This window comes from Panthera pardus, unplaced genomic scaffold (assembly GCF_024362965.1).
Source record: "Panthera pardus isolate Hobbes unplaced genomic scaffold, ASM2436296v1 HiC_scaffold_10, whole genome shotgun sequence".
Classification (NCBI taxonomy): Eukaryota; Metazoa; Chordata; class Mammalia; order Carnivora; family Felidae; genus Panthera; species Panthera pardus.
This window is the reverse complement of record NW_026526655.1, coordinates 66,446,867-66,568,762: the sequence shown is the minus strand read 5'-3', so window position 1 is coordinate 66,568,762 and position 121,896 is coordinate 66,446,867. Positions and strand designations below refer to the sequence as shown.

Below are 121,896 nucleotides of genomic sequence, written 5' to 3'. Positions count from 1 at the left end.
TGTCCTTAATGACTTGTGCTTTTTAAAATGTATTCACTATATTTCTTCTATTCTCAATTACAGTGAAAAGATAAAATTTGATCAGAAACAGATGATGATGGGACCAGAGGCAGAGAAGGGTGATGACATAGTCAGGATACTGCTTACCTGCAGGGAGATTGAGCTAATCAGGAAATACATTGAAGATAATGGGAGCCAGGCTTCTCCTGGTCACAGAATGGGTTAATAAAAATGGAAATGGAGAAGGCTAAGGTATTGGACTGAAACTGAGAGATAGATATACAATAACAGATAAAGATGTGTGGACAGATATATAATTAAATAATACAGAAATATAAACATATCTCTGTCTTCCGAGAGGGCCAAGAAGTAATAATACCCTAGCAGTAATGAGCCCACCGAGCACCCAGATATTGGTTTCTATATGCCTCCACACAAAGGAACCAAGTTCCATGGAGAAATGGTTGATTCCAAGGCAGGACACAGAAAGTACTAAATGAGTCAGAAAGCACAGAAGTGCTTAAAGAATGATGGGGACATGCTAACAACATCATAGGAAGTTGCTTGAAGAGACTTCAATGGCCAAATCTGGGACAATCAGAGCATCAGGATAAATAATGATAGTAATCAGATTATAACCCACTGAATGAGGCAAAAAATCCATGAGGCCAGAATGAAGGACTGAATAAGAAGGGAAAGCTTTTGCTTTCAGTATAATAACAACCAAGTATTGTAGAAGGAATGATGACATGGGTCAGAGTGGAGTCATCAGTGGATGTTAAAGATAAAGAATTATGCATTTACATAGTCTTGGAGTATCTCTTAACAAAGCCCACCCACAAAGGGGAAAATAATGACCTCATGGTTTAGGAATCTGGCGGATACCAACTTGAATGGGTTACCAAGGTTAACATCTCCAGTGGTAGGAAAGACCAACACGGAAGGGCTGCTGATGTAATACCGTAAGGACAGTATCATCTCTCTGCTATTCCTGATAAGAATGAATGGCCTGAGTCTTGCCCTGTTGGGAAATATCACAATGCCTTAGACTGATGGACATTCTTTATACTCTAAAACTGTGAACTACGTGAAAGTCAGGGAAAGACTGTGGAACTGCTTCAGACTAAAGGAGACTAAAGAAATATGAGAACTAAATGCAGTGAGTGATCCTAGATTGGGTCCATAATATGTCTTTCAGAAAACGAGGAGAAAACAACTTCCTGGTTTCATGAGACTAGTGAAAAACAGATAACAAACGACAAAGCCATTACAAGAAATTTCCAAAACAATATCTTTCCTGAACCCAGACATAAAATCTCTAACAAAATATTGGCAAATTAAATATTTCAAAACAGAACTAAAACAAGTCCAGGGTACAAAATCAATACAAAGAATCTGGAATAGTAAAAACAATCTTGAAAAAGAATAATAAAGTTGAGCAATTTATTCCACAGGATTTCAAAACCTACTATAGACTACAATAATCAGGCAATAGACTATTGCCAGGAAAGACATGTAGACCAATAAAACAGAGTCTAGAAATAGACACATATACAGAGTACATTCATTTTCAATGAGGGCACCAGAGCAATTCTTTTGAGAAAGAAAGTTCACAAATGGTAGTGGAACAACTAGATATCTTTATGGAAAATTAAATAAATCTTGACCTCCATGTCACTCCGTATATAAAATTATTTCAAGATTCACCCAAAATAAAATCTAGAACAGTAAAGTATCTAGAAGAAATAGAGAACTATAGCTTCACATACTTGAAGCAGGCAAAGATTTCTTAGAATGTAAAAAGCACTAAACACAAAATGTGATAAATTACACTTCATCAAAAATAAGTTCTAGGGACACCTGGGTGGCTCAGTTGGTTAAGCATCCGACTTCAGCTCAGGTCATGATCTCATAGTCCAAGAGTTCGAGCCCCCATCAGATTCTGTGCTGACAGCTCAGAACTCGTAGCCTGCTTCAGATTCTGTGTCTCCCTCTCTGCCCCTCCTCTGCTCGCACTCTGTCTCTCAAAAATAAACACTTAAAAAAATAAAAAAAAAAAATAAGTTCTGTACATTAAAACATATCATTAAGAAACTAGTCAAACTTCAGACTGGAAGAAAATACACTACATATGTCTAACAAAGGACTTGTATTCATAATATATAAGGATCTTCTACAAATCAATAATAAAGAAATCTATTCAATAAAATGCACAGAAACCAAAAACACTTTACGAAAAAGATATGTGATCATTCAATATGGACTTGAAAAGATGTCCATTACTCATCAGAGAAATAACAATAAAAACCACCTTAAGATTCCATTCTATATTCATTAGAATGCCGAAAAGCAGAGACTGAAAATACCAAATGTTGGTGAGGATGCAGAACTCTCATGTGCTGGTGGAAACGTAAAATATCACAAACATTAGGGGCGCCTGGGTGGCGCAGTCGGTTAAGCGTCCGACTTCAGCCAGGTCACGATCTCGCGGTCCGTGAGTTCGAGCCCCGCGTCAGGCTCTGGGCTGATGGCTCGGAGCCTGGAGCCTGTTTCCGATTCTGTGTCTCCCTCTCTCTGCCCCTCCCCCGTTCATGCTCTGTCTCTCTCTGTCCCAAAAATAAATTAAAAAAAAAAAAAAAAAAACAAAAAAACGTTGAAAATATCACAAACATTAAAAAAGCAAACATTGGGCAGCATCTTTCAAACATTCAACAATTCTATGAATCCATTCGTAGGTGTCTACCTAAGAAGTAAAACCGTACCTTTACAGAAAGACTTATACTTGAATGTTTATAGCACTCTTGCTCAAAGTAGCCTAAAACTTGGAAGACAATTGTCCACCAGTGGAAGATGAATAAATAAATTGTAGTGTATGCATACATGGTATATTACTCAGCAACTAAAAGACACAAAACTTCATGGATGAATCTCAAAAACATTATAATGAACAACAAAAAATGGACACAAAAGGACATATAATTTACAATCTCATTTATATTAAGTGAAGGAAAATAAAAATTCATTCATGCTGAGAGCAATCAGAAAGTGGTTGTTCCCTGCACTGAAAGTTTAAGTGGGAGGAGGCACAGTGGCACTTTCTCATGGGACGGAAATATTCTATAGTTTGGGGGCGTGGTTGCGAAGATATCTAGAAGTCAAAACTCGTCAAACCAAATCCTTAAGATTTATGTAATTTACCGTATATAAATTATATCTTGATAAAAAGTTAATTTTCTAAAACAAGCTAAAACTTGCTGCTGTAAGAAAACACGAATATGATATCCAACTCTGTACAGTACAGAAATTAAAAATATAATATTTTGACCTAAGAGGCAAAAACCAATGAGAATGTTCACAATATGATGGTTTTAGTGGAAGTATGTTCATATTTATCATACACATAGCCATTTTTTAAAAATGTTTATTTACTCTTGAGAGAGAGACAGACAGAGCATGGGGCGGGGGGGGGGGGGGTGCAGAGAGAGAGAGGGAGACAATCTAAAGCAGGCTCCAGGCTCTGAGCTGTCAGCACAGAGCCCGACATGGGGCTCAAACTCACGAACTACGAGATCATGACCCGAGCCAAAGATGCTCAACTGACTGAGCCACCCAGGTGCCCAAGATTTTACTTTTAAGTAACCCCTGCTCCTAAGGTGGGGCTGGAACTCACAACCCTGAGATCAGGAGTTGAGGGCTCCACTAAGCCACCCACGTCCCACCTCACATAGCCATTTAAATATGTTTACTTTACACTTTAAAGGAAAAGATAGTGAGGAAAGAATGCAAATCATGTTACAGTTTATAAATCCTAGGATTTGTACTAAAGTCATTTGCATTTTTTTAGCCTCCTGGCATCTGAACTCCTTCCTAAGCCTGTGGAATTTTTGCCCTCTGGTACAGAAGCCCCAAAGCCAGATACTCGCTTTCATAGACTCCATTGCTTTGAGGACAGGGCACATGAACAGGCGCAGTCTGCATCCAGCTGGATATTGATCTGGGAACTGTTGAGAAAAGAAGCAGGCTGTGGGGATTCCTTCTGGCAGCAGCAGGGGCCGTAGCTTTGAAGATACAGTCACAGCTATAGCAGGGGGTCATCCAGCAGCCAGTGTCAGCGTGGGCAGTGTCAACGTCAGGGGAACAAGGTGTAAACCATTCATCTGGTGTTTGGTGAAGGTGGGAATAGTATCCTCAGCAGATTGAGTTCTACAGCATAATGTTCACTTCAAATATGTGTTCTCTGCTTTATCCCGCCCGTTTTTCTAGCCTTCTCTCCACTGTTCTAAATGCCTCTATAAACTATCAATACCTTTCACAAAATTCCTTTTCCACCAAAGTCATCCAGAGTTAATTTTTATTGCTGGCAATAAGACCCTGTTGGAAAAATAAAATAATAAAAACGCTCTAACATAGAATAACAGCAGAGATGATGCTCCCTCCAGATAACAGAGATTTTACAAATAAGTAGAAGGTATTTGGTCTTTCAAAAAAAAATTTTAAGTTGCTTTCAATAATTTAATATTCTGAGGTCAATACATGCTTCCAAAGTATTTTTCATAATTAATGTTATGTTTTAAAAAAGGAGACATTTTCAAAATATCCACCGCAGGGGAGAGGGGGGAGTAGACTTCTGTCATAATAATTTACACAGTGGATGACTGAGATTCTAAAAGAAAACGTTAAAATTTAAAAAAAACTGTTAAATGGAAACAAATACACAGCTAACATTTAAGGAAGTATTCTGTCTATGTTGCAGCACTCAATAGATAGGTTTGAGAAGATGCTATTGTATTCTGTGTGACTCTAAGATCTTTGAGACTAAGCATCCTACCTTTCCTTATCAATCGTGAACTTATCAGCCATCAATTTTACTGAGACTACTTTATATCTACTCAAAATTTCCACCTACATAAACTCTTTAGGTAAAGAGTTTCATGAATTTACTCTTTGCTATGTGAATTAGTACTTTTAATTTTTTGGTTCCATTATTCTTATACTATAGAATTTTATACATAAATCTATGTCTCTGTAAAACGTCTTTTGAAGAAATAATATGTAAACTCAGAGAATTATTTCCATTAAGGTTATTTATTTATTTTTTAATTTGTATCTATCTTCATCAGTCCAAGCAAAATCCCCTTTTAATGTTGTTCTCTTTTTTTTTCACCATTTTTCCTCAACACCTTCCATTCCTATGCTCATGGCCTTTCCCCATTGGCACATATTCTGTGTTTAATATAAGTATTCTTGAAAAATACAGAGTTGTTTTATTTTATGTGTAAGTATACCAAATTACCTAAATTTTAACATGATATGAATTTCATTGCTCCCTACCTTGCCCTCAGGAAGGTTCCATTTTAGTGGAGACAAAAGACAAGTTCACACACAAAATAAGACAATAATTTCAGGTAGTGGTAAATGTTATTAAGGAAATACACAGGGTGGTGCAATAGTGATTGAGTTACTTTATAAAGGGTGGTTTCTGAGAATATGTCATTTGAGCTGAGATCAGAAACATAAAAATACTGTTATGAAAAATATCCAAAGAAAACATAGGCTCTGAAGAAAGAACAAACTAAACTTATGAGACAAATAGAAGAGACAACTGCAGTGTCTCACTCGAGTGCAATGAGCCAGAGAAAAAGCAGTTGTAGACAAGACAGGAGAAATAGGCAAGAACTGGATCATCTAGGGTCTTGTAGGCTGAATCCAGGAGCACAGTTTTTTTTATTCTAAGAACATCTGGAAGCCCTTGGAAGAGTATAACGGCAGGGGAGCAATGTGTTTTTTATTTAAAAAGCAAACTTTAGTTGCTGTGAAAAAAATCGGCTACTGGAGTGAGAAAAAAAGCAGGGAAATTAGTTAAGAGATCATCTTGCTCTGTGTGAAAGATGATGGTCTGGAGAAGAGCAGGAGGGCTGGAGATAGAAGCTTGTGGACCATAGAAGCCCAGAGAGGAAAGAGTTTCAAAAAATTCAAAACTGAGGTTGTAGTCAATCATTTCAAATGCTGCTGAGCTTACATATTTGAGGACAGAAAAAGAAATATTGGATTTGGCAACTTGCAAGTTGTTAGTGACAGAAGATAGATGGAAGTCATTGAAGAATGAATGAAGGCTTTTTTTTTTTTAAATCCAGAATACCAGATTCAACCCTCTGGTCCCTTCCAAACTTCCATGAAAATGACAATAAAGATGTAACAAAAATTCATAAACCCATAGGGAGAAAGAGCAGGGGAGGTTCAACGACAAAATTTTGGAGTTTGCAAAACAAATCAATTCATAGTAAGTGTCAACAGAATGGAGAAAGGTTAGTCCAAAGCTAGTAGGGGAGGAAACAGGGCAGCAATCAATCCACTTTTCAGTGCAAGACCACTAGAAGATCAACCACTGGTGGTACCAGGTGCCTCTGGAAGTGAGGGGAAACATGGAGTTGGAAGAGGAGGACTAGATACGACTCTACCCATCCCATCCCTTGATCCTCTCTGATACCCAAGGGGAAGCCTAGAGAGTCACTCACTGGAGAGTGCAAAACAGGAGGGTCTCTAGAACAGGGAACTTCAAGTGCAGTTGAGGACAGGAGTCTTATATTGAAAGCCCTCTTCTCCCAATGACAGTTAGGTTTACATCCTCCAGAAAGGTGATTGGAATATTCTACTCTATGAATCTAACTAGTCATTTTGTTTCCCAGTATAAAAGTCCCATCAGGTCACCCTGTAAGAAAGACCACAGTCAACAAGTCCTCTCCATAACAGATTTTTCCAGTAAGCATTCGATATTCCTTTGTTAAAGATAAACAGGCAAGAAACACCAGACATTTGAGGAAAATATCTATTATGAAATTCAGAGAGTAAAACAGATAGGAAAAAAACTGCAGGTCAGAAGAAACAGTTATGCAAATTGATGAAAACTTTAAAATAAAATTTTAAAAACTACCATTAATATCCATACAAAGATGAAGGAAAAAAATTACATTCATATAGTATAACAAAATCTTATACAGGAAGCATTCAGAGAACAAGAATGTGTTCATGGGAATTATAAATGATAAAAATTTTAAAATTCAATGCAAGGCTTAGAATAATATATCAAGAATACCCCCTAAGAAATAGAATAGGCAAAGACATGGAATAAAGTGAGCAAAGGACCCTTCCAAATATATTAGAAGATCAATATATTAGAAGTCTGATATAATAAGATTTCCAGAAGGGAGGAGTTAAGATGGCAGAGCAGCATGGAGATCCTGAGCTTGTCTCGTTCCTGAAACGCAACTAAATCAGCACCAAACCATTTTTGCACAACTAGGAAAGTGATGTAACAAAAAGCCACAGAACTTGGCAGGTATGCAGTGCAGAGGTGTGAACTGGGAAAACTGGGGGAGAGAAAAGCCACAGAGGAAGGGAGCTGCTTTCTCAGAGAGAAAAGAGAGAAAAAGAAAGGAAGAGAGTGCAGCACATCGGGACCTTGCAAGAAAAACACTCCACACTGACAGTAGCTGGGAAAGAGTGAAAACACTCGCAGGGGACTGAACAAGAAATCTGTTTCCCAAAACCATTGATGGGGAGAAAGGAGAGGGTTTCAATGCCACCAGGATTCTATAAATAGTGGAGTGCAGAGTCTGAAGTTTCGGAGTTCAGTGCCTGGTGGTGCTCTGATGAAAAGTAGGGCAAATCTCCAGAAGCAGTGAGTCTGATGGATCCGGATCCATATAGCACACAGGGAGAAGCCAGTCTGCTGCTTAGAGTACATTTGGTAGAGGCCATACGGCCTCAAAAGATATAAGGTGACAGAATGGATAAGAAAATAAGACCCATCTATATGTTGCTTACAAGAGACTCATTTTAGGCCTAAAGACACCTGCAGATTGACAGTAAGGGGATGGAGAACCATCTGTCATGGCAATGGTCATCAGAAGTAAGCTGGAGTAGCCATACTTCTATCAGACAAACTAGATTAAAAAAAAAAAAAAAAGACTGTTAATAAAAGATGAAGAAGGTCATTGTATCATGATTAAGGGGTCTATCCACCAAGAAGATCTAACAATTGTAAATATTTATTCTCCCAATGTGGGAGAACCCAAATATATAAATCAATGATCAAAACACAAAGAAACTCATTGATAATAATGCCGTAATGGTAGGGGACTTCAATACCCCACTTACAACAATGGACAGACCATGTAAGCAGAAAATCAACAAGGGAACAATGGCTTTGAAAGACACACTGGACCAGATGGACTTAACAGGTGTATTCAGATTATTTCATCCTAAAGCAGTAGAATACACATTCTTCTTGAGCGCACATGGAACATTCTCCAGAATAGATCACATACTGGGACACAAATCAGCCCTCAACAAGTACAACAAGATTGAGACCATACCTGACATATATTTTCAGACCACAACACTATGAAACTTGAAATCAACAACAAGAAAAAATTTGGAAAGACCATGAATACTTGCAGATTAAAGAACATCTTACTAAAGAATGAAAGGGTTGGGGCGCCTGGGTGGCTTGGTCGGTTAAGCGTCCGACTTCGGCTCAGGTCATGATCTCACGGTCCGTGAGTTCGAGCCCCGCGTCGGGCTCTGTGCTGACAGCTCAGAGCCTAGAACCGGTTTCAGATTCTGTGCCTCCCTCTCTCTCTGCCCCTCCCCTGTTCATGCTCTGTCTCTCTCTGTCTCAAAAATAAATAAACGTTAAAAAAAAAAAAAAGAATGAAAGGGTTAACCAAGAAATTAAAGAGGAAATTAAAAAGTACATGGAAGCCAATGAAAATAAAAAAAAGACAGCCCCAAACCTCCGGGATGCAGCAAAGGAGGTCATAAGAAGGAAATATATAGCCATCCAGGCCTTCCTAAAGAAGGAAGAAGAGTCTCAAATATACAACCTAACCTTACACCTAAAAGAGTTGGAAAAAGAACAGCAAATAAAGCCCAAAGCCAGCAGAAGGGAAATAATAAAGATTAGAGCAGAAATCAATGATATTGAAATTTAAAATAGAACAGATCAATGAAACCAGGAGCTGATTCTTTGAAAGAATTAACAAAACTGATAAACCCCTAGCCAGGCTGGTCAAAAAGAAAAAAGACCCAAATAAATAAAACCAAGAATGAAAGAGGAGAGATCACAACCAACACTGTAGAAATAAAACAATAATAAGAGAATATTATGGGCAATTACATGCCAACAAATTTGGCAACCTGGAAGAAATAGACAAATTCCTAGAAACATACAAACTACAAAAACTGAAACAGGAAGAAATAGAAAATCTGAAATGACCCATAACCAGTAAAGAAATTGAATCAGTAATCAAAAATCTCCCAATAAACAAGAGTCCAGGGCTGGATGGCTTTCCAGGAGAATTCTACCAAACATTTAAAAAGTTAACATCTATTTTGAATCTGTTCGAAAAAATAGAAATGGAAGGAAAACTTCCAAACTCATTCTACGAGGCCAGCATTACCCTGATTCTAAAACCAAAGACCCAACTAAAAAGGAAAACTACAGACCAATTTTCCTGAAGAACAAGGATGCAAAAATTTTCAACAAAATACTAGCAAACTGGATCCAACAATACATTAAAAGGATTATTCACCATGATCAAGTGGGATTTATTCCTGGGATGCAGGGCTGGTTCAATATCCATAAATCAGTCAATGTGATACATTAATAAAAGAAAGGATAAGAACCACATGATCCTCTCAATAGATGCAGAAAAAGCATTTGACAAAAGACAGCATGCTTTCTTGATAAAATCCCTCAAGAAAGTAGGGATAGAAGGAACATACCACAAGATCATAAAGGCCATATATGAAAAGCCCACTGCTAATATCATCCTCAACGGGGAAAAACTGAGAGCTTTCCCCCTAAGGTCAGGAACACGACAGGGATGCCCATTATCACAACTGTTAATCAACATAGTGTTGGAAGTCCTGGCCTCAGCAATCAGGCAACACAAAGAAATAAAAGGCATCCAAATTGGCAAGGAGGAAGTCAAAACTTCACTCTTCATATACGATGTGATACTCCATGTGGAAAACCCAAAAACTACTAGAATTGATACATGAATTCAGCAAAGTCACAGGATATAAAATCAATGTACAGAAATCGGTTGCATTTCTATACACCACTAGTGAAGTAGCAGAAAGAGAAATCAAGGAATCGATCCCATTTACAATTGCACCAAAACCCATAAAATACCTAGGAATAAAGCTAACCAAAGAGGTGAAAAATATATACACTGAAAACTATAGAAACCTTATGAAAGAAATTGAAGAAGACACACAAAAAAATGGAAAAATATTCCATGCTCATGGATTGGAAGAACAAATATTGTTAAAATGTTGATACTACCCAAAGCAATCTACATATTCAATGCAATCCCTATCAAAGTTTCTCTCCAAAATATCATTGGTACAATACCTCATTTCTAGCCTGTAAACTTCTTGAAGATAGGGACCATTTTGTGTATCATTAGTCCCTGGTGCCTACTACAATCACATAAACACACAAAACAATTCCTAAATATTGTTGAATATTAGAGAGCAATAGTGTCTACATATGTGTGCAGGAAAAAAACTCTTCTCCAATGCAGTTAGACTGATAAGTGATGGATAATTTGAAAAATGTAGTTAAAATAGAAGACCATAAAAAAGATATGTATCAAATATTTTTAATTTAAAACACATACGTTCATTCCTACATTTGTATGCATATTAGTTTCTTCACAAACATTCTATTGTAAGGCCTTTTGTGTATATTAATTTCTTCACAAACATTCCATTGTAAGGCCAAGGCCTTTTATTTGAGTATGAACTGGCTTATGAGAATTATGCAACATCTTTCATGCACAAACCACACTAAAAACGCACCATTTGAAGATACTTTGTTTTGTTTTTTCAAAAGTAAATTGGAAGCAATTTGAGTAGACTCTTCAGAGATTTTTGTTTTCTCTAATTCTCATCCAAACATAATGTAGCAGCATTTTTAAAATAATTTTATTATTTTTTAGTTTTCCCATTCAATCTTGTTTTCTTAGAAATAATTCCATGTATTTTCGGATGGTGTACACAGTGTTTATAATTAAACTGCCTATCAACAGTAAGGCCAATTCTCTGGCAATCTAGTGTCTTAAAAATTCATCGTTATTGATTGTAGTAATAGGCAAGTTTACTATATTGCTTATTTTCTCTCGTGGCTGGTCACATCCAGTTGTAAGTCAGCCCACCCAACAGGTTAACCCTGGCAGGTTTGGCCAGGGTGTAGAGTTCTTGGGACTTGGTCCTCTGGAAAAAAGGCAGCATGCCAGGTTTTGTAAAGCAACTATACCATTTGCCATGGTCACTTGAAACTGAACAAAAGCTCCACGATTTCACACTTGTGTATATTCAAATCTCTCAGGTAGATGGCAACCAGACTCCATAAATAAATGCTTGTTACCACTGTTTCAAAACTGAGACTTTTAAAAGCAACTACCTCTGTCTTGAAGGGTAAATCCCTAATGAAATTAGTTATGTGACACCTGAACAACAGTCTAAGGCTTCCAAATTAGGTAAGAAGGACTCTCCTTTGATGCATTTAATACAGTCATAATAAAATCAACTAAATAGATTTTGGGTGAGTCTTGACATGACAACACATGACTAATACACAGAGTGTACTCAGATTTTTTTTTTAATTTCAGATTTGTTTTGTGAGATATAACAAAATAAGAGCAGTATTTCTTACTCTAGAATAACAAATTGAGAAATTGTGCATTTAAGTGGGCATCAGTGTGTATTTCACAACACATATTAGTTGTATTTAGCTACAGTAATAAAAATACTTTTACTTTTTAAAGAAATATCAGATATGAATGGCAAGCTGTCACATCATGAAATATAAGTAACAATGTCACTATGCTATTTCAAAATTATTTGTCTTTCTGCTCCACAAGATCTAAGCTCAAAGGCAACATAAGATTCATTCTGCCTACCTTAACTTTGGGTACAAAGTTAGATACATGATAAATAGTTGAATTGAAATATAAGTTGCCATTGTAATACATTAAAGAATGCAGGTCTTTTAATGTAAGTTCAAAGTTACAATGAGGTGATGGGACCAATAATTTTAAAACATTTTCTTTTGTACAATTGAGGCTCAGTAAGGCTTAAAATACGCAGCCAATCATACTTTACTTCTTAAATAAGAACATAGGAGATCTCTATATAAAATGACTGAAAGGGAAAAAAAAGTGTTAAATCTCCTAAGCAGGCATCACATTTTTTTAAAAAAAAATTACTCTATCAGATGCTCAAGGAAAGTTATCAGAAATTAGTACAAAATGTTCGAAATATCTAACATAGAATCTTCTCCATTCCCCATTTTTTATACGATTACCATGAAATATTTGAGTATTCCTTAAAAATATCTGATGGCTCTACGATAGGTACTTAGAAATTAAATATACAAAATTCATGCCTTCCCCCATCCAATATGAATTATATATTTTATCCAAAAGAGGAAAGAAATTTAAATCAAATAATTACAACAGTGATAAGGATTCATTTTATTGTGTTTTCCATATAGACAGAGGTTTTTTTGATGAAGAAAAATCTTTACAAAGGTCATCTATAATTGAATCAGCACCAAATAAAATTTAGCTTTTAAATGAGTCAGGTATTCTACATTTGGAATTCAATTTCACAAACATTCAAGGTTAGTGGCTTTTGGTAAGAAAAAAAGACTAGCAGAAAGGAAAAAGACACTTTTTCAACAGATAGTAACATAGTTTTTTTTTAATTGCTCTGGGAAAACACAGTATAGTTATTTAAGAAATGTCTTTTAAGCAATATTTAAGTGCTTCAAGTCAAGAGGTCTTCAGACTAAAAAATGTTTTAAAATTTGCCAAGATACTGCAGCATCAAAAATATTCTCCTTATTCACTTAATTTCATGTTGAAGGAAACATTTGACAGATAAGTAAACAAAAGGCAAAAAAGTTTACCTGCATTTTTATATAATAAATTTTAGATCTATAAAAATTTCCTGGTTTGTACACAAAGGCCAATGCTTGACCTTCATTGATCCATTTTTATGTAGTTAAAAAAATACAGTATCAAATCTTTCTCCCTCCCCCCAAAAAACTAGAAGAAATATTTTAAATTGTGAGTGTGTGAATGTAGCTATGCATATCTTTAAGTGCACAAAATACACAAATATCACTTTACTTGGAAAATTATTTTCATCATACTGTAAACATCTCTTTCTCTAAATCTGAACATTTCAAAATAGTCTTTGGTATTCTTAGCTATTGTGCTTTGAAATGGAAACTTAAAAGATTTCTGTAGCAGTGCTACATAGACATTTTAAGATATAAATAAGAAAAATGCACTTGGAATAAGTTATAATTAGCTGCTTTTGCATAATTTTCAACAACTACAGTGTATGCTTAGTCACAGTTTTATGAGAAAGAATATCTTCTTTTTCAACTCCTTAATTTTAAGGAACACTTAATCATTTTGGCTAAAAATCCATTTTTGCAGTGGATCTGACGGATTGCATGACACTAAGCTTGGATGCTCTCCATTTGCTGAAAGGCACATTTTTAAGAATGGATTATATAGAAGTTGATCCTACAATAAAAGGAAACACAATAGGCATTAAATTTCAAGACTCATAGCTAACTGATAGATATGGAAACTACATTACGATCTCATGGAAGCTAAAGGGAGACCCACATACCAAATGTACATTGTTCTTAACTTTTAATCTTCCTCAGATCAACTATGTCATAAAATCTTGTTGGTTTTTGGCATTTTGGCATTTATGCCACTACTGTTCAATTCACAGAAGGTATTACATAAATAAAGAGATGTAGACAGAGTGAGGGCTGAATCAAGTTTTCAAACAAGAAACATTCCATTGGGATATCCGTAAGTGACAAACTCTTTTAAAATATTATGTTATAAACACCAGTCTCTTATAGTGTTCTGGTAGGGCACAAAACAATTTTTAGGTAAGAACTGCTATGTTCTAGCTAAGCCTTAAAACAAAAACAGAGTGGCACCTGGGTGGCTCAGTCGGTTGAGCATCCGACTTCGGCTCAGATCATGATCTCACAGTTTGTGAGTTCGAGCCCTGCATCGGGTCTGTGCTGACAGCTCAGAGCCTAGAGCCTGGAGCCTGCTTCCGATTCTGTGTCTCCCTCTCTCTCTGCCACTCCCCCACTTGTGCTCTGTCTCTCTGCCTCTCAGAAATAAAAATTAAAAAAAACAAACAGAAAAACAGAAAATATATTTTATATATTCTTTCAATTCTAAATTCATAAAAAAGTTCTAAAACAGGTGAAAAGAATTAATTACTGTAGGTGAGGAAAATATAATGATTTTTTTTCCTTTCTGTCAGGATAAAAAAAATGTGGCTGTTGTCAGAAGCCTTATAAGAAACTCTTAAAAAGACAGATATGGGCAACTATTATTAATAATTCACAAAAGTGTTGATCTGTATAAATCATGCCTTCACTAAGCAACTTTACTATTATTTTGCTTCTAAGAGTATTTAATTCCTAGATATATTCTCTTTATCACATTGGTAGATATACACAATAACAAAGTTAACAAAGAGAAATTCTGATGGATAACATTAATATGCTATGTTTCATTCATTTTCTCAGATAAGCAATTAGAGCTAATCAAAATAATTATATGGAGAGGTGAATTAATTTCACTCAGTTACCTTTTGGATCTCCCATATCTGTTCTCCACTGGCCACTGTCTTGTGACCTTTGTAGGCACATGCCCTCAGCTGAACAAGACCTTGAGCAGCATGAAGACATAATTCCTTCTGGATGTTATGGCGAATTTCACGTTGAGCCGAGTATTCAAAATACTGTGAAAAGAAGAATGCTATTACTGACTTGTATCCTCAGTTGCAAAATAATGGTCCAATAGTAATAATAATAATCACTGAATAATGAAGTCATGTGTACTGAACAAAATAATGCAATAAAAGTAGGCATTAGAAACATAAGCTGAGCTTTTATGACAGAAGATGCTAAATGCTTTTCCAGCGTATCAGCAATAGGCAGTTACTTAAGAATGTATTGTCTTCCTCTCATGTCAGAAATAGGAGGTTATCAGGTGGGATGGAGGCTAGCTAGGACAGGTACAGCATGGAAAAGGATCTGGGAACTTCTAGCAAGCATATTAATTGCCTCTTCCTCTCTGCAAAGTGTTCCTTTTCTCTTATTCCTCTCAATTAATGGCATTTTCATTTACATTAGGAACAATTCTCCATGTCTCAGTTTCCTTGCCTGTAAAATGGGTAATTTATTTATATTTTTTCTTTTTTTGTTTTGAGAGAGAGAGAGAGACAGAGAGACAGAGAGAGAGAGAATCCCAAGCAGGCTTCACACTCAGCATGGAGCCTGACACAGGGCTCAATCTCACGATTCTGAGATCATCACCTGAACCCAAATCAAGAGTCAGACACCTAGCTGACTGAGCCACCCAGGCACCCCTAAAATGGGTAATTTAATAGTTCCTACCCTACAGTGTTATGAGGATAAAAGGGATAATAAGTGTAAAACACTCAGAACAATAACTGGTACATGGTAAGCTTTTAATTCATTTTAGCTGTTATTACTAGGATTGATGTTTCTCTCTCCCCATATGTCCAGTTATATAGCTTCTTAGCTCTACCAAATTTCCTTCTCAGACGTCACCATCCCACTTTCCTTGGTACATCACTTCTCTTATTCAGGCACTCAGAATCTTTACTGTAATACCTCCAGAGACCTGCAGTCTCTGCCCCCATAATCCAATTCACCCTGCTGCCAGTCTTTCATAACACTGATTCAATCTCCTACCTCCCTTACTTGAGTGAGTCACTAATGTTGCTAAGAGAAGTCTACACTTCTTAACGGGTACGTGAATTCTTCCATTTTCAATCTTATATCAACCAATGCCTGAACTGTATGCTATATTCTTTCCGCACAATTCTACCAACGCAGAGCATATGCATCCATAACTCTAAGACTGCTTTACTGTGCTGTGCCTGAAATATCCTTCTGGATCCTTCTCTGCCTAGCTAATTCCTTTTTAGCCTCAAAAAGCCAATTCAAATGTTACTTTGCTTCTTTAGTTTCCCTGAACTTGTCCTACTGAACAAAATTACACCTGTTTCAGGGTTCCCGTGGCATATCAGAAATAACTTTTATTGCACTCTATCGGAATTGTGTGTGTAGCTAGCTGGCTTCACAGACCAAAGTCAGGCAGTGTATCTAATAATAACATCCATTACAAATCAAATACTTCACAATGTTGACATTCCAAAGATAAAATAAGTGAACATAATGGATTTTTAATAATGAAGTGATTAGTCTTAGCACTAATATTTATTGAGCCTTTATTATGTGCTAAGCAGGGGCTGTTTTAAACCCTTTATGTGTATTAGACTAGGCACTTCACAAACATTAGCTGAATTAACCTTGAGTTCCCCTGATCTTGGCCTCATGCTTAATTTAGCTCCTTCCATAAATATATCCATCATTTTTATAACTGATAGGTCTTCAGATGGAGACACTGAAAGGAGTATAGATCATGAAAATAGTACTTTTTGGCTAACATTCCTCAAGAAAGATAAATCTTAGAATTTCAAAGATGGTGTGAAAAGTTGGTCCAGTATCTTAGTTTACCCATGTTATATATTTTTTAATCATTAAAAGGTAGTTATAAAGAATAGGAAAGAGTTGAAGATACTTAAGCAACCAAAAGAATGTATAATTAGCTAGCTGGGGATAGTGGAGAGACATAACTTGGAACCAGGACAAATGCCCTGGAGTGGAAAGTAGCAGCAGCAAAGCATTACATGTTATAAAGCCATAATGACTTACACAGCATTATTGCACCAGTATATTTGATCAATATAGTCACGTTATCAAATTACTTATTTTTTTTGAATGTTTATTTATTTTTGAGAGAGAGAGAGAGACAGAGCATAAGTGGAACAGGGGCAGAGAGAGAGGGAGACACAGAATCCTTAGCAGGCTCCAGGCTCTGAGCTGTCAGCACAGAGCCCAACGTGGGGCTTGAACCCACGAGCTGTAAGATCATGACCTGAGCCAAAGTTGGACGCTCAACCGACTGAGCCACCCAAGCGCCCCTCAAACTACTTATTTTTACTTGGCATACACAAATACTGTTATAATGGAGTTTTAATGTTATAAAATTGTCATTATCTGGTCAAAATAGTAGAAGGGAGCATGAAGAAATGATTAAGTTGGATGACAGATCAAAAACACTTAGCACTAAAGGAACTAAAATTTGCAATGTAGTTTAAATGCAATGCTTGACTTAAAATTTAAAGGAAAGAAACCAAAATAAAATCGACCACTGTGGTACAGTGCTAGAAACCAGAGTCATCTTCTTAATATTTAAACCAGGACCCACACCTGGGTGGCTCAGCCGGTTGAGCATCCAACTTTGGCTCAGGTCATGATCTCACAGTTTGTGAGCTCATGGGGCTCACTGCTGTCAGCACAGAGCCAGGTTAGATCCTCTGTCCCCCTCTCTGCCCCTCCCCCACTTGCATGTTTTTTTTTTTCTCTCTCTCACACACACACAAATAAACATTTAAAAAAATGAAACCAGGAAATATTATTCTCCTCAAAACTCTCAGATGGCCTCTGTCATATTCAGAACTAAATCCAAGTTCCTAGGGGAGGTCTGCAAAACCTTCAATGACCAGGCCCTTTATCGATGTCTCTGACCTCATTTCCTACCCTGTCTTCCTGGACCACTCTGCTGCAGCCACACTGACTTGCTGACCGCTCCATTTACCTGCCACTGGCTTCTAGCCTTGCACCCCTTCTGCCAGGATGCCCCCTTCCTGGAACACGGTTCCTCTCCAATTCCTTTAGGCCTCTGCTCCAACATCACCTTTTCAAAGAGGTCTTCCTGAACCTCTGAAAACAAATCCCCCCTCCACCCTGCTCCTCACATTCAAATCACCCATCTACCTCACTTCATTTTTCTTTATGCCCAAAATTACATATGTTTATTTCTTCTCCTTCAAGAACACAAGCTCCACAAGGTAGGATTTTTCAATACAACAGTGCTAGTTACATTACAGGCTCTAAACAAATATTTATTGAAAGAACATGTGAACTACTTCTCCATCCCCTGAGTTTTATTATTTTTTAATTTATTTTTATTTTGTTAAGATTATTTATTCTGAGAGACAGAGACAGTATGAGTGGGGGAGAGGCAGAGAGAGGGACAGAGAGAAACCCAAATAGGCTCTGTGCTGCCAGTGCAGAGCCCAATGTGAGGCTCAACTTGGGAAACTGTGAGATCATGGTCAAGAGTCTTATGCTTAACCAACTGAGCCACCCAGGCACCATGCCTTCCATCTAAATTTTTAAAAGACATCTATACTGTATTTATAATTTACAAGTTATTTCAGAGAAAAGACTATAAAAACATCTTTATGGCAAGGACAAGAGAAAAACAGATAAACAATGTATAAGATATTTTCAACTCATGATAAAATAAATGTAATGGTAGAGGAAGCTTAGGAAAATTTGTAAGTATTTACATTTAGTGATAAGGTTTTTACAAATGACTAAATACTTCTTATTGTCCAAAAACTTAATTTTAACTAGCATGGTTCAGTATTATTTCCAAAAAAAATACAATTATTTATTTTTCTTCTAATATATAGAAGGCAATGTTATTTTAAAACGTGTGTGTGTGTGTGTATAATATATATATATATATATATATATATATATGCACATATGTAGATATATGTGTGTATAGGTATATATGCATGTGTCTATACCTGTGTGTATGTGTGTATGTGAATCTCCATCACATTCTATAATTATATCTCAATCACTAGCTATGGCTTCTGGGCTTCTGTGTTCTCTACCCTCAGTAGATTAGTTGGTTTGATGAGAAGGGATTAGAACTAGAGTAAGCTGAGGTTAATGACTAGGAAGAAACATGGAAGAGGATGGACCAGGAGATAAACTGATACTTTCTTAAAGCTGACATCACCAAAGTTCCATCCGCTTAAAATAGGACATTGTGAGTATTTAATAGTACAAAAATCCTCCACACACATCTTGAACTCTACACCAAAATACCTGCAATTCACAGAAGAAAGACATACCAGCTCTCCTCCTTAGAACCCCCCTTCACATTCTTCCCATCCTGTTCTCACTCCCACCAGCCATCTTATAACTGCTATGTACCTTTCGAAAAACGTTTTCAAATGTCATCTTTCCAAGGAAAATGTATGGGCACCCAGTCTAATTCATTCAGATGCCCTCCCCCATACTCTGGAAGCACTCTGAATGCTTTATCCCAGACCTTATCATGCTGACGGTAACCATTGGTTTTGAAATATAGATTTCTTGAGGGAGACAGAATCTAAATTTCTTGAACCCAGCAGAATACCTGGCATGGAGGGGTCACTCAGTGAATTTGTTGAATTAACAAATGAGAAGAGTTCAATCCTTCCAGGAGTTAACTTGTAAAAGGCAAGGCAAAGAAGCTAAATGCTAAAATTGTATGTTAATAAGTTCTCTACCCATAGTAGGCCAAACAGTGACACTTGACATTTGTCTTAATTGCTAAAACAGTCAAAGCGTGGTAACAAGCAGATAAATCATCAGTCAAGGATAATCAAGAACATGCCTTTTTTTATTAAAAAAAAATTTTTTTTTTAATGTTTTTTTTTTTAATTTATTTTTGAAGGAGAGAGAGACAGAGCATGAGCAGGGGAGAAGCAGAGAGAGAGGGAGACATAGAATTTGAAGCAGGCTCCAGGCTCTAAGCTGTCAGCACAGAGCCCGATGTGGGGTTCGAACTCACGAACTGTGAGATCATGACCTGAGCCGAAGTCGGACACTTAACCGACTGAGCCACCCAGGTGCCCCATAACATGCCTTTTTGTAAAGAACGTATTGAAATAATATCATGATCCACAAAAATAACTTATAATACTGCTCTTCTGGTATCACATTTAATATAATTTGCTATCAAATGCAGTTAAATATAGCCTTTGTGTATAATTTTGCAAAAGCACCTTGCCAATAGTCCCAAAACATAAAAGACCCACATACAAGATCCTGGTTTTTTTTTTAATTTCAGATGGCATGACTCTATTATTTTCTCATTTGCCTTTCTACTGAATGGGTAGGCAACTTCAAATTGTTTTCCGAGTCAGAATGAAAGTCAAAACAAAGTATGCAACAACTTTAATATTAATTGCCAAACATTATTAACCTAAAAGCATTTTAAATACCAATTTATACCAAAATATAAAGCTGATTAGGGACTTCTGACAACTTATTTGTAAGAGCCAACAAAAAGGGAGGATTTTTAGTGCAGTGCTCACCTGGTTTCCCCCGAGTCCATGGCATGTATACAAAATTAATGGTTTGCCTCCTTGATTATTTTCTCCAACATCCAGACACAAAGGCTGACCAATGCTTTTAATCTAAAGGGAAATTTTCAAGTTATAAGAATTTTTTTTTTAATCTATGTGGTTTATATATTTTTTTCAGTTAATTCCAGGAAGTAGTATTAATAAATAGTAATGTAAAATCTCAAAAGCAATAAACCGGGAAGTATTTCAGCAATTTTCACTGAACCACATAAATGTTTGTGGCAAGGCATAAACCAAGTAAAAAGGAGGATGAAAACACTCACATATCCAGATATAACAGGATTAAGGTCTGGCACATATGCTTCTGGATAAATAGTGTTCAGATACCACGTAAAATTTTTACATTGAAGGCGGTGCTTTATTTCAAATCTTTTTGAAAGATCACCAAATGATTTCTGGAGAAAGAGAAGAAGTAAAAAGAATGCTTAATCAAAACAGCACTGATAAAGTAGTTTAAATGCTACTATTTGTGTTTACATTTGGATCTTAAAGAAAAAAATTCTGGGCCAAAATGCAAGATACAATTTAAAGTATCCACCATTTATTCAGGCAACAAGTATGCCTGCCTGCTTGTCTCTGCCTTCAAAGAGAGTCACGTTACCACTGTGGTGCTGACGTAATACTATTTTATTCTTTCTTTGTGGTACCAGACGTCCCCCATGGGCAAAAGGTCTCTAGAGAAATGCTGTGGGCCAAGAAATGGTAGTGGGGGCATCCAAAATGGATCCTAATTTTATACCCAAAAATGATCTGTAAAGTGAGGTGTGAGGAATCAGGTATAAAGAAACAGTTGCCAATACAATGTAATTTATATCTCTTCTCTAGTCAAGACTACAAAAGACAACACACTTGGGAGTATATTTTTTTTCTAGTTTTAAATGAGTTACTTACTCCTAACAAAATCTTAAACATAATAATGTATTAGTAGAAAAAGGCAAGTTTTTAATAACTGCATTTTATTTTCCTTTATCGTGAAAGGACTAGGAAAAGAATTTTAAAGAACACTATTAAACTGAAAAGGTATTTGGTCTATAGGCAAAATTTTAAAGGAAAATTATATTTGGTACCTATTATATAGAAAGTTTAAATACTCAAGCTTATCATTTCAGTTAAGAAAATATTTTCTCTGCCAACTGTAATGTCTTGACCAGGGATTTTAGCAAAAAATATAAACTCTAAAGGATTTCTGACTAGCTTATTCATTTTATCACAAGATCTGTTTGCCTTGTGGTAAAAATAGGGGTTTACTGGCTCCCCTGCCCTATTGTGGGAGATAAGCACTTAGCGCCCACTTGCCTGCTTAGCCAAGTACACAATCTGCCCAATTTGTCCTGGTGGCCTTAAATAAAAAGATAGCCATCTAACCCAGTAGTGCTCTGATTTTGCATGCCACTGGCATGTTACAGGAAGTTACTGGAGACCACAGAAAAGCTGGAAAGAGGTAACCAGACCTTCTTTATGACAGTCAAAATGTTGATGCCCTTTAATCTCAATATATACCCTCTGCAAATCAGCACTGTTTCTTAAAAAGGGGGTTGGATGTCATTCACTGAAGCATGTTCTTAAAATGTTGAGCTTGTGAACCACACCCAATATTGAACTTGTTGGAGCTCGGTTCTAATGTCTTAAGCATTACAATTCTGCACAGCTTTTACTATGACGGGTCAGTAACAATAGTGCCATACATTTGTGAGCACTTACTTCTTTATTTCATAGCTACTCTGGGAGACAGGCAAGTGTTTCATCTCTGAAAACAGGGAAGCAGAGAGAAGCTTGGCTGAGCACACACCTCATGTTGGGCCAACTCTCAACCACCTTATGAAGTGTCATCCCATTTTATAGACTCAGAAGGGCTTTGCAAAGGTAACCCCTCCAGTGAGCTGTGGAACCAGAACTTGAAATAAAAAAGCCTTGATACTTCTGGTTTATTCTCCTACCACACTCTGACATTGTCTCCATCTCCAGTTCAAAGAGCCACTTAGCACCTTTATTTAGGTGTTAATCACATCACCTAAAACCAGTTAAAAGTGGTTCCACTTAACCATATTCTTTGGGTAAAATACTACACCAAAGCAGTTACAAAAACTAAATATCTTCCATACTTAAAGAGTAACATCAAGTGGAATGCCTAAATTTTTAAAAAGGCATATTACTTGATTTTTCCTCAAGAAAAAAAAAAGAAAACATCGGCATCAATCAGTTATGTGTGTGTGTATACACACACACACACACACACATAAGTAGATATAATATATATAAATATTATATATATTTTTATATATAATATATATGTATATTATATATATATATTATATATTATACATATATATTATATATATATATGTATTTGAGAGAAAGAGCACGTGCATGTGCACACGAGGGAAAGGGGCAGAGGGAGAGAGATGACCTGAGCCAAAATCAAGAGTCAGACACTCAACTGACTGAGCCACCAGGTGCTCCAATAAGTTATATACTCTGAGTTAAAAAACTCAATTTCAAAATTAACTTTTAAAAATGTTTTGCACTTGAACTGACACAAATAAGTAAAAGAATATGTGAACTTGATGTGGATTTTTATTGTAATTTAATGATTTAGCTCTAACTTACTTGTTTAACAATTTTTGCTGCATCTGTGTTTCTCCTATAAAATATTTCCTTGTATTCATCCATCCAGACTTCTGCAAGGCGAACTTGGTTGCGAGCAATCACCTGAGTGCCTTTTGGAAAGGTATGAGGGCTTTTGCTGCGAAAGACATGTCCAACAACAGAGCAAGGCATAATCTCCAACTGCCCACCACATTGCCATACCTGATAATTAATGATATTTGTTTAAATTCACAGTATTTTTAAAATATAAAAGTGTTGCTTTTAAATTCACCTTTAAGATACTAATAAAAACAAAATAGAAAAGATTTATAATAACTTCACAAATAGTCTCTGTCCTCTGCCAGTTCAACTTAAATTCTTAAATATAAAAAAACAACTTTATGAAATGGTACAAATACTAAAGACAACATAAGTATACTTTCAGGAAATATTTCAACAAAATAGTGATTTCAGATCTCTCATAAAAATAAAGCCCCACATTTTGTTTTTTGCAAACAATTATGCGAGCTCTCTAATATATACAAAAGACCAAAGACTCTTCTGTATTTGAATTCTATCTTCTTATACAAGTTATATGGCCACTTCACTTGAACCAGATTCTCTCTTCTCTGGCATGAACTAGCAGTCTTGGAGTAAGTGGACCCAGACTCTATTTACTCCTTGCATATTCAATTTTCTAATTTAGAAAACAATTCCAGATAATACCAAAGTACAATCTTTTAAGCTTGTGAAGTAGTTGGTCATTATTAAAGACTCATACCTATTTAGAGATAGAGGGACAAAAAAACTTATTTGCATTATCTCTAGATAAAATGAAAAATTATTAAATCAATACTTGCTCATTTAAAAATCTTAGCAATCAGTTCTGCCATAAACAGTCACTAAGCAAAAAATCGAAAATGAAGACATGCTTAATAATCTGTGCTAGCATTAGGGCAAGAGATCATATTCTCTCTCTCTCTCTCTCTTTTGTTTTTAAACAAATGAGAAAACTCAGTGGTATTTTTAATTCAACAAATTGTGCCTGAGATCTAACACACGCTAGGGGTTGGGAATACTTAAATGGATATAATAAGACCCCTCCCTTGAGCAGTTCAAATTTGGCTAAGATCATCATTGCCATTATGTAATGGAGCCAGAGCTAAAACTTAAATCTTCTAACTACTAGTTCAGTTCTTTTCCCAGTACCTTCCAGTCTAAAGGATGAAAGATGAATGATAGAGTCATTGCAGAAAATGAATCATGAAATGAAATAAGTGTATGTGGAGACCATCCAAAGTTTTTGTTTTGTTTCTCATATTGACTTTTAATATGTATAGGGGGAAAAAAAGGTCATTTAATCCAAAGAGTTAAGGTCTTTTTAAAATTATACATAAATGTTTTTCCATTCTGACTCCCTTGATAATCAACTCATTTCCTGAAGCACTAGATTGAATTATATTTATCTTGGCTGGAATTCAGTAGCTACAAGTGCATTAATTGGTGCTATTGGCTGGACACAGGAGTTTAACTGATTCCTCTTGTTACACTGGCAGCAACGAGTAAATATATTAACGTTTTAAAAAGAAATACCCGTATTCTAAAATTTCTAGCAATTGAATTTTAGAAAGCACAAAAAGTAAAGCCTGCACACATCTAGGATAATCATATCAGCCAATTAGAACAAAATGTGTATTTTATTGTCTAATATGTGTTATATTTATAAACTTACTCTGAAAGACATTTCTATATTTTCACCTCCCCAGATTTCCATTTCTTCATCATAAGTTCCAATATATTCAAAATATTCTTTTGATATGGAAAAAAGGCCTCCTGCAAAAGTGGGTGTTCTGAAAAATAATCCATTGTCAAATTTTGTTATAAAAATAAAATACGGAAAAACAAGTTATTTAAAGAGTGACTAAATCAAATCACAAACAAATTAGATCACAATTTCAGGAAGTTTTATATTGGTTAATAGAAACTAAAAATGCTACCTTCAGAGTCAAATTTTATGGGGAAGCGGGGAGGGAAGTACTTTAAATATATTTTCCCAGAGAAACAAAATTATTAAGTGTCTTCTAACCAACTCTAAGGATTCTTTACTAATGATTATGAGAAGACAAAAGGCCTCACTGATTCTACTTCCTATTCGGTAACATCATGTGTAAGTATATACATAAATGGCTTCTCTATTCCCAACATAGGATGTGTGTGTGTTTCTTTATTTCATTAGTGTGAATTACCTTGGAGGCAAAAACTGTAAAAAGCAAAGTGTGAATACATATTCAAATAACTGAACTGCATATAAGACTTTGGGAGCAATCGTCTTACTTAATTGGGTAGGTTTCATCTTTCCTTCTTTGCCTCTCGTGATCAGGAAGCGATTCCCAGCCAAAGGAAAGGCTCCAGTCAAAGTTTCCACGGTTGTGATTGCTTCCATAAGGAGAGGGTTTGTTGAATTCAAATGTGTTCAGATCTATGGATGCAATATCCGGACTCACAACGGCAGTGTAATTCTCAGCTATCCTGGCCAACAAAGGTTCTAACCAACCATAGAAACACTCACCTGGAAGGGAACACAATTCTAATTAACCCAAAGAAAACACTGAGGGTTTTCTCTTTTGTGGTTTGAAGATGATTTAGAGAAACAAGAATAACAGCCATTCGTGTTTTGAACATTTACATAGGGGAGATTTCTTAAAGGTTTCTGGCGATAAGATGAGGGTTGGATGAAAAAGGTAAGGCACAATTCAGCATAGTTAGGAAAGTTTATCTACAGAGGATGATTTTTTTTTTTAACGTTAGAGAGGAAATAAAATGATACTGGTGTATTTAAATTTCAGATGATGTGTTTTCCTCTAAAATGTGCCTTGGATCAAAGGTAAGTTTTTGCTGATCCATGCCACCTAGCCCCAAAAGTGTTCTGATTTATATAAACTTGTCTCCCTCAGTAAGGTATAGTAACAAAATCTTCATTTCTCTGAGTCTTAGGAGAAAATAAGCCAACGAGTCAGAATATTCTGATGTCAGCAGTTGGAGAAGGACCAGCCCTAATGGAAAGTGGGGGCAAAGGAATGCCATACAAAGTCTGGGTCCTGGCTGGGGGCCAGGCTCACTTAATACACAGAGTTCAGGAGACTCAGTCCTACCCAGGTCTCCCCATCAGGCAGAGTTTGGCAGTTATTAGGAGGACCACTTGGCATCAAGGAGGATCATCAGATACATTTGCCTCAGAGGAAGAATGCCCAGTGTGACATAATTGGAATTTTGGACCAGGAGAGGAAATATTGGAGAATGAACCATTTCCTTTTCAAAACACTTCCCTTGGATTACCTATAGACCTCTCTTCATTTGAGGGCCAGGTATTAAGGGAGTACTGGATATGAAAACTCTAAAGAGACTCAAACAAATCCAAAAGTCCTCCTAGAAAAATTAGCATAGGACCAAAACCATTTGCTGGGTCAAACATAATCTAAGGGCTAGTCAGTTCAATTCAAAACAAAACAGTCATACAAAGTATAATCCACTAAATCTAAAGCTGAAGGACTAAGGGACATTTTGGTGATCCCTAACATGCCCATTAAAATTTACTCTAAAAATACTTTCTAAATACTTTAAAATCATTGACACTAGAGAACAAAACCACTAAAAATAAAGGGCAAAAAAAAAAAAAAAAAAAGACAGTAGCAACAAAAACAAAAATTGATACTATTCGTAGAAAAGATACCAGAAAAAGCTGGAAGGGGACACCTCTAACTTAGCACAAGAGGAGTGTGCAAATCTTTGAAAAAAGAGTGGAAATATAGAAATTGAAAGTATCAGTACCAGGACAAAGTTTAAAGATAAAATTGCTTACACTTAAAACTTTCATTCATTTTAAACTATAAGAATCAATAATAATAAGGAAAAACATTGGGGGGGGGGGTGGACACAATGAGTATCTGAAAAAAATCCCAAGCAAGGATAACTCGCTGGGAAAGCTGGTCGCTGAAGGGAAGATACTGAAGTTAAGGAGCCTAACTCCATGTAAGTGAAAGGAGGCTCCTACCCAGAGCTATAACCTGCTTAGGCTGTCATTGCTATAAGCATCAGCTGAAAATGATGTTAAAGAAAATACAATTAGTTATTTAAAGAAAAGCCTTCTTCACTTTTTAAGTTAGAGGGAAGCAGTGGGGAAAATGTTACAACTACGTCTATACATATATACTTACAGTGAGCATCTAAAAATGTGAGGGTTTCAGCTGTTGCAACTGTTGCTCCTAGCAACCTGGCAGTGATCAGACCTTTTCTCTCTCTTTGTCTAACTATTTTTACTATAGAAAATTGTTTTATATATTCCTCTAGTTTATCATGTAAGTACTCTGTAAGAAAAAAAAAATATCAGGATTAACTCTTCCTAAGTTTATTTTCATATATGAACACATGAAAGCAAATGAAGAAACCACAGGGCAATATCTCCACATTCGTCATCTTAACAGTTGCACACATCCTTCCATTAAGACGAAATTGTATCTTTAACTCTTCAAAGAAAAACAATAGCTATATATGCAAATCTTAACTTCTGAACAACTATAACACATACTGTGGTAACACTGACTTATCCTGTACATGCAATATCAATAAATATATTTTGTGGGGAGGGGAGAGACTTCAAATGGAGTAGACCCAGGAGTTAAGAAGGCTCATTTAGGGGTCTGAGAAAACTAGCTAAGGGAGTGAAGGAAACTGAATTTGGCCAAAAAGATATTTGACACATTTTAAAATTGGAATTTAAGTCTGGAAATTTAAAGAAAAATGCCAAGTATCAAAAGGATTCTCTGATACTTAGGCAGTGATCACAATAATTTAAAACAAAAATGATGAGGAAAATGGCAAATAGGAAAGCCCAAGGCTACAGCAGTTTAGGAATATTTTTACAAAGAGTAAGCATAAAATTTTTGAAAGCTTTGGAGTCTGCTGACACAGATTTTTTTCCAGTAAAAATATGAAAGAAGAAAGGAGCATGTAGGTTAGGAATGGAGCTAAAAACAGGCTAAATCTTATTAATGGGTATAAAATTTAAGATATTCAACATTCCAATTTGGATGAGACATGATAAGCAAGAATTAAAACAGTAGGTAAAAGAAAACACATTAATCATGTCAGTCAAGTGTTGTTCGTATTTTGAAACAACTTCTTAAGTCTGCTTTTTTCACCAATAAATTCTTGGTTCTTTGTTGAGTATACAATGTGTTTCTTCAGGTGGCCTTCTTGGGCCCATAGCACAGCCTCAAAAAGATCTGGGAATGCTGAGAACATCAGTAAATGTCCTAGGGTAGATGTTTGCTTCTGCCTGATTCCAGAAGCAAACATAGATGACTTTATCTATGATTATATATATTTTTTTTCAGTTCTCCAGTGGTACAGATAAAAGAGTTGCTTATTCAAAGTTTAAACATTCATAAAGGAAGTGAGAGTTCAGGAACAACTTCTGTGGACAATAAATCTAAGCATTGTTGCCTCAAAATAATAGGCTAACTTTTTCATACCTTCTAAGAACCTCAGAATTAATTCTCTGAAAGACAAGCAGGATTGTAACTTCTCTTAAAATATAAATCATGGATATTTCTGCCTTAATCATAGATTTATAAAATAGAAACTTGTATAAAAACATTTCAAAGGCTTTAATGGGGATTGAATCTTTTTTAATGGAGTCACTATAGATTCCTTCAATAAACTGTCCCACTGTTTGAGTCGTTAAAGAATTTTTTATTGACCCACAACTTCCAAACTTCCTATAAATTTTTATCTGCCCCTTAAATTCAAGCCCCATCCATACCTGTATTTTTGCAAGGTTAAGAGCACAAAGCTGTGAAATCAGACCTCCTGGGTTTATTTATTTATAGCACCATTACTTTTAGCTGAGTGACTTTTGGTAAGTTATTTTATTTTACTTGGACCTCAGTTTATCTATAAGATGGGGATAATAGCATTTACCCTTACAAGGGATTGCTGAGAGTATAAAAATGAAAGATTGCTGTGCATTTAAGACAAGGCTTACCATATGGCCCATGCTCTGAAAACGTTGACTGTCTTGTTTTGCTGTCACTAGGACTTAACTATCTCTTTGTCACTTGATTATCCACATATTATGCTGCTCTTTCCTAAACCAATTGAAACCAGGGACTATAGTTTCTACATCACAAGCTCCTTTACAACAACTAGGAACACATTTTCTATAGCGGGTACTCATTAAATCTTTGATTCAATAAGACAAATTAATTACATTAGGATGCAAAAAGATTCCTCACCAAGAAAACTGTTGCAAATTCATTGCCAATGCTATAAAGAATTAAAATATTCAGACCCTTTGACCAAGCAGTCTAACTTACCCAAAGATACAATTCAAAAGAAAGGATATTCATTACAGTGTGATATATACTAACAGGGTGGGGTGAGTGAAAGTGAATGGTAAAATAAGTAAAATGCATCTAGTCCATCATGGTCATTAAAAATAAAGTTTTGAAGGTAAAAGAAATGGGCTAATAATACTATATGAAAATGTCAGATTTCAAAATTGGATTTCTGACATGGATGTAACTAGGTAAACATTCTATGTTTATTTAGACAGCGATCAAGAGAGAAAAAGCAAAATTAAAATTAAATAGGAAGATTATGATTGGATATCACTTTTCTTTCTGATTTCCTTTAATTCTATTAATTTTGTTTGAGCAATAATAGAAGTTACCTTCAACTGAAGGCTTATTACAAGTAGCCTTACTGTGACCCTAATTTCTCACTGCTTGAAAAATCAAACAAAAACCATCTGAGAAGAAAGCTCGAAAAACCAAAGAGCGATTTTTTTTTCTTTTCTTTTTACAATACAACATATGAGAGACATGCAGAACTTAATCAAATGTCACTTAAAACTATGGATGCAGGGGCGCCTGGGTGATTCACTCAGTTAAGCGTCCCACTCTTGATCTCAGCTCAGTTCATGATCTCATGGTTCATGAGATTGAGCTCTGCATCGGGCTCTGTGCTGCCAGTGCAGAGCCTGCATGGGATTCTCTTTCTCTCTCGTTTTCTGTCTGCCCCCCTCTTGCTTGTGTTCTCTCTCTCTCTCTCTCTCTCAAAACAAATACATAAACATGGGGGGAAAAACACACCTCTATGGACTACAGACCAAGAATTAAAAAAAAAAAAAAAAATCATAACATTTCAAGCAGTAAATAAATCAGTTGGTTACAATTAAGTGGTGTTATAACCTGGGTAAGAGGAGTGGAGATTCAAATCTCTGATCCAGTACTGTGTAGCCATATGCAGGGAACTTGAATTATAAAACTTCCCCATTTAGTGAATACATTTCACATCCATGTCAAACATCTCTGGAGATAAGCAAACTTATTCCACCTAGATGATACTTAACATGAAAACAATCTCAATTCACTCATGATATTTTATTTTGAAGTTAAAGAAATGTTTAGGATTGTATGTAGAATATTAAATAAGCCAGGTTAGTAATTTTATGCTTTATTCACTTATTATCATTTCTTAAGTCTGGATACATCTTGTTATTGATGACATGTCACTTAATAAGCAGTATTTTTTTCTTTTTTCATGGCACATAAAGTAATGGTTTATCTTAAAACAGATGTTGCTTTCGGATAGATGAAAGAGTATCACTATCCCCATTTTACAGATGAGGAAACAGCTAGTTAGTATTGGAGTGAGAATTTGACCTTAAAGAATCAGGCTCCGAACTCAACTAATTCAGGAATAAATTTTGTGATCATTGAAATAATCTATATCTGTTTGGTTTTTAAAATACTCATAATGTTTGAAAACTTAGCAAATTAGGGCATTTGTCTGATTAGCCTTGCAATTCCAATTTAAAATGTACAATTTAGTAACTGACCGTTGATTTGTAATTTTAAGTAGAAATTCATTAAAGAATTCAGCTAACTTTGTAAACAATATTGAAATACTTAGCAGCCAAAATAAAACAGGATGTAGTGACTCTTTAATGATTTTTAACTACTCATTTATATTATTAATTAATGTATTATTTATATTAACTCATCTAATCTTCAAAACAATCCTAGGAGTTATGTATCATTTATGTATTTCCTCAATTCTAAGCTGCACCATTAGATACTTATTATAATCAATGGCATCTTAGTGTAATTGGTTGTGAGGGTTTTTTATTCTAGCAGTATGTAAACTAATGATGAAAAGATAAAAATTTAAAAAATAAACTAATGATGTGCAATAAATTCAATGAAATATGGCATTTTCCCCATTTTACAGATAAAGAAACTGAGGCATAAAAAGGTTAAGTAATTTGTCCAAGTTACACAGCAGGATAGGACCAGAACTGGGATTCAAACCAAGGCAGCCTGACTCAAGGCTCAAGTTTGTGTTCTTAACCACTATGCCTTACAATAAAAGTCTCACATTGAGGAACACAAAGTTAGAAGTCATGGTACTTCAAACATTTCTGAACTTTAAAATATTTAAATATAGATACCTTTGAATTCTACTCTCATCCATCATACCCATCATCCAAGGTATTATATTCAAGCGGAGGGGGTGGGGGGCGTTGCATACAGAGAGTACAATACAATCAAATAGACTTTGGACAACATCACATGGATTTACTTGGAAAACAACCTAATTTGCATGTGCTTTCTTACCATCTACACTAGCATCATCCACCAAAATGATTTCCTTCAGCAGTATGGCAGGGGAAGAATAAAGCACACTGTGGACAGTTCTAAGCAGCGTGGACCAGGCTTCATTATGAAAAACTATTATGACACTGGTGGTAGGCAGGGGAGGACAGCGCTTAAATTTTTGTTCAATACATCTAGAAGAAGTCAAAGAAGTAGAACAATTATGAATTTTATTACTTTATTTCAGAGCTATGCCATTACTAAAATTATTATTTAACCATTATCACCATAGAAACAATAGCAGACAATTTTTTTCTATGTAAGTTGATCTTAATGCTATGCAAATGCAAATCAAAACAAAATTTTTTACACAGAGATCATGTCCACTGATACAGATTCCAGGTCAAGGATTAAAACGTGCTATTGTAAGTTTTCTCAACAATATAATTTCAAATACAAATAGCATTTTAAATAGAAAATATAACCTACAAACGAGATAACCTATAACAATGGCAAACACTTGTAATCGCTCAAATAAAAACCAATTTTTCTCCCCCCCCTTGTAGAAATCATCCATTTTTCTTATTACCTCCAATTTTTTTTAACAGTGCAACTTCAGGGGCACCTGGGTGGCTCAGTCAGTTAAGTGTCCAACTCTTGCTTTCAGCTCATGATCTTGTGGTTTGTGGGATCAAGCTCCGCATTAGGCTCCATGCTGACAGCATGGAACCAGCTTGGGATTCTCTCTCTCCCACTCTCTCTGCCACTCTCTGTGCATGTGTGCACGCACACACTGTAGCTCTCAAAAATAAATAAACTTTAAACAGTGCAACTTTATTAAATGAATATTCATCTTCGTAGAGATTCTTACTTTCCTAAGTATGTAATATTTTTCAAGTTTTTAAATCAATTTACTTAATCTCTACTTGAACCAAAAGAGAAAAAAATGGCTTACTATAAAATCTATTTTTTTTATGATGCTCACAATTCAGCAAGACTTACTAAGTTGCTACCATATACCAACAATGTTGTGTTAAAGATTTTGCTCCAGTAACCTGATCTAGAGTTTAATTAAATAAGACCTAGCATTTTAAAATACTAAACTTAAAAATTTTACATAAAATCCTAAATCCCTGTTAAAAGTCATGTGATCTTTTTGCCATATGAAACATTGATAGGCACAAGGAGATAGACCCTAAGTCGTTTTTGGCTGATTAATGGTACTAACCATTAGCTAAACACATTAGTTACAAATTGATCTTGAATTTATTTTTATAATAATATCTTCCTCAATGAAAATAATCTTCATAAGAAGCTGTTGGGTATGAGTGGATCTGTACAGTACCCAGCCTTTGAGACTGAAGCTGACCACAGTCTCTCACCTACTGAGTTGAGGTGAGGATCCAAATATATAACAGAGTAGAGGGTTTCAAAACACTGTAAAATCAGAATAACCCTGAGACATAAAATATGTGTGGTCTATGGTAAAAATAAATAATCTTTAAGTTCACTTAAAAATCATAAATGGTTATACAATTTTAGACAGCAGAATATAAAATCCTCCCACTCAAAAGGCACTATAAATACAGCGTGTGAACAATCAAACAGTGCTGTTCAAACCCAAAGATAGGAAGTAAATCATTCACTTATGGAGATAAGAAACTAACACACTTCAAATGCTCTGTGAGGGAAACAGAGCCCCCAGTATGACCCTAGAGGCCTGGGAAAGCCACCCAAAGAAAGATACCCTGTATGTTCTCATTATTCACTTTTATAGCCATACCTCAGTTTGAATGTTTCAGATACTATTCTGAGAGGCTGTCTTTAGGGTGGAATATTAGTAGGGATAAACAAGGAATTAAGTTGAGGATAAAGTATTAATAGAGTGTGTCAACACTGTTGAGTAAGAAAAGGAAGCAAAGGTTATGAGCGAAAGTGATTTTGCTCTCTTTGTGCCTTCATGATTTCAAATATACATGCATAGTCAGAAGCAAATAATGACATTCATCCTCACTGACAGATGAAAGCAAATGATATATTTTAAAGTGAATTTTGGATAAACTGCCAATTAGAAGTAAGGTCCAAACACAAACTACCTATTCACAATTAGTCTTGACTTACAATTACACAGAAATGTATGACTAAATATAAGCTTGTATTTTTAAGACATAAAGGTTTGCAAACCAACATAAATTAAAAGTAAAAATTATTTAAAAACTCCATGCTGTTTTTCTTAAAAAAAAAAAAAAAACACCAAAAACCTTATGATTTATTGTCTTAGAAGCATTTGTATGGGGTGTTGGGATTAAAAAAAAAACAAAAAACCAAAAAACCTTGCATACATTTACTTGTCATGTGACTAATAATAATTACAAAAAGGTTTCGAAATTTTAAATTCAAAAATTCACAAAAATTCACATTAATGAAATGTGATCACTTTATTCTTACAAAGCTTTCCTTAGTTCAAGCTAGGATTTCTTTGCTTAACTGATAACTGTTAACATCAAGTAAAGGTGTCATGTTATAGCATTAATGCAAGTGATACAATTTCACAGTATGATTTCATAAACCTCATTTATTCTGAAACAATAAAAAAAAATTAAACTTAGGCTTTAGATATTGTTTTACATGTCACTTAAAGTAGTGAAATTAAATAACTTGCCAAACTGACTGCTTATACTCAAACCATTTGTAAAATTTTTGCATATAGATATGTACTTAAATTATCAATCACATGACCATCTGACTTTGAGAGACACTGGATCTATATTTTCAATGAGCATGGAAATGACCAGCAATTCTTCAGAAAATGTGTTCCTTGCTGATATAAGTTAAATTTAAAGTAAGAAAGTGTTAAATCTTCACCAATTCTTCACAGTTCTAGGTATCCAATTCTTATCCAAAAAAGGTTCTTTACTTTAAGTACCTCGTTGTTTTTCACTTACAATGATTTCATTATTGAATATTATTGTAGTTCCTCAATGCTCTATTGGGGGAAAAAAAAACTTGTCTTGAGCTGACATTGACTGTCATGTCAAAGAATAAAAATTATGCTTCTTGATTTGTGATGTGGATTGCTTTTCAGTCAAGACCTCTCCCCAAATCAGTCAAATGCAATACTGCATTTTAACTATTAACATAAGAAAAGAACTATTCTGTGCCTTGTTATAAAGGTAGAATATTTTATAGACATTCATTTGTTTCTTCACACATTCACTTAAAAATGTTTAGCACCTTAATCTTGAATCACACAGATTACAATAGAGAGACAGAAATCTAATCTACCCAACTTCAATATTAAGGGACTCTTAGTTAGAGCAAGTATTCATGATCATACATCTAGAAAAATAGGAGTGAAGCCATCGACTTAAGTCTATCAAAGTTCTTTTCTTCAGATGCATTTCCAAATGTAATTCTATTATAACCAGGAAGCAAAATATGTAGGCATTGCTTGCTTACGGTTTATCTCATACTTTCAACAAATCAACAAATGGTTTGAAAACTGCTGGAATTTATTTTAGTTATTTGAATTCAAATAGAACACTTGAACACCACCTCAAAGATAACAATGGACAGAGCATAGTTGGAACTGGAGGGAAACCAGAATAAAAATACTGTGTACTTGAGATACCATGTAAACAAAGGGACATAAAAGGCAATGTTGGCCTCTTAGAAGCTAAAGAGAGACAATTCTATACATATGATAACTTATTCAACAAAACTCTAGAGAAAAAAAAATCATAATTGAATTAGCAATTTAACAATATTGTTCTTTAAAAGAAAGATTACAAAAGGTTACAAGGCATTCTGAAATACAATTACAGTACTGAAAGTAGCCACAAAGTCTGTGACTTAGTTCATAGAAAATTCTTATCTAACAGCTCCAAAATCTCGGCACTTTTTAAACATTTTTATTCTACAGCAACACACAGAGGAACAGAAACAGCTCCTCTGCCTCCCACATCTCCCATAAAATTGCCCAATATGCCCTTCTTAATAAATTAGAAAACTAAAGCATCTAAGAATTAAGAATTTCCTTGTGGTTCTACAGAAATCAGATCTAAAATTTAGTCTCCTAATTTGTAAGGTAACAACCTTCTACATCTGCAATGCCTCACCAAGCATAGATATGGAAAGCCTCAATAATAATAAGCAAACATAATTAAATTAAACAGCAATTGCTGATATTTTGCCTCAAAGAGTTACTACAGAACAAGCAAATTCCTGGGGCGCCTGGGTGGCTCAGTCGGTTAAGCGTCCGACTTCAACTCAGGTCACGATCTCGCGGTCCGTGAGTTCGAGCCCCGTGTCGGGCTCTGGGCTGACGGCTCAGAGCCTGGAACCTGCTTCCGATTCTGTGTCTCCCTCTCTCTCAGCCCCTCCCCCGTTCATGCTCTGCCTCTCTCTGTCTCAAAAATAAATAAACGTTAAAAAGAACAAGCAAATTCCTTAGCTAATGCCCCTCCCCTGCAAACTCTAATGTTAAACAGTAAACAATGAATATTGTTTAACATACTCAGGAGGTCGAGTGTCTGGTCCAAGATCTCGATGTAGAGAAATCCTGTCACTTGCAAAAGCATTAAAACAGTGTTTTGCTTCTCCACGTTCTTTTTCCTTCTGCTCTTCAATACTTAAATTGGTTGTCTTGAATGCTTTACCAGAAGCACCAGGTGCATTAGAATCCTGAGGTGGGCGGTCAAGAACAGGTTTCAATTCTGCTGCTGTATAATATCCTTGCAAACAGGGTCTCTCACCAGCATCAATGTTTTGCCTGACCGGTGCTCCTATTTGCATTTTTGGCATTGCATCTTTAATATTGTTTACAGCTTCTATCATTAAATCAAACATCTTGTTTTTGTTTTTTATGTTTCTTTCCATCCGTGATTCCTCTTTGGAATATTGAACACTTACTTCTCTTTGCATTAAAATCAAAAATATTATAAAGAAAAAAATTACTGCCCCAAGTTTCCAGAACTTTTTATGATAATGTCTTTTAAGATGTAATTTTACTAGTCGTTTTAGGTGAGCCATTCTGACATTAAAAGCTTCCCACTTGACAAATAACAGTTATAGTTTCCTCTGTTACTTATATTTTTTATCATAGATCTGCTGGCAAGAAGGTTTCATTAAATGGTAATACCTATAAATGGAAATGATAAATGGCATTAGTAGCTAATCATTCCTATAGGCATGGTTCAATTGATTCATTCAACCAACAACATAAGCTACAAACAACTGTACTCTTATGGCTAAGAAAAATACAAAGATATCTTGCCCTCAAGAAATTTACACTTTTGGAAGAACACATTTGCTATAATTAGCTATAATCTATTGAGGATATATTAGAGATTTCTCTCCAATAAAAAATACCTTGTAAACCGTGGCTAATATTTATTATATGATATGCATACAATTATTTTTATAAACATATTTAGAGTTTCTTTTAAAAAAAAAAAAGGTACCTTAACTCAATGACCAAGGGGCCAAAGGACTTCATTGCATTGATTATAAAGAAAGGGGGAAATCCGTAAGAAAGTGTAGGTATACTGATAGGTACTGTTAGGCATACATCTAAAATAGTGGCTTTTATTTTATGGAGTTTGTCCTCAACTTATGCACCTCTATTCCAACTAAACCAGTTAAGATTATAAGTAGTTTTAACAAGTAAACTGGCACACTCTCAAATTTATTCACCTGATAATACTTGTGAATCCTGATAGAACCACTCTTCTTTCTACTGAAGAGTAGAAAATTAAGAGTGTCTAAGGTGTTATACCACAGCTATTTTCTATAGTTCACACAAATAATAAAATCTAATAACAAAAAGAAGATGGCACTAAGCTTTTTACTTGAAGTGACTCTAAAGAGGCAACAGTGTCTACCCTAAGAATAGACAACATGTTTACTAAACTCTAATATGGGCCACCAGAAGCAAAAGAAAGGAAAAGGAAAAAAGAGAACATCGATGACAGCCTGATTTCCTTCACGATGTTTTAAAAAATATAATATGAAGGGGTTTCAGTATATAATTACATAACATGCACCATTATACTCAGTCAAATTTTCAGGCACAAAGGGGAAGGAGAATGCCTGTTCTCCCTACATTCTAAACATATTTTAAGGAAAATTTAATTTATAGATGTGAAAACTAACTTTGACACTTTATTCAGTTTTTCTTCCAAAGATACCGCTAAATTTAAAATTAAAAAGCCAAGTTTTAAGATGGATTCTCTGGCCTTTAGTAAAAAATTTTAAGCTAAATAAACAGAAGAGGCAGAATTTGAATAGTTAGTTCTGTATACTACTTCTAATTGGAAAGATATGTATGTATGTATGGAATAGGCACTTTGGTTTCAAAAGATAATTCAATTATAATGTATACCGCCCAGAAAAATGAGATTCTAATACATCTGAGTTTTGGTTGCTTTCAGAGCCTCATGTAAGGATTAAAATGACCTCGTATACTTTTTACATTATTTGAAGACACAATGTAGTTTCAGAACCATACAATTCTTGCTGTGTATGTATGTAAGCTAGATTAGGCATTTGAGAAGGAATGTGCTGGTCCCCTTAGGATGTTTTAATACAACATAAAACAAGAAAGGGTCCAGGGAAAGCATACAGTAAAGGGAGATGACAAAACTAAATATTTCCATAGCAGTGATGGTTTTCCCAAGATACTATATGCCCAAAATCATATTAGAGGGTAGGCTGGGGAATGAGAAAGAAGAATGGAATTCTTCACCAATAGGGCAATAATCCTATCATTGTGTGTGTGCCTATCTGAAGAAGTCACTCAATTAGCAGGTTTTAGTTTAGGATGTCTCTAATGAGGGAGTCAAAGGAAGCTTATGAAGGACACAAATGATGTCTCCCTTACTCCTGGTTGTTTTTCTGGCACTCACGATGTCGGTGACACAGTGAGCACCCAATAAATTTTTTTACCAGGAAAAGGAAAGAAGGACCAAGATTTAATTTATCAGAAATAATAAAATAATAATTTACTTTTGTTAAATACTGATTAGGTCCCCGATACTTTAATATTACACAGGTTCTCATGTAGTCTTCCAATAATCTTGAGAAGTCATTCCCATTTTGCCCACAAACACTGAGCGTCAAATAGATTCAGTGGCTTGGCCAACATGATTCAGTTTAAGTGGAAAAGCAGTACTCTCCCAACTGTGTTCAAACTCAGGTCTGATCTAAAATATTAAGCTTTTTGGGGCGCCTGGGTGGCTCACTCGGTTGAGCGACCAACTTCGGCTCAGGTCATAATCTCACAGTTTGTGAGTTTGAGCCCCGCGTCGGGCTCTGTGGTGACAGCTCAGAGCCTGGAGCCTGCTTCTGATTCTGTGTCTCCCTCTCTCTCTGCCCTTCCCCCACTCATGCTCTGTCTCTGTCTCAGAAATAAATAAACATTAAAAAAAAATTTTTTTTAAATATTAAGTTTTTTACTCCTGAAACCAATATTGCACTGTATGTTAGCTAACTAAAATTTACGTTGAAAACAATACTAAGCTTTTAGTTGAAGTTATCTGAAATAAGATCTTCAAGGGTCAAGAAATGACACTCTAAATGTAAGGAGATAAGGGGAAACCCTAAGGAAAGAACTACAAATAGCTTCGTATCACATAAGGTTTTCTGGACAAATGAGTCAAATACACACACACACACACACACACACACACACTGGAGCGCTGGGGTGGCTCAGTCAGTTGAGGGTCCAACTCAATTTTGGCTCAGGTCATGATTCCAGGATCCTGGAATCAAGCCCCATGTCATGCTCCTCACCGAGAGTGGAACCTGCTTGAGATTTTCTCTCTCTCTTTCTCTCTCTCTCTCTCCCTCCCTCTGCCCCTCTACCCCACTTGTGTGTGCTTTCTCTATATATAAAATGAAAATAAAAATAAAAAAATAAAAATAAATACCACACAACTGTTTTCAGAACGTGTTTTTGGAAATAAGGCTGAGGATGAGATTGTAGATTTTAACAATGGAGGATTAAGAGATTGAGACCTTTTAGTGGCAGAGTTTACTAGAGTAGGAACATGACGCTTTGCTCTTTTCAGATTATTTCAGAAGGGAATAGTCTTCTTTTATCAATTGCTGATCACTTGAAGATTCTGAAATGAATCTCCCAGGGATTTTTATATGACTTTTCTGTCCTTTGCTGCTAATGTGCAATATTAGGCTTCCATTAATGATAAATTACACTCAACATTAAGCATCTCTATTAGCGGACTTCAACTCTGGATACACTTAGCAGAAAGCTCTTTAAAAAGAGTGCTTTAGGCCTCCCCTCTAGAGAGTTTGATATAATTGTTTTAGGGCCAGGGCCCAGGTCCTGCTTTTGTTGTTATTTTAGGCTCTCCAGATAATTCTAAAGGGCGGCAAGGGTTAAGAATCACTGGTGTAGGTCACGAGACTTTAGGCAAATCAAAACTAGCACTTGATAGGGAAATGACTGCACCTAACCAAAAGCAACCACACTATTAATTTCTGATACTCCAAAGACAGGTTTTTCAAAATAGAATGCTGATATAAAATGAGCAAAAGTTATTTTGACATGGAGAGATAAGATGAAATCCAAAGCAAGAATGACCCAAAGTTTCCTGAAAAGGCTCAGAGGTTAATGCTGATATAAATGACACATTGGGGTTTTACTACAAATTATGGCGTTGTAAAATTACTTTTAAAATATGTTATTCCCATCACAAAGATGGAAAAACTCAGATTCTGCGCAATAAAACACATAATCCAAAAGCCACACAATAAATGAATGAGTTAAACAAAACCAGGATTCTTAACTCCTATTCCTGGAAATAACATCACGTTCCTAAGCCTCACTACTTACCAAATGTCAAGACCTATGTGAAAACAGCCAATGAAACAAAACAAATTTCTCTTAATTTCAACTTCCAATTAAACTCAGAAGTTTCAAAAATGAAAAAAAAAAAAACCAGCACAGCAGCAAATTCAGGATATAAAAATGATTAGCAGGTAGAGGTCTTATTGTACTTTCTAAAACCTTTAAACACACCTATCTAAAATGTCATTTGCTAATTATTAAAGGTCAGATTCACAGGAGAGATTAACATCATGAAATAGTTTTTTTAAACTAGAAAAAAATTAATTTAAATTCAAAGATCTATTCAAAGATCTCTAAATTATTATAAATTTCTAAAATTAGAAAAAAGTTAATATTCAGAGGCCTTATCAATCTATATGCTAGAATATATGTAGACATTACAAAAAGGCATTAATAATAAATTAAAACATGCACAAAATAATGATACTTTAAAATGACTAGGGGCACCTGGGTGGCGCAGTCGGTTAAGCGTCCGACTTCAGCCAGGTCATGATCTCGCGGTCCGTGAGTTCAAGCCCCGCGTCAGGCTCTGGGCTGATGGCTCGGAGCCTGGAGCCTGTTTCCGATTCTGTGTCTCCCTCTCTCTCTGCCCCTCCCCCGTTCATGCTCTGTCTCTCTCTGTCCCAAAAATAAATAAAAAACGTTGAAAAAAAATTTTTTTTTAAATGACTAAAACAATATGCATGATTCTAACAGTCTGTGAGATTTGGTTAAAAACCAATGGGTTATTCTCCAGGGTAAAAACATGTTGCTATCTGAACAGAAAAGACTGAGCTATCACCAATCAAAATAACTACAGAGCTGTGGCTTTCAGTTATGTAGACTCTAGTTTCTCAAACTTTAATGTGACAATGAGTCACCTGAGGATGTCGTTTACATGCAGATTCAAACTGGAAAAGATCCATCTTTAGTCCAGTTGTCCCTTCCAGGTGGAAAAGGACACATTGCAAAGACATTAGTTAAGTTGTTAGTTTAATTTAAATATTCCAACTGAAGCAATCTTCTAAAGCAGTGAAAAGCAGAACATTTCATAACCGCATGTGAAAGTAACATTTAATAAAATAAGAGGATAGTAGTTCTTTCCATTTCTTGTTCCTATATTTGTGACAACAAACCTTTACAGCTCCAGGGATTTAAGGTCTGGTTCCAGGTGACTTTAACTGGCACAAAGCCTAATTGGTATATGAAACTTGCTTGCTACAGCATGAATTAAAGCATGTGATAAAAAATTAAGGGTAATCACAAAAAACAAAACATTACAAAATTATATATCCAAAATGTAGCATAGATTGTAGATTAAGAAGAGTACATTACTGTAAATTAATTCATATTTGATCTTTGCCACACATTACCTAGATCTCCTAATCGAATCAAAACAACAACAAAACTTGCTCTAATAATAAACCTTACGTGCTTGGGAAGAAACTTTATTAAGCACCTCTCATCTACTAGTTAGGGAATGGAGGGGTGGCAGGAAGTCATTTCTGCTTGTATTTATTGGTAAAACCAAATTTCACGGTGACTTACTATTATGGTTGGCTAGTTTCAGTTATGATTAAATCCATTTCCACACCCTTGCCTGAAATTCTTCTAAGCAGGAAGTGACCTGTGGATGTATGACAAGGGACAAACACTGATACAAAGCAAACTGCCCTGAGATGGCTACATGCTCCCTCACAGGAGGAAGCAGCAGACATATCCCAAATATCCCAGCTGAAAAACAAACTGGGGTTGCTCTGGCTGGCTGGAAAATGCCACCAGTGAACAACTAACTGCATGTAACTGTCACAGAGTAAGATGACTTTCTGAACAAAAGTCATCTGCAGGTTATGTGACAAAAAGTCTAGTAACAGAGCTGAGCTCCAACAACTCAGAGGCACTGCTTTTATTTAATACTGAAAAGGGTGTGGTCACACATCCAACTTCTCAGCTAAACCTGGTCAGATAAGCATCTCTATTGACAATATTATCTTTGAAGGTGAAAGGTTATGAACAGGATCTTAATTTGTAGAGCAGCCAACTCTACACAATTTGGAGCATACAAGTAATTATGGAACTGCCCTACCCTTTGCAGGGGAGGGTAATATGGTGGTGAAGGCAAGCTCACATATTCTCTCTCCTGCTACTGTGATTGAATCTGCACCTGTGAAAGGTATATACTGATTGGTTATGGCATAATTTTGAGGAGTGAATTGAGTGGTCCCACAGATTACCCACTTAACTAGTACTTCTCCTGGGTAGAAGTACTACCTTTTAAAAGATCTATTTACTTTGTAAACACAGTTGATGGCTCTTGGATTAGTAAGGAGACAGAAACTACATAGTGATTTGAAAAAGGAAAGTATAATATATTATTCTGAGAGGACTGGAGTAACAGGGAATTGGTTAGTGAGAGTTAAAAAAAAATTCAAAATAATATAGGAATAGTAGATATAAGGGGCAATCACTACCTACAAGGCTGAGATGAGAGCCCAAGAAGAACCTTCCCCTCACCAGCACATAGATCCAGAGATCTCTACAGAAAGAGCAGTGTTGGCTCCTTGACAGTGGAAAAGTTACAGAGGTATCTCACTCGTGAAACTTGCCCAAAATCTGACCTGTGGAGTCCCAGAAGAAGCCATTCATAGGAAGATGTCAAACCCTGGAACTTGTTAGGTGCCGATGCTAACATCTGGCTGCTGATGGCACCTGGAGTTAAGAAGCTGTGCTCTGCAGGAATGTAGTGCACTTTCATGTATAGCCTGGGCCAATATGGTGCAGGTTGGTGCCTAGGATAAAATTTGGGTAGTTGGTGCCTTGGAAACCCAGTTTTGTGGGGTCCCCAATATGCACATGTATAAGGCTAAACAAAGAGTGTATGGAGCAGTGACCTGGGCTGGGGAACAGGTCCATGATGTCTATGACTCCAGGGTACAACCCTGCTGTCCAAGTCAAGCTCTGGAGAAAGTGCAGGGGGCAGAGGTGTGCCAACTCTAGAGAAAGCTGTGCCATGCAGTTACCTAACACTAGAGAAAACTATGTGGAGGCCTAGAAGTAGAGAAAAAGGTATATGCTCAGTAAGAGCCTAGCCAGAAAGTCACCCTGAAACCAGGAAGGAAAAGTATCTTCTACTTTCAGTATCCTTCCAGTGCCCTCTACTGACAAGGCTTAATTAACATCATGCCAGCCAGCAAAGGAGAAATATTTACAGATTTACAGCGCCCCCCCACCCCGCCCCGCTCCATTATTACAGAGCAGGAGAAGAGAATGAATTTACAGCTGAGAGACAATAAGCAGCATAGTCTACCCTTTTGACTGCTCAGTTTCCATATGCACACTTTCTCACACATTTGAACTCCGATGGAAAAAGAAAACAAGCACCTAGCAAGATGCAAGCATCCTCATTACAAGTGAAGAGGAACCCTGGAATGAGACACAGAATGCCAACAGCCATTGTCTCCAGGGACAATGGGAATTACTTTTCAAATTCTGACACAGTCCCAACATAATATTCAGTTACCTAAAGACTAAATTGTAAACTTAGTATCTAACAAATTCTATGCAATATTTTGTTAAAAAAAAAAAAAGAAAGAAAGAAAGAAAGAAAGAAAATGGGAAGGAGAGAAGAAAATATTGCCTCCAAAACACAAAAAACAAAAACCAAAAAACAAAAGGCCTATTAAGTACAGTGACAACTGAATGCCCAGAAATGTTACCGAGGCACCCCTAAATTTTTGTGAGTCTGATTACTCGCTGGTTCTCATATGCTTCACTAAGATACCTAAAGTAATTGCTACTTTCTGCTCATCAAATACAATCAGCATAATATTATCAACATAGTAAACCAATGTGATATCTTGTGGGATGTTGGGATAATTAAAATTTCTAGGACAGGAGAACTGACCTGGCCCTGAGACAAGACTGTGAAGATACAATGTTGGCCAAGCTAGATAAGAGTAAATTGCTTTGGGGTGCCTGGGTGGCTCAGTCCGTTGAGCGTCTGACTTCAGCTCAGGTCACGATCTCACGGTCCGTGAGTTCGAGCCCCGTGTTGGGCTCTGTGCTGACAGCTCAGAGCCTGGAGCCTGTTTCGGATTCTGTGTCTCCCTCTCTCTCTGACCCTCCCCAGTTCATGTTCTGTCTCTCTCTGTCTCAAAAATAACCGTTAAGAGAAAAAAAAAATTTAAAAAAAAAGAGTAAATTGCTTTTGGTTGTCCTTGTAAATTGGTACAGAGAAAAAGCAGTTAACCAAGTCAATAGCTACATACCAAATGCCAGAGGTAGTGTTGATCATATCAAGTAAAGACACCACATTCTGTTTCAGCAAGCACATTTGGAATCATCCAATGATTAAGTTTACAACAGTCCATTCATTCTTTAAGATCCATCCAACTTGGGCACAGGATAAATAAGTGAGTTCAATGAGATGTGATAGATAACTCAAGTCTTATTTCAAATCTTTGATGGTGGCACTGAGCTCAACAATTCCCTTCGATATAGTATTCTTTCTGATTTGCCATCTTAGAAGGAGGGCAAGTTTTAAGGTCTTCCACTTAGCTTCTCTTATCACAACGGTCCTCAACCCATGACACTTAGAGAACCAATATAAGGATTTTGCCAGTTATCCAGGATGTCTACTCCAATTATATATTAAGGAAATGGGGAAATAAGCACAGGGTAGATCTGCTGACCAGCTGGACCCTCCTGTGAGTCAGACTTTGGCTAAGACTCCACCTATTACCTAAATGCTATAACTCCACATGATGACTAGAGGGCCACAAGTGGTATTTTGGCTCCATAGGAATTGGTACAAAAGGTCTGAGTGTATTTTCTTTTTCCCAAAGCATAGCCTCTCTAATAAATGGCTATAGGTCCCTTTGGGGAAGGCTTTTGAGGAAAATTTGTGGTGTATGCTTGAAGCAATGGTGTAGCCTTCAAGACTGGCCTCAACTTCAATCAAAGGGCTCTGGGCCTGTAAATTGACTTGGGTTTGGAAACTGAGTGAGAAGTAATGATGCTCAACTGTGGCAACTAAAGCCAATGCTTTTTGCCACCAAGCCTAGAGTTTTTTCTGGTATATACAACAAGTGATACTGTAGTACTGCCCATCTATTTCATTCATCACATTTGCAAAACAATGCCTTCTGATTATATCTATGTCCCAGATTTACATTATGGTGGATACCTACTTTGTCCTTGGTGGTTAAATGCTGCCACTTGTCTTCTGCTACTATGGAATCCCATCATCTCCATTGAAACCAAGGAGCCAATCTTAATGGCCTACAAAGGAGAGCAACCACAGATTTTTTTTTTTTTCACTAATGCAGGGACTTCCCTCATTAATGTTTTTCTCAATATCTTAGTAAAAGGGAGAGTGTACTGGGCCTTGACATGGAATATAACTGGAGGATGGACACTCAGGTTGCAAACAATTAAGTCCAGTGAACATTCCTTTTATGAAAGAATCCCAAATCTCATGAGTAGTAGACAATTTCTACTCATTCTCCCTTTTGAGGGCCCAGAATTTAAGGGATAGGGGAATAGGGGAGCAAGTGAGCAATTGCTCTATTGCTATCACTTTGCATTCACCTTTCTACAAGCTTAGCTATAACTCACTGGGTACATACTCATCCTCTACCTCTCAGCTTCCATTCTTCTCTAGAAAAAGTGTCAGCAAACTTTCCATAAAGGGCCAAATAATAAATATGTTTTGCTTTGTGAGCCATATGGTCTCTATTGCAACTACTCTATTTTTGTGGTGCAAAACCAGTCATACACAATACACAAATGAACGGACATAGCTAGTTCCAATAAAATTTTGTTTACAAAAACAGGTGGTGGATAGAATTTGGCCCAAGGTACTGTGCCAATCCCTAGAAATTCAAAATGGCTTCAATCTCAACATTTCTTTATTTCCCTGTGCTTACCTCTTCTCCATTAGCGTCCACATTCCCAGATGTAAAAAAACAAAACAGTTCTTCACAAATCCATAACATCATTTAAAAAAAGTAAGGCATAAAAGCAATGTCTGCCTTTATGATTAGGCTATTTTTGCACCTATTTTGAAACATGCACTATCCCTCCACTTATCTAGTCACCATCTGAAATTCCTGCATTCCCCACTCCTCATGGTTAGAGTATGAAAAGATCTTATTAATACATGTTTCAGTTGGAAATAAACGAGTGTCAGACTAAACTTTTATTCTCCTTTGAAAAGCTAACTTCAAATAGGAAAATTTTCCTCATACATAGACAATTACCACACAGTGAGGTCTATGAGAATACTGAATGCCCAGCTCCATATAGGGAAGGAAGGGGTACCTAACTCTGTGGGGTTTGTACTTAGTTCTTCTGGCAAAGGGGAGAAGCCCTGAGAGGTATTAAGCAGGGTGATGACCTAATTACAACTGAAATTTAATTAAATTTAATTAAATTTAATTTAATTCTTGGGGCCCTGGGTGGCTCAATCAGTTAAGTCCAGCTTTAGCTCAGGTCATGATCTCACAGTTCGTGAGTTCAAGCCCCATATTGGGCTTTCTCCTGTCAGCACAGAGCCTGGATCCTCTGTCTCTATCTCTCTCTGCCCCTCTCTGACTGGCACTGCACACACACTCTTTCTCTCTCTCAAAAGTAAATAAACATTAGGGGTGCCTGGGTGGCTCAGTTGGTTGGGCACCTGACTTCGGCTCAGGTCATGATCTCACAGCTCGTGGGTTTGAGTCCCACGGTCAGGCTCTGTGCTGACAGCTCAGAGCCTAGAGCCTGCTTCAGATTCTGTGTCTCCCTCTCTCTCTGCTCCTCCCCTGCTTGTGCTCTGTCTCTATCTCTCTCAAAAATAAATATTTTTTTAAAAAGTAAACAAACATTAAAAAAATAAGATAAAATAAAATATAAAATAAAATAAAATAAAATAAAATAAAATAAAATAAAATGATTATTCTTGAAGCTGTTTTTAATATGGATTTGGTGGTGAGGGTGGTGAACCAGAGAGGAGACTGAAGGTGATTAGCAGACTATTAAAATTAATCCAGGTAAGAAATTGAGAAGGGGTGTGGAGGCTTGGGAAGAGATCCAGGAGGTAGAGTTGGCTAAATTCAGCAAATGAATCAATGTGGAGGCTGGAAAGGTTGTTAAATTGTGAATTGTGTAAGGATGGGTTCTTGACTTATTGAAAAAAGACCAGCTAATGAGTGCTCTCTGTTCTGGATTATCTGCAGTGGAAGAGCTGGAGTTAAAATAACAGGGCAAGGGGCTATGAATGCTAAAAGACTAATGACAGAGGGTAAAGGATATAAGAAGGAGACTGAGGTAATAACAGCAACAAGTCTTAACCAGTTCAAAAAGATGGGTCATATCTGAAAGCTCAAATAAAACAACGAAAACAATAATTTGCATTAGAAGCCCTCTCTGTACTATGAATTGCCCCTCACAAGGGTCCACTCTGCCATGAGGTATTTACTACCAGGTATTCTTCTGCCCTTTACCCTATCCATCTGACTCAGAACTATCAAACTTGCATGGTCTCACACTACTCGCCTTCAACAAATTATCAATCAGGTATGAGGATAACTTCTAGAAATTTATCCCACAGACATGCTAATATGCAAGTAGAATGATAACCTGTAAGTCTGCACATTAAAGCATCATTTTAACATCAAGACACTAAAACAACCGATAACTCTACCAATAGGGAAATAAATTACAATAAATAAATTATGATACAGTCATATGATGGAATATTATGCCAGATTAAAAACAAAGAAGCTACTTTATATGCTGATATGAGGTTATCTCCACGATAAGTTAAGTGAAAAATGAGATTCATTTGCATTTTTATGTATGCAATTTATATATATAACATATACTTTATTATATATACATATACACACACACATAGGCACACACATGTATATATTATACATATATAATATATATATATGTAAAAGGAGCATTGTTTGCTCATAGGAAAACCAGGTATTAGAGGGCAACAGTTAAAAGAAGACTTATCATGTATACGTCCTTAGTTTTTTTAAATTTTGGACCATGTGGATAGAGTAACTACTAAAAAAATAAGCAGGGAAAAAATTGAGAGTAGAATAAAAATTTTCGGGCAGGTAACATCTCAAATTTATTAATTCCATTCATCATTTCTCAAGAAGCTACTGGGGGATGTGTTCCATCTACATGAGAAAGTAAACAACAAAATCATCATATCTAAAAAATAGGGACTCCTTCAAAAATGTCAGCAAAGAAAAATCCCAAACAACTGCCATGAAACAGGCTTAGAACGCAATAGGCCAAATTGGAACAAGAGAACAGAGAGCTCCAGAAGAGACCAATAAATCTGATAGGTTTGATTATGTGGAGGAATCATACTGAGAAGATATTGGAATATATAGAAACAGAAATTAATACTCAAAAAACCAAGCTATTTTTTTTCTTAAATGAATTATTAACTCTATGGTTCAAAAATTTTTACTCAAAAAAATTTACTCAAATTTTGCTTGGCTCAGCAGTAAACAATATGTACATAATAATCATAAGTAAATACCAAAATGCAAACAAAAAAATGTGAGAATTATATTCAGAGATGGAGGGAGAGCAAGAGGCATGTGTGCGCAAGAGCTAAATATTTATCTACTTTAATGGGAAGTCAGTTGATAATGTCAAACATTGATAAATTAAGGAATAGTAGTATAAGCACATTATTGCAAAAGGCAAATAGGAAGCAACACCTAAAAGAGGTTAAAGCATTCCTAGACGCAGCAGCACTGGGGGAAATGAGAGTTGACTGGATTTTTGTTGCTATCGCTGCTGTAAGGCTTTTAATAATTCTTTTTAGTTTTATTTACATTTAAGTAGGATAGAAGCACAGGACTTGGAATCAGACAGCTTGGATTGGAATATTGGCTCCGACATTTTACTGCCTCGTAGACAGAGGCAAATTACTTACTCTATTTTCCTGTCTCTAAAATAGGGAGAAAAATACCATGCACCTCATTGAGTGGCTTTGAAGATTAAATGTTTAATTCATGAAATTGTTTAAAATATGCCTGGCACATAAGTGCTTAATAGTAAAATAGTAAAGAAGGGGTAATACTTATTAAGACAACAAATATTATCTTCTGTTACTTGATAAAAATGTAAAGGCATTAATAACTGAAATCTAATTTGAAATATATGAGCCACATATTAAAGTCTGCTCCCTTTGTCAGGAAACTTTAACTTTTTTAAAGTTAATACTCCCAGGTACTAAGTGGGAATTTGTTCCTTGAGGCTACAGTCTTCAATTTAAATCCATAGGCGGAAGCAGGAGGTTGGGGGGGAGGCGAAGACTGGTGAAAAATTCTAGTTAGTCCTGGAAAAGGGGAGCTCAAACTGGCATCTGAAGGATGAATTTTTAGCTAGATGGGCCAAAAGAGGAGGGAAGAGAGTTCCAGGCAGGGATGATGACACTTGCAAAGACCAGAGGCAGGAGGAGCGCATGGTCATAAAAAGGGCCAGTAGAGCTGCACCAGAGTAACATGACACAGGTGTGTGCAGTAAGCAGAATCTCAATCGTGCCAGGCCTTTAGGCTGAGTGGAGGAGTTCGTCTAATCCTAAGGCAACGAAGGGCTTTGAGCAGTTTTGAATGTTTTGAAAAGATCCCTCTGGGAACTAACCAGAAGGAATTCAAGTAATCAATAGGGAGGCCATTTGTAAAAATCCAGGCAAGAGATGTTGATAGTGACAAGAGTGGAGAAAAGTAGATGGATTCGAAAAATATTTATTTAAGAGGTAAAACTGACAGAATGACTTTTTTTTTTTTTTGGTCTAGTCTGATTAAATTACATTATTTAAGTAAAAGTTGCCCCTCTGGTAATTCCTCACCAATAGCAATATACTCAGTTGTACAACATTTATAAAGTAACACTATAAGACATTTCAATCACAAAGTTAACTTTTCACTTGTAAATGGTAAAACCCAGATCTTGGAACAAAACCAAAAACCACAATAATATGGAATTCAAAGGAAGAACATGGAAATAAAGCAATCTAAATTAAATAGACTAATTAAGTACAGTGAAACAAGTTTCCTAAATCCTCAATTTCTGTGGTCACTGCCCAATAGGAAAGCAAATATACTGCCTGCCCAATGCCTCTCCCCTCCCTGTGCCACTTTTACTCCAATATTTTTACTCCACAATAGACTTAGAGGAAAGAAAAATATTACATGCTTTGCAAATATCTAAATGGGTGTGTATGTGTACACAGGCACAAAAGTAGACTATATTAAATCACATATGTAAAGTGCATGATAGGAGTATGCATTAAGACATCACTCCTAGCCCAGATGTATGTAAGGGGGGGGGGGGGGATACAGTTTCCTAAGTGAGGTGAGGCCTCAATTGAGTCTTAAGAGCTAGAAAGAGGTATAGAGGTAACATCAATGGGGGGTTAAAAAAAAAAGCACATAAGAAAAAGCATTGAAATCTGCTGTTGGAACATAAAATTTGACTTATGGAGTAGAAATCCATAGGTAAGCACGGGTCAGATTTGTGAGACCATTTTAAGGACCATGGGTTCTATCCTGAGTTATGTGAAGTTATTAATAGGTTTAAGCAGAGGAGAGAGACATCCAGGTTTACATTTTTACAGATCATTAGTGGAGGGGTTCTGCTGAGGATGGATTTGAGCATAACACCATCTGCTGAGATATTAGGTAGCAGGTAGCTATGGTACCCCATTTAAGAGTTGATGAGACCCTGAACTGGAGCAGAAGTAGAAGAATTTGTGGGGGAGGGGCAGAGGAAGAAGGGCAAAAAACATTAACAGATTCAGTGATATGATAGTTGTGGAGGTTAAGAAAAGAGAGTAAAAAAATGACCTCTGGATTTCTGACATGACACCTGGATAGTGGAACAGATCCATAACCCATTCTCCAAAATACCTGGAGCCAAATATGTTTTAAAATTCAGAACATTTTGGATGTTAGAAAGGAGGTATGGTTTACACACCCAATATAACAGTGTACCCCCAGCAGGGCCTGGAACAGTACCATGTAATTAAACACATTCCACCAAGTGGAATAGATGATAAAGAGCTTCCTGACAGTAAATTTAGGTTTTGTAGCAAATTGAGTTCAAGTGTTGCTGACAAAAAAGTTACCAAAAACGTTTTGGTTTTCGGGGTTTTTTGTTTTTGTTTTTGTTTTTGTTTGGTTTGGGTTGGCTTTGGAATTGTGGATAAGAAATGATAGATGTACTAACACCTGTAAATAAAACATAGGAAGTAAAACAGGCTGTTTTTGTTTTTGATGGAATGAAGGTTCTGGTTTACTCAGGTATGATCTCTGATAATTATGATATCTTAAAGATGTCTAGGAAGCAATGGGATAAATGAACAAACTAGTTGGGACAGTTTGAAACTAAAACAATTACAAGGAAAATGTACACTCAGGGAAATATTCTCTACTTGGTGCCAAAACTATGAACCCAACTCAGAGAATGACTCAAGGAGACTTCATCTGTCAATAGACACTAATGACCTAGAATTGAGAGTCCTATTTGTCTTTGCTTTACCACATAAGTTAATGCATTTTGGTCTCTTGCCATTGTTGGCATTGATTTGAATTCAATGTTGCTATTAACAGTACATTAATTTTGTTAAAATTACTCAAATTATATAAAAGAATTATTCTGGTATTAACTAGATGCATAATTAGGTGATTGGAAATATGTCCTTCTCAATCAGATTTTCTAACCATAAAAGATCTGTCATAACGAATGCATTTCTACACTTTACGAACCAAAAAACTGACTATGTTCTGAAGACGATTTGGGGGTTGATCATTTCCAAAATATTAAATATACTAATTTTCTTTTAGAGAAAAATTCCTTCTACCAGGAATTAAAATTAATTTTTTCTGTGGAAGGCTTAATCATCCCATGAGAGTTTCCAAGCCTACATCCTTACAGATCCTTAGAGACCTAATCTAATCTCTCAATCTCCCAATCTAGTCTTTTTAGGGCATAGGGGTCTGATTCCTAGAATTTGTCTCCTGTTTCACAGTAAAAGAAAAATATATACAAAATCTTAACAGACTACAAACCAATAATAAACTGGCTTATGTTTACTCTAATAGTTTTTTAAGCCTCTGTCTAGCACTATTAACATAGCCATAAAATTTAGAATTTGGAATAGAGGTGGGCAGAATTATTATGTTTTTTTTTTTTTTTTTAACGTTTATTTATTTTTGAGAGACAGAGAGAGCCAGAGCCTGAGCGGGGGAGGGGCAGACAGAGGGAGAGGGAGAGAGAGAGAGAGACAGACAGACAGACAGACAGAATCCAAAACAGGCTCCAGGCTCTGAGCTGTCAGCACAGACCCTAACGCGAGGCCTGAACCCACAAACTGTGAAATCATGACCTGAGCCAAAGTCAGAGGCTTTGAGCCACCCAGGCACCCCAAATTATTTTTCACTTTCAAACTTTCACTTGATAATTGCTACCATCAAAAATTCTTCAGAAAAACCCTTCCAGTTTTCCCTGTCCCTAAACATACTGCATACACTATGCTGAGGATCCATTTAAAATACAATAATGTACAGTGAGGTTTCATGCAGTTCCTTATGTTTGAGAAATTTAGTCTAGCACCAGATCCTAGAGTCTAAAGCCCTTCAATAGAAGTTTAATGAGGAATGATGGTATAATTCTACATTTTTAAAATATACAGTTTGTTTTTCTTTCTTTCAAGTATGTGTGTGTATATGACATAGTATGCTGATAGAAAAATCAGCCTTAAAAGTACAAATTCAATAGGATACTGCTATTTGCATTATACGTTCTAGCCCAACTGTGGTCCTAAAAGTCAACCGGTGTGTTGAGATCAGTATTTTAAAAATAAGATAATAGAGAAAATCCACGTTATGAGCCTAAACATTGTTTTGTGAGCCTTGTTTCATATATATACACAGAGAGTATACTGCATTGAGGCATAGAATTCATTTCTTATTGAGGATTGCAATCCAAAAAGAAGTTTTAAAAATACTAATGTTGAAGCAGTATGCTTGCCAGCCAAAACTCTAGAGTGTTGCCAATGGAGGGATGGCCCTGGGTTACTGCCTTATAAAATATATTTTAAGCCAATACAATAAAAGATCAGAAGACTAAATTGTGTTGTCCATGTTGACTCAAAAAATTAACTGTGGCTCTGAAAAACCAAGAAAGGATTAAAAATCTCAATCCACATGGCATCTTCAATACACATGTGAGAAGAAGAGTGACATCCTCACTCACTCTCCCTGGAGTCCGGCATCCTCTGGACAAGTAGAAATTAGGGTAAATCAGAGCTGGACAAAGAACAATAAAGTATTCTGTACTTACAAAGGCCTTACAAATTATACAAAAGACAAAAAGATAAACATCTTATGATAAGTGAGAGTAAGGGTGGTGAAAAGTAAAGATAATATGACTCTTGAGTCAAGTCTTTGGAATAATAATAATGCCACTAACTTGCTGGGTGAACTGAAATTAGAATCTCTCCCTCAGCCTTGGTTTATCACGAACTGGATGGATTGACTATCCAAACTGAGAAGAGGATCCTGAGATTGGTAGGGGTAGAGGAGATTCCTGATTTAAGGCCTCATTACCTTAATCTAGGGAAGTATATTTTTTTTTTTTTAAATTTTTTTTTTCAACGTTTTTTATTTATTTTTGGGACAGAGAGAGACAGAGCATGAACGGGGGAGGGGCAGAGAGAGAGGGAGACACAGAATCAGAAACAGGCTCCAGGCTCCGAGCCATCAGCCCAGAGCCTGACGCGGGGCTCGAACTCACAGACCGCGAGATCGTGACCTGGCTGAAGTCGGACGCTTAACCGACTGCGCCACCCAGGCGCCCCGGGAAGTATATTTTTTTTCTATTTTACAGATAATTTAACTGAGGCACACTGTTACTCTAATGCAAACATGTCACATTTCTCCCTTAAGAGTAAAGGTAGTCTAGAAACATCTGGCTCAATAATCAATGAGGTTTAAATTAATACTCTAAACTCAGGGAACAACAGCTACACCTAATTTTTAACGAATATTTAGCATAGGTATTTCCCTGTATGGAGATGAGATTAAGAGGGCAGGCCAGGCTCTTTTGACATAAGCAGAAGGCACTGGTTGAAAATATCATTAATAATCACGTCCTGTTTGTGTGGTTGTCATGTATCTTTAATTGCACCTCTATGAGTTGTTAAGGCATTTTGTTAAGTGTGCAGTTTGAAATACATTTTTAAACCTCAGTGAAGATAGAAGTAAAATGCAGGCAATGGAATTGCCATTTATTATGAGAAACTTCTATGTAAAAATACTAGTTAAAGCGATATAAAAAGAAAGATGCTTGGTACAAATAAACTGTTCAGAATGTTTAGTGCATATGCTAGACTTCAGATATTAAAAGTAAAAGTTAAGTTTAAAGAATTCTAATTGTAGGGTATGACTTTAATCTCATGTGTTTTAACCACAGACTCAGAGAAAACGTACACAGTAAATGAAGCAACACATTCTCCCACAAGCAGAAATTCTCAAATGAAAACGCAGCAACTTTCTTATTTTTCCACAACAGTATTTGAACGCAAGTGTCTTCATTATATGTATTATAACTTTTATAACAAGTTACGTTGGCTTCATAACATTTTCTAAAAAATCAGAAAAGCTGTTAACCTATGGGGTTCTAAAAACAGAAATAGTTATTTGAAGAGTTTGAAGTGAAGTGTTTTTGATGAGTTTTGAGGGAGAAGGAAGCAAAAGGCTATAAGGTAAGCACCAGTTTCACCCTCAATTCTTAAGCTTTAGAAAAGCCTAATTAGGCAGGGAAAGGAATTTGGGCCTGGCACACCCAGGTTCAGACGTGGCAGGATCCTGAAACAAAGTTTTTCTGAACCTTTGAGTCATATGCCACAGGCAAACCAGAGCCGCGATATGCAGGTCGTTAAGTCAACAGGTCCTTTAACGAGATGGTGTGCGGTTGGTGAGTGGCAGTTGGATTTCTTCCTGCCACGAAGAAAATAACTCTACTCGATCAAACCGGAAAGTGGGCGCAGCTCTGGCTTAGGGAGTGCACCCGGAAAAGTGCAGAGAGAGAGAAACAGACAGAGACAGAGGGATGTCCGCGTCCCGACCACAGAGCGCTTTCCAAACCACTCGGAAACCATTTAAATGGCTCGGGCGGCCGCGGTTTCCAGCCTAGGACTGTCTGGGGTCCGGCTGGGAAAGTTGCCTGGCAAAGCCATGCCCTTTCCCGTCGCGGGTTTGCTCCCCCCACCCGGCACGGGGGCGAGAGGAGACCAGCAACCTGTTAGCCCGCGTGCAAACGCGGCCACCTCGCGCCTGGCCCGGCCCCTCCGACCCCGCACTCCGGGAGACTCCCAGGGTCAAGCTGCGGGCCACCGGGACTCGGGCCCCGGTCCGGACCCTCTGGAGCCTCCCTACAGAGACTGTCAGGGGCGACAGGGCTACCCCCGGAGAGCCACCTGCCCCGGCCTCGGGCGCCCCTTTCGGCCTCTCCGGAGGGGCAACTGAAACACCGCTCTCGAGACCACCCCCAACCGGCCACCGGGACCGTACCCCTCTCCCCACCACGTGAACCTCGGCGTCCGTCTGCCCAGGGTCTCCCGGCCCCCGCCCCCGGCCCCAGCGCCGGCCCGCCCGCTTACCTGGCGGGTGGGCACAGCAGGGCGGCGGGAAGCAGCGGCCGGGCGGGCGCTGGACGTGGGCCGGGCGCCAGGTGCAGGTGGCGGCGGCGGCGGCGCCTCCGGTTGCTGTCGCTACTGTTGCCGCTCAGTCCAGCTCCTCCTCCGCCGCCGCCGCCTCCTGCCTTCCCGCTGGGCCTCCTGCGTTGCCAGGAGAGGCCGAACCGAGGCTCCGCTTCCTCCTGGAGTCTCCCAGGTGAGCTCCAGCCTGCGACGTCGGCAGGGGCGAGGCCCCCGTCCCGCGCCTGCGCGCCAGCCTCCTGCCCCGCCCAAGCCCTACCTGAGCGCTCCAGGTGAGGACCGAGCACCGCGCGCGCAGGGCGGGAGCGCCGTCCGGGCGGAACGCAGCCGCCGCGCGGCTTCCCTCTCCGCAGACGGCGAGGCTGGTTCTCCTAGAGGGGCGCGTGCCTCCGCCCGTCTACATTTGAGGAGTCCCGCGCCGACCTGGTGCCAGTGGGCACCTTGTAACCAGAACACGGTCTGGGTCCTTGGGGAATCAGAGGGTCTAGATTGCCCTCACACACGTCTTCCCTTCTCTAAGGTTCGCCAAAATGAAGGGGTGCACGGCCCGGAGACCGGGGGGTGGGGGGGCCAGTGCCCCCCGAGAGCCACCTCATGACGGCTGCAACTGTTGTCTCGTATGGTTTCCTCGAGCAAGGTTCAGCAGCTTCTGTCACCAGTTAGGTTCGTGAGCTATTGGGTGAGCTTCCTTCCCATGTACTAGTCTTGATTTCATCACTTGACTCACTTCAGCGCAGCTAGTGGTTTCCGTTTCTGTAAGCGCGCGCTCTGGTAGGGGCGCCTCCCGTCCAAAGGAGGAGCCTCCCTCTTCCAAAGAAGAGCCTCTGGTATTTGGCAGAGCCTTGCTAACTTGGGGCGCACCACCCCTTCCTGGGCTGCTATTGAAAGGCAAACCGATTCCCAGATGGGAGAGCGAGCAGCGACAGTACAGAGAAACCTGCTGTCCTTGTTTGCAAAGACACGGGTTTCCTGGAGAGGTTTTGCTTCTGGAGGTTTGCTTGAAAGCTCATCTACTGGGAGGGTGACGATGCAGACTTTAGGGAGATAGGGGATTTTGCCGTTGTTTTTAAAGACATCATTTTTTTTTAGACAGTATTTTTTTTTCCTTTTATGATATTTACAACTTTGTTTCAGCCTGCCTTCTGCTGTTATGACAAACATTGACACACCCAAAACCAGGACTTAAAAATGACCCCTAGGAGCACCTGGGTGGCTCAGTCGGTTAGGCCTCAGACTTCGGCTCAGGTCATGAACTCACAGTTTGTGGGTTTGAGCCCCGCGTCGGGCTCTGTGCTGACAGCTCAGAGCCTGGAGCCTGCTTCAGATGCTGTGTCTCCCTCTCTCTGCCTCTCCCCTGTTCGCACTCTGCCTCTCTCTCTCTCTCTCTCTCTCTCTCTCTCTCGGAAAAATAAAAAAAAATAAAAAAATAAAAACAACTTTAAAAAATGACCTTTATACCTTCTTATAAACTCATCCAGTATTTGGCTCTATCTTCAATGTACGTAGGAATAGAAATAGAAATAGCCGAAAACGTTTTAGTGGCATGCTTAATTACATGGTGGCAGGTTTTTGTGTAGTTTAGTTCTGGCCTTCCTCCTGTATTTTGACACATACACTTATGGTTTCTATTTATTGGTGTATTAGTGTTACATATGACCTAAAATTAAAATTTAGAAATACTGGTTAGTGTAGTATCAGTAGGTGTAACTTTAGAACATGGCTAGTCTGACACTGGGCTTAGCATCCATGGTACTATTTTATACCACAGCTATGAATCTGATTTAACACTTTAGTTTTTTGTCTTGTATATTGTAGTTATTTTGCAAGCATCAAGGAACATTTCTGTGTTTGTGATATTTTAATATCAGTACCTGCAAGCAGTTTTTAAGCTTTCCCTCTCTCCCCCGCAAAACATTCAGGAACTGCTTATGTGCATTACCATATTACCTTGATGATATTTGTCTTTAGATCCAGAGCTGAAAATACTACCTACCCAAATCCACCCTACCTCCCGCCCCCCCCCCCCCACTTTTTTTGATGTTCTGCCATTTTCTTTGTTGTTTGCTTCTAGATGGAGATTAAAGTCTCAGTCTTTGGGAAATTTGGGAGAAATCCTAAATGTATAACCACGGAGTCTGTATCTCTTGTCTTGCACCACCCATCTCTGAATGAGGGAGGAGCCAAAGACTATGAGAGTTTCATGTCCCACCAGGCAAAGAGCAACAATTTTCGCCAACAAGAGCAGAACGGAGCAAATGGATATAGAAAGCAATTTGGAATCCAAGGACTGAGATTCATTGACAGCAAGACTAGTACAGCCAAATAATAACTGTAAAGAGAAGCTAGAGCAGATCTACAAAAAGAGAGAGCAAGCAAATAGGACCAAAATACTGCACGAGGGGTAAAAAAAGAACAGAACAAATATAAAAATCAGGAGTTACTAAAAATTGACTGCCAGCTTTACAATGGAGACAGATAATTTAAACAAGAAAGCAGTGTTGTTTGGGTCTGGCATATCTACTAGCATTGAACATAGTATTTCATTTCATTCCGAAAGCAAAGTCTTAAAACTAATAAAAATTTTTTACTTAACAATAAAATTCAAATGCTGCAGGCCCAGAAAAAAAAAAGCATGATGCTGCAACGTTTAATGCCCTAAATCCAGTGAGATGAAGGGTTTTTGAAAGTATCATCCCATTTAAAGATTATGAAATAAAGAATTTGTTTTATAAAGGAGAAATTAGTATTTCTTTATGAAATAAAACCCAGGAACCTTAGTGTAGACATGCTTCTCAGAAACAAGGTTGTTGTAATTCTACATGTTTGGCATGTAATGGCAACTAAAATAGAAAATTAAGATGATTCATACAGGAAAGAGAAACATTTCTCTCTCTCTCCACACATACATGCACACACACACACACACACACACACACACACGGAGAATTAGCTGTAAAATTCTTATGTATATAGATTTAAAATAATACTGTTTAATAATTTTTGTCAACATTTAAATTAATGCCAAGACTGGTATGTAACACTTAGTAGGTACTCAATAAATATTTGTTAAGTAATAAATTGATCCATTAAATACATGAAAAACCCATTATGCCTAATGTCTTACACAGAGTACAAGTCCAAAGAATGGTTTAGCCAAACAGTATGGAGAAATAATCTAGGGCAAGTAAGAATGATAGACTAAGAATTTGAGGGACAGCATCTAGTAACAATAGCTCTCAGTTATCATTTATCATCCTTTCAAAAGGCACTACACAAAGCAACTTATAAAGTACAAGTTACTTTACTTCTGGGCTTAAATTTTCTCTTTCTCAAAATGGTACAAGGTGATCACCAAGTGCCTTTACACACTGATGCATGTAAATTCCATGATAATTGTCATGCAAAAAAAATCCTCTGGATATAGGAATAACAATTAATGGAAAACAAAGGTGAAAGAATGGGAATCACTTAACTGAGAAATTTTAATTCATAAAATCAGTTATAATATACAGTGTAACTAGTAAAAGTATTAAGATTCACTAAGTCCAACTTTAAATGTTTTTAGTTTGTTAATTGTTTAATTGTTGGTTACCCTGGGCTTAGCAACTTGAGCTTGAAACATATTGCCTGCCTGATTTAGCCTTTAAAAACAATTTTGCCTTATGTGGAAACTGGAGTCTCCAGTCAGGATCTCAAAGTCAAATTGAGAGTTTTGGCTCAAAGACTAAACAGATTGAAATAATTTCTACTAAAAGAATTGAAAGGCTATTGATTTAAAAGGAGAATAGTGTTGGTATCATAGTGAAGAGCCACAAATATGTGGGGTTTTTTTTATAACTGTTCAGCATAATTCTGCATTGAGTTTAAAATAAGAGTTAAAATAGTAAAAACATGAAGAGATTATTTTTAGTACAAACTTTTTGAGACAGTATCTTATATGAAGATGACCTATGAGGGTCCCCCCGCCTCAAGAATAGCAACAGAACAACCATCTGGGACTTTCAAAGAGGTACACATTTCTGTGAGTGTGCTTATTGACTTAAATTGCAACAGAACTATGTCTTGTTAATCTTGTATCCTTAATGCTTGGCACATAGTAGGTGCTCAATAAATATTTGATGAAATGGATTGGGTAGAGTGCAGAGTTTCAAGCTTTTAAGCATTAGCATAAGAGCAAAAAGAAATACCATGCTGAGTCAGGCTAATATTCAATCTAGCTATCTCAAATTCTGACAGTGGCATCAAAGGATTTTTTCTGGGAAAAGATAGTGATAGTCCTGCATGATGTTGACCTTAGATATGTACTCCAGGTGTCCCTGACTCACTCTTTCCTAATTGATCTTTTTCTGTAAAATGACTTTTTAAATTATAAATCAATTCATATTTATTTTAGAAAAATGAGAAAATACAGATAAACTAAAAGGAGCCAGTTGGAAACATCCCCAAATTCCTCCCATGTAGATGAATCAGTGCTAACTGCCAGACCCTTTTTTTTTCTTCTGTTTATCTCTCCAGATACTTTTGAAAAACTAGGGAGAGTGGAATGGAAGATATAGGGGGAGACAGAAACATGTTTTTAAAATAAAAACTAGGTCATATTGGGATCTTGTTTGGTAGACAGTTTTCTACTTAACTTATCTTTCCATGTCAATAAATTCACTTTTTACAACATGCTTTCTTTGTGTATGAATGTATTTATTCAGTCACTTATTGGATGATGAAGATTGTTTTCTAATTTTGCTATTGCAAACCATGCTGGGATGATCACATTCTTTAGTGTTCTCTCTCTTCATCTGTTGAAACATTTACAATGATATTCTTCTGGCTCTATTAAACTACTTTGTATCAGCCATCCAAGATCCTAAACAATGATGATAGCAGAAGAATCATATCACAAAGACAAATCATAGGAAATATATTAATGATTTAACATTTCCTATTTGTAAAAATATTAATCCTTGTTACCAAAACTTTATGTAAAGCATGCTTATTTTGATTAAAATCTTGACACTTTAGAAATAGGGAAGTAGAATGTGCCCTTACTATGGAAAAGTCAGATCTCTTACCTTCTCCTGATGATACCACATTCTCCTGATCATACCACATTCAGATTCCCACTTCTGAAAATCTGTGTCCCACTTCACTTCCCCAAATCCCATCCAGCCCAGGTGAAGGCCCTAGCCTCCCATGGAACCTCCTAAATCAGCCCAGATAACCTTGATATTTCTTAATTCCAGTGCACTGTCATAAAATAAACTTCCCTCCTCCCTTGGTCCTTGCCCCCCTCCTTACTCCAATATTGTGAAGAGAGAACTATGGAGAGACACTACCTGCACATGATATCATTTGTTGCCCAATAAGTTATGATAAACTGTTAAATAACTTATATCAAAGAAGCTAGGGATGTTCTTGTAGCATAATAGGTCTAAAGCATTAGACCAAAAGAAATAGCATCATTGTAATTACAGAGAAATGTTGATTTTTCATGCATATTAGAAGGGGAATTTTGAAGGAAATTATGTTTTTTCAGTGCCTTTGATTTTTAATTTATTAACAGAAAAGTAATTTGCTACCCGAGATAGGATCTCATCAACATACCTCCTTCTCTACATCTAGTCACAAAATCAGAATGTACCTGTTCTCCATTCCCAACAGTTTCAGCAGACTCTAAGACCACATCACACTTCGTGCCTCTGCAAAGTTTTAGGGACAGGGGTTCCTGATATGTAACGACATTTGGGGTTGACACAAAAAAATCACTGCTAGAAAAAAAAAATCACTGCTAGGGAAGGAAGTTTGTTTATTTCAATTGGAGCAGCTGGTGAATAAAAGAGAAAAGGGGAATGGGAATGGAGATACCATAGAAAGAGGTTAAAGGGCTTAGAAATGACAGAGAAGGTGAAGAGTAGAGGACAGAGGAATCACCTGTGTGGAACATCTTCTCAAGGATTAAGGAGAATCTTTGGGGACACATCCCCCCAAGGTCTGGTAATGTGGCTTCACTTCTGGGAGTGAAAAGGGAGAGGGGGTAAACCAGGAACAACAACCAAATTCTTTCCCTTTCCCCTTCTCCCCACCTCCCCCCGCCCCCCGCCCTGACCCCCACTGAAAACTCTGTACAGCTTTGGAATGATTAGCTAACTTCTGTGATAAAGATTTTAGCATTCATTGAGATACGGTATATATTTGATTCACAGTAAGATCATATCCAACAGGACCTCTCTTAGCAGCCTAAACAGTATTTTGTGTAAATTAGAAAATTTCATCCATGGGCAGGAAGAGTCCACAGGTACCTGGCTTGGCAAGTGGATGACCCCTTCCTCATAGTAGATGCAAATCTACTCCAGAGCATCCATGAGCTGAATGGATCCCAGTCTGCATTTCAGATCTACTTGCCCTTTGGCAGGATACTTTTATGCAGGGCACAGCATTCACACCTGGTGTCCAATCAGGTGAAATCTGTTTTCTGGAGTATCTGGGGTAACTGTGCCACTTGTATTGACCGATAGAATATAGTGGAAGTAATGTTATGTCCCTTCCAAGGCTATGCTTTAAGTGATTTTTCACCCTCTGCTTTTACTCTCTCGGGATGTTGCCATGCTGTGAAGAAGCCTGGAGTGAAAGACCATGTAGAAAGAGACACCTAGCTGTCCCAAATGTTTCAGCTGAGCTGAGCACAGACCCCAGCCAACAACCAGCTAAATGCAACTTTATGACTGATCCTAGGCCAATACCAGCAGAAGGGCCACCTGGTCAACCAACAAAACCATTAGAAATATTAATTCATTGTTGTTTTAAGCCACTAAGTTAAGGGGGAAGTTTATTTATTTATTTATTTAACTATTTCCTCTAAACTTGGTGTCTCAACAAGAACAAGGACATAAGCACCTTTTACATTTGTGCACCCTCTGTATTCTCCCTATTCATATAGAGAAAGCTTTGAGATGCAAAAGCTTGGATTTATTGGAATTTTGAAAGTCTAAGCCTTGAATGACTCTGCACAAAGCATGTATTATTAACTATATATTTTAAAGAATATGTGCTCAGTCTGAATCCATTTTCTATCCCCACCCCAAATCTTGATAAAATTTGTGCAGAATGGGGAAAAAGAAGAAGAGTCAGGGTGGATTAGAGACAGGGGCATTGGCAGCATGCCTGAGCCAGAAGCCCTATAACCTCACCATGCAGCAATGCTATATTGCACAACTACTTGGTCTACCATTCATAGAAGAAGACGTACAGGAAGGCAAACTTGACCCTAAAAAACAGACTGTGAAGGGACTCTGAGAGCAAAAAAAAAAAACTCCCCTGGAGAGCAGTAAGACCCCAGGGTTATTTCTTGCCCAATGTTGAAGAATGGTAAGAATAGAAAACATTTCTAAATGGGGTATTGGACTGCTGCATAGCCCTCTTGTGCCCCAGGAAGATTTAGAGAGTCCCCAAAATGTTTTCCAATGTAGGAGAGAATGATTTCGATCTGGATGTTTTTATAAATTAAATTTTATTGGAAGAGAGGCATTCCCATTCTTTTACCTATTGTCTATGACTGCTTTGATGCTACAAGGCAGAGTTGAGTAGCTGTGTCAGAAACTGCATGATCTGCAAAGCCTAAGGTACTTATTATCTGGCTTTTTATAGAAAAAAAAAAGCCAATCCTTATTTTAGATGAAGCACAGAGAACTGGGAAAACCTAAATTTTGTGGGATAATGCAGACCAAAAATGAAATGTGTAGACCATGACTAAAAGGTGCATTGGAACCAGGATGTAGTTTCAGTAGATCACAGCCTGGATACCTGTGATGGCCTAATGCCAATTGTCTCGCACAAATACATTTCCCAACTCCCATCCCGTACTTGGAACCTCCTAGGAAGGACCTATAGAATGCAGTGTGTTCCTCATGAAACAGGGGAAATCCCAGACTTACTGATAAGTATTACTACCTGGTGGAATAGGGACTTGAAAGAAAATAAGCTTAGGTACAAACATAAAAAATAATTTTACATTGAGTTTCTTATATATTTGATTCTGTCTTCAAAAACTAGCACCCTCTACAAAGGCTTCCATAGTTATAAGCATAAAATGGATGCAAAAGAAATCTATGTTGAATGTTTAGCCTCAGTGGGGTTTCCTTTGGTCTCTTACCTTGTAAAACTGCATGATGGCATGCCTTTTCATATAGGAAGTATGTATTCACAACTCATGTCTTATATAAGCTTTCTCTGACGGTGATGACGTACATTCCTTTTTAGTTCCATTGCTTCCCTCCATTGTAAGTTTTTTTTTTTTTTTTAATGTTTTTATTCCCTGAGACAACCATTCTCTTGTTCCAAAAGTAAAAGAGAATAGTGGTTGGAAATCATGTATGAAGTGAGTAGGAGGAGACGGTGGGGCGGGGATCCTGAGGTCTGTGGTTTATGTTACAAAAAAGACTGGTAAGATCTTTGGATGAAAAGGAAGTTGCTTATAATCTGTTGCCATCACTTTATGTTCCTGCACTGAGAAAATGTTACTTCCTGCTTTGAGCTGGGATGTGGAGCAGGGAGAACATTTACTGAGTACTAAGTTCATCCCAGCAATTATTCCTACATTATCTCATTTAGTCTCCACAAAACTCCTGTATAATCTTTCAGGTGAGGAGCTCAAAGATGTACAGCTAATAGAGTTGGACTGGGCAAACAGGTCTGTCAGACCCCAAACCCATGCTCTGTCAACTACATCATGTCATAGAAGTTTTAAGATTATTTTATCCTGAATCTAAGGGTAAACGATTTTGTATCTTCAGCTTGTCTTGAAGGCATTCATTGACAATTTCTATTTTCACAGTTTCTATTTCACTCGTAAATGATAACATATGGAAAAGTTAAGCAATATATGTTTTTTTTCTTCTACATATAAATCTTACATCTTCAAGTATATTAAAACCAAAGTTGTTAATTTTGTTTCATATAAAGATTCCCTTAAATATAAGATGCTATGAAACCAAAACGCAAACACACTGATTTCTACAATCAAAACATTGAGGATCATGGGAATCCCTAGACAACAAAAGAGGATAAAAGAGAGCATGAAGCTATTTTAATACAGTTCTCCTTTTTAACAATAGATACAAGAATTGTTCATTTAGACACTTTATGTACAACTTTCAGTGTAACAAAGATTCCCCCCAAAATGGTTAAAATTATGCTATAATTGTATAACAACTGGCAATGTTATATTTAAAACTGTAAAATCCTCCAAAGTAATGCTTTGTACTATTTAATAGTATAATTTTGTCCATTTAGTTATAACTAGAAAAATGTAAATAAAATATCTCCAAATTGGTATTTTGAAGTAAAAAATAAGAGTCTCTGTTTCTTTCATATAATACACAAACTTCCATTGAAAGTGAAATACTTGTGGGGCGCCTGGGTGGCTCAGTCGGTTGAGCATCCAACTTTGGCTCAGGTCATGATCTTGCCGTTTGTGAGTTCGAGGCCCACGTCGGGTCTGTGCTGACAGCTCAGAGCCTGGAGCCTGCTTCGGATTCTGTGTCCCCACCCCCCCCCCCCGCCCCTCCCCGACTCACACTCTGTCTCTCTCTCCTTCAAAAATAAAAAACATTAAAAAAAATTTTTTTTAGAAGAAGAAAGTTAAATACTTGTGAAGAATTTGGGGCCAATAATTCTTTTTTTTTTTTTTTTTAACGTTTTTATTTATTTTTGAGACAGAGAGAGACAGAGCATGAATGGGGGAGGGGCAGAGAGAGGGAGACACAGAATCGGAAGCAGGCTCCAGGCTCTGAGCCATCAGCCCAGAGCCCGACGCGGGGCTCGAACTCACAGACTGTGAGATCGTGACCTGAGCCAAAGTCGGACGCTTAACCGACTGAGCCACCCAGGCTCCCCTGGGGCCAATAATTCTTAATTAAATCAATCTCTTGACAGAAGCAAAACTGTGAATTGAGAAGATACAACAAAACTTACTAATATAAAAAATGGAATTATGAGTTTTGTAATTGTATTGTAATTTTGTAATTGTATTGTATTGGAGGCCATCAAAACACACTAGATAGATGTATAGAATTGCAGTGCGTGGGCTGTGTTTAAGAAATCATTCTAGGGTGCTTGGGTGGCCTGTTAGGCATCTGACTTCAGTCCAGGTCATGATCTCACAGTTTGTGAGCTCAAGCCCCGCTTCAGGTGAGACAATCTCTCCCTCTCTCCCCCTCGCTCACTTGCACCCTCTTTCTCTCTCCGAGAGAGAAAGATCATTCTAGAGGTACGTAATATAAAGGTATTCAGTAAAAAGGTAGACCAAAATAAGAATCATCATGTATGAATAATGTTTTACAACATCTGAGTGAGAGAGTTTTCAAAATAACTCTTCATTTCTAAAGATCGTCAAATACATAAGACTTGAGAGAAGCTGTCAATTTGTTATGGAATTTGACCTTTGGTAGCATCACTGACGGTAATGAACTGGACTGACCAGTTTTGCCATATTTTTCCTAACAGCAGTTAAACACTACCATAATCTCACAGAAATCAGGAAATGATGTCCCAGACCACACACAAGTAGCTGAGTTTTAAAGGACTGAAAGATTATGTTTTTAAAATATTTTGCTTAAATACAATAATGGCAATGGTTGTGTAGTAGTCTTTGCTTTTTACTGGTTTTACCAAATACTGAGGAGTTTCAAAAGAACATTTATTGAATATATACTATATATAAAGAATGATTATGCCAGAAACAGCTGTGTACCTACCACCTATTAAAGAGAAACAATATTATTCTGATGCCTTCCGTGGGACCCTCTCGGATCCAACTTTTCCTAACCTTGAATTTTGTATTCATCATACCTTTGCTTTTCTTTAGAGTTTGCCACACACATTTGTATGCCTAAATAAAATACTGGCTAATTTTATACATACTTTTCCCTCAGGTCAGTTCCTTTTTTTTTAATTGAAGTATAGTTAACATACAGTATTACATTTGTTTCAGATATACAATAATTCAACAGTTCTATACATTACATTGTCCTCATCACAATAAATGTGCTTAGTCCCCTCTATCTATTTCATCCATCTCCCCACCCCCCCTCCTTTCATACATTTTTACATTTTATATATGATAAAAATATATGTATAATATTCTGCTACTTGATTTTTTTTTTTGCTCACGATGTAGATGAGATTTATACATGTTTTCTTATGTAGCTGTTACTAATTAATTTCACACTATATTGACTTTATCCATTCTGCTCTTGATCAACATTTGAAAAATCTCCAGGTGCACATATGAGAGAGAAAGACATCACAAACAATATTGCTAAGAATGTTCTTATACTTGCCTCTGGTACATGTGAAAGAGGTTTTCTTGGATAAATATCTAGGAGTGAAATTGCTAGGTTATAGCAAATTTACCAGATAATGCCCAGTTATTTTCCAGAGTGGTTATGTAACACATCCTTATGGTTTTGATGGCATGCTCCTTTACTGAACTGTAGAATATATGTGTATAGATGTACACATAGATCTGTACATGCGTATAATTATATATGTATTACTCTTTTTGATATAATTTTCTGAAAATAATTTTATATACTAGAAATCTAAGTCATAGTATTAGTGCTGCCTTTTCAAAAGAACCAAGAATTGTAAAAGATGTGGTTGATTGGGAATTTTTGTTATTTGTTGCCAGGAAACAAAATATTAAGGAAAAAATGGGAAGAATGTTTTAGTTATGTCTTAACAGATGGAAAAACAAATGTATTTATCCTTCACTTGCCTTCCATTACACTACTGATGTCTTCATTTCTAGGACTGAAATAGGCATTCACTCCATTCTCAATCTTGGTCTTTGGTCTTCTGAAGAAGTTCAAGGGCTGATTGCTGACATTCGAAATAATGTGTTATGCAAGAAACCAGTTTCAGGGATGGAAGGAAAACTACGCTTCTTTAGCTAGAACTCCTAAAAATCATCAGAATGGGAGTACTGAAAAGGATTTCAATGTCTTTTTGTCTCCTCCATAATTTTTTTTGGACTTTTTTTTCTTCTTGTAACAATCCTCTACTTTAAGTTGAAGAGGGTTCATTAACTGCCCAACTGGGTATATTTCAAATATTCTAAAAGTTTAGACTTTACTTAACTAAAATCCTCTGGGTACAATACCACCAGAAGCACATGCTTCTCATTTATATCTAATAAGATTTCTTTAATCAACGCAGGCCTATAAAAACGTGCTGTTCTTTGGAAGAAACATTTTGTAAAATGTCCCAAAAAAAAGGTTATTTTTTTTTAACTCCGTTTGTGTAAACACTACTTTTCAAAGCTTCCTAATGTTATAGGAATTCCAAATTATTTAAATTAGAATCAAACAAATGATAATATTATCTTGAAAACTCCTTGAGTGGTATCTCCCAGCTCTTGTGTTCAACTGATTAATGTTTGTGCCCTGATGATCTCTTGCACTAGGACCAGAAACCTATAAAACCCTATCTTGCAATTAAGGTTCAGTTGCTTATATATTTCATAATGTGTCCATTCCAGTGGGGTAGTGGACTCCCTAATATACTTTATAAATACTAAATGAGTAGCCTGAGTTATTTATAAGAAATCATTACTATGAACCTAGTGAGAAATTTATTGAAATTTCTGCTAAAGATTAAATGGAGAACTGCAGAAATTTTCTAAGATTTCCAAACAAAATATATATGGGCCCTAAATGATTTGGTCATTCTTCTAGCTTTGTTGATGGAGAGCTATTCAGTGCTGAGATACTTTCTAATCTACAATCCAATATTGCAAAGCAAATTAATGTATCGGTCACTGAAAAAAATCTAACATAAGGGGCACCTGAGTGGCTCAGTCGGTTAGGCATCTGATTCTTGATCTCAGCTTAGGCCATGATCTCACAGTTCATGAGATCAAGCCCCACATCAGGCTCTGTGCTGACAGTGTGGAGCCTGCTTTGGATTCTCTCTTTCCCTCCTGCTCATGCTCTCTCTCTCTCTCTCAAAATAAATAAAATTAAAAAAAATCAAACATCTTAAGCTCAAGTAACAATGATATTAAGAGTGAATATTAATGAATGCTTATTACGTGTACTAAGCATTTTACATACCTTATTTCATTTAATTTCCACAAAAGCTCTATGAGATATGTAATAGTATTACCACGTTAAAGATGAGGAAAGTGAGACTTCAAAGATAATGTAAATTACTCCAGGCTAGAAAGCTACTAAACAGCCAAGTGAGGATTCAGCCCATGTGGGTGGATATAGAAGCTTGTGTCCTTAATCATACTGTGCAATTCTAGATAATAGTATGAGTTTCCTATTGGTAGCTTCCTTCTCTCATCTAAGAATTCTGATGGTTCAGGGGCGCCTGGATGGCTCAGGTCATGATCTCACGGTCTGTGAGTTCGAGCCCCATGTCGGGCTCTGTGCTGATAGCTCAGAGCCTGGAGCCTGCTTTGGATTCTGTGTGTGTGTGTGTCTCTCTCTGCCCCTCCCCTGCTCATGCTCTGTCTTTCTCTCTCTGTCAAAAATAAATAAACAGTAAAAAATTAAAAAAAAAACGAATTCTGATGGTTCAAAAACTATACACACACACACACACACACACACACACACACACACTTATGTGTGAATGAAATGACTACTGTGTACACTATGCTGTGGGGAGTAATACAAGGACCCATTCACAGTCCCTCCCCATAAGAAGCTTACAGTATACATGGGGGGATAAAACATAAACACGAATACATATAATCAAAAGCAAAATATGACACGTGCCATATGAGACATACTGTGGTGATGCCCAAAGAAAAGAAGTCCTGGAGCGCCTCGGTGGCTCAGTCAGTTAGCAGCGGACTTCAGCTCAGGGCATGATCTCAAGGCTCATGACTTAGAGACCCGTGTCAGGCTCTGTGCTGACAGCTCAGAGCCTGGAGACTGCTTCGGATTCTGTCTTCCTCTCTCTGTCTCTCCCCTGCTCACTCTCTGTCTCTCAAAAATAAATACACATTAGCAAAATAAAAAAAAGAAATCTTTTTGGCTAGAGGGACATGAAGAGTCTTTGTAAAGCAGGTGATAGGAATCTTTTGAGGAGGGTGAAAGGGAAAGTCAGGATCTTGCACAAAGCATGCCCTGCAACCAAAGCTTAAAGCACGTTGTAGGCCAGACAACCTGGCTGAGCCAGGACAGCTTACATATAAAGAAAACCTAGATGCTGGGATGAAGATTTTGTGTGAAACTATTAGACAAAGGGGAGCCACTGAAGGTTTTGAAGTAGGGAGTGACCGCTTTCAGTATGATGCGTCAGCGCATGTGCTAGATGCAGGGGTGAACAAGGCCAGGTCATTCCCTGCCCTCATTGCTCTTAGAGGCTGAAGGCAGAGAAAGAGGCCAATTTTCATCACCGCTAACAGAGTGATGATTATGCACAGAACAAGGGCAGAGACTGAGTAGAAAAGCACTTCGATGTTTTGGTTTATTTCCTCTGAATACCTTTTTTTTTTAAGAAATAAACATTTTTGTTTTAAAATAATTTGAATTCTATTGAAATTTATTTTAAGATAGTATTAAATAATGATGTTTTTCTATATAAAAAAAGTACATAGAGTCTGAACTTGACTAATTACATTTACAGATACACAAAACATTTTCTTTTGCTTAAGAGTAGTTTCTAGCACAGGTAATTTACAAAATTCATCTCAATCACTATTAAAATTGACATTTGATCATTTAAGGAATATCATTTGATATTAGAACTCTGTGGGGTAAATCTCAGAAAGACTAAGGCTACTTTCACAGATTGGTTACTTCCACAATACAAATTACTACTGCAACTAGGTATACATGTTGAAGGGATGTCTTTGGAACTTCTGAATTTGACTCGAATCTCTCTAAATATAGCAAATCACAAGGTTCTCTCTGAGTTGGAAAATTTTGTAATGACCAATTACAAATATAGGAAAGCCAACTTAAAAAGAGGTCAATAGGAAAGGTATATAAACTGTCCAACTATAATCTATCACCTTTATGAAAAAAAATTTTTGTGGTAAGACCTGCTTGTATTAGGAGTTTTTATAGGCTTAGAAAACATAAAACTCAGAGATTTTTGAAAATGAAAAACTAAAGAAAATTACTGAATTTATTCTAAGATAACTAATGTCTCAGTAGAAAATAGCAGTAAGGTAAGCCCTCCACAACAGTCTAATTTAAACTGATAATTGGTGGTGGTGGTGGTGGTGGTGGTGGTGGTGGTGGTGGTGAGGGAGGATTAGTTAGGAATAAAAAATCAGATTGTAGCCAAACTTTAAAAAGAATTTAAATATACTGATGTTTCGTTTCCTTTGAACAGCTCAATACCTGATACTGACAAATGTGGATACAGGTGATAAAACTGTGTGTGTTATTGTCAACACTACATAACTAACATTTACTAAAAACAAAACAAAACAAAAAAAACCCAAAAACAAAAAAAACCCACTTTCTTCCAAATAATTTGTTTTCATCATTAGATATCCATATACATTTAGTATTTTTTATTTATGCTCTGAAATGTATGCGTATTATATTTTTCTTTCTCTTTTCAGGGTTAAAAAAATAAAGTTTTATGCTTTCTACTATACTTTAAGAATAGGCTAAATATTGAAGATTTTATTTGCTCAAATAAATTGTATTCTTATGATGGAAAGGGCTCCTCATTGTTTCCATACCAGTGATATTTCACTCCAATGTTTACTTGCTCTGAAATTTCATAGCAGCAGAAATTCTACTATATATTGTATTTTTATCTGGTATCTATTAAGAATGTGTTTGGCTGCAGTTGACAGGGGAAAAAAATCTAACTAATAGTGACTTAACAAATACAAGTTTATTTTCTCACATAACAAGTCTAGAGGTAGGTGGTTGCTGCCTTTGGTTTGGTTACTCAGTAATATAATCAATAACGTTTATTTTTCTGCCCCACTGTTGTCAACATGTTGGTTTTCCTTTCCCCTGGTTACCATCTCAGGGCCACAAAATGACTGTCACTGGCCAGCAATACATGCATGCTCAAGTTAGGACAGGATGGAGGGTTGGGCTCCCAGCTACTTCTGTCTCTTGTCGTCAGGAAGACAAAAGCTTTCCCAGGAGCCCCCTTAGCAACCTCTTACAGCTTAAGGACCCCACAAATTTCAAATGAAGCTGGGAAAGCAGGAAACAAGGTTCCCATGATCGAGTTAGATTATTGTGAGACAGAGGCACCTCGGTGGCTCAGTTGGTTAAGTGGCCGACTTTCGCTCAGGGCGTGTGCTGACAGCTCAGAGCCTGGAGCCTGGTTAGGAATCTGTGTCTCCCTCTCTCTCTACCCCTGTCCTGCTCATGCTCTGTCTCTCTCTCCTTCAAAAACAAATAAACATTAAAAAGATTATTGTGGAATACTGCCCAGAGATGGCTACATTGACATTTCAACAAAGCCATAAATTCTCAGGGAAGAAGGTGAAAGAATGGGTATTTGGTAAGGAGCATAAAAGGGTCTGTCTAAATGCCCTAATTACTTGGAATGTAAAATTCTTAAATATGGGAATTGTGTCCAGTCCTTCCCTTACGTATAGGACTTAGGTCATAACGAAAGTTGTTGATGGTACAAATCCTGTATCAGATATAGGTATAAGAGTATATTCTATATATTAAGGCAATTATTACTAAATTTTACTCAGTTGTACCAGTGGGAGAGGTACTACACAAAACTAGAGGGTTATATATATATATATATATGTGTGTGTGTGTGTATATATATATACACACATATATATAAAATCTTATATGTGTATATAATATATATAATCTTAGCTCAGACTGCTAAATACCATACACTGGGTAGCTTAAATAGCAGACATTTACTTCTCACAGTTCTGGAGGTGAGAAGTCCAAGCCCAGGATGCTACCAGATTCAAATTTCTGATGAAAGCATATATTCTGGCTTGCAGATAGCCTCGTGCCTTCTTGCCGTGTCTTCATATGATGGAAAGAGAGTGCTTTTCTTCTAAAAATACTATTCCCAATGAAGCCCAATTTCATAACCTCATCTAAATCTAATTACCTCTTTAGGGCCCTACTTCCAAATACCATCATATTCGGAGTTAGAGCTCAATGTGAGGGTTTGGGGAGGGACAAAGATATACAAGCCATAGCATATGTATGTAATATGCCATATTACATATATAAATATATAATAACACACATATATGTATATTTTTATTCTAAGTCTTCAAGTATTTATTATACATTCCTATGAACAAAAAATTGTAGACACTGAAAAATACTAACAGCAAAGAGTTCCAGCTTTTAAAACATTAAAGGTAAGATATTGAAGCAATAAATACAGATCCAGCTGAACTAAAATGTTATATAATCAATATAACAGTATCAGCCTTTTACCTGATGGCTATTATATATTAGTGATATAAGTATTTTATTTTATCAGAATTTCCCAACAATGCTGCTAGGTAGTCATTGACCTCATCTTGAAGATTAGGAAACTAATGGGCACCTGGCTGGCTCAGTCGGTAGAGCATGTAAATCTTGGTCTTAGGGTTGTGAGTTTGAGCCCCACATTGGGTGTAGAGATTACTTAATTTAAAAAAAAAAAAAAAAAAACTTTAAAAAAAAACTAAAAAAAAAAAAAAAAAAAAGGATTAGAAAACCGAGAACACTGAAACACTGAGAGTTTAAGCACTTGTTCCCAATCACCCAGGTCTAAGCAATGGATCTGAAGTTCGGAATGGTTCTCTTTTTTCCCAACGCTATGTCTACACATAGAGCACACACCACCACAGGCTGCTTACTTCATTTTGTGAATAGAAGCTTCCCTCATAATGTTGCTTTGTTTTACCCTTTTTCTTTTCTAAAATTTTGTTTTTTATTTATTTTAAGAAAGAGAGAGAGCATTCATGAGCAGGGAAGAGGCAGAGAGAGGGAAGAGGGGGAGAGAGAGAATCCCAAGCAGGCTCCGCGCTGTCAGAGCAGAGATCGATGCAGGATTCAATCTCACAGTGAGATCATGACCTGAGCTGAGATCAAGAGCCGCACCCTTAACGAAGTGGGCCACCTGGCACCCCTTACCCTTTTTCATTCCTAGCTTTCTCATGGGTGACTTAGGTAAATGGGCAGATGGAAAGAAGATCAGATTATGGAGATGATAAAGTGATGAGAGATGAGATTATAAAGAGAGAAAATGTGAAGAGTGAGAGGTGAACGAAAGGGGGGAAGAAGAGCCAAGTTAAACCCTTGGGATTCTGAAGGGAGCAAACAGGAAAGGGGAGAGAAGGGAATGAATACCGACGAGGTATTTCTCCAGGCTGTGGGTCAGCGGAATGGCAGTATCCCACTCCGTGTCCCTGCTCTCTCTGATCTCGGGCCATGCATGTGGCTTGGCATTGTACCTCTAACAGTAGGATTCTGGGAGAGGCTTGTGGTAGTTACTGAATTACACTTTCCCTAGCTATTCTTGTGTTCCAATTCTCCCTTGAAGGTCTTTTATGGTTAATCTCAAACCACATAAATATTTAACTCTCCTTTTAGTTACATTCCAGAAGCCTGTTCTCAAACAAGCATAAGTTAATACTCTAAATTTCAGTAACCACAAGCTGAGATTAATCTGCCCTAATGTCACTGTGTTCCTCCTCTTCAAGTGAGTGTAAAGAATGATGTGCAAAAAGCCTTGACCAATTTGCAACTCCTTTTGCTTCACTATTAACGTAGCACAGAATCTCATATATGGAAAGGAACTTAAGGTCCTAACCACTCAGCCAACATTTCAATCTACCTACCCTGTTTAAAATCCTCCAAAGTGGTCTTTTAGCCTTATTTGATGCTTCCAATTCAGGGAGTTCAGCGCTTCTGCAGGTAGTCCTTTCCATCTTAGGACAACTCGTTTAGAGAGAGCTTTTTGTTTGTTTGTTTGCCAATTGGAATAACAGATATTCCACAATAACAAAGGCCATGAAATGTCAATGACTTTTTAACAGCAGAGACTCATTTCTTGCTTACGTTAGATGCCTACCACAGGTCAGCTTGGCCCTGCCCCACATTGACTTCTCTCTGGGGAAGGAGGAAAAGAGGAAAAGAGTTCATGGCAAATCCCATGCTGTACTTTAAGTATCTACATTTCATTAGCCAACAGAAGTCACACAAAATCCTAACCCTGGGTGGGACAAGAGGAGAAATATCTCAGAGAAAAAAAATATTTTGAATAATAATACAATCTACCATGTGTTTATTGAGTCAAAATCCTTTTCCAACTATCATCCCCCCGTGGTCCTTCCTCATCACCTTTGCTCTCTCCCAGTTCTAGAAGAGTTAGAAAATTGCAGTTCTTTGAGCTGTCTCCTTTCTAGTCTAATCTGCTCCAATTCTTTCATCGACCTGATCTCTATATTTAGTGTTCTCCCCTAACATCACTTTTAGAGCCTGTTCAGCCATCTTAGGTCCCCAGGTGAGAAAATTGTTGGTTTATTCTCTAGAGGAGGGCATCCCTGACACACTCCCCTTTGGGATGATGGGTTTTGGCTGATGCTGAGTGTACAAGACAAACAAAACAAAACAAAACAAAACAAAACAAAAAACCTTTCCTTAAATAATACCTTATCTAATAGTCCCCATATTTTTTCATCAGCTCAGACCCTTAAGTTTTTTGTTTTGTTTTTTTATTGGAAATTTATCCATTCATTTTTGACAGAGAGAGAAGGAGAGCACACAAGAGTGTGACTGGGGGAGGGGCGGAAAGAGAGGGAGACAGAGAATCCCAAGCAGACTCTGCACTATCAGCATGAGCCTCACAGGGGGCTCAAACTCAGGTCATGACCTGAGCCAAAATCAAGATTGGATGCTTAACTGACTGAGCTGTCCAGGGACCCCAACCGTTAAGCCTTTCACAAACTTCCAGGTCCCTTAGCTATTACACTTCAGAATGTAGACTTCTTTGAGCACTTTTTTTTTTTAATGTTTATTTTTGAGAGAGAGAGACAGAGTATGAGCAGGGGAGGGTTACAGAGAGGGGGAGACACAGAATCCGGAGCAGGCTCCAGGCTCTGAGCTGTCAACACAGAACCCAACACAGGGCTCCAACCCACAAACCATGAGATCATAACCTGAGCCGAAGTTGGATGCTCAACCAACTGAGCCACCCAGGCTCATCTTTGAGCGCTTCTGAAAACAGATGTTGTATCCCTGACTATAGTTAATTTAACAATTTGAATTTCAATTTGAAAAAGGATGTGAATGGAAAAAAGCAGTTGTATTGGCAAAATTGCCCAAACCTCCGCTTGTTGTATAGGACTGGTTCACAGTGTGGACTTTGGAAACAATTGGTCTTAGTTAAAACCTGATTCCACTAAATACTACCTATGTGACCTTGGGCAAGTTACTTAACCCTGAGCTTTTATTTCCTCATCTAGTGAGATACTTTATGTGGTTTTTGAGGGCACTAGACGACACAGCAGTAGAGCTCAATGAATGTATTCTCTTGCTACCATATTGGGGTCCTAACACTCAAACCTATCTCTGCTGTCATTTAACAGGTCCTCTAGCATCTCACATGCTCTCCATAGCTATGCACACCTTCTCTCCCCAAGATGTCTTTCTAGCCTTATGAAATCTTCCATTCCCAATGTTAAAAAGAAAAAAACGATAGGCCAAGATAGAGACTTGCCCCCTGGACAGTAGACCAAGACTTAATTGCAGTTTTAACCTCTCCAGGAATGGAATTTTAAGACTACCAATCTCAAGTTTTCTGGTTAGAACCAATGAGGTAATCTATCACATCAGCCTCTCCACCTCCCAAAGGAAGATAAGGTAATCCACCTAATAAGACCACCTGTCCTTCCCTGGCAAAACTCTTTTTCTTTTGCTATTAACTTCCTTGACTCACCCTTGTTCCTTCCATTTTGTACAATTCCTCAGAGCCTCTTCTATTTGTTAGATGGGATGCTGCCTGACTCATGAAATGTTTAATAAAGGCAATTAGATCTTCAAATTTACTCAGCTGCATTTTTTGTTCTTTAGCACCAAGATGGCATTATCCAAGCTCAACCAGTATCTCTCAAAGTGTTGTCTGAGAACAAGCTTCATTGAAAACACCTGGTGGCTCGCTTGGCCCTATTTCAGACTTACTGACCAAATATGGAACTGGTTAGTCTGCAATGTAACAGGCTCTCCAGGTAGGGTTGCCAGATAAAATACAGGACTTGCAGTCAAATTTGAATTTTACATAAAATGTACTTTTAGTATATGTATGAGCCATGCAATATTTGGGACATACTTATACTAAAAAATAATTTGTTATTTATCTTGAAATTTGAATTTAACTGTGTGATATGTATTTATTTATTTATTGAAGTATAGTTAGCACATCGCATCCTGCATTTTTTTATTTCTATTTTTTTTAAATTTTTTTGAGAGAGAAAGAGCTTGAGAGAGGGAGGAGCAGAGAGAGAGGGAAGAGAAAGAGAAGATCCCAAGTAGGCCCTTCACTGTCACTGCAGAGCCTGAGTTGGTGCTCAAACCCATGAACCATGGGCTGAAGTCAAGAGTCGGATGCTTACAACAGATGTTGGCGAGGATGCAGAGAAAGAGGATCTCTTTTGCACTGCTGGTAGGAATGCAAGCTGGTGCAGCCACTCTGGAAAACAGTATGGAGGTTCCTCAAAACATTAAAAATAGAACTGCTCTACAACCCAGCAATTGCACTACTAGGTATTTATCCAAGGGATACAGGTGTGCTGTTTCGAAGGGCCACATGCACCCCAATGTTTATAGCAGCACTATCAACAATAGCCAAAGTATGGAAAGAGTCCAAATGTCCATTGACGGATGAATGGATAAAGAAGATGTGATATACATATATACAATGGAGTATTACTTGGAAATCAAAAAGAATGAAATCTTGCCATCTGCAACTATGTGGATGGAACTAGAGGGTATTATGCTAAGCAAAATTAGTCAGAGAGAGACAAATATCACACGACTTCACTCATGAGGACTTTAAGAGACAAAACAGATGAACATAAGGGAAGGGAAGCAAAAATAATATAAAAACAGGGAGGGGGACAAAACAGAAGAGACTCATAAATATGGAGAACAGCCAGAGGGTTACTGGAGGGGTTGTGGAGGGGGGATGGACTCAATGGGTAAGGGGCATTAAGGCATCTACTCCTGAAATCAATGTAGCAATATATGCTAACTTGGATGTAAATTTAAAAAAATGAACTAAAAAACAAACAAAAAAGTGTCAGATGCTTAATGAGCTACCCAAGCACCCCACCTCCTGCATTTTTAAGTGTGAAATGTGGCAAACCTATCCCAGGGATTCTCGTGCTTACTAAATTCGAGAAACTCTGGTGTAAGAGATTTGGCAAAAATGTCAAATTCAACGTCACGAATTCCCTCACAAGGGGGAAAAAAAAAGGAAAACAACAAGCTACAGAAATAACCTACATACCTCATGAGTCTCCAAAACAAATATGCAGAAGAGCAAGGGTGCAGTTTTCTCTTTTCAGAATAGGTTAGCTTTTGTTCCAGCAGCCACAACAGCAAAAGTAAACAAGCCAGTGGCCAGAGAAGAATCCATGTCCTTATTTCTCTCTTACTAGTTGTGTATAACTTTGGCTTGGGCTTTCGCCAAGGTGCCTTTCTTTTTTTTCCTTCCTTCCTTCCCTCCTTCCTTCTTTTCTTCCTTCCTTCCTCTCTCTCTCTCTTTTTTTTTTTTTTGTTTTCACTTTTATCACAGAACTTTCTCAAATTATACATGAGCAAAGAGACAAGTACAATGAACCCTCACATACCTATCACCCAGCTTCTACAGTTATTCACTTTTGCCCATCTTTTTCATTTATAACCTACTGGTTTTGCTAGCCTTCCTTTGGGGTCATAGTATTTTTAAAGGCCTTGCTTTTTTTTTTTTTTTTTTTTAAGTTTTTATTTAAATTCTAGTTAGTTAATATACATATAATATTAGTGTCAGATGTACAATTTAGTGTATAACACATACAATACCCGGTGCTCATCACAACAACTGCACACCTTAATCCCCATCATCTGTTTTACCCATCCCCCTACCCTCCTCCCCTCTGGTAACCATCAGCATGTTCCCTAGAGTTAAGAATCTGTTTCTTGGTTTGCCTCTCTCTCTTTTCCCCCTATGATTTTGTTTCTTAAATCCCGCATATGAGTGAACACATATGGTATTTGCCTTTCTCTGACTAATTTCTTTCTTTCTTTCTTTCTTTCTTTCTTTCTTTCTTTCTTTCTTTCTCTATTCCTCTCTCTTTCTTTCTTCTCTTTCTCTCTCTCTCTCTTCCTCTTTCTTTCTTTCTTTCTTCTCTTTCTTTCCCTCTCTCTTCCTCTCTCTCTTTCTCTCTCTCGCTCTCTTCCTCTCTCTTTCTTTCTTTCCTCTCTTTCTTTCTCTCTCTCTCTTCTTCTTTCTTTCTTTCTTTCTTTCTTTCTTTCTTTCTTTCAAGCAGAATTTTTTCTTTTTGGTCTAACATCCCTAAGCTGGTCAACCTCTACTCACCTTCCATTTGGCACTTCCTGTTTTCCTCTCCCAGAAAGCATGTTGGGTGTGTCTTCCTCTGTCTGCTCCAACTTCCCGAATATCAGAATACTTTGCCACAGAGCCATGGTTCTCCTAATATGCAGCTTGGTCTCCTGCAATTTCGGTCCTTTGCTGAGGACTTCCTAACTCGCAACCCTTCGCTTTTATGTATAATATAGTAATGAATTGTTTCTATGGTTTGTGTGCATTTACAGAGTCCTTAAAATAAACATTATCTTAGTTGATTTTCACAATAACTCCATAACCTAAGCAGTTAAAGCACTGAGGCTCAGAAAGTTTAAAAGATGGTGGGACTTTAGTCTAAGGTGTTTTAGTCCTACACGGATCTTTTTCACTCAGCTGTTGCTTCCTCTCAGGTTATTACACTTATGTTGATCATCTGTCATTTAGGAATAGTAATTAAAACACAGCTTGGGGGGGGGCGTGGTTGGCTCAGTCAGTTAAGCATCTGGCTCTTGATCTCAGCTCAGGTCATGATCTCATGGTTCATGAGTTCTAGCCTGGAGTAGGACTCTGTGCTGACAGTGTGGAGCCTGCTTGGGATTCTCTCTCCCTCTCTCTGCCCTGCCCCTGCTTGCACAAACATGAACTCTCTCAAAATAAACTTAAACACACACACACACACACACACACACACACACACACACACACAGAGCTGTGTGACCGTAGGCAAGTTTTTTTTTGTTTTGTTTTGTTTTGTTTTGTTTTGGGTTTTTTCGGTTTGTTGTTTTGTTCTGTTTTTAACCTTCATAAGCTTCTATTTCCTCATTTGTAAACTTAGGTTAACAGCAGTACCTACATCCTGAGATAGTGGATTTAATGAGACAATCCAGGTCTCAGTGACTTGCACGATGTGAGCACTTAGGAAATTTAAGCCATTATTAGAACTATCCTATAGGCTACCTAATCTTCAGGCCCAGCTCTTCTCAGTGCTTTCTGTAAATAAAGACAAAAACTGGGAAATCTAGACCAAAACTAGCAAAATAAGAAGTATGCATGGCTGCACAAGGAGGTAATGGTGATCTATGCTAATTTTTCGCTTAGCAAACACTTCCTCTTTCATATCATCCCCCCTCCCTGAATTCCCACAATTTTATTTCTCTGTACAGTAAAATATAGTGCTCCTAGACTAGACTCAATAGTCTGGAGAATAACTGACTGACATAGTAGGGTCTTTAGTCAAAAGCAGGAACTAGAGTGTGGTACCAATTATTTACATCTTGTCTAACCTCTGCATTTATACTAACCTCTTTCCTTTTCCAAGTGCCAGCTGTTTGGAACAACAATATTACCACTATGTTCATCTTCTTTTCCCATAGAGTCTTTATATGATAATATAAAAGACAATATAATATGATGAGATGATACGATATGATACATTATGATAATATAAAAGACCATTAGGGTCTTTATATGATAATAGGCAGTGTGATAGCATGATATCCCCATAGGATGAGATAGAGTGCCCCATACATGGATGACCTCAATGCACTCTTTTGCATTACATCTATTAAGGATATTTTCTTCAGAAAATACTAGGGGCAATGGCTCTGTGGGTAATGGGAAACAAATGGGTTTTCACAAAGCAAATGAATGTCAAACTACTGAATAAAGAAAGAGACCAGTAAGTCTCAGGTTAGGGTCACTATGCGGAACCAGAGAAGATGTAAGCAGAATTCTTTTTCTATGGCTGGGTCAGCACTTGCCATCACTATTGCCTTTCTTCTTAGACACGGCATACCACTATCCCAAAGAAAAACTAAATATATGTTTGGGACACAGCAGATCAGACTCCTCCAAAAATTTCTTTGAAAGGAATGTGATATTTGATCCTTTTTAAAAAGCCTAAAAGTGATCATCAGTGGAAAGAAAATGGAATTTTAGAGGACTTTGTTATGTTTAGTTTTGGTTTAGAGTTTGTGGGCTTGAGTCCTTTTTTTTTTGGAACTATACTTTTGGAAAGGTGGAATAGGGTAGACATTTTAATTGTTTTTATTGCTAGAAACTCTAAATGTCTTAATCAAATTTAGACTAATACTGTGTAGGGATTGCTTGCCTTTTGCTATTGAGATAGGTATCATAATCCCTTTACTCTTTCTGGAAAATGCTGATTTGTTTTTCCTCTAAGATGTGAGATGCGGAACTGTTGCTTCTTTATATCTAACAGGTTGGGTTATGCTCAGGTGTTCCACATGGGTCCTCCCATGAAAACTGCATCAGAAACCTTCAATGACTCAAATACTCTGTCCTTGAATGCTATGAGGAAGTAGAATACACCTGGGCATATACTAGACCTTTCTCTGCCTACTGAGATTCTAAAACTTGGCTGAGGTCCATTTTAGTTGCTATCTTATTGAACTAACAGTCCAGTCCCACAAATATTGAGTGAGCAAGTATCACGTGCAAGATATTCATTCAATAAATACTTTCAACTTCAACTATGTATCATGAATGAGAGATCCACCTATAAGAAAAAAGAAGCGAAAGAGATGAAGAAGAAAAGGAAGAGAATGAGGAGAAACTATCTCTGCTGTCAAGGAACTTCAAAGCTTCCTGGGGAGAAGACATAAACATAATGGCATTACAATGCATGTGTTGCCTCAATGGACTGAGAGTGAGAGGGGGTAGATCCCTGAAGAAATAACAGGGTGTTAGTAGAAAAAGGGGAAATGGATGCTGGGTAGACAAAACTACTGCTGAAAAGGACAAACAGACTTGAGTCGTGCCTTAGGAAAGATAGGACTTTTATTTGGGTTGAAGTATAGGCAGTGGAAATACAGATTATGGAGCTAATCATAATATTAAACCTGTCTTTGCCAACAAGCTGTATGATCTTGAACAAGTTATTTTGCCTCTCTGAGCCTTGTTGCTGAAATAGGAATCATGATGCCCAGCCCTAAGTGTTAATGTAAACATTGGCTTAAGCCCCTAGTCCTTCTCACCCAATGTCTGGTGCCAATATTTAGCTATTAGACTGATAGGTGCCTATCAGTGCCTCAGTTTCTACATCTGAAAACGGAAATGATAATAAAAGCACACCTACATCCCATGGTTGTGAGTTTTAATAAGTTAATTATGTAGTTTGAAGAGTGTCAACCTATACTAAGCCTATAATCATTTGGTGTTATTACCAAGTGTCTGATGCAATACAAGCCATTAAATTAATATAGAGCCTGGATAGCAGATGCCCACTTAAGTTTGTTTGTTTGTTTGTTTGTTTGTTTTAATCAAATATAGTGCTAAACACTGTGAGATATCTACACGTGTATTTTCAGAGAGGATAATGAAAGAAATAATATCCTAGTTGTAAGTAATATTCACAATAACCATAATAAAGGCAGTGTGTGATAAATGTTGCAAAAAAGAACAGGTATGTTCTATTGATTGTACAGAAGAACAAGAGGTCAGGAAAAGAAAGAAAAACTATAATTGAGAGCTTAGGGGAAGGAGCCGGTATATCTTCCTGGGTGGAAGGAAAAATAATGATCCTCGAGTCAGCAATGCTAGGATAAGTAGGCTGTTGCTGGTTGGACTAATGTAAGGAAGACATTCCTGGCAAAACCAAGTGTGTTCAAAGGCAGAGAAGCATGAGTGGGCTTTGAGTGTTGCAGGGAAAGGCAAATCATTCAAGGCAGATGGGTCATGAGATGTGAACTTGGGGCCATCACATGACTGATGGAGACACAAAAATAAAGAAGCCATGTAAGAAGTCTTTTTGCATGATGCATACTTTGAATAATGTTTCCTGTTTTTCATATGCTTTTCTCCCTTGCCTTCCTCCTGTCCTTCCTCTATTCTTCCTTCCTTCAAAATATATTTATTGATAGCTGTAATGTGTTAGAGAAATGTGTCTTTCCTTATGACATAGCTTTGTGAAATAAAGATGTTTCAAAGTTACAGTGAGACCCCAAACAGGAGTCTTTCATTCTTTCCTGAAACACATTGTTGGTGCAGTTGTCTTCTCTGACTGCCATGTCCCTGGAAGGCTTGGACAGAACAGAGTTCGTTTTACAGTCCAGTGGGCTTGGTAAAGAGTAGGCAGGTACTGCAAATCCGCCCTGCAGTATTGACTTGAATTGCTTTGAGACCTCAAATGCTCTAAAAGGTATCCTCTTCACAACTTGGTGACAAATTCTGTCAGGAACTGAAAGTTGGGTGTGTTTTAAGGGAGTATAAACTCATGGAGATACTTTCTCTCTGCTTTAATAGCATCCACATGGCTGATTTTTTGAGGTACTGATCGTTCAAAAATGAGTGTTTTATTGACTTTAAATCAATGCCCATCACTGTTTCTGTTTTATACAGTGAATTCTTTGTGTTTTCATTGTGAAATTCTTCAAGTGAAAAGACAATTTTTTTTCAAATCTACTAAGCAGGAAGATTTTTATTTCTTCTTTATTTTATTATTTTATTTTTTCAGAGAGAGTGTGAGCATGAGTGGGGGAGGGGAAGAGGGAGAGAGAATTTTTTTCCCAATGTTTATTTATTTTTGAGAAAGAGACAGAGCATGAGCGGGGGAGGGGCAGAGAGGGAGACAGACTCTGAAGCAGGCTCCAGGCTCTGAGCTGTCAGCACAGACGCTTAACCGACTGAACCACCCAGCTGCCCCAGAATTGTCCCGATCTTTAAGCAGGACAATAACTAAGTTAAACATTGTTAAGAAAAAAAAAATCAGCAGTAAATTTGAAGATCTATTAAATGGTTCTATTAAATGGTTCATGAATCAGGCAGCAGCCCATGTAGCAAGGTGAACAGTGCTCCAAAGAGCTGCACAAAATGTAAGGTTTTATAGGAAGGAGGGTGGGGCAAGAAAGGTATTGGCAAAAGAAAAGGATTGTTTCAGACAAGGTCACCTTCCCTTAGGGGTAACAGCAGAGGGTCTTATCAATTGGTTTATCTCATCTTCCTGTGGGGCATAGAGAGGGTCCATGTGGCAGACTCATTTGCATTGATCAGAAAATCAGGTTAAAATACATTTGGGTGAGGGGGTTGGGGGAGCTGAATCCTCAGTTAGATTAGGTATTAAGCCCTGGTTTGGTGACTTGGCCTAAATCATTTGGCCATTTGGCCTGTGATTTTCTTTTTAACAATAATGATATCTATTCCCCTCCGCACCGCCCTACCCCCGGGGAATATATTTAGGGGCAGTGTTGTAAGTGTAATCAAAAGGCCAACCATGGATCTTAAATAGGACAGAAATACCCTTTAAACAGAGGCAGTAACTGCTTTCATAAACTTGGTGAAGATCAGTGATAAAAACACTATTATATGTGCATAATGGAAGTCAAAATCTCACTGCTTCATTAACAAATTGGAAAAGAAACTGCCTACTTCTCAGGAACCTTGGAAATACAACTGAGAGTTTTAAAAGTTTCCAGGGTAAAATAGAGGTTTATGAGAAAGTTTTGATAATAACACACAAATATTTTGTACTCATCAGCATAAGGCAGAATAACTTGATTAAGATAATTGACCACAGGGAAACTGGAGCCTCTAGAACATAAAGAAAGGTTCCACTGACCCGCAAACCTCAAACCATTGAAATGGAAATGAAGCAGATCTCAGAGTGTTCAGAGCTCCCAGTGATATTCCTAGTTTTCGCCCAATTTCCTTTCTTTTAATATGTAGTACCTTTGTAAAAAATTTTACTTCTCTACTTGGGTTCATCATTATTGCTGTTATTACTAATAAGGACAAGGAACTTGGTTTAGGTCCAATTTAAGGTCTGTGAAAATTAGTTTGGTTTCCTTCCAGATCAAGCCAATGAAAATAACTGGTTCCATTCATTTATTAGTCCAGATAAACAAAGCCAGTTTTATTCTGGGCATAATGCTTATCTGTGTGACTGACCTGCACTGAAGCCGAGGGGAAGACAGAAAACAAGAAAAGCAGAAACTGAAAAGTTGGCTTCTTCCCCCAAGAACTAACCATGTTCCAGAGCAAAAAGAAATATTACTCAGATGAGCTAAAGTTAAGAGTGATAGGCTCTCTGGTGTTTTCGACCTTTAAATACAAGAAAACTAAAGCAATTTTATGTGCAAATTTTATTGCAAATGGATTGTTCACTAGAACACCGCTCCCTTTTTGAAAGCACCTCCTTAACCAAAGTGTTTCCTTTAAAACTAAATTCGCATATATTTTTATTTGGAGATCTTTAAAATAATCCTATGCATATTCGAGCTATTTGAAAATGCCCTTGTAATAAAACCAGGACTGGGAAATACTGGTTTATTAATATGGGAATTAACGTCAAGAATGTATGTGTTACTGGGTCTCCAACAAGCCACTATATAATTGACAAAAATGTCTTCTCTCCATTACTTTTCTTTCTTCAATTAATTTTTAATAAAAAATACATTAGTGTGGTGAAAAATGCAGAATACAAAGGATATACAATGAAAAGTATGCCTGTCGTCTAGCCCAGGTTCCCATCCAGAAGTAATCACTATTTGTTCTGTGCTTATTTTTTCAAAAATGTTCTGTACATACATAACATTCATTTGTAATAAATGAGAATATAAAACACAGAGGTAAATATTTATATGTCTTACAAATGGGAATTTTCTTCCTTATACCTACTCTGTACTTTTACTTTTCTCTTTCTTTATCTGCCATGGATTTTTTTTAACTTTAAAAATATGTCCTAGAGATCATTCCAAATGAGCCCAAATAAATCTACATTATTCTTTCTAATGACTACATAATATTTAATTTATATGGATTACCATAATTTATTGAATCAGTTCTCTATTGAAGGATAGATGGGTTGTTACCAGCTTCTTCCTTCTTCCTACAAACAATGCTTCAATAAATAATAAACATTCAGATACATGTTTTCCCATGAATGTGTAAATATATATAAGAACGATAAAGTTCTAGCAGTAGAATTGCTAGGTTAAAGTCTCTACCTCCTTTTAAAATCTCCCTGTTTATGGGGCCCCTGGGTGGCTCAGTTGGTTAAGCATCTGACTCTTGATTTTGGTTCAGGTCATGATCTCAGGGGTGCCTGGATGGCTCAGTCAGTTAAGCATCCAAATTCGGCTCAGGTCATGATCTCACAGTTCGTGGGTTTGAGCCCTGGGAGGGGCTCTGTGCTGATAGCTCAGAGCCTGGAGCCTGTTTCAGATTCTGTGCCTCCCTCTCTCTCTGCCCCTCCCCCACTTATGTTCTGTCTCTCTCGCTCTCAAAAATAAATAAAAACTTTAAAAAATTAAAAAAAAAAAAGATTGAGACAATTTCTTGGAATTGCCTCTAGGACTACTGTTTTATGATCCAAAAGTTGTGTAGCTATTTTCCTCATAGGTTAATTTGGATATACTAAGAATGGAATAAACTGTATCAGAAGGAGGAAGGATTCGTAAAGAACTTAAATCAAAGAGTAATGTTTTTATAGTATGTATTTTTTGATAAAAATCATTTATTCTTTCAATGATTAAAAAATAATACCTATTTGTGGTAAAAACAGAGACAATTCTTTAAAATGTAAATAGGAAGAAAAAGAAAGAAAGAAAAGAAAGAAAGAAAGAAGAAAGGCAAACCCAGCTATATTTCTAAGCACCCAAAGAAAACTTCTATGAACATTTTTGTGTACCTCCTTCCAGACATTAGGAACACCCTTTTTAAGACAAAAATGGGGCTGTACCATACTCTTAACATTACACCCTTGAGCCCTTCAAAATACAATGAGATACACAGATAATTAGATAGGTATAGATAGATAGGTAGATAGATAGATAGATAGATAGATAGATGATAGATAGATAGATAGATAGGTGAGATATCTCCTGCTCACTGTTTACAATGCTGCATAGGACAGGAATTCTATAGTTATTTCACCAACCCACTATGAATTCACATTTAAGTAATTTCAATTCAAATGTTAAGTAAGGCACACATCCTTGTGTGTTTGCCTGATTATCTCTTTAGGTTTTATTTGTAGAGGTTCCTGACCATGGATACTTAAAATGTTTGAAATATATTTTCAACTTGTCCTCCGAAAATGTTAAAACATACAGCATGGTTTCAGTATCATTAAAGGGTTATTTGTTCTTCACAGGAGAGTTATTTGGGAAGAGCCTTTGCATGAAAGGAGGTGCTGAGGAGAGATGGAGAGCCAAGAGATGGAGATGACACTAGACGTATTTCTTAAAGTAAAAGTCATCTGTAAGAAAGTAGAAAAAATGAGTGTAGACTGGAGATTTCTAAAAAATAGTAATGAAAAAGGTTAGGCGTTACATGAAATCAGGCACCAATTCAAAGCAATGGCCGAGAGAAAACCCATGTGAGGCAACAAGTTACCTAAAGGAGAGAAATCCAAAAGTTTTAGCTTGAATGAACTGGAATGTTGCTGTTTTGTTCGGGAGATTGTACGAGAGTTCTTGCCTAAATCTATATTCAAATATAATACTTCCCGCTTTTCAATGGGCGGTAAACATAAGCCCTCCTTTCACTACTAAAAAAAAAATGCATTGTCTTCTTTTTCCATCATAGATCTTCAGTTTGGACTGGAACCTACTGGGTTTGATCTAGTTAACGGACATCCTTCAGGAGAAAATATATTTTGAAATAGAAGTTATTTCTTAGAGATTTTTCCAAAGTGAATGAAGACCTCTTTTACACTTCTACAAATACTTAAATCTAGGCATGTTTATTAAATGGCTAAAATCATTACTAGTTTTGCAAACCAGTGAAATAGAAAAACATATTCTGGATACTGTTCTTCAATCTGCTCACCATTTCTCCGGTGCCAAACCTCTCCAACTTTGTCCCTGAGGGTCTCTCCTCCTCCAGTCCTTCTCTGTCCTTTTTTAAGATAGGACTTTCAGGTGGGGACCCAATGATCTTATTTGTTTTCCTCACTCTCTCTACACTGACTGCTTTAGTCTTTGAATTTGTTTCCTTAAGGCACTCCTAAATGGTGCTGCCTTATCTGATGAACTCCTTTGAAAATTAATGACTGACGGTAGTTCAGTGTGTTAATACTTGTGATAACAACAGCAATTAAAGAGTGGCCTTTAATGCTTCGGTGGGAAAAACTCTTCTATAAACAGAATTCAGGCTTCTTACAACAGGATGTTTTCCGGTAAATGAACAATCACACCAAGACAACAGCTCTTGGTTTCTATTCACAATTATAGGTGGAGAAAAATTGACAAATATTTCAGCAGAGCTTTAATTTTATTTAATTAAAAATTTTTTTTAATGTTTATTTATTTTTGAGACAGAGAGAGAGAGAGAGCATGAGCGAGGCCGGTGGGGGGCTGGTGCAGAGAGAAAGGGAGACACAGAAACTGAAGCAGGCTCCAGGCTCTGAGCTGTCGGCACAGAGCCCAATGCAGGGCTCGAACTTGTGAACTGTGAGATCATGACCTGAGCTGAAGTCGGATGCTTAACCGACTGAGCCACCCAGGCGCCCCAAATTTTATTTAATTTTTAATTTCATCAGAGGAAAATAGCGCTTCAGCCTTTTGGTAAAAATAGCTTGCCCCTGCTCCATTGCCCCACCTCAAAAGCAGCACTAGATTTGTTCATAACGTGTATCGCCCCAATTTTTCAACTACCTGCTCACTCTATTGACTTGCCAATTGGAAATATCATTATTGACTGATTTCCCTTCATGCGTAATGAAGATCAAGTAGTCTGATGCACCCTTCTTACCACACACCACAAATACATATTCCTCTTTCCATCTTTCCATATAGTTAGAGCATACTTTGGGGTTAAGTCAGTGCTTAATATTTATATTACTAACTGTGCATATCACTCACAGCTGAACCACATCATGTTTCATAACTTACATTTTTTTTTTCTTGTATTGATTTTTGTTTTACATGGACTTAAAAATGGCCCTGTGCTGTTTTGTCTCCTTAGCTTCCTATGTACCTATCATTCACACACCCTCAATATTCTGACACTGTTGTTAACCCCTTAGTGAAATCAGACACAGTAGTGAACTATCAGTACTACCTTTTTCATGGACACAGTCTTCCTGGGGTTGTCTTTTGTGCTCACAGTTGCTGTGCTGATGCAGTCCCAGAAGTTTCCTCTGCCCTTATTCTGAATATCCCCTTCCTTTTTTATTTGCAGTGTACCCATTATAGTTTGGATTTTGTGCCTCACTCTTTTTAATTCACTCCCTCATTTTGAAGAAGTACATGGTTCAGTGGCCTATTGAGAATGAGGACATCAGAGGCATTTATTGTGTTGAACCACTACAAATCAGAAAATATCTTTATTGAGTCCTAAGGTTTGATTGTGGCATGGCACAGTACAGAATTCAAGGTTGTAAATTATTTTCCCTCACAATAGTGAAGGTAGAGCTCCAGCTGGAACATGGCCTGTGTTGTTGTTGAGAAGTTCAATGGAATCTGATCTCAATTCTAACCCCTTGTCATGAGAACTGATTTTTCTCTCTGGAAAAGTTTTAAAGTTTTCTTTATGTTTGGCTTTCTGATGATGAGCCTTAATGTGGCTTTTTCTTCCTTCATTGTGCTAGACACTTCGTCCACCCCTTTGATCTGAAAATGTGTCCTTCACCTCCAAATATTTTTATTCTATCACTTCTTTGATAATGTTGTGTCCTCTGTTTTATCTCTTCATTGTTTGTGGAACTCTTATTTATGGGCTATGAAGACTCTCCTCTGATTTTCTTGTCTTTTCAATTCTATTTCCCATCTCTCTCTTTTTTTATTTGAGTTTCTGAAAGAATTCCTCAAAACAATTCCTCTGTTTTCATTTGTACTATTATATTCTTTTTAAGTTTGGGAACTCTTTTTTTTTAATGTTCCTTTTAAATAGTATTTTGTTCTTGTTTCAGGGGTACAATGTCTACTTTTGTCTCTGAAGATGTTTTATATAGATGTTTTCCTACTCCTCCATGGAACGTCTTGTAGCATAAGGAGCTTAGACTCTGCAGCAATTCAAATGCTAATAGTGTCATTGATTATGGCCAATGACCTTAGGCAAGTTACCTGACCTCTGTTTATCAGTTTTCTTAGTAAAATATAGATAATAAGGGTACCAATTGGATAGGATTGTTGGGAAGTACAAATGACATTAATAAATACCATGCACTTAGAAGAATCCCTGGAAAATAGTAACCTTATATAATATGTTATTGTATGCATTTCCTCTGAGTTCCTTTTTTTTTCTTTTTCTCCTGTTTTGTTCAATTAAGTTTTCATGTTTTGTATGAGACACTTTCCTCCAATGCCTGATGATCCTTGGCTGTGTGTTCACATTTGAGGATGAGGAACTAGAAAGCTGATTGGAAGCTCTATGTGCCTTTGGATCCCCAAGTTTCCAGATTAGAAACCCAATCCCCTGAGGCTATGATGCTGGAGAGAGGGCATGATGGTACAGAGAGGGGTTTGAGGAATGCCAGATGTTGTAATCACTACCTGCAACCACCAAACACCCATTTCGCCAAATCCAGTCTACCCCAAAACCATGAGGAGTCATAATAATAATAAATGAGTGCTGTTGATTTATGTCACTAAGTTATTCAACAGCAAAGAAATAATAGGAGGGGAATAGGCTACAGAATGAGCACAGGTCCCACCTAGTATCAGATCTTGTGACTTGTAAGTTTCAATTAGTTGTCCAGAAACAGCCTCCTGATCTCTATTCCTAGCCTACTTAGAGAACATCCTTGTTTGATTCTCCATAGACATTAAAAACTTTTCTCTCTCTTTTCAGTTCAAGGTCAGTTGTAGAACCCTGGCTGGGAGGTGTAAGAAGAGGTGTGCCTCTAAGGCATTGTAATCACTTGTTTTCTAAGTATTAAGATAGTGCATAATAATAAACCACTTACGGGGCACCTGGGTGGCTCCGTCGGTTGGGCGACCGACTTCGGCTCAGGTCATGATCTCACGGTTCCTGAGTTCGAGCCCCGCGTTGGGCTCTGTGCTGACAGCTCGGAGCCTGAAGCCTGCTTCAGATTCTGTGTTTCCCTCTCTCTCTACCCCTCCCCTGCTCACATCCTGTGTCTGTCTCTCAATAATGAATAAACATTAAAAAAAAAAATTAAAAAAAAATAAACCACTTACAAAAAACACAGCATTGTTACCTAGATTAATAACACTGTTTTTTCTCTTCGCATCTTATCAGTTCACTCTCTCATCTAAATTCACTCCTATGCCAGAAGCAGGATTTCAGGAAAGAGATTCCTTTGCAAACTCCAAAGAGTACTTCAAATTAAGGGAAAAGAAAATGTGGTGAGAGTGCCAGAGAAAGCTTCTCAGAAGCTAAATCAATTCTTTGAAAAGAGATGACCACAAACATTAAGGCTTGACTTTTAGAAGCAGATAATTCAGCATTAAATGATGTGCAACATAATTGCTAGGAGTATATTTGTTTAAACACTGCTGCAGTTATTACCCTGTGAGAGGGATTTTTGGACTTTGAACATCTTGAGAGAGACCTTGTGTCTGAAACATATTTATTCCAAGTCAATAGACTTTGCTTACATTTCATTCTTGATTTTATTTCCCCCACTGAGAATGATATTAATCTTTCCCTAAAGAAGTCACTGCTACAAGGATGGGTAAAAGCAGAGAGTAGTCAAGGAGATCTCACAGGGGAGAAGGTAACTAAGCACCCAAATTCAAACACTTAAAACAGTTGCGAACCATGAAATCAGCCACTCGGAAGGTAATGGTCAAATTCAACCACACTTACTGAAAAGTTTACGTCGTGTTTGACATATTTCAAAACTCTTGAGTTTAAGATGACTAGCATATCAGGTTAGCAGAGGAAATTTTCTCTATTCTAATCTTATTCCATTATAGTGAACTATGGGGAGCTAAGTGTAAGTTTCCTGGAAGATATTTACTAAAACTGTCACCGTTCCCTGGTTGAACCTTAATCCTCACATTTAAGTGCTATGTGTAAGAATATGCAGAGAATGAATATCTATCCTATAAGTGATTTAGATTCAAAGAAAACCAGATTTATGCCTTTCAAAATCTTAACACTGCCCCAAAAATAATCCAGCCACTTACACTTCCTTTTGAAGAGGGTATTGGCTATGGGTTGTCTAAGCAGTTGTAAACTATGGAATAGAGCAGTATTTTCTAACTTGTACATGCATTAATATCACGTGGAGAGCTGGATAAGACACACATTTCTGGGTCTCACTTCCATGGCTTTTGATTCGGTAAATCGGGAGGGGAGTGTGAGAATTTACATTTCAGCGAGTTCCCAGGTGATGCCACTACTGTTGGTCCAAGGACCACACTTTGAAAACCACTGAAATAGACCAATCAAAATCGTTATAAGGACCCATAAATGGTGTGTGTGTGGGAAAGGGGATGTGGGGGTGTGTGGGTGTGGGTGTGGGTGTGGGTGTGGGTGTATTATCAAATTTTAGGGTATTTAGACCCTGGGCAAGGAATCCCTCTTAGCTGATTCTATGGAAATGGTCAATGTCAAGAAGAAAGCATAGACCAGACAAGTATTCACTGTAGAACTCAAAGGGCTTATAGACTGTTGAGGAAATAGGACAATGTGTAACCTTTGACCTGCTTACATTGAAAAGAGCTCAAAGGATGCATGAAGATCACCAGTAATACTAGATCCAGATTGGGCCTTGGGAATATGTGTATAGACTTGAACTTACCAAATCAAATCAAAAGAAATCAATGTTCAGTTTATTACCATGACATCATCATATCTTTACTGTGGGTTCTAAGGGGTTTTGTTTAAACAATTTTTTTCAGTTTATTTATTTATTTTGTGAAAGACAGAGACAGTGTGAGTAGGGGAGGGGAAGAGAGAGAGAGAGAGAGAGAGAGAGAATCCCAAGCAGACTCTGTATTGTCAGAGCAGAGCCCGATGTGGGGCTTGAACCCACAAAACCACGAGATCATGACCTGAGCCAAAACAGAGAGTCTGGAGCTTAACCAAGTGAGTAACCCAGGTGCCCCTAAGGGGTTTTGTCTTAACACAAATAGAGTAACCAAGAAGAGTATAATTTTGTCTAGCATTTCTCAAATAGAAAGGGTTATCATTGTAGTCATTATCATCACTATCTTTATTATTTAAACGAATTTGCTTCAGGCTAAGTAATTAACATACATTGTCTTACTAATCCATTTTTAAAAATGTTTATTTATTTATTTTTTTGAGAGAGATAGAGAGGTAAGCAGAAGAGGAGAGAGAGAGAGAGAGAGAGAGGGAGAGAGAGAGTCCCAAGCAGGTGCCTTGCTGTCAGGGCAGAGCCCAACATGGGGATCGACCTCAGATCCATGAGATCATGACCTGAACCAAAATCAAGAGTCAGACTCTTAACCGACTAAGCCACCCAAGTGCCCCTTAAATCCACTTTAACTGAAAACAAGGCTCTAAGAGTTGACATTTACACAGCTAACAAGTGGCGAAGTGTTTCTGACTGCTCACTTACTGTGAAATACATTCTGACAGTGGATATTTTAACAATTAAACTTTTGTTCACATAACTTCAAATTAGTAAAAAATTGAACAAAGTTTGATAGGACCAGGTGTTATTCCAAGAGCTTTCTGTGATTATACAACACTTGTATATTCCTCACTAGCCATATGCATTAGGCCAACACTGCCTGTAATGTTCAGTAGGCAAAGGTTTTCCTTAATACTCCAAGTTGCCCATCACAGCCTTATTTACCTCTGCTAGCACCAGGAAGATTCATTTAGCATCTTCACAGTCTTTGCATTCTTCCCAATCCTATAAAAAGCTAAGATGACCAGGTCAAACCTGTAACTTCTCTCTATACGTCATCATGAGAGAACACATTATATCAAAGGAATAAATGCTTCAAAAGGTGGTATTTTAATTGTTGACAAGTATCCCTAAAACAGCTTTTGTGTGTTTCTCCTTTTTAGAGCAGGGAAAAAGACAGGGATAGAATGGCAGGATGTGTTGTAGAGACTGGTTTGGATGAAAGGAAATCCTCTGTAAGGCCATCACGTCACTTGTTAATGACTTCACCCCTGGATCAAGAGTACTGTGGAAAAATTATTAATAAGCATGGAATGTTATAAGTGAAAAAATAGAAAGTTATTAGTCTTTGTGTATCTACCAGCATATATGTACGTGTATGTGTTATAAGTTTACTGCTCTAAACATTGTGTGTGTGTTATAAATTTGCCACTAAAAACATTAAGCATGGGGACACCTGGGTGGCTTAGTCAGTTAAGTGTCCAACTCTCAATTTGGCTCAAGTCATGATCTCAGAGTCATGAGATCAAGCCCCATGTGGGGCTCTGTAATGGGGGTGAAACCTGCTTAAAGATTCTCTCTCTCCCTCTCCCTCTGCTCCCCCACCCCCCTGCTTACTTCTCTCTCTCTCAAAAATAAATAAAAAGAATAAAACCCAGAAAAAAATATTAAGTATCAATGGGGACGGTTATCTGTATCACCAGGTAAGATCTATCTATCAGGCAAAGGGCGTAGAATGGCAGGAAATGGAACAGGAGAGTCTCATAGGGTACCAGAAGGAGAGAACTCTCATGATTGATGACGGGTTCAAAGCTGAGTCACTTCCCATAACACAAGCACATTCAATTGAGTTGTAGAAGCATTTGCTATGGAGAAATGGTAATGAAACTTAATAAGGGCTTCAGGATAAAACCCCAAATTTGAAACCTTGTTAGTGCCCTTGTATCACCCTGGTTTGTTATTCTTTCTGAGATTGGTCTGCAATTAAACCCATCTTTGAAGACAGAACTCCATAACAATCTCCAGAATGGGGAAGTCTGGGCTTATTCATTCATTTATTCTTTCTTTCTTTTTTTTTAAATTTTTTTTAAATGTTTATTTATATCTGAGAGAGACAGAGACAGAATGCGAGTGGGTTAGGGGCAGAGAGAGAGGGAGACACAGAATCCGAAGCAGGCTCCAGGCTCCGAGCTGTCAGCACAGAGCCAGACATGGGGCTTGAACTCATGAGCTGTGAGATCAGGACCTGAGCTGAAGTCAGCCGCTCAACCGACTGAGCCACCCAGGCACCCCTCGTTCATTTATTCTTTCAACAAATATTTACTGGCTGACTTGTAGGTGGCACAGCATTGCCATGTTTTCTTGTTGAACATGAAAGCAGAAAAAGAGTATAGCAGCCTAACTCTCGCAATCCAATGCCTGACAATGAAAAACTGGAAAACTGAAATGGAGATAGAGCTTGGTTTTGGTTTCCTCCGAAGTTTTTGAGTTAAAAAAAAAACAAACTTTTTTTTTTTTTTTTTTTAATTTTAGAGAAAGGGAGAGGGTGAGTGGGGAAGGGGATCAGAGGGAGAAACAGAGAATTTTAAGCAGGCTCCAGTGTTCTCCATGTTCATTCCAGAGCCTGACACTGGGCTTTATCCCAGGATCCTGGGATCATGACCTGAGCCAAAATCAAGAGTAGAAATCAAGAGGTGGATGCTCAACTGACTGAGCCACCCAGCGGCTCCTCCTCCTAATGTTTTTAGAACCCCCTGCCCCTCCTGCCAACTGAACTCCCTGATGAAGGTATGAGATTTATTGTGCAATGACCAGGGAATTCCTGGATCCTTGCACGTCTTGAAGAGGAGATCAGTATCATAGTTCACTGTGGCTTCCAAATGCTTTTGGTAAAGAGCTGGAAGGTTAGGGAGCCATTCACTCTCTGGGCTTTAGTTTCCTAGGTTTTAAATAGGCATTAAAACAAAACAAAACTGGGGCACCTGGGTGGCTCAGTTAGTTGGTTAAGCATGGGACTCTTGGTTTCGGCTCAGGTCATGATCTCTCGGTTTCGAGATGTTTGAGCCCCTCATAGGGCTCTGCACTGACAGTGCAGAGACTGCTTGAGGTACTATCTCCCTCTCTCTCTGCCCCTCCCCTACTCACACTGTCTCTGTCTCTCTCAGGATAAATAAATAAACATTAAAAAAAAAATCTACTTCTCAAAGAATTAAAGAGAGAACTTCCACAGGGAACCTGATCATAGAATGTGAGATAACACATCTAAAACCTCTAAAATAGGAACTTTAATCAGGATGGTCTGGTTCAAACTGCAAGGGATCTAAAATGCCACTTAAGAATGTCAGACAAAATGCTTCACCAGTTCAAAGTGGGGGATGATTTGTTTCTCCCTGGAGCCCCCTGTTGGATGTGTTTGGAGAAATTGTGCCATGGCAGTAAAAATCAAAAGACAAACCTGGCCTTTTTCCTGGAGGCATGCCCTAGAGAGCCCCCTTCATGATTTTTTTCCTGGGCGGAAAGAGAAAAAGAAGTTCATGGAGAATTAAAACCTCACTCTTGTCTTTTGATAAAGACATTTAGCAAGAATCGTCAATAGTTCCACAAGCATTAGTCACTGAGGGATCTAAATCACTGAAGAACAGAAAAGCCTGCTGATACAAGTTTCCTGTCAGGAATAATTTCGACTGACCAATCTGGCTGTTCCACTCAATGTGGCCACCGGTTCTCAAAGATGTAAACTTCTAGATGGGTGTTTAGGTCATGCATTTGTCATGCATTTGTCTATTTCATGTAATAAGAAAGAGACAGCAAGCTCCTAAACAGCAAGAATTGTGTTTCCCTGGTATAGGTTCTAAATACGTAAGCAAGTAAATAAATGCCAGCAAAAACCTATGAAAAGATTGATAAAATTATATTTTTACAATTTTTAAGGACGAGGAATGTGGCAAGAATGAAATGGAATAAAAAGAAGAAATGAAGCTATTAATTTATTATGTTATTTGACATAATTTGAAGATAAAGCAAATATGCCTAGAAGGCAGAGCCTGAGAAATCTGTAGGGGAATGGAAACTTATCACCCAGATTCTGCCTTATCTCTGGCCTTAGTGTTAAAACCACGTGTTTCCTTATTGCTCACATCAGTTATCTATTATTTGTGGTTAAAAGCATCATAACTGGTTCAACAACAATGTATTTACTTCAGTCTTTTAATAACCAGAAATGCATTTGTCTCCTATTCCAGACACTCCTTGTTATGTTGGAAAATCTGCGAAGTCCATATTAGTCATCAGATGGTTCTCCCCCGCCACCCCCATCTCCACTTTTCTTTATTTTTTTTCTTCTTTTCCTCCTCTCTGAGGGTAGAATCTTTTTTTATTATTTTTAATGTTTATTTATTTATTTTTTATTTATTTTTTTTTTGAGAGAGAGAGACAGACAGAGTGTGAGTAGGGAGGGGCAGAGAGAGAGGGAGACACAGAATCCGAAGCAGTCTCCAGACTCCAAGATGTCAGCCCAGAGCCCAAAGTGGGGCTTGAACTCCCAGACTACAAGATCATGACCTGAGCCAAAGTCGGACACTTGACTGACTGAGCCACTCAGGCGCCCCAAAAGGGAATGGGATAGTTCATAGTTATGGGATTATTTTCCAGAGGATGTTAACTCAGTCTTTAGAAATCCTGTTGAAATATTGCTACTTAGACACAGAAAGCATCTCTCTAGTGGCTGGGAAATTGCATGCACTCCAGAGCAAGACTTTTATTTCCTCCTGGACAATGATAGAGACCCTCTATCCTTATCTTCTTCTTTACTGCTGTTTATGTAAACCATCAGGGTTGAAAAGAAATATAACACGAGCCTCAAATGCAAGCAGGAAATTTTCTAGTAGCCATATTTTAAAAAGTAAAGAGAGGGGCGCCTGGGTGGCTCAGTCGGTTGAGCGTCCGACTTCAGCTCAGGTCACGATCTCACGGTTCGTGAGTTCAAGCCCCGCGTCAGGCTCTGGGCTGATGGCTCAGAGCCTGGAGCCTGCTTCCGATTCTGTGTCTCCCTCTCTCTCTGCCCCTCCCCCATTCATGCTCTGTCTCTCTCTGTCTCAAAAATAAATAAACATTAAAAAATAAAAATAAAAAAAAAGTAAAGAGAAACAGGTGAAATTAAATTAAATGACATATTTTTAATCCAATATATCTAAAATATAATTTCAACATGTAGTCAGTATAAAATCATTTTTAATATAAAATTATTAATGTTATTTTACATTCTTATTTTTGTAGTAAGTCTTCAAAAATCTTTGTTATTCTATGTTTCTAGCACTGCTCAATTTGGGCTAGTCACGTTTCAAGTGCCCAACTGTGCAGTTGTAGCTGGACACAAATCTCTACTTCTGTTACAGCCTAAGACCCATAGACACATAACATCTGATAGGTAACTGCTTTCCCTTGTTATTGCAATCATCATCAAACTAATGTCATTCTATCCTTTTATCTGATTGAATTCAATCTCATGTGTATCATAGTTTCTGATATTAACTTAACAAGACAGTCTTCCTGATAGGTCTAAGGGAGGCCATTTCTCTTTACCCAAGGATTTCCTTATTATATAATAGATAAGATTATATATATAATAGATTATATATATTATATATATTAATATATATAATTAATATATAATATATATTAATATAATAGATAATATATAATAGATTAATATACAATATATATAATTATATATAATAGATTATACATATATAATATATATAATAGATTATACATAATTATATATATAATATATGTGTGTAGAGAGAATATATTCTCTATTTTAAAAAGTGACTGAATGTTAGTTTACAGCTATTACATGGATGCATTGTAATTCATCCTAGGAACTCTACTTTTAAACTATGAATTGACCAAAAGTAAATATGTAGAAAGTATCTATTTATTCATGGTAAACAGAGTAACTAATGCAGCAAACAGATACTCACACCAAAAGCAAAACTTTGCTCTGTTGGCCTTTTGATGAAAAAGTGTTTTTATCTGATTAGTTGCATTCTATCTTGGGCAATAGATTAACTGAGTGTCCAAGAGACAGTGTATCACAGTGAAAAGAGCATGCCCATCAGACATACCACTTGGGTCTATTGCTTCCTAGCTGTGCAACATTGGGCATATTTGTTAACTTCTCTTACCCTCAGTTTCTTCACTTAGAGAAAGAGCATGCTACGACAGACAGTTAATTTTATATCAATATCCATTCTTTCTTTATCAGCCAAGACTCCTCAAACGTTAGCTAGACACCAGGATACCCAAAATGAAGTCCACATTTCCAGTCTCTCTTGCAGTTAGATATGTTTATGTGATAAATTTCTGCCCCAAGAGATAAAAATGGAGGTGGTAGGTATCTACAACTTCCAGGAAGTTTCCCTAAGAGAAGAGGGAGATCATCCTTTTGTTTTCTTCCCCACCCCCCCACCCCCCCCTCCACCTTCTGCAGGCTGGGATTCAGACACAGCAGGTGGAACTGAATCAGTTGTCTTGAAAAATGAGATGTAAGCAGCTTGTGAAGCAGAGCAGAGCAAGAGCAGGAACCTGGGTCACTTACGATTATGAAATCGCCACAAATGCCCTAGATCCTTTGCCCAGGCTCTTTGAGAAGAAAAAAACACATATTTCTATTTTGTTTAAGGTATTGTTATTTATTTTCTGTAACTTGCTGCTGAACCGAAGACATGCCTGATTCCTAGGGCTGTTTTTAAAGATTAAATGGGATAGTATATGTCAAGAACTTTATAGAGTTCCTGACACAGGGGAGTTATTAGAATAAAATAGCTCCATAAGAGTCATTCTAAGGGTCAAATGAAAAATATAAGGAAATATGCTTTTTAATCTGTAAATCTAAAAATCACTGTATAAATGTTGGTCATAATTATCATCATTAAATTATGATAAGGAATTAGCTAACTGCCAGCACACTCTACTTGGATCAATCTATCTAGGCCAATAAAAACAAACAGACACAGACTTCTTTACTTTTGTTAGGTTTACTTAGTTTTAGCCAATTGTGAATGTTTAGAGGCTTGCATTTTATTGATGCTTTAAAACTTTGATGCAATACTCATTTGAGTAATATACAGAAAATATATAGAACCCAACAAAACTAAAGTATCTTTTATTCACTTAATTTAACCTTTAGAAAGTTCTCCATTACAAGAATCAATTAATACTTGTAGTTAAAATCAATTACAATTACAAAGACTTGAGTAAAGTCCATCCTCTTCCTTCTCTTCCCCACCCCATTCTTTAGAATTAACTATATTAACAGTTTAATTCATAATTCCTTGTGAATAAATTTTTTTGGTATGGTGATATACACATTTTCTCTTTACAAAATAAATGCAATCATTCTTGCAGGAAGTTTAAAATTACAGAAAAGAAACTTTTGCAACAGCTTTTGGGTTTTGTGTCATTTTGTTTTCCGATTTAAAATATCCCTTGAACATCTTTTCCTGTCAGTACATATCCATCTTTCTCATTTTTAAGCACCTTCTAGGGAGTCATTTAAATTTCATTTTACTAACTAATTATTGTAAAATTATTTACGAAACAAAGGAGAGTGCCCTTGAAAAAAATAATAGTAGGTAGCAATTCTGAACATTGTGAGGATTTCATTAGATAATTCAGTAGAGTGCTTAGTAAAAAGTCTGCACATAGTGAACGATTAATAGGTATAAATATTAGCCATTTTGATAATGATAGTAATAATAATTAAAGTTGACCATTTCTCTGAGCTCAATCTCAATAAATTGCTATGGTCAAAGTAGTGGTTTCTTATCCCCTATATCTATAAAACATTACTCAATATATATACTATTCCTCATACTTTCATTCTGGACCCTACTTGGGCTTTGTCATATGGTGGAAGTGGGTGTCATGTTCTGGAGGACTGTCAGACTCAGGTTGGTTGTCTCCAGGATCTGATCAGCCCTTGACTATCCAGATCAGTGCCAAATCTGAACAAAAAAATATGGTCCACCCAACAGCCATCTGTTGAGGCAGCAAAGAAGGCATTTAGTTTCTAGGGCATTAGGGAACCTAAATGATCCCTTGTCTGAACAAGAGATGCCTGCTGGGTTGAGCCTTTGGGACCAGTGGGGATTGAATGGGCCTAATGACTCCTGAATAGCTACCAAGCAACCAGCCTGCCATGAGGAGATGAATCACAGGGTGCAGTGGGTAGCAAGTCCCTTGGAGGAGCCAGCTGGGGGTGTCTGCTCCCAGGAAGGGGACTGGCTGATGTGGACTAATGGCTCTGGGGCAGAGGGAGAGGGCTATGACAGGAGCTATCACTCAGAAGGGGCAAATGGCAAATTCAACTTGATAGATGGTAGCCTTCACCTTGTAAATCTGATAATTTTGCCATTCCCCAAATGCCTGAAGTGTAATTATTCCAGAGGCTGAAAAAAAAAAAAAAAAGACTGAATAAGGGAGAAAACGAAATCAACTTATTTTATAAAAACACACAATTCTGCCTTTAATAATGTTATGTAGCCAGGTAAATAATATTAAAAATAAATCTAAGAGCACCTCAAAAACTGGAATGTTCAGGAGTTTTACATGTATCTGAGGTTGGTAGTATCCTTTTCCAGAACATTTCTGATTTCTTGTGAAACTGGAGGCTTGAGTGGTTATAAGTGGATCAGAAGTGACACTGGATTCAGTACCATCATATACTTTTTTGCTCTGTACAAGAGCATTTGAGGCCCTGAAATCCATCCCTCACTGCTCTTGAAAAAACTCTGAGTCTTAAAGGAATGCCTTTCTATAGTGTATCCACCAGGAGTGGGAGCCTTATGATAATCCCCACAAAGTCTTGGCTGGTGGAGGTCTTGCCTTGACTGGCTGAGAGACCTAGGTTTGGATCTCAGCAGAAGTGCTTTCCAGAACCATCGTTCCTGTTTACATAAAGCCATTCTCAACCCTATAAGCTCATAGAATCATGGAATTTAGAACCAGTTAAATATCCTAGAAATGAAAAACTTGAACTCATTTTATAGATGAGATAACTGAACCATCAAGAAGTAAAGAGTTTTACCCAAGTTTAGATAGCTAATAATCTTATTCAACAACATAATATAATCTTTTATGAGTTCGTTCATAGTCCCATTTTTACTAGTGTATCACTAAAACTTTACTGCAATTTTTTTGAGGTTTAAGCTGTAATTTCAAGCAGACAGGTTAAATTAAGGGCAATTCTGCTTGCTGTTTAGGTCATAAAAAATGTTGGTTCTCAGCATAGACTTCTATATTTGACTACTTTACTGCTCTTCTAGGTTTTCAGTTAAAATGTGTGGTCATTTCCTCTGATAAATCTTTCCCTTCCTCTCCAGCATAGGTTGGGTATCCCTTCCATATGACTGCCCATCACTTTAATTTGTCTCTGATAACATTTGTGACATTATATTATAGTTGCAATTTATATTTTGATTCCCCCAAACCTGTAAGCTCTGTGAGATGTAGGATCTAAATGGGCATTAGAAGTACAAATAAATGTAAAGAATTAAATAGTTAAAAAGTTTATAAAATTTACAATTACAGTTTAGAATTTATAATTACAAAAATTAATTTACAAAGTTTTAAGATCTCCAAGTAAGGAGGACAGAACATAACATGCCTTAGCAGAGTTCTCTGTCTTTGCCTTTATGTGTCTGTTTACAAGTGGGGCGTTGGAGGTTTGTGGCAGACACCATACAAGGGAACCCCCATGATTCCCGCCTCCTGTCTCCCTTCCTTTCTTTCTTCCTTACCCCTAATGGAAGGCTAGTTATTTGTATAGCATTAGTAAAACTGGGCCTATGTGTGTATCATTAGTATGATACATTAGTAAAAATGGGACTATGAACAAATAACTACATAAAGGTTCACACCTTTCTGCAATTCTCTCCCCTTGCACGTGACCAAGATCTTTGACCATCTTCTAACCAATGAATATGGTAGCAGTAATGAGATGTCACTCTTGAGATTATCTTACCTTCTAGAAGACTGTCTTGCAGGCAGACTACTCTAGAGGCGTCCTTGCTGGCTGGGAGAGGTAAGCCATGGGAAAGCCCATGTGGTAAGAAGCAGTAGGCAGCCTCTAGGAAAGGGGGGTGGCGGCTAGGAACTGAAGGCAACCTCTAGCTGACACTCAACAAGAAGCTAGGGTCTTCAGTCCACTGCAAGGAAATGAGTTCTGCCAACGACCTGAACGAACTAGGAAGCAGATTCCTCCCTAGTTAAGCCTCCAGATTAGAATACGACCCAGCTGGTACCTTGCTTGCAGCTGTGTAAGACCTTAAGCAAAAGACCCAACTAGGTCAGGCACAGACTCCAGACTCACAGAACTTGTGAGATAATAAATGGGCGCTGTCTTAAGCCACTAAATTTGTGGTAATTCATCACACAGCAAGAGAGAACTAATATAAGGTGTTAGGTTATAAAGATGCTACATAAATAACTAGCCCTCCATCAGAAGGAAGAAAGGAAGGAAGGGAGAAAGGAATACAGCTTCAGTTAAAGTTTCCAGATTTTTTAAAGGGCTTATTTGGTCATTTTAAAATCAGTTTGGAAACATTCAAAGGAGTTATCTTAAAAGATTTTAAGACAACAGCATACAAAAAATATTTATGTGACCTGCAAGGTTTAGATTTGGGTGAATTCTATGAACATACGGGACCAAAAAAGATCTTAAGAAGATAGGTGATCTGTTTTTACTTCAGGTAAAGTTTTCCCCAAACCTTCCCAAACGTACAATGACAATGATGATGACGATGTGAATATTACCATCTTCTACTTACCGAGTTCCTCATATACATCACACAGAATAGGAAGCACTGACTTTATGGAGCACTTACAATTGCCCATGTACTGTATGATGAACTTTAAGTAAATAACCCTATATTAAATAACAATAAGCCTTTCACAGTAAGACACAAGTATTGCTTTCCCCCATTTTACACACATCTGTGCACTCACATGCTTCGTATGCACGCAAAAAGAGACACAGAGAAAAAGTGCTTTGCTCCAAGTCAATCAGCAATTAAGTTGTGAACTGTGATTCAAATACGTAATTAACAGTTCCCACTACTGGAAATTTCCACAAACAATCAGATTTCCAATTTTCATGCCATATTTTAAGCCCAAGGATGTTCCATAGGCAACCATCCTGATTTAGTCCTATCATCTGATATTCAAAAACCAATGAATATGCTACAGAGTGAAACAAGTTTAAAAACTGGGAAAAGATGTGAAAAAGACAATTCACAGAAAAGAACTGCAAATGGCTCATAAGTATACAGTAAAATGGTCACCCTCACTAGCAGTCAGAGAAACAAATCAAAATGAGAAGTCCCTTTATATTCATCACGTTGGTAAAAACTAAAACCTTCAATAATACCAAGTGTTGGTAAGTCTTGGGAACCTTTGTACAAGGCTATTGGCTAACTAGAACTGATGAGACCAATTTGCAATATTTGGAGAGATTCACCATGTATATTTTGAAAACCTAACAAAGTGTCAACTCCCTATTTTATAGAAGCTGGGTCCAGGTGTCAACCTAGACCTGTTATTGAAGGACTGGATAATTAAAAAGTGTTGGATGCCTCCTATGAAATAACATGTAGTGGTTAGAAGCTATGAATTAGTATGTATAACATCATCTTAAAGATAAGGCATTGAATGAATAAAAAGTACAGGAGAGAGTAAAGAATTAAATCTACTGTATAAGAACACTTCTGAATATTAAGATGTGCATACAGGGGTGCCTGAATGACACATTTGGTTAAGCATCTGACTCTTGATTTTGGCTCAAGTCATGATCTTACAGTTGTGAGATCGAGCTCTGTGTTGTGCTCTGCTCTGGGCATGGAGCCTGCTTAAGATTCTCTCCCCACCTCTCTCTCTGCCCTTACCCCTGCTCATTCTCTCTCTCTCTCTCTCAAAAAGAAAAAAAAAATGCATACATATAATCAGTTTATGTATTTTTATTTATTTTTTTAATGTTCGTATTTTGAGAGAGAGAGACAGAGCATGAGCAGGGGAGGGGCAGAGAGAGGGGGAGACACAGAATCTGAAGCAGGCTCCAGGCTCCGAGCTGTCAGCACAGAGCCTGACACAGGGCTCAAACTCATAAACTGTGACATCATGAGCTGAGCTGAAGCTGGATGCCCAACCGACTGAGCCCAGTTTATGTATTTTTAAAGAACATTTACAATAACCTACATCAAACTCATTAAAAATGGCTGCATGTAGGCAAGGGAAAGATAGATGAGGTGGGGGCAGGGGGTAGATGGATAGGGAAGAGATTAAAAGAAAAAACATATGAAAGAAAAAAAGGTGGGGTCTTGACCGGACTAATAATTGTTCATTATGGACTAAAGGGTATGATTAACACATCCTTCAGCATTTGAGGTCCCCCAAAAGACAACTAAAAATGCTGTGGAATGAAATTTTATTCTTATAGGCTGAAGACCTTACACTGACCTGAGATATTTGAATTTAAAAATGGATACCCCACGTTTTACTGGGGAGAAGAGCCACATAAGGATAACACACTCTCAAATGCTGAAGAGAATAGAGAGATTTTTTTTTTTCTAAAAATAAAGTGGGTAATTTCTTAGATTTGTACTTGGAGAAAATACAATGATAAATGTTTTGGCAAAGTGTTAGAACTTGTGCATTAGTCTTGCCTTAATGGAAGAGAATCTGTTGAAATCATTACATTTGAGCAGAGCAATCTTGTAGTAGATAATGTATCTATGAATAAACAGCCAAAAGAGACTTAAGCCTGGGTTTCATGGTGCATTCCACTTATATACTCTCTAGTCAAGGACTGTGGGATCTCCATGCTCAGGTCCTTGTTAACACCCAGCTCAACAAGGCAGGACATACCAATGGTGTGTGTGTGTGTATATATATGTGTGTGTGTGTGTGTGTGTGTGTGTGTGTGTGTGTGTGTGGTGTGTGCATACACATATTATTCCAGTCAATCTGATTTCACAAGGAAGAAATTACAAGGAATAGCTGATGTATGCCTGTTCTTTTTTGTTTTTTTGTGTTTTTTTTGTTTTTTTTGTTTTGTTTTGTTTTGATGTATGCCTTTTCCAAACCATTACACATATTTGACATTGTTTAGACATGTGGTTAAGAATACATTTACCATCTAGTGTTTTAGAACTCACACAGGAAGTTAGAAATTATAAATGAATGAAGCAAGAAATAAACAAATGGAAGCAAGGCAAACAAAACAGAAAATACAAGGCACATACCTCTGCTGTAAATACAATTATCACTTGGCTACAAATTTGAGGGAGTATGTCCTACAGTAAATGTTATCATTTGGTTGAAAATGATTTTTGCCTATTTTGAAAGGTAGCAGATAGATGGAGGAAAAAAGAAAAAACTAAGGTGAATAAGAAATTATTCCATTTAATGATACAGAGAAGATTATCATGGCCCTTGTGCAAGGATGACATGCAAATTCGTGACATGTTCCATATTAAAAAAGGGAGGGGGATTTACTCCATTTATCTATACCTTTGGGGAATGGTGTTTTATGTAAGTGATCCATCACTTAACCCTATGACTACTTCTTTTTAGTTCACCCACCTCTTTTTCTTAATCTAAACACTTTCTGTAGAATTTTCTAGTTTGTACAGTGAATAAAAATTAATGATATACTTTTAAGCATAGGATCACTAGATCAACTATTTTATTATGACAAAAGGCAGTAATGTGTACAGCAGCCATTGGGGTGTAAAGGCTTAGCATTATACAAATAGCCCTGAACTTCCACGTGTTTACAAATCCAGTCTGCCTTTTATTAGTGTCTTCCTTCTCAATTTCCTGTCATTTCTTTCCGCCATGATTGTTTTAGCTGTTCCACCCTTTGTTGGCTATCCCCATGCCTACCACATTCACATCCTCTCCCACTGGAAAAGGATCCATGGACTTTGTGACAACCATGAAGAGTAGTTGTTTTCTCCTTATTTCCTGGTGTGTGTATCCAACTCAAACACCTAAGAGACATTCTAAAAGTGTGGTGGATCTAGATTAGAAAATCTTTTCTGATTGAAATTATTTTAAATGAGACAGTCATAATTTTTATTAGGATTTTCCTGTTTACTAATAGATAAATGTGTCCCATTTGGAGTTTATAGTTCATTTTTTTCCACAAGGCGATCAACCAAGACACCAGATAAAATTTTATCAGTACCTATTTTATTGTGCTGCTCCTGCATTTTACTAGTGAAGTTCAAAGTAAGTTTTTTTTCTTTGCTCTCTTCTGCTTACTCCAAAAATTTCCAGAGGCTAATAAAATCTGAATCTTAATAAGGTCTTAGCTATAGTAACAGCAAAATTTAGCATAGCTGAAGAGATATGAATACAATTTCCCAGGCTTTTTTCTCATTAAAATGCTACTCTTCAGACACATAGAGTAAAACTCATGAATGAAACTACGTCTATATACTTAGCAGTAGAACTGTAACAAAATTTCAGTTAGCAATTTTTCACTGGAGGTCCTTTGAGGCTGAGCTTTTAGCACTGGCGGACAGTACATAAACTACGACCTACGAACATAAGCCTTTCAGACACTAATACCATGCCCTGTTCATAGTAGGTACTTTAAAAATAGTAGAGCACCATTTCTCTTTCTTTACTCCTTAAAGTAACCTTAACTAGGAAACATTTCAATCTCATTTCTCAGAATGCAAACAAAAAATAACAATAACCACTTGGCCCTACTGGGTCAGGATGAAAGATTTACCTGACCACCCAGGCTGGTTACAGAAGCTCAGCAGTAAAACAATTTCCGAGTTGGTCTACATTCTTCCAAACTAGAGGCTTCCTTAACCATGAGCCACCACCCCGCCTTGCAGGACTATCATGGATAGAGTTGAAGAAGGGTTGGGTGATCTGGGCTGTGCATCATGTCATGCAATGGCCATCAGAACAGCATGAGGACAACTGAATGCCCACGTGAATAATTCTCAGTGTGCAAGCACAGAGTGCACACAGGACAGCAACACTTAAAAGGTCTAAAAGCATAAACTGCAATATGCTAGACTGCCACAGTCACACTCCAATTCAGTAATGTCTTCAATCAGTATTAATGAAAGGTGCTTTTTCAGGGGTTTACAGGTTATTTTCCTGAAGGGAATGAAACGTGCCAGAAGATCATCTTCTAATTCCTATCTTTGTTTCTGTAGTACTATTAAATAATCACATACAGTCAACTCTAATGCCCTACTGAGACAATACTCCTGTGTAAATATAACATTTTCAGTACATCCTCAAGTCACAGATATGATACATCACAAATTTACATGTAATGCATTGTCTCCAAAGAAAGAACTCCATTCCTTAAAAAGTGACAAAGCATTTAGGCATATTTCTGGGCAGTAACATTCAAATCAAGATTACCAACAAGTGATAGGTGACAATTTTCAATGAAGAAAGCTGTAGAAGATAATTGAATCAGTTTACCATTTGTAACAGAAAAAATAATCCATATTAGATGTGTTCTGTGATACTTTAAAAACTTCTCAATACTGACAAATGAAAAAAATAAATGTGTATGTATCTATTTTTTTCTTCTAATATACATATACATATAAATTATAAGAACTATCATGGCAATCAAAAATTTTGTGTAATTTTTGGGGCCCCTGGGTGGCTCAGTCAGTTAAGTGGCCGACTTCAGCTCAGGTTATGATCTTGCAGTTTGTGGGTTCCAGCCCCGCATGGAGCTCTGTGCTGACAGCTCAGAGCCTGCTTCAGATTCTGTGTCTCCCTCTCTCTCTGTCCTTCCCTCATACTCTGTTTCTCTCTGTCTCTCAAAAAATGAATAAAAATGTTAAAAAAATAAAAAAAGTTTTATGCAATTTTTAAGTCTGATTTAAGAATGTCTAGTGGAAAGCCCCTTTTAAAATAATATGACAATAATTAAAACATTTACAGTTCACTAAATTTAAGAATATTCTTTTACTTTCCACCTTAAAGGTCAACAATTAACCCATGTTATTATAATTCATTTTGTAATTTTCCTCAATTTAATGCTTACAAGATTAAATTATCTGCAACTTGTCTTTAAAATTCTGGGATTCAAAATTCTTTCTAGGTTTCTGAAAATATTAGTATTTTTTCCTCTGTGTAAGTGGAGCGACTATTATTTTTTGGTGTGGAGGAGTTGCTTTAAAAAAAAATACAGGTAAATGTGAGTGGGCATTCAGTTACACACTATTTTAGTTTAAAATGGGAGGGGATGGCAGTGGAAAATACTCACGAAAAGATACCTGTCAGGCAGACTCTTCAATTCATTCATTTTATATTTTCTTTCTTTTTTCCTCCTTAATGAATGAGAGGAAAATGCATCTTTGGCATTCCAAGGAAGTGATTCTGAAGTGTAATCTCCATCAGATCATCTAGAAGAACAAATGTCCAATGACGTGGTATTAAAGGCAGTACATAAGGTTGTTCCAAAGACCAGCTGAAAGCCTGAAACCCCGTCAGTAGCCATGACTGAAGCTCATCATGTTTGGACACTGCAGCTGAAACCTCCAGACTTACTGAGCAACAATGAAGATATTGTACAATCAGCTAGGATTACAGTGAAGAAAAACAAAATGCTCTCAGATCATAACAGAAGTGATTATCACGAGGAAAGAGAAGTGACTGTTGGGTTTAAAAGGCAACCAGAGCAAAATAAAAACAAAAGTAAATACAGAACATTAGCACCCTACCCCAGAGGATGTTAAAATCACAAAGAAAAATTTCCAAAGGAATTATAATAAGCTCACACATGAAAAAGCACTTACACAATCCATTGTAGGATGTACACTTTGCTAAATGATCTGCAAAATTAGAAAAAGAAACTGATTCATTGTAGAGGTGCATTATCTAAAAGTACACAGTGTCCAGAAATTCTATTGCTTCTTTCATCAGAATCAATGTGAGGTTTGCACTAGTAAAGATGGTGAAGTTATTTTATAAGAGGAGGAGGAGAAGGAGGAAGGGGAGGAAGAGGAGGAGGAAGGGAAGGGGGGGCGGGAAGAAAGCTAGAGAACCAGTATCAAGTCAAGAAACAAAAGGGTTGGAGAGGGCTTATTGGAATATAATAAAGTGCCTTCTTTTTCTTTCAGCTAATATATAAAAGTTAAAAATTTCCAGTACTCCTGAAAAGAGATTTCTACAAATAATGCACCCTTTAAATACCATTCAACAGCTGTTGTTGAAATTTGGCTCATGAAAAGGTTGCCAGAGGGGATGGACATGGGGGGCGGGGAATGGGCAAAGTGGGCAAAGGGGGGCAGGAGGGGCAGGCTTCCAATTATGGAATGAAGAACTCACGGTGATAAAAGTTACAGCGTAGGGAATACAGTCAATGGCATTGTAACAGTGTTGTAGGGTGACAGATGACAGCTACACTTGTGGTGAGCCTAGTGTAGACTTGTCCAATCACTATGTTGCACACCTGAAGCTAATGTAACATGGCCAACTATTTTTCAGGTAAAAACAAAAACAAAAAGCTGCAGTTACATCTTTCATCAGGCAAATGACACTAGGCACATCAACTAGTTATGCAATATTTTGCCACTGTTTTGTTTCATGTATACTTTTGTCAACGGTGTGTGACGGCAGTTCTTGTCTTTTTATGTCCCAATGCACCTGATGTAAATATCAGTCTCCTATCAGTAATAGGGATCACTTGACTAATCATGAATGCTTTCGTAGGAGATGATGCTAAGTAGTAGAATTTTTCTCCAGTGGGGAGATGAGAAGGGACTCCAGCTTTAAACACCTTGCTCAGGAGATTCTTATAGGATACCCACGGGTTGTAAAGTGCTTCCCTTTTTGAGAATCGCTAATCTTCTCAAAGGTTATAAACCTCTTCCCCCTTTGAGAATAACTGATCTTTGGAATGAAGATAAGGAATTTATATATTTTCTCCATTCCAGGTTAACAAGCTTCTAGAACATGGTCTGTATATGTTGGATTCAGCAAGGGCATTCACTAACCCACATTTGGTAGGGCTTGCACTTTTATTTTTTCTTGTAGCAATGAAAGATTTATGCCTATCCATCACTTTGTTGTGATCGCCACCAGAAGAAAGTTGTCTGGGGTTAAGGGTATAGACAGGCCATGGGATAGATGAAGTTTCACTTTGGCTTATCTGCTCAGCCATTCTAACCAACACTAAGAAACCATAGATCAAAGTCACATGTTTACAGTAATATTAATGGCAACCTCACGTCTAAGTAAATTATCTGGTCCTTTCACTCAGATGTTTGGATCTTAGGAAGATGAAGGAAGAGGTCAGGCAAGTCTTGGCTGTGACAACATTCACTAGCACCTGAAACAATTAGCTTTAGTAGCCACATACGTCTTTAAGTGCTTTGTAACTATTTGTCTATCCCAATGATTGAAAACAACTGTATAAAAAAGTGATCTCCTTATAGATGGGCATTGCATCACCAGCGGTTTCTGTAGTGGGCACCATCTCCCTCTTCAAGATCAAAGCATTCCTTCCCCCAGCTGCCAGGTTGTGACTGCAGATGGTTCACAGCTAAGCCCCTTTTTTTAGGAATTATCCTTGGCCCAAGATTATATCCCCTACTGGAGTGAGGGAAGGACAGCCTGCACACAATGCAGGGCCAAGAGGTGGGTGGAGGAAGTGAGGAACTGGCCTTGGTGCTCAATTTAAAGGGGGGCCCAAAACTCAGTAACCAAGATAAATAATATTTCAATTCACTAGTTTTTTAAAAATAAAAAATGTAGGGACGCCTGGGTGGCTCAGTCGGTTGGGTGTCCGACTTTGGCTCAGGCTCACGGTTTGTGAGTTTGAGCCTCGCGTCGGGCTCTGTGCTGACAGGTCAGAGACTGGAGCCTGCTTCAGATTCTGTGTCCCCCCTCTCCCTCCGCCCCTCCCCCGCTTGTACTCTGTCTCTGTCTCTCTCTCTCTCTCAAAAATAAATAAATGTAAAATAAAATAAAAAGTGTAAAGAATCCATGATGATCAAATATCACAATTGTAAATAAAGACAGCATCAATAATAACCAATTTTTCTTTTTTGCCTGAGGCTTCAATATGGCTCCACACAGCACTCTTACTGATCCTATCTTAATTTATTATGTTCAATATTTTGTTCATTGTGGATGTTGTATTAATTTAGATTTTGTTAAAATAGTGCATCAAAATATTTTTCATGGTAACTGAGGGTTTTGGCATCCCTAAATTTTGTCCTTGAGTGGAGTGCTTCCCTTACCTCACCCAAGTCCCAACTCTGGAAGGTAGTACTATTGCTTGGCTCATTTGCCCTTCAGGGGAACAATGTTGAAAGGCCATCCCAACAACAGAGTACCTGCAGGATTGGTTGTGACTTCCTTTCTTGTGACTTCATCACATCCCAGTCCTGTTTCCTACACTCCCTTTTAGTTTTATTCCCAAGAACACCAGCAGGCAAGTCTCTGTCTCTGTGTGCTTCCCCTAAGACATCCCCATAGAAGAGGTGAAAAATGAAACTCAGAGAAACTGTGGGACTTGCCCAGGTTCTCAGCATTCCTAAGTGGTAGAGGTGAGAACCCAGGTAGGTCTAACTTGAAGCCAGTGTTCTTCTTTGTAACACCGGAATTTGGGTTGATAGTCAAATAATCCAAAGGTTATACCCAGATATCAATAATCCCCATGCATGTACCTAATAGTACACTGGAAATCAGGTTCTCTGGTTTCCAGGAGGTAAGCCTCTGATTATGTTAGACCCTACAGCAGACAGAATAATGTCCACCCCGCCTCCCCAACAAAGATATCTACATCCTAATGCCCAGGACCTATGAATATGTTAACTGACATTAAAAAATGGATTTTTCAGATGTGATTAAGTTAAGGACCTTGAGATGGGAAAATTATATACACTGCTTTTCCAGGTGGGCACAATATAATCACAAGGGTCCTTTTTAGGGAAAGAGGGAGATGCGATGATGGAAGCAGAGGTCAGAGGGGTGTCACCATGAGCCAAAGAATGCAAGCATCCTCTAGAATCTGGAAAAGTCAAGGAATAGATTCTCCCCGAGAGCCTCCAAAAGAAACAGTCCTACTGCCACCTTGATTTTAGCTCCATAAGCTCCATTTGGACTTCGGACCTCCAGAAGTATAAGAAAATAAGTTTGTGTTATTTGAAGCCACTCAGTTTGTGGTAATTTGTTACAGCAGCAACAGGAAAGCAATACAGAATCCAAAGGCAGCATCTTTGCCCTGATATCATGGCACCATTCACATCACTCAGAATTAGAATGAATCCCTAACGAAAATCAGACAGAATCAGCAGAGGAATTTAACGATGACTTCTCAGTTGTGTTATATTAAAAAAAAAAAAATCTCTTTTAAATAACTTGGATATGTGGAAGGATTGATGATCTTGTTCTGGCTCCAGATGGTCATGTTCTCCTAATGACAGATGGAAGTCCAGAACAGGCAGGCTCATCTATGTGGAAGGAGGAGAGAAATGATCAAGGCCAGCAAGATCCAAGAACTCTTTAAAGCATGTTTTTTACTTTCCAGATTCTTCACTAATTCTCTTTAAATTGTAAACATTGTATTACTAATATTTTATAATGGGACAAACTACTCTGTTTTTCTTCTCTTTCCTTGACGCACTTGAAGAATTTAGAGTTTAAGCTTCTCTGGCACTTACGCAAAAATAGACATTCTGGTTGTTATTCTTGTTGTTGATTAGATTTTGGGTCTGATGTGCCATCAATTTCCTCATAAAAAGGCTGAGTAATGACGAAGTTTGTTTTTAAAGGTTGGTTATAAGAAAGAGGACAAAATACTTTGGCTAGAAGCCAAAACAAGAGAATTGGGGACATCAAGAAAATATCTTGAACAGAAAGAGAACACAGTAGCAGGGCTTCACTCCAGGCAAGAATGGAGTTCTATCTTTTGGACATACAAGAAGAAGAGAAAGTACCGGGTGTATGTGAATTAGAGGTGGGACAGGGAGGAAAAGGGGCAAGGGGAGGTGATTATACCTAAGCAGATGGGACCTCAAGCAACCTTGCAAAAATACTCTTACCTCCACTGTGTGCCAGCAGGATGTAGTTCCATGGCCAGTCACCTCCTCGGAGCGGAGTCATCATTGGGAAGTGGTAGCTTTTATCCAAACAAGCATCTCCTACCTCTGCAGCCTCAGTTATCTGTACTTGCCTTCTGCTTCTCCTGAAGATGTCCCTTCATCAGCTAGCATCTTGTTTGAGGCCTCTCTGAAGAAATGATGCTTATCGATGTCCTTAAATTTTTCTTGGTTTCTGCCTGACTTACTCTTACCCCACACTGCCTCAAGCATAATGTGAGCCCAAGAAAAGTGGGGTGGAGTCCTGGAAACTTAATGGAATGGCATAAACAAACAAACAAACAAACAAACAAAAACTAAGCTAAATAGAACCAGTTTAATTTCTCCCCTACCGGTATCTGTCTTTTCGCATGAGCTGGGATAATGTTTAATGGCTTCTTTTTACATGATAATAAAATTCCCTGTAAATACACGGGCTATCCTGCGCAGAAGGAATATCCAGGTCAAAGGTCTTATTATAGATCAACATATTCTTTAAAATAGCTTAGTAACCAATATGGAGGAGCACTGGTCATTTCGGCTGATTTGGAAAAGCATAGGCCTGGGCAGTTATGAAGTCACTGAGACTCTCAGCAATACAGGCCCCTCTGAACTCCTAGTTAACACTGAACAGGTGTAGAACTCGGTACATCCTAGGTGGGGCTTTTTGGACATCTGGTAGAAAGAAAACAAATGGAGGAATTATGATTTGGAACAATTTACTGTGTTAAAAATTACTTTATCAATGAAAGTTGAGTAATTTTTCCCATTATTTAACTGAAGTTTGTGCTCTTTTATGTAGTTGGTCAGCTATGCTTGTGCCTCAGTGTCTTTAAAAAAAGTATATTGCATTAAATACTTTGGAGGGAGATGTGCAAAAAGATCAGAGGACATGCTTGTAGTGGAGCCTTTGGGCTGTCTGCTTAGAACTTTCTGAACCCTAGAGGAGACTTGGGTAGTCTGCTTCACTGGGTGGCCTCCCTTGTGGCCAGAGTGGGAGAGAAGTGGGACCAAGGGCTGCACATCAGTATTTGCCTGTGGTTAAAACTGTAACATGGGAGCAGTGAAATGTCCATGAGAAGTGAAGAGTGTTTCTGCCCTGTTTGAGGATTCTCCTCTTGCTTGGAAGTTGTCTTCAGTGAGCATTTGTTGAATGACTTGAATTAGTGAATGGATGTATGGAAGAATGAATACAGCCATGCAGAAAACAGCAGAGGAAAAGGGTAGAGTCCTGCCCACATTCCAGTCCCTGGTTCTAGTTCCTTCCTGCCTCTTAGCTCCAGTGTTGACTTTAGTAGCACAAGCCATTCTATGTTGGGTTCTGTTACTGGAGATTGTAATCACTAATAAGGGGAGTTTGGAGTCTACTTTGAGACTTATGTGAAAAAAAAAAACAACCATAGGACTTATTCTCTTTGTATATATGTATATTTATATGAGCGTAGGTGCATGCATGTGTATGTATATATAGTATCATGTACATATATATACTCCAAATCAATAAGTGTTCCTGAGCTCTCTTCCTTACATCTAAAATGAAAGGATTAAACTAAATGATCTGAATTTTTAAGAGGTTATGCTTTCCAGGAATTGTGTCAATGATTTGTATACAAGGTATAATGTTGCCCAAGTGCCCAGGATAGGCCCTCTGGAAATTCTTATACTTTCCATGTTGTGTCATTGCTGAAAACAATTGGGAAGCTCTTTTGGAAGTGCATTCAGAGGTGGTCACACATTATTTTAACTCCCTCCATGGAGGCAGATCTCCAGTCTGATAAAATGGTGACTGAGAGTGCTGGTAACACCAGTTTGGGCAGAAGGCAAATTTTGGCTGTAAAATAGCAGTGACAATTTTCCCATGAACTGGCCCCAGAGGCAGACTCCAGGGAGTGCCATGGCCCTAAGGATGGAATATTGACACATCATGTTTGGTGAAAATGACACACCAAATTGAAATGTCTGGATGGGAGATAACTTGTAGGAGTCACCCACACTTGGTTGCCCTCTTTTTGGATGGATAGTTCTTTAGTATCTCTCTCACATCAAGCATAAGGCTGGGCCTATACCAGGTTTTCAATAAGCACTGGGTGATTGACTAAGCCAAATTCATAATGACAGCTATCGTTGTTTGAACTTTTACTAGTGCCAGGTGCTTTACATATGCATATATTTTCTTTTCTTTATTTTCTTCTTCTTCTTCTTCTTCTTCTTCTTCTTCTTCTTCTTCTTCTTCTTCTTCTTCAAGTAGGCTCTACATCCAGTGTGGTGCTCAACTCAGGGCTTGAACTCACAACCCTGAGATTGGGACCTGAGCTGAGATCAAGAGTCGGACATTTAACCGACTAAGGCACCCAAGTGCCCCTTCATGTATTTTCTCATTTCACACTGTCAACCATCTTCTTCTTAGTCTCATTTCAAATGTTAGGAAAGAGAGACTTCAAGAATTCAAGAAACGCGTCCCTAAATTCCACGGCTAACAAGTGGCAGCACGAATGCGGTGAAGCCAGGTTGTCTGACCCCAGGCCCACTGTGCTCTCCTACCTCCCTCTTCTCGGCCATAATTGGAGGCAATTGAGAATGGCACAGGCACAAAGACTGTCCATTAAATAATATTGATCAGAACCAGAATGTTCTCCTGAATAGCATTTCTGCCTAGAAAATAAAGTTAGGGGTCGTAAATGGTTCAAAACGTTGTGTATAAGTATTTTGTTCATAACATTGTGTATATGCATTTCTAGCTGTTACTTTTGCTTTGTGTTTTCAGAATGTCTGAAAGGGCAGCATATCCTGTATAATACTCTTCTCTACATTTCTCAGCCGTCCATGTGGCTTTTACTGGCATGCATTATTATTCTCTCCTTCTCCTATATGCCTTAAGGTAGGGCAATTCTGCCACCCACTGAAGTTCAGTTCTAAAAAGCTAATAGCTTTGGCAAAATAGCAGAGGGGTTAGTTATTTTTTTCAAGTTAGTGTAGAGAAAAGGGAATAGAACAGGTTCTTCCCAGATGCCTGATTTCTAGTCAGCATGCGGCATGAATCCCTGGTTGAGCACGTTTCAGCCATCCTGTGCCTCAGGAGAAAACCACCACTCCTGCCTGCGTCGCTATGGTAACTGATGCTCAGCAGGCAGTTGCAGTTTCATTTAACATACTAGCTTTTAGAACTTGAGGGGAAGCATGCTTTCATGTAAGAGAAAGGGAAAGGCAAGTGGTTTAATTAATGTGTCTCAATTTAACATAGGGATACAGGTCACTTCCACTGTTTGACCATAGCGTGTGTAGCTCTGTTTTATATCTGTGTCAGATCTAAGGCATCAAAGGATGGAATATTTCTCTCATCATGTGTGAAGTGTACAAAGTGGGCAGAAAAGGAGAGACGGGTTGTGTTGGACCCTTTGCAAAAGGTTTTTCACTTTATAAAACCATCTCGGTTTGAGAGTGTATAGAATTGCTTCCTCTTCTCACATCCACAAAGGAGGCCTGAGAGATGGGTTGCTAGGCAACCTCACACCGAAGACTGGGGCGCTTTGAAATTAACATAGTTGACCTCCCCGTCATCTCTGCAGCTCTGCTATTCAAAACCATTTGGTGAGGTCCTAGGACTCAAGAAAATAGATACAAAACGTAAATACAAAAATAAAGAAAGGGTGAAACACATCTAACCTTTTCAAGCAAAGATCAGGATTCTCTCAGTGAAAAAAGGCAACAGTATGAAAAAAGCAGGTTGAGGGGAAAATGGTATTAGTTGCTATAAAACTAGAAACTTATATTTTGAATAATCCAGGAAGCAAATTTTCCTTGCTATGTTTTTAGAGATGTTTATAACTGCCATGTAAACTATCATAGCAAAGAGTCTGAAAACACTTAAAGGGCAAACAAAAAATAAATCAGTTTATGATAATAAGATCTACTACATATTTTTGATGAAAAGCTCAACTCTCAATCCTCAGCACGTGATGTTTTGCTTAAGCTCCAGAGTCTCCTATTCTCCTTCCTGCCACTACATCATTAATATGACACTAGTTGGTGTGGGAAGGGATGGCATTTATTTTGCAAGTAGATGAATATTTGGAAGGAAATTGCAAAGCTGGTTTATGGAGCAAAGCATACACTCTTGTCAGCAATAAATTATTTAGTTTGATTTTTAAAATACTTTATACCACTGCAAAATGATTATGGTAACATTTTAAGATAGGCTGTTAAATTTATCAACATTAAAATCAATCAAAATTGGTGGTGCTGTGGAAGGTGGGGGACAGTAAACAAACCTTGAGGTCTTTTAGTAGATTTGTTTTTTTATCATGAGTGTTAAGTGAAGCAATTCTGAAGCTATTTTAGATGGATTATAGGATTGAAGAAATGAACAAATATGTTGAGGTTTTTGGGACTCAGGGTCTCCCTGTGGAAGAAGGAATGTACAAATGAAGACTGGGGAAAAGCAAGAATGAACCTTAAGATGATAAATTGGAATTTGAGAAATGGATGTAATTTTGTGATTCCTAAAATATGTGTTAGTATATGAGTATGTGTATTTATATGTGTGTATACATGTGTATACATGTGTATGTACACATATATATATACATGCAAATGTTTTTTATTTGCTCAATGTGTTTAGAAGCAATTCACCCTGTGTTTAGAAGCAATTCACCAATGAGCACTTAGCAGTAAGATCTTGATCTCTGATACCATTCCCCCACTAAAGAAAACCAGGGCTGCTTGTAGAAACTGCAGCTTGCAGGGCTGAGGCAGGGTAATTAGAAGTTCAGCCTAACACATTTTGTTATGCTGAAAAGCAGGGAAGTGCTCAAAAAAAAAAAAAAAAAAAAAGTGATGGGGGGATGTCACAAGCCCACAGGGGCCAGCTTAAAGCAGTTTCTGCTGGCCAAAACTGAAACAATTTGAGCACCAAAAAAAGAACATTAATGACTTATGAATCATTGGTGGGGGGAGGGGGAAGGGAATTCATGAACCCATATGATATTAAATAATAGATTAATACATAAAAAGTAAAAAAATAGAGGAAGGGGCTCTTGCTTACAGTAAAATGCTGAGTACTGACTGGTTGGTACATGTGGAGAAAGTGCTGATGATAGATTGTATTTAAAAATTTTTTTAATGCTTATTTTTGAGAGCAAGAGCGCGTGCATGTGAGAGATTATGCAGGGGAGGGGCAGAGAGGGAGAGGGAGACAGAGAATCCTAAGTAGGCTCTGCACTGTCAGCACAAAGCCCTATATGGGGCTTGAACCCATGAATGTGAGCTCATGACCTGAGCCAAAGTCAGACACTCAACCAACTGGGCCATCGAGGTGCCCCTAGACCGTTATCTTTTATGACCGTCGTGGTAAAGAAGAGATCAGGCAAGAATCATGCTAATCTAGGGGGTATTTTTGAAGAAGAGTAGACTATGTGTATGATCTAGAAGTGTCTCCTCACAAATTGGTTGCTCGTTACAAGGGAAAACAATAACAACTACATAGTGGAAAAATTTGATTGGGCAATCAAAATTAATGTCACCAGTGAGGACAGATGGACATTGTGTGCTTCCAGAGGACACCGGAAGGACACAGCATTATCTGGTATTATGGCCAGGTATACTCAGTGTGGATCTAATCATTAAGAAATATCAGACAATCCCCAAACAAGGAACAACTCTACTCAAGAAAAGGAGGGGCTGAGTGGATGGATTCTTCAAACATGGCTGTGTTATAAAAGACAGAGAAAGGCTGTGGAATTGCTCCAGGTTAAACAAGACTAAAGAGACATGACCAGCAACACAGTTATATCTGATCCCACAGTGGAACGGGTCTGGAGGAAAAGGATGCTATAAAGGACACTATGGGATCAACGGACAGAGAGTGGAAGATGAAAAGTACCGTGTCTATGTTCAATTTACTGAAGTTCACAGCTGTACTGTGATTATATTAGAGAATATCCCTATTCTTGGGAGATACACAAGAAAGTACGTAGGAGGACAGAGGCATGTATGCAACTTACTCTCAAAAATGCTTAGAAAAAAACATTTTATGGGGTGCCTGAGTGGCTCAGTCGGTTGAGCGTCCGACTTCGGCTCAGGTCATGATCTCATGGTCTGTGGGTTCGAGCCCCGTGTTGGGCTCTGTGCTGACAGCTCAGAGCCTGGAGCCTGCTTCCCATCCTGTGTCTCCCTCTCTCTCTGCCCCTCCCCCGCTCTTTGCCTTACTCTGTCTCTCAAAAATAAATAAATGTAAAAAAAAAAAATTAAAAAAAATTAAAACAAAAAGAAAAAAACATTTCATGTATAGATAGGAGTATATATGTAGTGTATATAAATGTATACATAAATGTATATATAAACATACGTAAACACAGAGAGAATATATATTAAATGTATATATAAATGTATATATAAACATACGTCATACACAAATGACAGCACAAATGAGGTAAAATAATGGCAATATTTTAATATGTATCTGTGTAAGTGGCATGTGGGCGCTCTCTGTACTTTTCTTATTCATGCAAGTTCTGTAAGTTTAAAATGACTTACAAATAAAGAGTTAAAGTCAACCAAAAAAAAAATTTTTTTTTCTCTTTTTGTGAAAACAAAAACAATTTGTACAGGAACTAAAATAAGGACTCTTTGATACTTAATCTGTGAAAACAACAACACATACAAAAAAATGTTACACTGTAACCCAGGGTTGTGTGTTTAGCACAGAGAAGTGATAGCAGGATACAGACACACCCTGGTTGTACCATTTCTTTCTCTTGCCTCTTTGTGTGGCATATGTTTAATCACTTTAACTTTGCTCTTGGGTGTTCTCAGAATCCTGGACTTGCCCAACTCCTAAATTCCCCTCAAACTGTCCTCTGCAATTTGTGACTTAGGTCAATGTGAAAAATTGACCAGTTTTCAAGAAATTATATGTCAAGAAGTTTTTATTCATCAACTAGAGTAATTTCAAGTATTTCACGTAAACTGTTTGAAAAGAGCATTTATATGACTGTTTAGCATTTTAGCAAAAAAGTTTATTTTTTCCCTTCCAAGTTTTTAAACGTAGTGTGTTTTTCAAAGAAAGTTTAATCTGTAACTGTGGGGCAGGACCTGTTACCCTGACCCATTACAAGTGTGGATACTACTGACTACTTCACAGCTGTTTGTGATTCAAAAAACTTTTTTTTTAAAGCTTCTTACATCATTTACCCATTAAAAATAAAAGTAGCCTGCCT

General features: G+C 37.6%; 1 protein-coding gene and 1 non-coding gene across 7 annotated transcripts; one reads left to right on the top strand and one right to left on the bottom strand.

Annotated features, from left to right (window-relative positions):
* Window positions 1–12,271: 12,271 nt before the first annotated feature.
* On the bottom strand, window positions 12,272–110,003 carry GALNT3 (polypeptide N-acetylgalactosaminyltransferase 3). Of its 6 annotated transcripts, none has more exons than XM_019458224.2 (12): window positions 56,210–56,438; window positions 45,714–45,804; window positions 36,193–36,816; window positions 31,698–31,870; window positions 27,234–27,383; window positions 25,354–25,588; window positions 24,752–24,869; window positions 23,041–23,241; window positions 20,697–20,828; window positions 20,383–20,484; window positions 14,713–14,865; window positions 12,272–13,610 (listed from the first exon to the last, which is right to left on the bottom strand). In XM_019458224.2, exons 3-12 carry the CDS (start codon window positions 36,705–36,707, stop codon window positions 13,488–13,490), a joined length of 1,902 nt encoding a protein of 633 aa, XP_019313769.1. In that variant the 5' UTR covers window positions 36,708–36,816; window positions 45,714–45,804; window positions 56,210–56,438; the 3' UTR covers window positions 12,272–13,487. The 6 variants fall into 6 exon arrangements, with proteins under 6 accessions (XP_019313769.1, XP_019313779.1, XP_019313790.1 ...); XM_019458234.2 differs by lacking the exon at window positions 45,714–45,804 and adding an exon at window positions 42,073–42,151; XM_019458245.2 differs by lacking the exons at window positions 45,714–45,804; window positions 56,210–56,438 and adding an exon at window positions 109,871–110,003.
* On the top strand, window positions 106,977–107,078 carry LOC128772710 (U6 spliceosomal RNA). Its single transcript, XR_008416874.1, has one exon. It is a non-coding gene; the product is annotated as a U6 spliceosomal RNA (small nuclear RNA).
* Window positions 110,004–121,896: the final 11,893 nt, after the last annotated feature.

Bases quoted from the DNA above. Each gene is read 5' to 3' on its own strand.
- GALNT3 (XM_019458245.2), bottom strand. From the start codon at position 36,707: ATGGCTCACCTAAAACGACTAGTAAAATTACATCTTAAAAGACATTAT. The intron at 27,384-31,697 runs GTAAGAAAGCAC...TTTTTCTTACAG, and splicing joins GGATGATGCTAGTGTAGATG to AGTACTTACATGATAAACTA. The intron at 23,242-24,751 runs GTAAGTTTATAA...ATTAATTATCAG, and splicing joins ATATAGAAATGTCTTTCAGA to GTATGGCAATGTGGTGGGCA.